The sequence below is a fragment of the Ursus arctos genome, unplaced genomic scaffold, assembly GCF_023065955.2.
Source record: "Ursus arctos isolate Adak ecotype North America unplaced genomic scaffold, UrsArc2.0 scaffold_31, whole genome shotgun sequence".
Taxonomy (NCBI): Eukaryota; Metazoa; Chordata; class Mammalia; order Carnivora; family Ursidae; genus Ursus; species Ursus arctos.
In genome coordinates, this window is record NW_026622997.1 from 35,558,487 (window position 1) to 35,702,665 (window position 144,179).

At 48.1% G+C, this 144,179-nt stretch overlaps 2 long non-coding RNA genes across 4 annotated transcripts; both read left to right on the forward strand.

The window, feature by feature from the left end:
• Positions 1-54,016: 54,016 nt before the first annotated feature.
• LOC130542231 (uncharacterized) lies at positions 54,017-95,474 on the forward strand. Of its 3 annotated transcripts, none has more exons than XR_008956639.1 (5): positions 54,017-54,160; positions 66,231-66,395; positions 67,441-67,642; positions 68,208-68,317; positions 95,265-95,474. It is a non-coding gene; the product is annotated as an uncharacterized LOC130542231 (long non-coding RNA). The 3 variants fall into 3 exon arrangements; XR_008956638.1 differs by lacking the exon at positions 95,265-95,474 and adding an exon at positions 71,431-71,914; XR_008956640.1 differs by lacking the exon at positions 95,265-95,474 and adding an exon at positions 68,864-69,631.
• Positions 95,475-95,593: 119 nt separating this feature from the next.
• Positions 95,594-97,967, forward strand: LOC130542226 (uncharacterized). The gene is made up of 3 exons (XR_008956629.1): positions 95,594-96,635; positions 96,771-96,963; positions 97,155-97,967. It is a non-coding gene; the product is annotated as an uncharacterized LOC130542226 (long non-coding RNA).
• The last annotated feature ends 46,212 nt before the right edge of the window (positions 97,968-144,179 follow it).

Sequence of the window (144,179 nt, forward strand, 5' to 3'; positions counted from 1 at the left end):
TGCTTTATGAGCCTATAAAGAACATTTTGACACCCTTTGATTTATAAGATTTGTTAGTATGGGCATGCATCAGATTTTCTTTAGTGCACAACAAAATAAATTTAGAAGAGTAAGAATAATTAAAATTCCTAAAGACAACATTGAGTAAATATTTTTAAAAATCAAAATACTATCAAAGTTAACACACACACGCACCCACACACATACGCACACAGCACAAATTTCAAGATACACAGCACAAGAATTTAAAGTCTATCTCCCTTCTGTCTCTTGCTGCCAGAAGTATCCCAGCCAAACAATTATATCTCCCAAGCGAAGATATTGAAGCATGATTTCTTTTTGCTTCCCTGCCCTTTATTTTTAACACAATGATTCTGTCCTACAAATTAGTTTCAACTTTTATCACTTAGCTCCATGGACAAGTGTGCTTGCACGCACACACACACACCTGGGGATGCACACACTCTTCGTTCCGTATCAGCACAGGATCTTCCTTATTTTAATGGCTATAGAAATGTGTTATAATGGGGCACCTGGGTAGCGCAGTCGTTAGGCGTCTGCCTTCGGCTCAGGGCGTGGTCCCGGCGTTCCGGGATCAAGTCCCGCATCGGGCTCCTCGGCTGGGAGCCTGCTTCTTCCTCTCCCACTCCCCCTGCTTGTGTTCCCTCTCTCGCTGGCTGTCTCTCTGTCATATAAACAAATAAAATCTTTAAAAAAAAAAAAAAAAAAGAAATGTGTTATAATTTATTTGACCAGTTGGACATTTAAGTTATTTCCAAATAAATCTTGCACAGATGTCATTTAGATAGCATGTATGTCACTGGATAAATTCCTAGAAGGGGAATTATTAAGCAAAATGAATTATACATTTCAATTTTGAGAAATATTGCCAAACTGCCTGTTGTATTGTATTAATCTATATTTCCACCAGCAACGCATGAGAATGCATGCTTTCCTGACACCCCATTGACACATTGTGTAATTTTTTTTTTTTAAACTATAGGAATAGGATAGGATGGGGTGCCTGGGTGGCACAGCAGTTAAGTGTCTGCCTTCGGCTCAGGACGTGATCCCGGCGTTCTGGGATCGAGCCCCACATCAGGCTCCTCGGCTATGAGCCTGCTTCTTCCTCTCCCACTCCCCCTGCTTGTGTTCCCTCTCTCGCTGGCTGTCTCTATCTCTGTCGAATAAATAAATAAAATCTTTAAAAAAAAAAAAGGAATAGGATAGGTATGTTACATAGCTGAGTTTCAATTTGTATAAGTGAGGATGAGATTTTTCCCCACATGCATGTCATCTTCCCAATCCTTCATTGGACATTGGTCTTTTCCCAACTGATTCACATGGATGCTGGACATGTTAAGAATATGAATTACTTAACTGTTAAAACTGGAAAAAATTATAATTCCTTTATCTTTTGTTTGTAGAAGTTTATATGCAGTTTTACTTTAATGTAATTAAACACAGCTATTTATATATTTTTGAGCTTTTTGTCATTTTAAAAAAGCTTTCTCCAATCCAACACCATAGCATTTGAGTTGAGCTTTGCCTTGATAAGTTAACTAGTGGTATGTTTTATATAAAATGTATCATGCAGATGAAGGAATTATCCTATTGGAAAAAAATATCTCTTATTTAAATTTTGGAGTTTGAGATAGTCAACATTTTGCTTTTTGCATGGTTAATATTCAAATGCACAGGTATTGGAAAACAGGCCTAATTGTTTCTAAAGCTATTTCTGGTTCTAAATGATAAAACCACATCTTTGACACAAACAAAGATACTTTGTTCTCATTTCCAGTAGAAACTGACAGCCTCCAAGTCATCTAGTAGTTACCCTAAAGGATCCAACTATAATTAAGATGTAGGAGATGTAGTTTACATCCCTTTGACCAGAATTAGAATTGTATTTGTCAAAATATTTTTCTTATGTTTATTCTAGCTGAAACTAGAAGCTACTTCTCATGAAGTAGATGGTGTAAAAGCATTTGTGGTTTTGTATCTTTACTGAGATTTTACAGTTTTCTGGTGATATTTCTATCTGTGGACTCAAAGCCTCGTAATTAATCATATATGTTGAAAACGCCTTACGTATGTTCTTCATGACATGAAACTATTTTTTGAGTGACTTAAATGGGAGTATCTACACATAAACCTATTGCTTTTTATATTGATATATACATTTAGTCCAAAAAGTATACAAGTATACTGTTGGATAACAGTAATATTTTGAAGGGATATTCTATAGATTCATGGCTTTGTTCTTTTGTGAGAAAAGATTTTCCCTTTTTAAAAAAGAAAACTATACTCACATTTCTCGGTAAGGCAATTCTGTGTAGTTAAATCAGAGAAAGAACGTTTTGTAAGGTTTAGAGAACTCTTTCAGGAGAAACTACAACATAGACTTGCAGTTAGTATACGTGAGTTAGTATAAGTGAAGTAATTATTTAAAGTCCAAGGACTTCATGTGAATCTCCAGAGCAAGTCAAAGCATACCAAGAATTCTCAACATAAAAGAGAGGAGTTGGGTTTGTACATGAATAAGATAATCAGATTTTAAAATTCCAATGTAGTTATCTAAACAGTCCGCCCGTACCAATTGTAAATTGTATTCACTAACTTAAAATGTGTAATTCTACCCAAAAGTTCATTTGTCCCTATAATTTACTTAAATGATGTACTTTTAACCAAGATTTCAATTTCATTGATGTCCCTATAATAACGTGGAAAGTAAAATGGAAAATTCGAACATTTATCCCACATGGAGCAATATGGAAGACTCTAAATAAGAGACTTCAAATAAATACCTTTTTATACAATGAATTGCTTTGAATGAACCAAATTTCCAGTGTTAGTGACATATAAATGGAGATGAAGGAAAATCTTGTCTTTTACTTCTATTTTTATTATTACATACAGAGATAAGATTTTAAACAACAGAAGGAATAAAATCAAATATTTAAGAAAAATAGAAAGTTTTGAGGAGTAATTGTATATGGCATTGTTTATCCATGAGTATGATTTGGTAGCTCTTTCAACCCAGGTGGGAAAAGCAGGAGAGCAGCCCTGTGGGTGGGAGTGTGGGGTAGAGTGGGTGGGTGATTGGCACCTACAACTCCCAGACATATCCTGTGCAGGATTTAATACTGTAAGTGTGATGGAACTTCACTTTAACATTCCATAGCAGAGTGTAGCTTTGACATAAAGTGACTCTACCTTCGATCCACAGCAAGATGGTTAATTGCAAGTACAGAAGAACCCTATTAGGCAGTACTTCCTTAGACGATGACTACGGAGTAGTTTACCTGCCTCTTGGCCACAACTTTTGTAAGCGAAAGGCCGCCTAACTCCCTAAAGTTGGCTAGTATCCATTGCTTGCTTCTAAGCCAGTGCATTTCTTCTGCTCAATTTCCCAATTAAATCTGGTCTTTCTTTGGGATCAAGTAAGTGAGCTGTAAGTAATAAATAAAAATACTAGCTAGAGAACAGGTGGATAGGTAGTGAAGGTAAGAGTTTGCCTGGAAGGAATAGAAAGAAAATACAAACATATTAAGAGTCTCTAAAAAGTTAATACACATTGAATGTGAATGTAACTACTCATTTTTTTAAAACTGTGACTCTGTCTAAAATAAAAGAGATGCTTTTCTGTGTGACTTTGGGATAATTATCTTTTATTAAAAAAAAAAAATCAAAATCTGTCCATGCGTTCCCAAGAACATGTACTTTGGCAATTAAATGCAGCAGTAGGGCTATCAGAATGGGAAGTATTTTAGCAATTATTAGTTCATAAAATAACCTTGATTTCTTTTTGAGTCAAGTTCATATGTTTTAAGTGGGATATGCATGGAGCACTTTACTGTGGTTTACAAAAAAACTATTTCATATGGGAATCTGATCTCCATCAAAGCATTAAATCCTAGTCAATCACTAAAACCACTAGATCTCAATCACGACATCACCTTTTAGGTTTACAGTTCTTCCTCCTATGTTGGAGGTTCTCAGAATAACAAAGTTTTTCAACTAGATCCAGGAGAACTATGGAGGTCCTCATGTCAGACAGGTAGGTAGCAGAATTTCAAAAATCACATTTGGACAGTCAGGTGCCTTTCTCAGTTTGCTACATAAATTTGCCACAGCCTAACAAGTCTACCATTTTATGTTGCAACCATGTAAGTTATATACTATTTTCCAAACTGAACTTTTAAGAGTAAAAGGGACACCGATAATAAGGATACCAGGAAAACAAACATAATCTGGGCCTATTCCAGGCTAACTGGAACTTAATGGCCACCTTACCAGGGAAGTGTTAGGGTCCTTTGTCTGCTTCTATTTCAAGAATGCAAATATTGACTTTGATATTTATATTGATTAAAGCAGGAAAAACATTACATCTCAATTTCTTCTGATGAAATGTGGATACACCATTTAGAATGATGGCTCACCCTTTCACATCCTATGATCTACCAATCTCGTTACCACTTTTTAAAGCTGGTTCGTACAGAGAAAACCCAAACACCACTTGTTTTAATATTGTAAATAAAAGACTTGAAACAGGGTAACAGGATCTCTGAAAAGCCAGGCCTTAAAAGGCATAAAATTGCAAGTCATTGTAATGTTGATCTTTATCCCCAAGATGATTTTGATGATGATAAGGTTTGTTATCATTCCTTGGATGAGTGCTGTATGCCAGGTGTTTTGCTATGTGCTTTTCATATATTAACTTTCCTCGCCTATCCAACATCACTCTCAATCTGTCCAGATTTGCTTTATTCTAAGAAGAAAAACCAGTCATAGATAAGTTTGATTGATTTGTTTAAAGAAGCCCAGCTAGTCACCCAATGGAAGCTTCTGTGTTCAAACTGGGATACAATTCCAATCCCCATGCTCTTCTTGAATAAGCTACAATACCTTTATGTCATCTTTCTTAGGAATTTTAGGATTCCTCCTGACATAGTACTGTGGTCAGCCTTGTTCCCACTGCTGACTTTTACATTAAGGAATTAGTGGAGACATTTGAGGCCATCAGGAAACAGAACATGATGTACATTTGCCAATGTGTAAAGAAGGAAAATGTCCACATTACTAGCAAAATAATAAAAGCCACGTGTACCTAATCCACAGCAAATAATATTGACCGGAGACAATAAACCGTGGGAACGGACATGGGATTGGAAGATAAGAAATTCTTAGTAACTGCTTTGTCAACGCCAAATTCCCCATGAACTCCTCTTTGCAGCCCAGTAATAAGGGGCTCCTCTACCCTGCCACCTACCAGGCAGTCACATGAGGAGAGATGGGAGGTCTACCCAGTACACGTTCCATAGCAGGCACCAGAACACCTACGTGCTGGTAAATATTTGTTAATTGCAAGAAGGACCTAGAATTAACTAAATCAGGGCATTAGTCAAATGGATAGGAGTATTTCCCATCTGCAAGGCCTCTTTTTTCATTAAGTTAGTATTAATATATGACTATTATCATTTCCATCTCTCAAATCAGAAAACCAGGCACAGCAACGTTACTAATTAGATCACACCCTTTCTAAGTGATATAATCAATTAAAAGATCTGGGTATTTTAATTTGAATAAGACTGTAGGCTTAAGTACTATGCCCACTCTGCTTTTACTAAATTCTACAAATAAAAATTTAATTTGCAATACTGAAGAAAAATCATTAAAGTACAGATATGTTCGATTTTTAAAATGAAGTGCTTCTATTATTTCAATCCACATTATTATAAAGCTATATTTAAAAAAAATTATCTTCAAAATGTTAACAAGGTTGCCCAAGGTCTACTCCTTAAATGATCTGAGCTAATCATCCTGCTTGGCCACTCCCTGACATCTCGATTTCAAGAAATAAAAGTTCTAGATGAAAACACATATTGAAAACATGTGCTGAAGTGGTGATTGGAAATCAGGCATATTTCACTTCATCAGCTACACGAAGTATCAGGGATTATGTGATGTTTCTACGTACACCTTGTCCTGATAGAAATAAAGTTGCATTTTTACCTATATTGTGATTTTACGAAAGGATCACTATTTGTCTTCCTCTCTACTCTCAGCTTCATTCTAGCAACTAATACTAATTACAGGAAGGTTGAATCGCCATCACGTGTGATTAACTTCAATGGCGTCCCTTTCTCCTCCACTTCAGACATCCTCTTCTTTCATGGAGTTCTTCTCAAGGCCACTTAGGACATCGGTGACACCTACAGAGAATACTAAAACCAAACTCATTATGAAAAGTAGTAGGGAGAGCCACTTTAGACAGGAGGAGGCATCTGGGGAAACCCAACAATAACAACAAAGGTAGAGCTGGAGCAAATGAAGACTGCAGCTGTGTCCCTACATCCCTTAGCACTATGGGAAAGATGAAGTAGGAAATGCTTTAAAAAAAAATTACACCGAATTTTAAAAAATTGTTTAACACTGTTTAATCCTGTTTAAAGCATACAAGAGAGTATCATTAAAAACTTCTCGAGAAACAGCTGTGTTTTGATGCTTTGCTACTTAGAAATGTAACAATGGAAGATGTAGGGTTGGAAGGGTTTAGATTTCATGTGAGCATTCAGGGTAAAGAGAGCGGAGCACTGGGATAAGGCACAAAGAGAAGCTGGAGAGAGAGACAGCAAGAAGATGGCGGACTTGGTATGACATGCCAACCTTAGTGGGCTCGGCTACCACCCTGAAGGGCAGCTTCTGAGTCAGACGACAGGAGAAGAATGAGACACAGCTCAGTCCCTACAGATTCAGTGAGGACTTGGTCTCAGTTCTGAGATTCAGAGGTAAAACCGGTACTGCTGTGCTCTCTGTGGGTGGGTTCTGGCACTTGGCTAACAGCAGAAGAACTACTGCATAGGGGAGAGAGACAAGACTTGCCCCAGGGCTGTATATAGCCAAGGTGTACTTGAAAGTAAATCTGTCTTCATAAACCAGTAAGAAAAAACAAACTTCACTCATAGTGGTCAAGTTAAAACTAGACTTATATCTTTTTATTTTCACATCTTGCTTTCTTTTATTTTTAAAAGACTATTTGAGAGACAGAGAGAGAGTGAGCAGGAGGGGCAATGGGAGAGGGGGAGAAGCAGACTCCCCACCGAGCATGCAGCCTGATGTGGGGGCTCGATCCCAGGACTCAGAGATTGTGCCCGGAGCCAGTCAGATGCTTAACCAGCTGCGGGGTGAGGCGCCCCTCACATTTTGCTTTAACGTCATTTTGTCTTGTAATGGAAATGTATATATGTTTTATCCATATTTGCCTTTATATTTAATAAACAGCTATTTTTATATAGGTAAAACACTTTGAATTTTAGTAAACTATGACCATATAAAGGACGCTTTCTCAGAGCACTGCTTTTGTCTGTCAAGCAGCTACGTCATTTAGTGGAAACTAAGCCAAACTGTAGCCATAAGCACAAGCATGGTACTCCAATATATATGCTCTTTGAATGCATATTAATCACATATTACACTCTCAAATGGCTACTTGGACCAAGGAAGTAATACATGAATGAAACGAGCCAAGATAAGAAAAATCATAATTGTTGAAATCTATGGTAAACTGATGTGTACTTGCCATGGCTAAAAGGACTCGACTCCAGAAGATTTCTTCCCTGTAGAAAGTGAACTCCATGTTGGCAAATCCCACAATTTTCAAAAGCCAGGTTACATGAAATTTCCCGATTTTTAAAAGTTATTCAATTTAAAAATACTACAGAGGTAAAAACAAAACAATACCACTCACAACAGTCATTGCAATAGAAATACATCTGCTGAATGAATTTGGCTTACAGGCTGCCAGTTTATGACTTCTGATCAAATTTTTGAAATTATCTTTGGGAGGTTGGGGAGGGGAAGACTCAATTTGAAAGGAGCCACATGTAGTTTTGCAAGAGAATTTGTAGATGTCAAGTATGCACTCAGAACATTGCCCAAGGGAAAACGAAAACTAAAATAAGACACATTAAGGTTAATACTCAAAGGAAGGAAAAGTCACTCCTTTGCTATCATGCAGACGTACATTCACACATGATTGCTGGCTGTAAGACCAAATCAGTCTGTGAGACTAAACCAGAAAAAGTAAAAAGAATATAAACAAGCAAAAATAAAAGAAATATAAAAATCTTTCAATTTCTCATAGACAAGGACTAGAAATCCAGTGTCAATAAAAACAAACAAACAACCCCACCAAACAACTTCCCTAGGTATTACCTGGCAAACATGGGCATTAATCACAGTTTCACACTAAACTGCAGATTTTATAGCAGTATTTGCTGCAATAAAACTTGCTTAGTCTTAGCGCTAGTTGTAATTTATGTTTTGTTTAGATGAATTCATGAGTTCTCTGTACCTAAATTTAATTAAGGAATGAAAATAAATAGTTTAGCTTATGTGCTTGCTTTGAAAAATAGATATAAATAAAAGGTAATAGTACATGGGTGATGGACACTGGGGAGGGTATGTGTTGTAATGAGCACTGGGTATTATATAAGACTGATGAATCACAGACTGTATCCCTGAAACAAATAATACATTACATGTTAATTAATTGAATTTAAATTAAAAATGTTTTAATAAAAAAATAAAATGTAATAGTACATTTAAAACCACATTTTGCATGGTAAGTATGTCCTATCTACTGGTGAGTTGATTACCAGAAAACATAGCAGGTGCCAATGGGGAATGTAAATATAGTTATTGACCTACTGTGTCAGTGACAAGACTAGTCTCTTTTTCCAGGAGGTTGTAATTAGCCTTGCAGAAAATATTCATTCCATACCAAATTAGACTACACATTGTATTTCTGTCACTGAATGTTTTCCTTGATGGTTGTCTGAGTAAAACAAATTGGATGTAGGTTGAAGGTATATCATTCAGGCACCTTCTTTCAAAAGTAATTAGGGTCTTACTCACTTGAAACCAGATAACTACATTTAATGTAATCTTAAAAGGGCCCCTAAGGATTGTTTTCCATTGGTAAATGAATGAGAAGTGGAACAAATTGACTTTCATGATCACTAAAGTTTAGAAGAACTAGGAAAAGAAAATAATGCTGAATCGAAAATTTAGTCTCATAAGACTAATAAAGGTAAAATACTTTTTTTCATTTATTCTCATGTAACCCCCAAGGGATTTTTGTCCAGTGAAAGTGGCACATGGAAGGATGCTCCACAAAGACTCATTCAGTGATCAGCTCAGCATGGTTCCACACTAGACCTCCAACCAAATGAGAGCTAGACACTCATCCCCTTGGCTTCAATTCATTTAGGAAAAAAAGTGTATCTTTGGATAGCTCACTGTACTCCATGCTAGCACACCAGGATGATAAGACTTCATTCCTGACTCAGAATATAGGTGGAGACCCATCACTGTCTGACCTAAACCAGGCCACCTGTAATTAGAAAATAAATTCACTACCAGACCAAGAACTAGGTTAGTAGATACACAAAGATTTTAGGAGTAACATCATAAAATTAGAACAGAGGAGATCTTGAAGGGAAAAAAAGGGTTTGGTAATTATTAATGGGCAGAAATGCTAATGATTTTAAAAATTCAGCAATTTTCAGAAGAAATCTTTCCCCAATTTCAAGTATTTCTAGAAAATGAATCTAGATGCAGTTTTGAATAGGTTTGTATACCAGAAAACATAATTATATTTGATTTTTCTTATTTTTCTATGTCCAGTGTAAGAAAAAAATTGTACTAAATCACTGCAGGTACTGTCTAATTAAGTCATATTCAACAATATATTTTAGTCTTCGAATGTACCCTACTAAAAGAAATACAATTTTTGAATCAAATAAAAGCTATTTTAAATTTCACTCTGCCAATTTCTAAAATGTATTCAGAAATTTATATGAAAATTATTTCAATGGCCACCGTGCTTAAATCTCTTATTTTAAAATATACATTTTCTTATTAAATCTATTTATTTGAATTTTAATTAACATTTGAATATGTTAATTTGTAAAGATACTTAAATATGCCAATGTTCCTATTTCCTTCCTCTGGGTGGGTATTTGAAACACATTTCTGTAAATTTAAAGGACCCTTTAAACTTTGAAAACATAGCTATTATTTTGTACTTTCAAAACTTGGTGTTGCCTATGACCCTTTTTAACTGAATGTCTTCTAAGCAGTAAGCCTGCCACACTTCACCCATGTAATGGACACCCTGTGGATAAAATCATGATTCTTCATCTTCCTGACAGCATTCTCTTCTCTCCTGAGGGAACTTCTAATGGGATGACTCCGGTGTCTTGAATGTTTCTTTCAATTTCCTTCATATGATACACAGCCTATTCTTATTATGCTGTTTTTTTTTTTTTTTTTTTGTAAAAATTCTCATCTAGAATTTGGCCTACTGTAGTGTATTGCTTATAGGACTCTTTTTTCAGCAACTTTGAACAGATTATTGAGGTTTAATTGACATACAATTAACCACACATGTTGAAGGATACAATTTGATAAGTTCTGAGTATGTAAATAAACATATATTGGTCAAATTCTAAAAAGATATGTTGAAATATTTGTTTCTTCAGGATGTGAACTTATTTGGAAATAGGGTAACTGCAGATGTAATTAGTTAATATGAGGTCGTATTGGAATTCCAATATGACTAGTGTTTTTTTTGTTTTTTTTTTTTATGTTAGTCACCATACAGTACACCATTAGTTTTTGATGTACTGTTCCATGATTCATTGTGTATAACACCCGGTGCTCCATGCAATACCTGCCCTCCTTAATACCCATGACCGGGCTAACCCATCCCCCACCCCCCTCCCTTCTGAAACCCTCAGATTGTTTCCCGGAATTCATAGTCTCTCATGGTTCGTCTCCCCTCTGATGCCCCCCCCCTTCATTTTCCCCTTCCTTTAAGAAGTGGGAACTTTGGAAAAAGACACAGATGCAGGGAAGATGGCCATATGAAGATGGAGGCAGAGACTGCAGGGATATTGCCCCAAAGCCAGAAACACCCAGGACTATTACAGACTGGAAGAAGCAAGGAAGGATCCTCCCGTAGAGACCTCAGAGGAAGCATGACCCTGGAACACATTGAGTTTGAACTCCTAGTCTCCAGAACTGACGTCATAAAATTCTGTTACTTCAAGCCAACCAGTTTGTGGTAATTTATTATAGTTGCCCTAGGAAACTAATAAAATTTGCAATCAGGAAACTGACAACAAAAATAGCAAACAAATGCATCACCTCAAAGAGTTACATGATCCCCTTGCCATTGACATTTCCCTAACACTCACCCCATCCCCATGAAACCACTGAACATTTTTCTGTCATCCTAGATTGCATTTTCTACAATTTTACATATATTTTACATAAATTTATAAGAATTCTAGAATTATATGAAATATAGACATATGGCATGCACTGGATTCTTTCAGCGTAATTATTCTGAGACTCATTCATGGTGTTGTTCATTAACGTGCACATTCACTTGTTGCTCCTTTGTGTTAACAAACAGTATTCCATTACATGACTTTACCACCATCAGTTCATTCACTCACCTGCTGACATACATTGAGATGGTTTACAAAATCCTGGCTATCCGAAATACACCAGCTATATACATCATCCGAGTGTACAAATATCTGTATGGAGTTACACTTTCACTTCCCTTGGGTAGAGAGACCCCTAACTGTGGAATCACTGGGTCACAAAGCAGGTAAATGTTTACATTGTAAAGCAACTACCAAACTGTCTTCCCAAATGTATGAGAATTCCAGTTCCTCCACACCCTTGTCAACACTCGGTATGTGTATTAATTGTTCTTGGTTATTTTCTGTATATTATGACGTTCTGACCTCTCTTGGGAGCCTTCAGACCCGGGAAGAGACTGCCCTTCCCGGAGCTAGAGGGTATCTGAAGATAATGACAACCTTCCCACAAGCACGTTTTCACGTACACACCAAGCAGTGCACTGTCCGTGCCCCAACTATGTCTTACCCAGCTCTCCCTCCCACGCCCGTACGGTCGTGTCCCCTTGCTGGGGAGCACACGTGCCAGGACCGCAGCGGTGCCGGAAACCGTGGAGAGTACCGAACCCCGTGGACATGACGCCCTTTCCTATGCCTAAGCCCCTCTGACAAAGCTTAATGCCTACAGGAGGCACTGGAAGAGACACAGCAGTACCCAGTAATAAAATAGCATCATTATAGCAATATACGTTCACAAAAGCTCATGAACGAACGTGGTCCCCCTCTCCCCAAATCCCTTATTACAACGCACTCACCCTTGTCTCTGTGACGTGCTACGAAACATCCACAGCAGGACAGGAAGTGGGACGAACGAGACGGGCGCGCCATGTGAAGCAGCTTCGGCAACCGGCTATTTACGCTCCGACCGGAAGGAGGCGGAGCCACAGCTGCTCCCTGATGCAGGTGCAAGTGCGGAGCTGAAGATGCGGAGTCCGGTGCTTTCTCTGCCCGGAATGGGTTTCAGGCAACTAGAGACCACCTCTGTGGCCCCAGACGCACCAGAGTAATTCGAACCAGCTGAGCCTAAAGTGTTGACTCCTTCTTGCCTTGTCTTTCCTGGGGGAATTCCAAGGCGGCTCTGGCACAACTGCCTTCCTGGTTGGATTTACACTCTACTATTAAAGAAAGTCTTTCGTATTGATTTGTTTTTTCAAAAGTCTTCCCTAATTCATCTGTCTGTTCTGCCTCATCATTCCTTTTTGATAGGCATCGAGCATTCTCGCATCTGCAAGGATGAAAATACGGTAGCTATTTATGAGACCGCCATGAAATTGGAAAGGTTGAAAATCAGTTTTTGATACAGATTTCCATAAATAATTTTATTATTATATTCCTAATCTCTAACTGCTGAATGCTAGATGAATCTCTTACTTTGTTTTCTTGAAACAGAACATAATTTAAACTATTTTCGGGTTTTTTTGGTTTTGGGTTTTTTTTTGTTTTTGTTTTTTGTTTTTTTTGTAGCTGGTCTGTGATGTCTTTTAGCTTGAACGAAGTTTTGTTTAGAGAAAACATTTCTTCCTTTATCTGTATAGTCACACAGATTATAGTTTTAAGGGTGGGGGAGGGGCATAGGAAGAAGGAGACCGAGAATCTCAAGCGGACTCCATGCTGAGCACAGACCTGTCACAGAGCTTGATCTCACAAGCTTCAGGTCATGACCTGAGCCCAGATTAAGAGTAGGACGCTTAACTGACCGAGCCACACAGATGTCCCTCTTAGTAGATCTTATTAGGAGTGTATCAAATCTATTAGTCTATAATTTATAGAGAAATCAACTTTTGGCTGTTTAATACTTTTATTGACTATTTAGTGTTCCATAGATTTTAAATTTTAATTTCTGCTCTTTATGTTTTTCTTCCATTTTCTTAGAATTGATATTATCTAACTCCTTTAGAATAATCATTTTTAGCCTTTCTTTTTTTGTATATATACATTTAATGTAATACCTTCTGTCTAAACAATTTTGCCTGCCTCTGCAGGCAATACTAGATTTTTAAAAAATTGTAATTCAGTTCAAAATATTGTCTGTGGATTATTTAGTAATATATAGCTTTACTGTATAACGCTTGATCTGTGGATTATTTAGTAATATATAGCTTTATTTTCAAATATAAGGACATATTCTAGTCATCTTTTATGACTGAATTCCAGTTTAACTACATTGTGATCAAAGGACTTTCTGAATTATCTAGTACTTTAACATTTGTTGAGATTTTCTTTTTACTCCAGTCTATATAAAATTTTTTTACAATACTCTTTGATAAATGTTCATGTGAATGTCAAGAGAATCTGTGCTTTCATCTATTTTGTTCTGCAGCACTTCATATATATCAATTAGGTAAATATCTTAATAACTTCTATAGATCTTCTATGTGCTTATTGAATTTTTTTCCTGCTTGGACTTAGTTATGAGAAATGTGTGTTAAAATCTTCTTCATTGTGGATTTTTGCACTCCACCTTTTACTTTTGCCACTTTGTTCTGTATATATTTGGAACTTAAATTGTTGGATGCACACAATTTTAGAATTATTAAATCTTCTTGGTAGATTGACCTTTTTCATTATGAAATGTTTTTCTTTTATTTATTTTTTTGCTCTCTCTTTATTTCTAGTGATACTTCTTGCCTTAAAATATTCCCTATTTGACATTGGCATAACTACATAAGACTTCTTTTGGATACTGCTGAAATAACATGTTTTTCCATTCTTTAGTTTTTTTAGCACTTTTACTCTTTTCTGTATTTATTTCTAGGAGTATTTTCCTTCTTCTTGAAGACTTCCTTGTAGTATCTATCTACTACTAGTGAATTCTCTTCACTATAATTTTGTGGACATGTCTTTATTTCACCTTTACTTTGAAGGATATTCTCAGTGGGCATAGAATTATATATTTTAAATTATTTTGTTTAAAATGATAATTGCCATTTTTTAAAAAAATTTATATTAAGAATTCCACTGTCAGTCTTATTTTTAGTCTTTTGGGTTGCAGTTAAGAAATACACCCTTCCTATAACACTAACTTGACTACTAAGATAAGGAAAAACTGAAAAGTGGGAAAAGTTCATAGTGAGGAAAAAAAACAACTATAAGGGGAAGAAACACCATAGAAAATAATTTATTAGACAATTAAGTGACACTTACTTTTGACCAAAGTTTGTAGACTGGCTGGAATTTGATTATTAGCGGTCAGATGAAAACAAGTAATGCTCCACTGTTTGTCAGAATACCTTCCAGAATGTCCTTTAGTAGAACCTGGATGTTACATGAAACTAATTGCCACAAATGAGGTTATAGTTTTAGTAAAATCTAGCATGGATGTAAATTTTGACTCGTACTCCAAACCTAAAATGAAAGTAGAACTATGTTAATAACAGTCATATTTGATGAAAATAATTAATTCACTTATTCATTGATCAATATCATATACCAATGAGGTGACAAAAGTTAATTTTCTTTCATTATAATTCACTTGATATATTTTGTTAAAGATATTTATAATATCAGTCAATAAAAATAAATACTGACTTTCAGTGAAGACACGATGCAGACATGGGTATTACATGAGAACATAAACCCTATGAGACTGTGAACTTTGTGTATCTTGTTCTCTGTGGTATCTCTTGCACTGAGATTAAGGTTTATTTCATAGTGCTCAAAAATATGTGTTGAGGGTGCAGGAATGCATTACACATGTGATGGGGATTAAGACATGCACTGGGGTTAAGCACCAGGTGTTGTATGTAAGTGTTGACTCACTAAATTGTACACCTGAAACTAATATTACACCGTATGTTAACTGGAATTTCAATAAAAATTTAAAAAATATATATGTGTTGAACAAATGGATCAGTTTTTCTCTAAAAGTTGACTTAAAAACATCTTAAGGGTGATGATAATAAGCAGTATAATCTAGTTGGAGAGGCATCTAACAGAAGTCTGTAAACATCAATCTCTTATTCACTCTAAACACATAGTCCAGATAGTATTTACAAATGAGGCAAATCTTGAATGTCCCCTGAGATTGGCTCCATCACTATTTTTAGGGGATACTGAAGTTACCACGTAGTGTGATCTGAGATGTCTTCAGGCCTAGTTTGCTCTAAAAATTATTAACACCTTTCAATGGTATAAACCACCTCTTGAAACTTTGAACTCTTCATCGTTTGCAGCACTTCTGGCGAGGCTACCAAGCTCTGTATATATTCAGTATGTTTTGATGGTAACAATAGTTTGAAAAGAAAAATATGGAAAATAACTACATATATTTGGGTGAGAAAGATAACTCCAAGTTTAGACATATGAGACAGGCCTACGTTTCTCACCAATAGCATTTCATGATTGTCTACAGTTCCTGCCTGGCTTGAAGATCTTTAATGTAAAATACTTATTTGGTTAGATAGTGGTGAGGCTCTTGCCTCCAGACTTATTTAGCAACTACCATAACTTTTACTCTCTTAGCATATTATTAGATTCTATGAGTGGAATAAAAAGTGCATAACACAGTCTGTTTTTATGACCATCACAATTTTGTTTTCTGCAAGGAAAAAATAGAGATATCTGCATTTGCTTGAACATGTATTAGAAATTCTGAAACCTCATATTAGAAGTCTGAAACTTCATAGTGGGATTATATATTTGAGGTCTAAATCTTGACTTAACTTTCCTAAAGATATCCATGGTTGGCAAAGCTGGGAAGTTGTGTTATGTAAAACCTTCCTGGTCTACTACTTCTGGGTTAAATTGAGAGTGTTATCACCCATCCTTGGAAAGAGAAAAGTTTCCTCCCCCCCCCCCCCCGGAAAAACCGGATTACTTTAACCTTTACAAATGTAAAATAATGCCACCTAAAGGAGCTCCACTGATACAAAACAGAATTAGCATGCAGAATCTACTTTCATGTGAAAAACAGAGCAAAGAAACTAGTCTGCGTCCTTCACCACTACTTCCCTGGAATAATGGAAAGATCACAGCCTTTTGAATGAGATAAATCTGGATTTGAGTCATGTTTGTGAATTAGCACAGGTTTCTTAGTTTCTCACCTACAAAATGGCCTTAATAATGTCGCCACAGAGCATTCTTGTGAAGATTAAATAAGAGAATGCATGTGAAAGCTCTCAGCAATTAGATTTTCAGTAAAAATGAAGTCTAGTCTTCTGTTGTTCTTATAGTTGTTTCCACAGAGTTTAACAGAAATTGTCTTTCATTTCATACATTAGCTTTGTCTTTCTATTGGGTTAACATATAATTGAGGAAATGGCCAAGAGTTACGTGGAAAAAAATCACTAATCATCAGGGAAATGCAAATCAAAACCACAATGAGATATTACTTCACATCTGTTAGAATGGCTGTCATCAAAAAGAAAAGAGGTAACAAGTGTTGGTGAGGATGTGGAGGAAAGGGAAGCCCCCCATACACTGTTGGCAGGAATGTAAATCGGTTCAAACACTATGGGAAAGAGTTTAGAGTTTCCTCAAAAAACTAGAAATAGAACTACCATATGATCCAGCAATTCCACTTCTGGCATGCAGCCAAAGGAAATGAAATCTCTATCTTAAAGAGATATTTGCACTCCTGTGTTCATAGCATCCTTATTTACAATAACCAAGATATAGAAACAGCCTAGAGCAATGAGAGATGAATGGATAGAAAAATAGCAAATATACATATATATTTATATATTCCATATATATTCCATATAAATAGATGAATGGATAGAAAAATAGCAAATATACATATATATGGAATATATATATATATACACATATATATGGAATATATATATTCCATATAAATTGATCAATGTGGAATATTATGCAAACATAAAAAGGAAAGAAATCTGGCCATGTATGACAACCTATATGGACTTTGAGGACATTATGCTAAGTAAAATAAATCAGACAGGGAAAAACAAATACTCATATGTGCTATCTGAAAAAGCCAAATTCAGAATCAGAGAATAGAATGGTGGTTGCCACAGGATGGGAAATGGGCAGAGTTGGTCAAGGAGTACAGACTTCTAGTTATAAGATTAATAAATTCTGGGCATCTAATGATGATTACAGTTAGCAATACTGTGTTATACACTTCAAAGTTGCTAAGAGAGTAGATCTTAAGTGTTCTCACCACAAAAACAAAATGGTAATTATGTGAGATAATGGAGGTGTTAACTAACTTTATTATAGTAGTCATTTCACAAAATATGTGTTCAAATAATCACCTTGTACATCTTAACCTTATACAATGTTATATGTCAATTATATCTCAATACAGTTGGAAAAAATACAATAATAAGGTCTTAGTATTCTCCTTAGTACCAGTTTTCAGTCAGTTATAACACTGTGGTCTGGAAATACTACTTACCAGTTTGAGAAATAGACTGGTTCTCTCATTGTTTCATTTATGCCTATCTGTCTATCTATCTATCATCTATCTATCTATCCATCCATCCCAGATCTTCTATACCTGATATGGATACAAGTGAACTTCAATATTTCTGTATTTATTGTTAAATTTGGTATTTTATTCCTTAAATACTTGAACAAAATTATAGTAAGTGCTATATAAATAGTAGATGCCATTATTATAGCTCACTCAGTAAATACTTCATTTTACAATAATTCATTCAAAAAATTATAGGAGAAAAGATATAAATTTCTTCTGAAAACATGGTTAAAATCAAAATTCAAGTTCTAAGCTGATAAAATTCTTAGTAGTAACAATAAAGCTGACAATACTTACTCAACCAGAAAAGTAGTTGACTTATCGCAATCTTACTCAAAGATTTCTGTTAGGTGACTTTAAATATCTCTTCTCACATACAAAAATGTGTACCTCATTTAATTGAGATAAAGATGCTTTCAATTTCCATTTATAAAATAATGGCCCTAAAGACTTTAAAACAAATAGTTAACACCAGTATGATTTATGGTGGGGATTTCAACAAAACTCCATCACAGATAAAGGTCAAAGCGATAAACTTATATTCCTAATGACAGAGAGTTCCAGAAACAGAGGTAAATCGAAGGTCTGTATACATAATCATGGAATGATAATGTACTAGAGAACACCTGCATTATAACTCTGGCAGAAACCCTGCATCCTAAATGGCTAAGCAGGGAGCAGAGAATGAAAAGATGTTGATCACAACTTAGTTACCAACACTCCCTTCACTGCCCCCCCCCCCCCCAAAAAAAGGAGTAATCCAGATTTATCAGGCAGTCATGGACATTTTTTTAAAAGGAAGTTTTTTTTGTTTTTTGTTTTTAATTTATTTATATTGCATTTTCTTTTAATTTCTGGAAGGATGAATGCACTTACAATAAGTTTTAGCAAACGTATATGATATTTGTAATTCTGTCTTCTTTGTGTAGACCACTCATTATACACATTGGCATTGCCCAGGTGTGTCTTCTTCCCTTGACTACTTGTTTTTCCCATTCTGTGGATTTAACTATCACTTTAGCCATATGTGTGTGTGTGTGTGTGTGTGTGTGTGTGTGTGTGTGTCTATACATACAGATATAGAATATATCAGAATCCAGTGTCTCTGTAAGGTATCATTCACAATGTTGGATATAATCCCATATTATTAGCTATACAAAGAAACCTTAAAATGTAACTAATACTCAGAATAAAAGGCAATCAATGAACAACTCTATAAATATACTAAAAACCACTAAATTATAGACTTTAAATGATAAATTCTATCATATGAGTAATTTCTCAAACTATTTCAGCAATAACAAGCAATCACTGGGGTTTCTGAGATGATCCGTATGTAATTAGCAGACAAGATTTTAAAAGCATTTATAATAACTAGGCTCAGTATGTAAATTAAAATACACACATAATGATTAAACACATAAATCTTAGCAGATAAACTGAAATGTTCATTGAAGAACCAAATGGAAATTCTAGAAAAAAGTATAGATACATAGATCTTATGTATATGTATACTCCATGTACTTATATCTACATTTATAACTATCTATAGTAAAGTTTTCAACCATAATCATTCTCTACTTGAGACTTCTGTAATAGATACAAGGGTCCAATGGCCATCTTCACTTTGTCTCATATGCACCTTGAAGTCAACACATTTAAAACTGAGCTTAACATCTTGTCTAAAACTCCACCTTCTGTATACCTCCACAGAAACAACAGATTCCACCCATCCCATCCAATATGGAAACTGAGATTTACCTTTGAACTCACATTTTTCTTCTCCATTCACATCTAAACAATCACCCAGTGAACACAGATTTTACTTTCTTAGTTTCCCTTTTCTTTCTTCTGCATCACTACTAGATCTATCATGGGTAATTGGGGGGAAAATCTCCTTTGTTCTCTTCTGCCTCTGGTCTTATTTCTTTAAATCCATTCTCTAAACAAAGCATAGTTACAAACTGAAATATAACTAGGGGCGCCTGGGTGGCGCAGTCGTTAAGCTTCTGCCTTTGGCTCAGGGCGTGATTCTGGCGTTGTGGGATCGAGCCCCACGTCAGGCTCTTCTGCTATGAGCCTGCTTCTTCCTCTCCCACTCCCCCTGCTTGTGTTCCCTCTCTCGCTGGCTGTCACTATCTCTGTCGAATAAATAAATAAAATATTGAAAAAAAAAGAAAAGAAATATAACTATACTACGGTTATGATCAGGTATTTTCAATGACTCTACATATCCTTTGAATTAACTCCAATCTTCCTATATTATGTGCAAAAGAGAAGATACTTCCACATCCCCTTCTTCAACTGGAAGAAAAAGATGGGAAAGGGAAATTTTAACTTTAAATCAACTAGGAATCTTGACTATTTTATGGGACTGGGCATTTTAATAATTGACTGAAGGAACTGACTGGAAAAATCATGAGGGAAACCCCATCTGAGTTTCAGCTGGAGAAAAGAGAAATGATTAGCCTCATCAAATGAATATAAAGAATAATAAGAGGAGGATCAGGGTCATGTATACTTTCATTCCAAGGAGGATGGATTTGATACACTAGTTATATGTGCAATTTTTTATACTCGATACAAGCTCTGTACTTCATGTTCATTTAAAAAAAAGAGAAAGAAAAGCTTTATCCTTAGTTTAGAATGCCCTATCTCCTCCTTCTGTCTTACTTGAATAATTACTCTTCATTCTTTAAAACACAACTGGTGATTTTACTTAGCAATTCCTGATTATTCAAATCTTAGTTTGTATTCTGCATCCTTGTTCCCATCATACCCCTTGATCTACACATGCCATCATCCTTACAGTATTGGATTTTGACCATGTGTTTTGGTTCTGACTATTCCATGAATTCTTTAAAGCCAGAGAATATGGCCCATTCATCTTTGTGTTTTCAAAACTGCAAACTGGACCTGAAATATTAGGTTATTGATAAATAAATGAAATGATGTTGCAGAGAAGGAGAGACAAATGGAACTATCAACAACAATAGAGAAGTAAGTATGATTATTTTTGAGAGGGGATGAAGAACTCCATCTGGGGAAGTTCATACTGGAATGGCAAAAGGTCGTTTTTAAAAATAGAGCTTCCTACAGACCTAATAAGCACTAGTTGAAGTTAAAACAGCACAAAAAGCTAGTTAGCACAATATCATTGGGATGCTTTGAAATTGCACTCTCTTTAGATACAGGAATCTGAACTGGAAATTCTGGGAGTTACAAAAAATAGAAGGTATGGTCCCTTCACTCCTTAACATCTCTGTAACCATGCACCACCTTTGGGGAATAATCATCTTCTGAGAAGATCCATCTGATGACTGAGATACAGAGAATACAAGTGATTCTCTCAATTGCTTAATAACGAAACTAAGACAAAACAAAAAACCTATCTTCTCTAAGGAAAATAACCCAATGCTTTGTGTGAGAGAAAATAGAACTAAGGAATGATTTAGCTATAGAAAACACAAGTATGATGATTATTTCAGTTCCTCTCAGAAGAAAGGAATGTCTTATGATACCACATACAGAAAACCCAAAAGACTACCAAAAATCTATTGGACTAATAAAGGAATTCAGTAAGATCACAGGATATAAAAATAAATATACAAAAATCCATTACATTTCTATACACAATAAAGCAGCAGAAAGAGAGATTGAGAAAATAATCCCATTTACAATTGCACCAAAAATAATAAAATATCTAGAACTAGGGACCCCTGGGTGGCTCAGTCAGTTAAGCGTCTGTCTTTGGCTCAGGTCATGATCCCAGGGTCCTGGGATGGAGGCCCACATCGGGCTTCTTGCTCAGTGAGGAGCCTGCTTCTCCCTCTACTTCTGCTCCTCCCCCTTGTTTGTGCTCTCTCTCTGGCAAATAAATAAGTAAATCTTTAAAAAATATATCTAGGAATAAACTTAACCAAAGTGATGAAAGTCTATACTCTGAAAACTAGAAAACATTGATAAAAGATATCAAAGACAACACAAACGGAAAGATATTCCATGTTCATGAATTGGAAGGACAAATATTGTTTAAATGTCCATACTACCCAAAGAAATCTACACATTAAATGCAAACCCTATAAAAATACCAACAGCATTTTTTACAGAAGTAGAACAAACCAACCTAAAATTTGTATGGAACCACAAAAGACCCTGAATAGCCAAAGCAATCATGAAAAAGAAAAACAAAGAGGAAGTATCACAATCCCAGATTTCAAGTTATACTACAAAATTGTAGTAGTCAAAACAGTATGGTATCAGCATAAAAATAAACACATAGATCAATGGAACAGAATAGAGAGCCCAGAAATAAACCTGTAATTATATGGTCAATTAATCTTTGACAAAGGAGGCAAGAATATGCAAAGGGTAAAAGAGAGTCTCTTCAACAAATGATGTTGGGAAATCTCTATGCAAAAGAATGAAACTGGACCACTTTTTTACTTGGTACACAAAAATAAACTCAAAATGGGTTAAAGACCTAAATGTGAAACCTGAAACATAAAAATTCTAGAAGAAAGCACAAGCAGTGATTTCTCTAACACTGGCCATAGCAACATTTTCTAGATATTTCTCCTAAGGCAAGGGAAATAAAAGCAAAAATAAACTATTGGAACTACATCAAAATGAAATGCAAAGGAAATGACCAACAAAACTAAAAGACAATCTAATGACTGGGAGAAGGTATTTACAAATGACATAATCAACAAAGGGCTAGTATCCAAAATATATAAAGAACTGATACAACTCAACACCAAAAAAACAAATAATCCAATTAAAAATGGGCAGAAGACATGGGAGGTTACTCAAAAAATTAAAAATAGAACTACCATATGATGCAGTAATACAAAACCACCAATTCAGCTAGATATATGTACCCCTATGTTTATTGCAGCATTATTTACAATAGCCAAATATCCTAAAGTGTCCAACACTAGATGAATAGATAAAGAAGTGGGATATATATACAATGGAATATTACTCAGCCATAGAAAAGAATGAAATCTTGCCATTTGCAACATGAATGGATCTAGAGAGTATAATGCTAAGTGCAATAAGTCAGACAGAGAAAGACAAATACCATATGATTTCACCCATATGTGGAATTTAAGAAACAAAACAAAGGAAAAAAGTAACTAACCAAAAACAGACTCTTAACTACAGGGAACAAACTGATGGTTATCAGAAGGGAGTTGGGTGGGGGGATGGGTGAAATAGGTGACAAGGATTAAGAGTACATTTATCACAATGAGCACTGAGTAATGTATGGAATTGTTGAATCACTATATTGTACACCTGAAACTAATATAACACTGTATGTTAACTATATTGAATTAAAATAGAATAAAATAAAAAGTCACTTTCATATTAAAAGAAAGGGGATTCCTTAACATGGGTTTTAACTATTTTTTTTACTTTATTTTTATTTTTTTAAAAGATTTTATTTATTTGAGAGAGAGTGAGAGAGAGAGAAAGAGAGAACATGAGCAGCGGGAGTGGGAGAGGGTGAAGCAGACTCCCTGATGAGCAGAGAGACTGATGCAGGGCTCGATCCTGGGACTCCAGGATCATGACCTGAGCTTAAAGCAGATGCTTAACCAACTGAGCCACCCAGGTGCCCCTTAACTATTTCTTTTGAAAAAACTCTACAAAAAAAAACCTATTACCTTTTCACCTAATATAAAAAAGTGAAAAATTACCATATAAATAAAATTAGGTGCATATGTTTCTATTTTCTTTTGAAAATATATCCCAGGGTAGAAAATGTTGCTTTAATAATGTTATGACTATCTATCATCTATCTATCTATCATCTTTGTGTATTGTATGCACACACATTATATATCAAGGATTATCCCTTTTTTAAAAATTTTCTTATGCTACCCTTTAGTTACTTATTTTGAACATTAAGATACTAAATTTTTAAGAACTTCTTTTAATGAAAAGTTTCAAGTTTATTAATTTAGTTTTTCTAATAAAAATGAAGAAAACAAGGCATTTTACAGAACTGACTATAATCACTGTTATATAGCCAATGGAAGGGAAAGGGGATAAAAAAAATATCTTATGGAGTTAACAATGGTTAATTAGTATTTCATATTAAAGTAAAGGCATTCAATTTAAAATAATATTAAATGGCTCAAGTGGCATAAAAATGCTCCCAAGTTTGAGTAACAAAATCTAACAGATTGATTAGAGTTGGTTTGGGTCTTCAGAGTTCAACTCTAGAGGCCTTGTCTCTGCCACCTTACTTTTACAATGACATTTTCAGTGCACAGTGATTACTCATTGGGTTTTCCTTTCCCTCTGAATGGTTTATGGCAACAGGAGTCATCAGCCATGAAATTGCAGGAGGTCTCCGAATAAATACTATCATTGACTGAAGGGAAACAGCTGCACACATTTGTAAAGATTTCTATAACACTTAATGTAAAACAAGGCATCACACTGGACCTGGCGAGGTGGTTCTCCTCCTTTTTCTTCCCCTCCTCCTCCTTCTTCTAATGGAAATATCCTGATTTAGGCAGGCAAAGGCTGGATATGTTTTCTTAAGTGAAAAGCAATGGAGACATCCTGGAACTGCTGCAAAGATTAAGCCCCATTCATATAAACACCCATTTCCTATTCCTTAAAGTAAAAAAAAAAAAAAGCTATAAATTAACTTACTGAAGAAAACCACAGGCAAGTATATGCATATACATATATGCACATATATCTGCATATTTAATTTACCTATTGGAAATCTTTTCCCCATTTAAATTCAAACAAGTCCCTTAATGAGTCTTCATCTGTCCCTTCATTTGTTCATTTGTCATGAGTCCCCAGAAATGAAAGACTCCATTTTATGAATGAAGATAAAATGTTCCTTGAATAGTGAATCTTTCTTAATAAAAGGAGAATTCAGGTTAAAGCAAGGGGGATAATCAGTACTTGAGGGCCTTGGGTTATTTTTTCTAAAGTTTTAATTCATTTATATCTTCACTAAAAAGAAAAATGTAAATTAATCTCTGGGTTACCATTTAGCACACAAGTGAGTTCTAAGATATTATCTGAGGGAATTAAGACAGCCGAAATTATCCTGATATAAGAGAAAATCAATAGTATTCAGTAATGTGTAATTGCATTTTATTTTAGTGAATGTTAGAATAACGACATATACGCGTTAAACCGCAAGCATCTTATGGGCTTTAAAATATGTGGTTAGGGGATTTTCCAGCTGCCACATATCCTGCCAGATGCTTCGGGTTTTTGGTCTATTCCACAGATTTGGAATGAAGAAACTTACTCTGCAGAAGTGCCAGGGCCTGCATTCAGATGCTTTCCTCCAGCCACGGAGCTGCCTGCAGTTCCCGCCCTCAGGATCTCTGCCCATCAACAACTTTGCCTCGAGTTTCAATGTGCTGATCATAATAACAAAGACGAGGAGAGCTACTTTCAGTCACATGAATTTAGAGCTGAAGAGCTCTAATTTTTTTTTTTTTGGCGTGGTTATTCAGATGAAATTGTATAACACGGTAATGAAACTTACAAGGTTAAAAATTAAAGGCCAAAATAACATTTAAATAGGATGTGAAACACACAGCATAATCATAAAGCGGAGGAGTAGTTTCCAAAAGTCACTACAGAACACTAATCTCATAAACTTATAATGAGTACTATGTATATAAAGATATGTGTGCATAATAAAAGCTTAGATATCTTTGACGCAAACATTTGTAATATAAATAACCTTCTCAGCAAACATGTGCACAGGGATATTTTGAAACTCACAACACTTGTCAAGGGGAAATTAATTTCCACTTGAAATAAGGTAATGTGAATGTCAAAAATGCCCTTTGGAAGTTTAATCACAAAACAAAAGATCATGCCTAAGGAGTAAATTTACATACAAAAAAATGATCTATCACATGGCCTAAATGTTGCTTTATTGCAACCCAGTTTAGTAAGTAATCTAGCTGTGTGATCTTGGGTGAGTCAGTTTCAGTGTGCGCATATAAATAACTGACCTGTGAGGGTACAGTGAGGCATGTATTCAACAATCATAAAAATAACAAAGCAAGTCCATAATACCTTATTTTAAAAATTGTAAGATATCTTTATATCCATACATCTTATGTATAGACAGGAGTTATTTACATAACAAATGATGGCTATACTTTCCTATTTCCATCTTAAAAACAAGTATACATGTACTTATAAAAAATTTAATTTTTAGATTTGATAATAGTTTATAATATTATGAAATATTCTTCATATCAAAGGAAGAAAAGTCCTATAGGATCATCTCTTCCAAGAGTAATAACAAGAGGCAGATTTGTTCAAAATTTTAAAATGACTGTTGAAAAATGTTGAAAAGCTATCAGAGAATTTTTTTTAATGATTTTTTATTATATTATGTTAGTCACCATACACTACATCCCCGGTTTCCGATGTAAGGCTCGATGATTCATTAGTTGCGTATAACATCCAGTGCACCATGCAATACGTGCCCTCCTTATTACCCATCACCGGTCTATCCCATTCCCCCACGCCCCCTCCCCTCTGAGGCCCTCAGTTTCTTTCTCGTAGTCCATAGTCTCTCATGTTTCATTCCCCCTTCTGGTTACCCCCCCTTTCTTTATCCCTTTCTTCTCCTACCGATCTTCCTAGTTTTTATGTTCCATAGATGAGAGAAATCATATGATAGAGTCTTTCTCTGCTTGACTTATTTCACTTAGCATTATCTCCTCCAGTGCCGTCCATGTTGTAGCAAATGTTGAGAACTCGTTCTTTCTGATAGCTGAGTAATATTCCATTATATATATGGACCACAACTTCTTAATCCAGTCATCTGTTGAAGGGCATCTTGGCTCCTTCCACGATTTAGCTATTGTGGACATTGCTGCTATGAACATTGGGGTGCATATGGCCCTTCTCTTCACCACATCTCTATCTTTGGGGTAAACACCCAGTAGTGCAATGGCTGGATCATAGGGTAGCTCAATTTTTAACATTTTAAGGGACCTCCACACTGTTTTCCAGAGTGGCTGTACCAACTTGCATTCCCACCAACAGTGTGGGAGGGATCCCCTTTCTCCACATCCTCTCCAACAATTGTTGTTTCTTGCCTTGTCTATTTTTGCCATTCTAACTGGCGTAAGGTGGTATCTCAGTGTGGTTTTGATTTGAATTTCCTTGATGGCTAATGATTTTGAACACTTTTTCATGTGTCTGTTAGCCATTTGTATGTCTTCATTGAAAAAGTGTCTGTTCATATCTTCTGCCCATTTTTTGATTTATTTGTTTCTCGTGTATTGAGTTTGAGAAGTTCTTTGTAGATCTTGGATACCAGTCCTTTATCTGTAGTGTCATTTGCAAATATCTTCTCCCATTCCGTGGGCTGCCTCTTAGTTTTTCTGACTGTTTCCTTGGCTGTGCAGAAACTTTTAATTTTTTTTTTAAGATTTTATTTATTTATTCGACAGAGATAGAGACAGCCAGCGAGAGAGGGAACACAAGCAGGGGGAGTGGGAGAGGAAGAAGCAGGCTCATAGCAGAGGAGCCTGATGTGGGGCTCGATCCCATAACGCCGGGATCACGCCCTGAGTTGAAAGCAGACGCTTAACCGCTATGCCACCCAGGCGCCCCAGAAACTTTTAATCTTGATGAAGTCCCATGAATTCATTTTATCTTTTGTTTCTCTTGCCTTTGGGGATGTATCATGAAAAAGGTTGCTTTGGCCGATGTCGTAGAGGTTGCTGCCTATGTTCTCCTCTAGAATTTTGATGGATTCCTGTCTCACATCGAGGTCTTTCATCCATTTGGAGTTTATTTTTGTGTATGGTGTGAGAGAGTGGTCAAGTTTCATTCTTTTGCATGTAGCTGTCCAATTTTCCCAGCACCATTTATTGAAGAGACTGTCTTTTTCCCACCGGATGTTTTTTCCTGCTTTATCAAATATTAGTTGCCCAAAGAGCCGAGGGTCCATTTCTGGGCTCTCTATTCTGTTCCATTGGTCTATGTGTCTGTTTTTGTGCCAGTACCATGCTATCTTTGTGATCACAGCTTTGTAGTACAGCTCGAAATCCGGCATTGTGATGCCCCCAGCTTTGTTTTTCCTTTTCAACAGTTTCTTGGAGATTCGGGGCCTTTTCTGGTTCCATACAAATTTAAGGACTATTTGTTCCAGTTCTTTGAAAAATGTCATCGGTATTTTGATCGGGATAGCATTGAAAGAGTAGATTGCTCTGGGTAATGTGCATTTTAACTATGTTAATTCTTCCGATCCATGAGCACGGAATATCTTTCCATCTTTTTATGTCTTCCTCAATGTCTTTCAAGAGGGATTTATAGTTTCTAGAATATAGGTCCTTTACGTCTCTGGTTAAGTTAATTCCAAGGTAACGTATGGTTTTTGGTGCTATTGTAAATGGGATGGATTCCCTAATTTCTCTTTCTTCGGTCTCGCTATTCGTGTACAGAAATGCAACTGATTTCTGAGCATTGATTTTGTATCCCGCCACGTTTCTGAATTACTCTATAACTTCTAATGGTTTGGGAGCGGCTTCTTTGGGGTTTTCCACATAGAGTAACATGTCATCTGTGAAGAGAGACATTTTGACTTCTTCTTTGCCGATTTGAATACCTTTGATCCCTTTTTGTCGTCTGATTGCTGTTGCAAGGACTTCTAGTACTATGTTGAATAATAGTGGCGAGAGTGGGCATTCTTGTCGAGTTCCTGATCTTAAAGGGAAGGCTTTCAGCTTTTCCCCATTGAGAATAATATTTGCAGTAGGCTTTTCATAGATGGCTTTTATGAGATTGAGAAATGTACCCTCTATTCCTACACTCTGAAGGGTTTTAATCAGGAAAGGATGCTGTATTTTGTCAAATGCTTTTTCGGCATCGATTGAGAGGATCATATGGTTCCTGAGTCTTTTCTTGTTGATATGATGTATCACGCTGATGGATTTGCGAATATTGAACAACGCTTGCATCCCAGGTATGAATCCCAGTTGATCGGGATGGATAATCCTTTTAATGAACTGTTGGATTCTATTAGCAAGTATCTTGTTGAGGATTTTGGCGTCCATATTCATTAGGGAAATCGGTCTGTAATTCTCCTTTTTGAGGGGGTCTTTGCCTGGTTTGGGGATCAAGGTAATATTGGCCTCATAGAATGAGTTTGGTAGCTCTCCTTCTGTTTCTATTTTTTGAAATAGCTTTAGGAGAATAGGTATTATTTCTTCTTTGAATGTTTGGTAGAATTCCCCAGGAAAACCGTCCGGGCCTGGAGTTCTGTTATTTGGAAGGTTGTTTATCACTGACTCAATTTCTTCATCATTAATTGACCTGTTTAAAAAATCAATTTCTTCCTGTTTCAATCTTGGTAGTTTATAGGTTTCCAGGAAGGATTCCATCTCTTCCGGATTGCTTAGTTTATTGGCATATAGCTGTTGATAAAAATTTCTAATAATCCTTCCAATTTCAATGGTGTTCGTCGTGACCTCTCCTTTTTCATTCATAATTTTAATAATCTGGGTCCTTTCTCTTTTGTTTTGGATAAGTGTTGCCAGTGGTCTGTCAATTTTATTGATTCTCTCCAAGAACCAGCTTCTAGTCCTGTTGATCTCCTCTACTGTACTTCTGGTTTCTGCTTGATTGATTTCAGCTCTAAGTTTGGTCAACTGCTTCCTCGTGCGTGGATTAGGCCTGTCCCTCTGTTGCTGTTCCAGCTTCTTGAGGTGAGAATATAAAAACTGCATTTTAGATTTTTCTATTCTTTTGAGTGAGGCTTGGATGGCTATGTATTTCCCCCTTAGGACTGCCTTTGCAGTATCCCATAGGTTTTGGACTGTTGTATATTCATTCTCATTGGTCTCCATAAATTGTTTGATTTTTGATTTCCTGGTTTATCGAGTCATTCCTGAGCAGGATGGTTCTTAGTCTCCAAGTGTTTGAGTTTCTCCCAAATTTTTCCTTGTGGTTGAGTTCCAATTTCAGAACCTTGTGATCTGAGAATATGCACGGGATAATTTCAATCTTTTGGTATCGGTTGAGGCCTGTTTTGTGTCCCAGAACATGGTCTATTCTTGAGAATGTTCCATGGGCATTAGAATAGAATGAGTATTCTTTGATTCTGGGGTGTAGTGTTCTCTATATATCTATGGGGTCCAACTCGTCGAGTATGGCATTCAAAGCCTTTGATTCTTTGCTTAGTTTTTGCCAGGGTGTTCTGTCTATTTCTGATAGTGGAGTGTTGAGGTCCCCTACTATTAATGTATTTTTATTTATATGTCTCTTTATTCTGGTTAAGAGTTGCTTCTGTATCTTGCTGCTCCCCTGTTGGGGGCATATATATTTATAATTGTCATATCCACTTGTTGAATACTTCCTTTAAGAATAATATAGTGCCCTTCTGCGTCTCTAACTACAGTCTGTAGTTTAAAATCCAATTTATCTGATATGAGAATTGCTACCCCAGCTTTCTTTTGAGGTCCATTTGCGTGAAAGATGGTACTCCATCCCCTTACTCTCAGTCTGAATGCATCTTTGGGTTCAAAATGAGTCTCTTGTAGACAGCAAATGGATGGGTCATTTCTTTTTATCCAATCTGCAACCCTGTGGTGTTGTAAGGGAGAATTTAAGCCATTAACATTAAGACTGAGTACTGAGAGATATGATTTTAATGATGCCATGTTGCCAGTAAAGTCTTTGTTTGTATTGGCTGTGACTTTCTGTTCTGTATCACTCTTGGGGCCTTTTTACTTTTATAGAACCCCCCGTAATATCTCCTGTAGGGCTGGTTTCATGGTTACAAAATTGGTTAGTGACTGTCGATTCTGAACTGTCTTTATTTCTCCATCAATTCTGAATGACAGCCTTGCTGGATAAAGGATCCTTGGCTGCATGTTTGTCTCTGAAAGAGTTTAAATATGCTCCCCCAACCCTTTCTCTCATTCCAGGTCTGTGTAGACAGGTCTGACGTAATTTTGATGCCTTTGCCTTGGTACGTGAGAAATTTCTTTGCCCTGGCCGCTTTCAATACTGTATCCTTGGATCTAATATTTGCGAAATGCACTATGACGTGATGTGGCGTAGGTTTGTCGTGGTTGAGCTTCGGAGGGGTCCTCTCTGCCTCTTGGACACGAATGCTTGTTTCCCTTGCTAGATTAGGGAAGTTTTCAGCTACAATTTGTTCAAATATCTCTTCTAGACCTCTGTTTTTCTCCACCCCCTCGGGGATGCCGATGATTCTAACATTGGATCGTTTCATTGAGTCAGTGATCTCCCATAACCTACATTTTTGGGCTTAGATTTTTTTAAGAGAAGCTTCTATTTTGTTTTTTTCCTCTATTAACTCATCCACCAATTCACTAACCCGTCCCTCTGCTTCTGTGACCCTGGCCGTCAGAGCGTCTAGTTTTGCCTGCATTTGGCTCATGGAATTTTTAATTTCTGCCAGATTTGCTCTCATTTCTGTCCTTAGGGATTCTATATTCTCAGTAACCTTTTTGTTAATAGTTTTTTCAATTCTACTCATCATTTTGACCATCGTTACTCTGAATTCCATTTCTGATAATTAGGTTATATCCATATCCATTATTTCTGTGGCAGAGGCCACAGACTCACTGTCTTTTCATTGCTGGGGGGGGCTTCTCCTTCTTGTCATTCTGATGAGGAGAGGTTGCGGGGTTGTCCAGAGCCCAAATTATTGACTGGGTCCCAGGCCGTGCCCCTTGTTTTATAGGGATCTTAGGGATGTGGGCTTCTTCTTTAAATATTTTATTTATTTATTTATGTGGCAGCCAACCAGCAAGAGAGGGAACAGAAGCAGGGGAGTGGGAGAGGAAGAAGCAGGCTCCCAGCAGAGGAGCCCGATGAGGGACTCCTTTCCGGAACGCTGGGATCACGCCCTAAGCCAAAGACAGGCGCTGAATGATTGCGCCACCCAGGCACCCGGGTTGTGGGCTTCTTGATTTTTCAGCCTGCCTTCTGTGGTCTGGGGGAGGGGCCTGCCGCGCCGAGACTCAGGCAACCCTGTTTGGGTAGAGTCTCCGTGTCCTCTGCGAGGGGGGATGGGGATGGGCACTCTCTAAGCCAGTATTTCCAGGCTTTTGTTCTCTGGCGGCTTTCCCTGGTGGTTTGCTGTGCCTCTTCTGAGAGTCAGAGCAGCCGGCCGAATTTCAGCCTCTGTCACAGAACAGAGGGATTGCGGCCTGTTCTCTACTAATGTTCTGGCCACTTTAACTCTGTTACTGTTGGTGCTGCTCAACCCTGCAGAGTCCTGGGATGTGCGCCCCACACCCGGCGTCCCAGCCCTCACTTCCAGGGCCGGCGTGTCTCTGTCCTTTCTGTTTCTAACGTCGCAAGCCGCCAGCCGCCCCACGCGCGCTCCGGAAGCTCCTGGTCTCAGTCTGGTTCCAGCGAGCGCACGGGGATTCCGGTGTTCCGTGAGATGCCTGGTGGCGTGCGCACCCGGCTCACGGTCTTAGTCTACTGTTTTGCGGGTGCCGTCCGCCCGGCGCCCGAATACGGCGGCTCCCTCCCCCTTCCGTTTATCTTCCGATATCTGTGCACGGTTTCATGGCTCCCCGCTTCGTACCTCAGTACTCAGCGCCGGAGATGTTCATTTGTAGAGATCCAGATGCATCTTCCTGTGTCTCAGGCTGGTTCCGTGGTTGTTTAGGCTGGTCTAGTACCTATCCAGCTCGACTTGGGGACCGGCTGAAAAAGGTGTCTCCTACTCCTTCGCCATCTTTGACCTCTCAGAACTTCTAAAACCTGAGTTTGGATGAGCTGTTCCCTTTTGTGTGCTCGGTCTTGCTAGGTATAAATTAGAACTGCAACTTTTGTTCTGCAATTCCTCAGAGTGGATGAGAATATAGGTTCAGATTTTTAATAAATCCTAGAAGCCTTCTTGGAGGTTCATTTCCTTCCAACTTAATGGTCCTTTGTTATTCGGTGTCTTTTCTTTTCCAATTTTCAAGCTATGCCCAGACTCGTCTGCTCTGGGATCTGGCACATCCGTATGACCAAAACTAATCATCATCCCATTGATTAGTGGAGGTAGGCATGTGACCCAGCTGTTCCCAATGCCACGGGAGGTTTGCCGAGGAAGCAGGATGCTGACTCCGGGTTCCTGGGATTGAATGCTGGTATTCTTCCATTAAATGGAAATAGTAATGCTGTTATCAGTGAGAGTTTCCAGTGAGGTCATCTGGGTCAGATATGCAGAGCACCAATCAGGAAGGGGTCAAAGAACATTTCCAGTTTCCTTACAGGTCTCAGAAAGAGAAGGCCTCTTTTAAGTTTTTGATGGTTTCTTTTGCCGTGTGGAAGATTTCAGTTTGATGTTGTTCCACTTGTTTATTTTTGCTTTTGTTGCCTTTGCATTTGGTGTCCGATCTGAAGACTCTTTGCCAAAACCAATGTCGAGAGACTTAGTACCTGTGTCTTCTTGGAGGTTTATGGATTCGGGTCTTATGTTCAAATCATTCATCCATTAAAAATTTTGTGTGTGGTGTAAGAAAGTGACCCAGTTACATTCTTCTGCATTTAGTGTCCAGTTTGCCTGTTACCGCTCACTGAAGAGACAGTCCTTCCCTCATGGCATATCTTCTGTTGCTGTGTTGTAAGTTAGGGTCATCTACGTGTGGGTAAGTTTCTGAGCTTTCTGTTCTGTTCCACTGACCTGGTGTCTGTGTTTCTGCCAGTACCATCCTGTTTTGATGACAACAGCTTTGTAATCTAGCTTGAAATCCAGGAGTGTGTTGACTGCACCTTTCTTTCTCCAGGTTGCTTTGGGTATTTGGGGTCTTTTGTGATTCCATGCAAGTTTGAGGACTGTTTTCTATTTCCTCGAATAATGCCACTGGAATTCAGATGGGGATTTCATCACATCTGTCGATTGCTTTGGGTACGATGGACATGTTCACATAATTAACTCTTCCAGTTAAGGAGCATGGCGTATGCTTCCATTTGTTTGTGTTGCCTTCCAAATCTTTGACCCATACATTCTGCCCCCCTCGACACACATGTTTTTCATTTCTTTTCTGCCATGTGTTGAGTGTACTATGTCTTTCTCATTGTTGGTTACTTTTATTCCTAGATTTTTTTTTTGATGCAATTGTAAATGGCATTGCTTTTTTAATTTCTCTTTGCGAAAGTGTGTCATCAGTATACAGAAATGCAAGAAGTTGGGTCATCTGGGTGGCTCCATAGGTGAAGCGTCTGCCTTCAGCTCAGGTCATGATCCCAGAGTTCTGGTATCGAGCCCCGTGTTGGGCTCCCCGCTTAGCAAGGGTCTGCTTCTCCGTCTTTCTGACACTCCCCCGGCTCGTGCTTTTTCTCTTCCTGTCAAATGAATAAATAAAATCTGAAAAAAAATAAAGACAACAGGTCTCTGTATATTGACTTTATATCCTGCAGCTTTCTTGAATTTGTTTATTCTAACAGTTTTTTTTTTTTTTTTTTGTGGAATCTTTTGGGATTTCATGTCATTTGCAAATAGTGACCGTTTTCCTGTATGGATTTCATATCTTTCTCTTTTTTTAAAATTATGTTAGTCACCCTACAGTACTTCATTTGTTTTTGATGTAGTGTTCCAGGATTCATTGTTTGCATATAACACCTAGTGCTCATTATGACACGTGCCCTCCTTAATACCCATCACCAGGATAACCCATTCCCCTACCCCTCCCTTTCTGCAACCTTCAGTTTGTTTCCCAGTGTCAATAGTCTCTCATGGTTCATCTCCCCCTCTCATTCCCCACCTTCACTTTTCCCTTCCTTCTCCTAATGTCCTCCATGCTATTCCTTCCATTCCACATAGGAGTGAAACGATATGATAATTGTCTTTCTCTGCTTGACTTAATTTCACTTAGCATAATCCCCTCCTGGTCCATCCACGTTGGTGCAAATGGCGGGTATTCATCCTTTCTGATGACTGAGTAATATTCCATTGTATAGATGAACCACATCTTCTTTGTCCATTCATCTGCTGAAGGACATCTTGGCTCCTTCCACAGTTTGGCTATTAGGGACATTGCTGCTATGAACATTGGGATACAGGTGCCCCTTCTTTTCATTACTCTGTGTCTATGGGGTAAATACCCAGTAGTGCAATTGGTGGGTCGTAGGATAGCTCTGTGTTCAACGTCTTGAGGAATCTCCATATTGTTTTCAAAAGTGGCTGTACCAGCTTGAATTCTCACGAGTAGTGTTAGAGGGCTCCCCTTTCTCCACATCCTCTCTGACTTTTTTTTATTTCCTGTCTTGTTAATTTCTTCTCAAGATTTTATTTATTTATTCCACAGAGATAGAGACAGCCAGCGAGAGAGGGAACACAAGCAGGGGGAGTGGGAGAGGAAGAAGCAGGCTCATAGCCGAGGAGCCTGATGTGGGGCTCCATCCCATAATGCCGGGATCACGCCCTGAGCCGAAGGCAGACGCTTAACCGCTGTGCCACCCAGGTGCCCCCGGCCTTGTTAATTTTAACCATTCTAACTGGTGTAAGGTGGTATCTCATTGTAGTTTTGATTTGTATTTGCCTGATGGCAAGTGATGTGGAGCATTTTTTCATGTGTCTGTTGGCCATTTGTATGTCTTCTCTGGACAAGTATCTCTTTGTGTCTTCTGCCCATTGTTTGGGTGTCGAGTTTGAGGAGTTCTTTATAGATCTTGGATACCAGCCCTTTATCTGTAATATCATTTGCAGATATCTTCTTCGATTCCATAGGTTGCTTTTTTGTTTTGTTGATCGTTTGCTTTGCCGTGCAGAAACTTTTTATCTTGATGAAGTGCCAATAGTTCATTTTTGCTTTTATTTCCTTTGCCTTTAGAGACGTGGCTTGCAAGAAGTTGTTGTGTCCAAGGTTGAAGAGTTCTTTTGATTTTGATATGAGACAGGAATCCATTATCTTTCTTTCCTGATTGCATTCGAGTCCTCTGTCTTTCTTGGTGAGTCTAGCTAAGTTTGTCAGTTTTGTTTATCTTTCCAAAAAAGGCAGCTCTCATTTTCATTGTGTGTGTGTGTGTTTTTTTTTTTTTTTGTCTTTTTAGTCTCTGTTGGATTTATTTATGCATTCCTTTTTGTTATTTCCTTATTTCTACTAATTTGGGGCTTTGTTTGCTGTTTTTTTTTTTTCTACTTCTTTACCACAGAAATCAGGTTGTTTATTGGAGAGCATTCTCATGGATTGATGAAGACTTGAATTTCTATGAACGTCCCCCCCGTAGAGCTACTTTTGCTGCATCCCATAAGTTTTTGTAGGTTGTCTTTTTCATCAGTGTCAAGGTACTTCTAAATTTTTTTTGATTTCTTCTTTGACTGTTGGTTGTTCAGTAGCATGTTGTTAAATCTCCACATATTTTTTTAAGATTATTTAAGTATCTGGCAGAGAGTGAGACAGCGAGAGAGGGAACGCAAGCAGGGGGGTGGGAGAGGGAGAAGCGGGCTTCCCACTGAGCAAGGAGCCTGATTCGGGGCTAGATCCCAGGCTCCTGGGATCATGACCTGAGCTGAAGGCAGATCCTTAATGACTGAGCCACCCAGGCCCCCCAATCTCCACCTGTTTTTGACTGTCCCATTTTTTTCTTGAGACTGATTTCTAGTTTCATATCATTGTGGTTGGACAAGATTTGTAGCAGAAGGTGAAGAGAGCATTCAGATGAAAGGTTTGTTTCCTGGAGGGTTTTCTGAGGGCAGACCATGAGTTCCGTGGGGACGGAGGAAGGTTTTGTGAGACGGGGGGTGGGGTTAACCCTTGTTAGAATTACTGACTACTACCATGCAGGCTGTGTGCTACCGTTCACACCGTAGTCCTGATGGGCTTGTACTTCATTAGAAATATTTTCTAGGAGGTGTAGGCATAGGCTTCTCTAAAAGAAAGGTGCCATGTGGGTTCATGGCATGACCCCAGGTCAGCAACCAGGATGTATGGTGTTGTGGGGGATCAGAACCAGGCTTTCTGTGGGAAGTGACGGAAATAGGGTATGGTGAGCTCCATGACCTCATAGGTGAGGTCCCGAGTGACCCACTGGGTGTTGGGTTCCGTGGATCTGTTTCATCAGGTGCTGTGGAATTCAGGGACACCCTCCTGTCTGTGGATTTGTGTGGAGACAGGTAGACATCAGTGTCTGGCCAGGCACGAGGGTCGCACTGGACCACCACCAGAGGTGCAGCATGCGGGGGAGCCACTGCTTGGTTTCCACGAAAGCTGACCAGGGTCTGTGACCGTGATTCCTAGCAGCTGCAAGGGGAGAGGAGGCCGGGGGTGGTGCACACTTCCTAGACTTGTGGTCAGGACTAGGCTGGAGCCCACTGAAGTCAGCCACACCTGGCACAGAAGGCCCCCAGTCAGTGTAGCTGTGGGCACTGCTCCCATGGCACTTTTGGGCCGGCTCCATGCTGCCACCTCCTGCTTTTCATCATCATCTTCAAGGTCGTGTGCCTCTGCTCTTGCCCCATGGCCTCCGGGGTATTGTCCGTCCTCCATCTGGCCCTCGTCCCTGGTGCCCTGTGCAGTCCGATGCCAGGGTAGCCTTCTCGAGACAAACATCTGGCCCTGATGGAACACTTCCATGGATCTCGTGTGATGCGAGGATGATGTCCTGCCCTGGAAGGGGGCTGCAGGTCCCCAATCAGGAGAGCCATGTCTCCCTTTTCAGCATGGCCTGCCCTCCCCTCAGTCTTCTTCAGGGAAGCTCTCCCCACTTCCTGAGATGACAGCTCTGAACTTAAAAGTGAATGTTATTTTACATATCTCTATGCCTTAGTTCATCCATGGCATGTCTTTCAACGCCGTTAGTGGGTTTTTTTTTTTTTTTTTTTTTTTTTTTTTAGCAGTTCCGAAGGGCTGTCTGCTCAAGGAGGGGATGACCTGGGTGGGGCAGCTTTCCCTCTCATCTCCCTCAGCCTGTCTCTGAGCCCTGGGGCCAGCTGTCCCACTGAGGATTGAGGGACCCGAGCCAGCCCATCCTGAGCCCAGGCTGTGTGTCAGCTGTGTAGACTGATGCGTGTCGGAGCGGTGGGCAGCTGGCATAGGCCAGGGGCAGGCAGTGTCTCCCCATTCCTTCCCTCCCTTCCTCCCAGAGGTAGCTCAGAGCAGCCTTCAACCCCTGCATCTCCAGATCCCTTGACCTATGCCTCCTGTGTTCAGCTGGTGACCTTGGAGTTTCGCATGGATTCTACCTCCCATACCCTCTCCTGTAGCAGTTCTTGGATCAGGGGAGGGGTCGGACCCTTGTCTGATTTTGGTCTTCTTCCTGTCCCGCACCAAGCCCACTCACCTTTGCATCTTCCATGTATGTGCTTGGAAGCAAGTCCATCCACAGGGAACCTATTAGCCAAATGGATCCAGGTAATGAACATTGAAGTAGAGATCCAGGATCCATAATAAACCTGCTCTGAAACCTGTCCCAAAGTCTGTGACTCTCTCACACTGAAACAGAAACAATAATAGCTTTCTGGACTGTGAAGTGACATGTGTCTCTACTTCCAATCTTGAAGGCATAGGTGCTGAGCCTGGACAGAAAAGGACCATGGCTCCCGTGGGCTGGGATCCACAGTAAGAACTCAGTGAAATCTGAATTTGAGGCATAGAATGAATAATTATTGTAGAGTGAATCCTCCCAAGTAGGGCTTATGCACATTGCAGAGGAAAAGCTTTTTCAAAGAGGTTCCTGAAAGAAAAATCTTTTTAAAAAATTTATTTTAATTCCAGTAGAGCTAACATACAGTGTTACATTCGTTTCAGGTGTACAAGAGAGTGATTCAGTAATTCTATATATTACTCAGTGGTCATCCAGAAAAGTGTCCTCTTAATCCGCTTCATCTATTTCACTCATCCCTCTATCCACCTCCTCCTCTCTGGTAACCATCCGTTTGTTCTCTCTTGTTAAGAGTTTGTATTTTGCCAGGCCCATACTCAGGCAACCCTGTTTGGGTAGAGTTTCCGTGTCCCCTGCGAGGGGGGATGGGGGTGGGCACGCTGTGAGCCGGTATTTCCAGGCTTTTGTTCCCTGGCGGCTTTCTCTGGCGGTCTGCTGTGCCTCTTCTGAGAGTCAGAGCAGCAGAGGCTGAATTGTCACAGAACAGAGGGATTGCGGCCCATTCTCCACCGATGTTCTGGCCACTTTAACTCCGTTACTGTTGGTGCTGCTCAACCCTGTAGCGTCCCGGGATGTGCGCCCCACACCCGGCGTCCCTGCCCTCACTTCCAGGGCAGGCGTGTCTCTGTCCTTTGTGTTTCTAATGCCGCCAGCCACAAGCCGCCAGCCGCCAGCCGCCCCCGCGCGCTCCCGGATCTCCCGGTCTCAGTCTGGATCCCGTGAGCACACCAGGATTCCGGAGTTCCGTGAGAAGCCTGGTGGCGCGCGCACCCGGTTCAGGGTCTCAGTCTGCTGTTTCGTGGGTGCCGACCGCGAGTCCGCCCGCTCCCCCGTGCAGGTGGCCCGCCAACCGCCAGCCACCCTGCGTGCGCTCCAGAAGCTCCTGGTCTCAGTCTGGATCCCGTGAGCACACCGGGATTCAGGAATTCCGTGAGAAGCCTGGTGGCGCGCGCACCCGGTTCAGGGTCTCAGTCTGCTGTTTCGTGGGTGCCGACCGTGAGTCCGCCCGCTCCCCCGTGCAGGTGGCCCGCCAACCGCCAGCCGCCCTGCGCGCGCTCCAGAAGCTCCTGGTCTCAGTCTGGATCCCGTGAGCACACCGGGATTCAGGAATTCCGTGAGAAGCCTGGTGGCGCGCGCACCCGGTTCAGGGTCTCAGTCTGCTGTTTCGCGGGTGCCGACCGTGAGTCCGCCCGCTCCCCCGTGCAGGTGGCCTGCCAGCTGCCAGCTGCCCCGCATGCGCTCCGGGAGCTCCCGGTCTCAGTCTGGATCCCGTGAGCACACGGGATTCCCGGGTTCCGCGAGATGCCTGGTGGCGCGCGCTCCCGGCTCACCGGTCTCAGTCCGCTCTCTCGCGGGTGCCCTCTGTGAGTGCGCCGGCTCCCCCCGTGCAGGTGGCTGCTGCTTCCCGGCGCCCGAACGCGGCGGCTCCCTCCCCCTTCCATTTATCTTCCGATATCTGTGCCCGGTTTCATGGCTCCCCGCTTAGTACCTCAATACTCAGCGCTGGAGATGTTCATGTGTAGAGATCCAGATGTATCTTCCTGCGTCTCAGGCTGATTCCGTGGTTGTTTAGGCTGGTCTGGTACCTATCCAGCTCGACTCAGGGGACCTGTGAAAAAGGGGTCCCCTACTCCTCCGCCATCTTAACTCCTCTCTTGTACCTGAAATAGTATTTAAAAACACTCAGCTCAGCCTCTTCTACAAAGTGAGCCAATGCTTATAAACATGGCTAAAATATTCCCTTACCGACGATGACTTCCCAGCCATCGTAGTGTTTAACTGGTATGACTGTGACTTACATTAGTCAACATTTGCAGAGAAAGAACTTAGTGCATCCAGGGGGCACTTCATGTTGAAATTAGTTTGTGACAATGAGCTACTGTGTTTTATACTGTAGTCCAAGGGAATGGTGCCAGACATCTCTAAGGTGTCTAGCAGTTCTACAATTCTGATTTTAAGTGGTCTGTGTGCTTCAGAGATTTGGGCAGGAGAAGGGCAGGAGTCCAGAGACTGTGAACACTTCTGTTACCTGTGCTGACCATGGAGCAGGTAGCCTTCTGTGGGCATCATTTTGATTTCTTGGTACTCTTGTGAAAGGTGCTTTTGTCTCAAATTCCTCCATTTAGGAGCAATTATAATGATAAAAGTAATGTTTATCTTATATCATCTGTGGGCCCTGATCCTGGGCTCCCAGGGAAGCTATCCTTTAACATTTTACCCGGCTCAAAATGACTGGGCAAAACCTCAAAGCATGGGCCCTATTTCTGCCCCAAGCACATGTTGTACATCTGTTTCGAGAAGAAAACAATAACCAAAAATGCCAACATGAAGATAAGAAAAAATAAAGAACCTCTTTGGCTCCCATAAGATTAAAGTCATACTGACATGTACATACTGAAAATGCATGAAATCATTGCATGTCCTAAAGCCCAAGCCTTGGAGGGTCTGAGAGCCACTGACCTTGCCCAGAACCAGGCACACCCCAGCAGGGAGGGCTGGTGCAGAAAGGGAAGGGGCAGGACGCTGAGGGTGGTCTGCAGCTAGAGGGGTCCCTGGAAGGGGCCAGGTGTGTGGGGGGAGCCCGGCCCACGACCCCACCCATGCCTGTGCTGGGTGTTGAGTAGAGGAGGCGCCTCTTGGACCCCCTGCACTTTCAGGGTTCCAGGGGCTTGAGGGCGGGTTGCCCGGCATCCAAGGGGCTAGGGCACCACCCTCCCCGACCAATCACCGCTTGGGGGTGGAGCTACGTCTCTGTGGGCGGTCCCAGAGTTGCAGCGGGTTGCAGACCTGGGGCAGAAGAAGGGGCACTGGGAGAGAGAGAGTTGCCCTGCGGAGGTCCGGGCTGGTGAGTGAGCAGCATGCCCCGGGGTGGGGGTCGGGGGGTAGGGTGCGCCCCAGGTGGGAGGCAGGGTTCTGGAAGGGCACGTGGAGAGGGTTCATTGTGGGGACTCAGGTGAGTTTTCTTTTTCCCTTTAAAGTCTCTTCCGCCCCATGTCCTCAACTGGCCTTATTCCCCATACCCGTGAACTCCAGGGCGCCCACTCACCTGAGCTTTTGTGGGATGGGTTGCAGAATTTCAGGGTTTCCCCTGTTCCCCGGGAAGAGTGCGGGTAAGGACCTCACAGAATCCCCACCTTCAGTGAGGTGTCCCCCGGTTCTCTGACACAGTGCAGGTGATGCATCTTGAGCAGTACCCCGAGTTCAGCAGGGTGTGCCCTGGTCCCCCAGGCACAGGTGTGGCAGTAGCAAGCCCCAGAGCCATCCCCCAACTTCAGCATTATGCCCCGTGTGCCCCCGAGTTAGTGGTAATTGGCTGTTAGAATCATGCAGGAAAATCCTCCAGGTGGGGGCCTGGAGGCGGGCGTAAACCAGACCCCACTCTAGTTGCATTGGGAATAGACGAATTGAGGGTTTCTTTAGAAGAGTAAGTCTGCTTTCCAGAAAAGGCAAGGTCATTGGTCTATTGAGAATGAAGATAATTAGTGCTAAACAACAAGTATGTGTTGCCCCTTCGTCCAGAAACCGAAGCAGGTGTGCAGGCTTTAGGTCAGAGGTGCCTTCTTCTCCCCAGCTGACAGCACTTCTCTGCTCTGGCTCCATGAGACTCAAGGTTTTGAACGTCAGCATCTGAGTCAGGGAGGCAGCTTGTCACAGGACGCCAGTGTTCAGAGAAAACACAGCTATTTTGGCATAATGTCCTATCTATGTCAGGACTGGAGGTAAAACCTCTCATTATCCCAAAACCTCCTGGGCTTCTCTCTTTTCTCTAGTTGAGCCACAAAGTAAAATTGAAGTAGCTGTCAGCATTCTGGGTTTGGTGCAAGAATTACTTAGTTTCCCTGCAGGTAGAACTTTGCAGGGGATCACAATTTCTCTGTCCATTTATTGCTTACAAATGTATTTTGACTATCTGTTTCCTAGGAACCCTCTTTTATTAGAAAGGGAAGGTGAGACTCACTCTGTGCCTGTTTGTAACATCTAATTTGTTCCTTCATCTAACAATGTTTATTCAATTGGGCCTAAGATATGGTTGAGTGGCCAGCATCTAGAGTTAGATGGCTTTTTTTCATCTGATACAGACTTGGATGATGTCATTTGACAAAGGTGATGTTTCATCATTGATTAGTTTATTCATCAGAAGAGTTAAAATTAGGGTGGAGGGAAAATTCAAAATTATCCAAATGGGCCTGTTCCTGTTTAAAAGTTGAGCTTGACTTTCTAGTTTTACTATTATCTCGATATTTTGAGGTGCCATATTCTGTCTGTAGTTTCTTTGGTGGTGGAGTCAGAAGGAGAGTCTGGGAATTCTTTTGGATAGTGGCATGCTGGTGGCTTCAAGGGGCTTGGCGTCAGGAGCCTTGGGGTGAATTCTGCAACTGCTTGCCTGACCCTGGGTGCATCTCGCAGAGGTTTTGTTTCCTCTTATGAAATTGCCAGCAGATAATGTTCTGCTTAAAGGGGAACCCTCCCATCCTGTTGGTGGGAATGCAGAGTGGTGCAGACAGTCTGGGAAACAGTGTGGGGGTTCCTCAAAAAGTTAAACATTGAACAACCACATGATCCAGCAATTGCTCTCCTAGGTGCTTACCCAAAAGATACAAAAATGCACATTCGAAGGGGGTACATGCACCATGATGTTTATAGCAACAATGTCCACAGTAGCCAAACTATGGAGAGAATCCCAAAGTCCATGCACTGATGAATGGATAAAGCAGATGTGGGATACGTATATATATGCGTATATATATATATATATATATATATATATATATATATATATATATATATATATATATATATATATATATATGGGAATATGACCCAGCTTCAAAAAGAATGAAATCTTACCATTTGCAAGGATGTGGATGGATCTAGAGTGTATTAAGCTAAGCAAAATTAGTGAGGAAAGACAAATATCCTATGCTCTCACGCTTGTGGAATTTCAGAAAGAAAACAGATGAACAGAGTTGAGGGGTGATGAGAAAGGCAAACAAGGAAATAGACTCAACCTTGGAGAACAAACTGAGTGTTGCTGCAGGACAGGGGCGTGGGGGGAAGAGTTAAATGGGTGAGGGGTATTAAGGAGGGCGCTTGTGATGAGCACTGGGTACTGTATGCAGGTGAGGAATCACTAAATCCTACCCCTGAAGCGAATATTCCATGGCATGTGAACTAACTGGAATTTAAGTAAAAGAAGAAAGGAAAAAGTGGTCTGCTTCATGAAGAGTGAGGTAAAATTGTAGTGATTTGGGCTGTACTGTTCTATAGATGATAGTTGTAAAACACCCTGTTGTAAGATACACTAGTTTCTTATCACATAAGGAGTCCTCAGAAAGCTGCAATGAAAGATTCAGATCTCAGAGCATGTTCATGTTCCACTGATATGTTACAGTTTGCACAGGTAGGACAGAAGGAGAGAAAGGCAACAGAAGGGGAAAGTAGGTGTGAACCTTTCATTAGTTAGCATTATAGCTTTCTCATGAAAGCCTTGCGCCAGTGTGATCTTGCAAGAAGAGGGGGAATCCGGGAGCTTTGCAGGAGACGGGGGAGTTCCAGGTCTGGGTAAAGCTGACAGGGGTCCCAGAGGAGAGCTGAATGCATTCTGCAGCAGGGTGTGGGCAGGGTGGGCTCCAGGGGTGGCTGTGGGTCTCCTGTGTGAGAGTTGTGACAGGTGAGGGCTGTGTGCAAGTTCCTGGCTGAGGACAAGTGAGGCACAGGTGGAGAGCTGGCAGAAAACCTTTTTCTGGGCCACCAGCCTCACCCAACACACACAGCCTCACCTTCTGTCCCTGTCACTCCAATTCAGACTTCTCAGAAGGCGAGTGAGAACACATCAAGAGCATTCTAAACAGAAGGGAAAGCATGTGCAAAGGCTCTGGGGCAGGAGAATTCCAGATATGTCCAGGAGCAGCAAGAAGGCCCTGTGGCCACAGGGGACAGCTTAGGACATGACCTCAGGGAGGTGACAGAGGGCGACAGAAAGCCATTCCAGGGCTCTAACCCCATGAGACCCTGTTTCACTAGGCCATCGTGGCTACAGCGTTGAGAACAGATGACAGAGGGTTGAAGATGGCAAGGCAGGTCAATGACGAAGCTTTTCCAGGAACTCAGGCACTGTGGACCAGACAGGTGGCCTTGGATGGAGTGGTTAGACCTATTCTGGGTCCATTTTGAAGATGGAGCTCACAGGATTTGCTGATGAGTTAGCTATTAGGAGCAGGAGAACGGAGGAATTGGGGTAACTCCCAGCTGTTGTGGGTTGTCCTGATCGAGGGGAAGGAGAGGGTTTCTGGGGTAAGGAGGTAGTCCGTGTTCCGCATGCTGAGGAAGGTGCCTTTCCCGGTGGATCTGCTGAGGTTTGTGTCTGGGAGAACCTTTCACATCTCCTCCCTCAGCAATGCTCAAGTACAAGTATCCCCCAGCTTTTAAACGTTCACAGTAAGACGCTTGGCTTTCTTGAAAGAACTACGTTATTACCCAGCTTCAGTGAGAGGAAGAGACCTAAAGAGGATTTCCCTCTTATGAAAAAAGGTGAACAGTGAGAATCGCGTTCAGCATCTGTTTTGGGGAGAAGCACGACAGAGGCGGCGTGCACCCCAACCAGCTCCTTCCGCTGGGAACCGCTCTCCGCATCCAGCCACCAGCACTTTGAATTGTGTCTGTGAGCCTCTGCTGTGCTTTATCTTCATTTATGCTGGGCCTCCGTTAGAAACTTGTGTCCTGAGGCCTAAGAAAAGCCAAAGAGAAGGAATCTTGGAGTCTGAGCACACTGTCCAATTTTTCCGTGTAAATGAATGGTCATTCCTTCTTTACACCATTTCTGCTGTGCAAGGTTTCTCAGAAGCCCTGTACTTTCAAAGAGCAGGGAAACCTATACCCCATGCTGCGGGGTTAGTTTTAGTCTCCATGCTGGACAGAACATTTCATGACTGTCGGATTTTCTCACTCAAACATTGAGACTTGGACCACCGTCACCCGTTTCTACCACCCCATCCCCGAATCTGGCACCTACCAATCTGCTCTCAGTATCTATGCGTTCAGTATTTGTTTATTCCACGTGGAATGTACATGAGAGCATCTGGTATTTGTCTTTCTGTGTCTGAGTTACTTGGCATAAGGCCCCCAAGGTCTGTGTTTCCATGTCTGGTTATTGTGAATAATGCTGCAGTGAACGTGGGAGTGCATCTGTCTTTTTGAGGCAGTATTTTTGTGTTCTCCAAATCAATACTCAGTAGAGCCATTACTGGGTCATGTGGTAGTTGTATTTATTTTTTCAGGAACCTCCATACCGTTTGTCACAGTGGCTGCACCAATTTCCATTCCCACCAACAGCGCACAGTGTCTCCTCGTCTGCACACCCTTGACCCCACCTGGTGTCTGTCTCTGGGACAATTGCTGTTCCAACAGTTGTGAGGGGATAGCCGATTGTGGGTTTGACTGATGTTTCCCTGACGATGATTAGTGATGTCGAACAACTTTTTCTGTCTGTTGGCACCTGTGTGCCATCTTTGGACAGTATCTATTCACATATTCACCCCATTTTTTACACAGTTTTTTTTTGTTTTGATTTGTATGAGTGTTGTGTGCATTTTGGATATTAGCCTCTTCTCACACATATGATTCGCAGATATTTTTTTCTTATTGGGTCAGTGGCCTTTTAAGTTTTTGATGGTTTCTTTTGCCGTGTGGAAGATTTCAGTTTGATGTTGTTCCACTTGTTTATTTTTGCTTTTGTTGCCTTTGCATTTGGTGTCCGATCTGAAGACTCTTTGCCAAAACCAATGTCGAGAGACTTAGTACCTGTGTCTTCTTGGAGGTTTATGGATTCGGGTCTTATGTTCAAATCATTCATCCATTAAAAATTTTGTGTGTGGTGTAAGAAAGTGACCCAGTTATATTCTTCTGCATTTAGTGTCCAGTTTGCCTGTTACCGCTCACCGAAGAGACAGTCCTTCCCTCATGGCATATCTTCTGCTGCTGTGTCGTAAGTTAGGGTCATCTACGTGTGGGTAAGTTTCTGAGCTTTCTGTTCTGTTCCACTGACCTGGTGTCTGTGTTTCTGCCAGTACCATCCTGTTTTGATGACAACAGCTTTGTAATCTAGCTTGAAATCCAGGAGTGTGTTGACTGCACCTTTCTTTCTCCAGGTTGCTTTGGGTATTTGGGGTCTTTTGTGATTCCATGCAAGTTTGAGGACTGTTTTCTATTTCCTCGAATAATGCCACTGGAATTCAGATGGGGATTTCATCACATCTGTCGATTGCTTTGGGTACGATGGACATGTTCACATAATTAACTCTTCCAGTTAAGGAGCATGGCGTATGCTTCCATTTGTTTGTGTTGCCTTCCAAATCTTTGACCCATACATTCTGCCCCCCTCGACACACATGTTTTTCATTTCTTTTCTGCCATGTGTTGAGTATACTATGTCTTTCTCATTGTTGGTTACTTTTATTCCTAGATTTTTTTTTTTGATGCAATTGTAAATGGCATTGCTTTTTTAATTTCTCTTTGCGAAAGTGTGTCATCAGTATACAGAAATGCAAGAAGTTGGGTCATCTGGGTGGCTCCATAGGTGAAGCGTCTGCCTTCTGCTCAGGTCAGAGTTCTGGGATCGAGCCCCGTGTTGGGCTCCCCACTTAGCGAGGGTCTGCTTCTCCGTCTTTCTGACACTCCCCCGGCTCGTGCTTTTTCTCTTCCTGTCAAATAAATAAATAAAATCTGAAAAAAAATAAAGACAACAGGTCTCTGTATATTGACTTTATATCCTGCAGCTTTCTTGAATTTGTTTATTCTAACAGTTTTTTTTTTTTTTTTTTTTGTGGAATCTTTTGGGATTTCATGTCATTTGCAAATAGTGACCGTTTTCCTGTATGGATTTCATATCTTTCTCTTTTTTTAAAATTATGTTAGTCACCCTACAGTACTTCATTTGTTTTTGATGTAGTGTTCCAGGATTCATTGTTTGCATATAACACCTAGTGCTCATTATGACACGTGCCCTCCTTAATACCCATCACCAGGATAACCCATTCCCCTACCCCTCCCTTTCTGCAACCTTCAGTTTGTTTCCCAGTGTCAATAGTCTCTCATGGTTCATCTCCCCCTCTCATTCCCCACCTTCACTTTTCCCTTCCTTCTCCTAATGTCCTCCATGCTATTCCTTCCATTCCACATAGGAGTGAAACGATATGATAATTGTCTTTCTCTGCTTGACTTAATTTCACTTAGCATAATCCCCTCCTGGTCCATCCACGTTGGTGCAAATGGCGGGTATTCATCCTTTCTGATGACTGAGTAATATTCCATTGTATAGATGAACCACATCTTCTTTGTCCATTCATCTGCTGAAGGACATCTTGGCTCCTTCCACAGTTTGGCTATTAGGGACATTGCTGCTATGAACATTGGGATACAGGTGCCCCTTCTTTTCATTACTCTGTGTCTATGGGGTAAATACCCAGTAGTGCAATTGGTGGGTCGTAGGATAGCTCTGTGTTCAACGTCTTGAGGAATCTCCATATTGTTTTCAAAAGTGGCTGTACCAGCTTGAATTCTCACGAGTAGTGTTAGAGGGCTCCCCTTTCTCCACATCCTCTCTGACTTTTTTTTATTTCCTGTCTTGTTAATTTCTTCTCAAGATTTTATTTATTTATTCCACAGAGATAGAGACAGCCAGCGAGAGAGGGAACACAAGCAGGGGGAGTGGGAGAGGAAGAAGCAGGCTCATAGCCGAGGAGCCTGATGTGGGGCTCCATCCCATAATGCCGGGATCACGCCCTGAGCCGAAGGCAGACGCTTAACCGCTGTGCCACCCAGGTGCCCCCGGCCTTGTTAATTTTAACCATTCTAACTGGTGTAAGGTGGTATCTCATTGTAGTTTTGATTTGTATTTGCCTGATGGCAAGTGATGTGGAGCATTTTTTCATGTGTCTGTTGGCCATTTGTATGTCTTCTCTGGACAAGTATCTCTTTGTGTCTTCTGCCCATTGTTTGGGTGTCGAGTTTGAGGAGTTCTTTATAGATCTTGGATACCAGCCCTTTATCTGTAATATCATTTGCAGATATCTTCTTCGATTCCATAGGTTGCCTTTTTGTTTTGTTGATCGTTTGCTTTGCCGTGCAGAAACTTTTTATCTTGATGAAGTGCCAATAGTTCATTTTTGCTTTTATTTCCTTTGCCTTTAGAGACGTGGCTTGCAAGAAGTTGTTGTGTCCAAGGTTGAAGAGTTCTTTTGATTTTGATATGAGACAGGAATCCATTATCTTTCTTTCCTGATTGCATTCGAGTCCTCTGTCTTTCTTGGTGAGTCTAGCTAAGTTTGTCAGTTTTGTTTATCTTTCCAAAAAAGGCAGCTCTCATTTTCATTGTGTGTGTGTGTGTTGTTTTTTTTTTTTTTGTCTTTTTAGTCTCTGTTGGATTTATTTATGCATTCCTTTTTGTTATTTCCTTATTTCTACTAATTTGGGGCTTTGTTTGCTGTTTTTTTTTTTTTCTACTTCTTTACCACAGAAATCAGGTTGTTTATTGGAGAGCATTCTCATGGATTGATGAAGACTTGAATTTCTATGAACGTCCCCCCCGTAGAGCTACTTTTGCTGCATCCCATAAGTTTTTGTAGGTTGTCTTTTTCATCAGTGTCAAGGTACTTCTAAATTTTTTTTGATTTCTTCTTTGACTGTTGGTTGTTCAGTAGCATGTTGTTAAATCTCCACATATTTTTTTAAGATTATTTAAGTATCTGGCAGAGAGTGAGACAGCGAGAGAGGGAACGCAAGCAGGGGGGTGGGAGAGGGAGAAGCGGGCTTCCCACTGAGCAAGGAGCCTGATTCGGGGCTAGATCCCAGGCTCCTGGGATCATGACCTGAGCTGAAGGCAGATCCTTAATGACTGAGCCACCCAGGCCCCCCAATCTCCACCTGTTTTTGACTGTCCCATTTTTTTCTTGAGACTGATTTCTAGTTTCATATCATTGTGGTTGGACAAGATTTGTAGCAGAAGGTGAAGAGAGCATTCAGATGAAAGGTTTGTTTCCTGGAGGGTTTTCTGAGGGCAGACCATGAGTTCCGTGGGGACGGAGGAAGGTTTTGTGAGACGGGGGGTGGGGTTAACCCTTGTTAGAATTACTGACTACTACCATGCAGGCTGTGTGCTACCGTTCACACCGTAGTCCTGATGGGCTTGTACTTCATTAGAAATATTTTCTAGGAGGTGTAGGCATAGGCTTCTCTAAAAGAAAGGTGCCATGTGGGTTCATGGCATGACCCCAGGTCAGCAACCAGGATGTATGGTGTTGTGGGGGATCAGAACCAGGCTTTCTGTGGGAAGTGACGGAAATAGGGTATGGTGAGCTCCATGACCTCATAGGTGAGGTCCCGAGTGACCCACTGGGTGTTGGGTTCCGTGGATCTGTTTCATCAGGTGCTGTGGAATTCAGGGACACCCTCCTGTCTGTGGATTTGTGTGGAGACAGGTAGACATCAGTGTCTGGCCAGGCACGAGGGTCGCACTGGACCACCACCAGAGGTGCAGCATGCGGGGGAGCCACTGCTTGGTTTCCACGAAAGCTGACCAGGGTCTGTGACCGTGATTCCTAGCAGCTGCAAGGGGAGAGGAGGCCGGGGGTGGTGCACACTTCCTAGACTTGTGGTCAGGACTAGTCTGGAGCCCACTGAAGTCAGCCACACCTGGCACAGAAGGCCCCCAGTCAGTGTAGCTGTGGGCACTGCTCCCATGGCACTTTTGGGCCGGCTCCATGCTGCCACCTCCTGCTTTTCATCATCATCTTCAAGGTCGTGTGCCTCTGCTCTTGCCCCATGGCCTCCGGGGTATTGTCCGTCCTCCATCTGGCCCTCGTCCCTGGTGCCCTGTGCAGTCCGATGCCAGGGTAGCCTTCTCGAGACAAACATCTGGCCCTGATGGAACACTTCCATGGATCTCGTGTGATGCGAGGATGATGTCCTGCCCTGGAAGGGGGCTGCAGGTCCCCAATCAGGAGAGCCATGTCTCCCTTTTCAGCATGGCCTGCCCTCCCCTCAGTCTTCTTCAGGGAAGCTCTCCCCACTTCCTGAGATGACAGCTCTGAACTTAAAAGTGAATGTTATTTTACATATCTCTATGCCTTAGTTCATCCATGGCATGTCTTTCAACGCCGTTAGTGGGTTTTTTTTTTTTTTTTTTTTTTTTTTTTTTTTTTTTTTTTTTTAGCAGTTCCGAAGGGCTGTCTGCTCAAGGAGGGGATGACCTGGGTGGGGCAGCTTTCCCTCTCATCTCCCTCAGCCTGTCTCTGAGCCCTGGGGCCAGCTGTCCCACTGAGGATTGAGGGACCCGAGCCAGCCCATCCTGAGCCCAGGCTGTGTGTCAGCTGTGTAGACTGATGCGTGTCGGAGCGGTGGGCAGCTGGCATAGGCCAGGGGCAGGCAGTGTCTCCCCATTCCTTCCCTCCCTTCCTCCCAGAGGTAGCTCAGAGCAGCCTTCAACCCCTGCATCTCCAGATCCCTTGACCTATGCCTCCTGTGTTCAGCTGGTGACCTTGGAGTTTCGCATGGATTCTACCTCCCATACCCTCTCCTGTAGCAGTTCTTGGATCAGGGGAGGGGTCGGACCCTTGTCTGATTTTGGTCTTCTTCCTGTCCCGCACCAAGCCCACTCACCTTTGCATCTTCCATGTATGTGCTTGGAAGCAAGTCCATCCACAGGGAACCTATTAGCCAAATGGATCCAGGTAATGAACATTGAAGTAGAGATCCAGGATCCATAATAAACCTGCTCTGAAACCTGTCCCAAAGTCTGTGACTCTCTCACACTGAAACAGAAACAATAATAGCTTTCTGGACTGTGAAGTGACATGTGTCTCTACTTCCAATCTTGAAGGCATAGGTGCTGAGCCTGGACAGAAAAGGACCATGGCTCCCGTGGGCTGGGATCCACAGTAAGAACTCAGTGAAATCTGAATTTGAGGCATAGAATGAATAATTATTGTAGAGTGAATCCTCCCAAGTAGGGCTTATGCACATTGCAGAGGAAAAGCTTTTTCAAAGAGGTTCCTGAAAGAAAAATCTTTTTAAAAAATTTATTTTAATTCCAGTAGAGCTAACATACAGTGTTACATTCGTTTCAGGTGTACAAGAGAGTGATTCAGTAATTCTATATATTACTCAGTGGTCATCCAGAAAAGTGTCCTCTTAATCCGCTTCATCTATTTCACTCATCCCTCTATCCACCTCCTCCTCTCTGGTAACCATCCGTTTGTTCTCTCTTGTTAAGAGTTTGTATTTTGGTGTGTCTCCTTTTTCTCTTTTATTTATTTAGTTTTGTTTGTTTTTTAAATTCCCTATAAGAGTGACATCATATGGGATTTGTCTTTCTCTGACCGACTGATTTCAGTTAGGATAATACTCTCTAGCTCCATCCATGTGGCTGCAAATGGCAAGGTTTCATTCAAGCCTAGTAATACTCCATTGTGTGTGTGTGTGTGTGTGTGTGTGTGTGTGTGTGAATACACACATCTATCATCTCATTTGTCAATTTTTCTACAGACACTTGGGTTGCTTCCATATTGTGATATTGTAAATAACGGTGCAAGAAACATAGGGGTGCACGTATCCTTTTAAGTTGCTGTTTTCATAGTCTTTGGGCAAATACCAGTAGTCTGATTGTTGGATCGTAGGGTAGTTCTATATTTAATTTTTTGAGGAACCTTCATACTGTTTTCCACGGTGGCCATCACAGTTTGCATTCCCACCCACGGTTCGCGAGGATTCCCCTTTATCCACATCCTCCCAACGCCTGCTCTTTCTTGTGCTTTTGATGTTAGCCATTCTGACAGGTGTGAGGTAATACCTCATTTTCCTTTGGATTTACATTTTTCTGATGATGGGTGATGGTGAACATCTTTTCACGGGACTGTTGGCCATTTGTATTTCTTCTTTGGAGAAATGTCTGTTCATGTCTTCTGCCTATTTTTTAACTGAATTATTTGTTTTTTGGGGGTCGAGTAGTATCAGTTCTATGTTTTGGACACTATCCTTTTATTGCATATGATCTTTGCAAACATCTTCTCCCTTTGAGTAGGTTGTCTTATTATTTTTACGTTTTCATTGTTCTTCTGCCATGTGGAAACTTTTTATTTTGCTCTATTCCCAATAGTTTATTTTTGCTTTCATTTCCTTTGCCTCAGGAGACAGTCTAGAAAAACGTTGGTATGGTCCATGTCAAGAAGTTACTGTCTTCCCTCCTGTAGAATTTTTGTGGATTTAGGTCTCATATTGAGGTCTTGAAACTGTTTTGTGTTTGTCTGTATTGTGTAAGAAAGCAGTCTAATTTCATTCTTTTGTGCGTAGCTGTCTAGTTTTCCCAACACCATTTGTTGTAGAGACTGTCCTTTTCCCTTTTGATATCATTGCTTGCCTTGTGGAAGATTCATGGACCACATAATTGTGGGTTTCTGTCTGAACTTGTATCCTGTTCCTTTGGTCGCTGTGTCTATTTTTGTGCCGTACTCTCTTGTTAGGATGACTGCAGCTTTGTAGTATAACCTGAAATCTGAAATTGTGAGTCCTCCAGCTTTGTTTTTCTTTTCCACATTGCACTGGCTGTTCAGTATCTTTAGTGGTTCCATACAAATGTTTAGGATTGTTTATTCGAGGTCTTTTATTCTTTAATTTAAATTCAATTAGCCAACTTACAGTACATCATTAGTTTCAGATGTAGTCTTCAATAAATTACCAGTCGTGTGGAACACCCAGTGCTCATTGTATCGTGTGACCTCCTTAATGCCACTCACCCAGTTACCCCCCCCCCAACTTCTCCTCCAGCAATCATCAGTTTGTTGCGATAGTTAAGAGTCTATCATGGGTTTTCTCCCTCTGATGACTTCCCTTTCTATTTTCCCTCCCTATGGTCTTCTTCCCTGTTTCTGATATTCCACATAGGAGTGAAAGCATATGATCATTGTCTTTCTTTCATTGGCTTATTCCACTCAGCATAATACCTTCCAGCTCCACCCAGGTCGGTGTGATGGTAAGTATTCATCCTTTCTGATGGCTGAGTAATATTCCATTATATATATGATCCACATCTTTATCCATTCATCTGTCCATGCTCATCTGCACTCTTTCCACAGCTTGTCTATTATGGATATTGCTGCTATGAACACTGGGGTGCATGTGTCCCGTCTTCACTACCTCTGTCTCTTTGGGGTAAATCCCCAGTAGTGCAATTGCTGGGACATAGGGTAGCTTTATTTATAACGTCTTGAGGAAACTCCGTACCATTTTCCAGAGTGGCTGTACCGGACTGCATTCGCACAGGGGTGTAAGAGGGTTCCCGTTTCTCCACATCCTCTCCAACATGTATAGTTTCATGTCTTCTTATTTTTAGATATTCGGCCTCGTGTGATATGGCATCTATAGGGGTTTAGATTTGCATTTCCCTGAAGCCAAGTGATATGAAGCATTTATGCATGTATCTTTTGGTCACCAGTACATCGTCATCAGTGAAATGACTTCCCATTTTAATCCATCTCAAGACCTAAAGCTGGGTAAGGCACTGAAGCTGGATGATGCCATCGGTTGGAATTGTGGAGAATTTCAAAAGATCTCCATGGAGAGCAAGTTTAAAGGTCAGTGTGAAGCTACTAATTGGATCCGGGGAGATCTCTGAAAGTGGGGGTTCCCTGGGATGGGCTGAGGGGGGCCCTCCGATTTTCCTGCTATGAATCCTTTCTGCAGCCCCAAACGGACAGTTTCCTGCAGTGGGGCAGGCTGAGTCCTCTAGTCGTGCAGAGGTGAGCCCAATGCCTGGTACCTTGGAGGCAGGCAAACGGGGAGGGGACCCTCAGCAGAAGACCCAGGGTTAGGTTAGGCCTCAAGAGACAGCAGGTGCGAACTGCCCAGTGCTCAGAGAACTCCCAGGCCGACTGAGATGAGGGCACAAGGGCGGGTGAGTGTGAGCCTTGGGGTTTGATCCGGAAGGGCTCACAAAGGTCGGGGTTCACCAGCAGGGGCTCTGAGGGGGTGTCCCAGTTCTCTTGCCCTGAATGCTCTATTGTGCCCCAAAACGATACAGTTTCCTGTGGGCTGCAGGCTGAGTCCTACGGTGGGGCTTGGGTGTCCCCAATCCCCCGGAGTTGGGCGCCAGGATCCTGGGGAGGGGCCCCTCTGTGGCCAAACTAGGGTAAGGGTTAGGGTCCAGGGGCCCGGCAGGGCCAATCTAGCAAGCTGTGTGGCGAGCTCCGTGGAGGGCTGAGATGAGGCCATGGGGGAGGGTGAGCATGGGCCTCAGGGTTGGGGCATGGGGGTTGCCAAAGGTGGGGACGGGCTCCGAGGGCCTCCCCAAGTTCTCGTGCCCTGTATGCTCTGTAGCGCCCCAAGGGGCACGGTTTCCTGTGGACTGGCAAGCTGAGTCCTGAGGCGGGGCACAGGTATCCCAATTCCCCGGGGCTGTGGTGTAAGGCTCCTGGGGAGGCCGCCAAACCCGCGGCTGACCTAGGGTTAGGGTTAGGCCCCAGGAGCCCCGCAGGCCCGATCTGCTGGCTGTATGGTGAGCTACACAGGCTGAGGTGAGGGTGTGGGGAGGGTGAGCGTGGGCCTCAGGGTTGGGGTGCGGGAGGCCGCCAAAGTTCGCTGGGGGCTCAGGGGGGCCCTCCTGGTTCTCCCGCCCTGAATGCTCTATGGCCTCCCAAGGGGCACGGTTTCCTGCAAGGTGGCAGACTGAGTCCTGCGGTGGGGCTCAGGTGTCCCGAATCCCCGCGGCTGCGGCTCCAGGCTCCTGGGGAGGGGCCCCTCCACAGATGAACTAGGGTTAGGGTTGGGGCCCAGGAACCCCGCAGGCCAGATCTGCCCGCTATGTGGCGAGCTCTGCCACGGGTTGAGGTGAGGGTACGGGGTGGGGTGAGCATGGGCATCAAGGTTGGGGCTTAGGGATCGCTGAAGTTCTCCGGGGGCTCTGGGGGCCCTCCCGGTTCTCCCACCCTGAATGCTCTACAGCCTCCCAAGGGGCACGGTTTCCTGCGGGGTCACAGGCTTTGTCCTGCAGTGGGGCTCAGGTGTCCCCAGTCCCCGGGGCTGCGGCACCGGGCCCTGGGGGAGGGGCCCTCCCTAGCCGACCTAGGGTCAGGACTAGGCCCCAGGAACCGGGCAGGACTGATCTGCCGGCTCTGCGACGAGCTTGGTGGCAGGCTGAAGGGAAGGCGCGGGGCGGGATGAGCGTGGGCCTCAGAGTTGGGGTGTAGGGGGCCGCCGAGGATCGCTGGGGGCTCAGGGGGGCCCTACTAATTCTGCACGGGATGCTCTGCGGCGTCCCAAGGGGCATGGTTTCCTGAGGGGTGGCAGGCTGAGTCCCGTGGTGGGGCTCAGGTGTACCCAATCCCCGGGGTTAGGGTACAGATTAGGGTACGGGTTAGGGTTAGTGTACGGGTTACAGTTAGTGTTCGGGTGAGGGTAGGGGTTAGGGTTAGGGTAAGGTGAGGTTACGGGTTAGGGTTGGCGTTAGGGGTTATGGGTTACGGTACGGATTAGGGTTTAGGGTATGGGTTAGGGTTTAGGGTTTGGGTTTAGTGTACGGGTTAGGGTTAGGGTACGGGTTAGGGTATGGGTTAGGGTTTGGGTACAGGTTAGGGTACGCGTTAGGGTACAGTTTAGGGACGGGTTAGGGTACGGTTTAGGGTGCAGGTTAGGGTTAGGATATGGGTTAAGGTTAGGGTATGGGTTAGGGTTACGGTACGGGTTAGGTTACGGTTTAGGATTAGGGTTAGGGTACAGGTTAGGGTGAGGGTATGGATTAGGGTATGGGTTAGGGTTAGGGTATGGGTTATCGTTAGGGTTACGTTTTGTGTTAGGGATAGGGTACGGGTTTGGGTTTGGGTGTGGTTTAGGGTATGGGTTAGGATACGGGTTAGGTTTAGGTTAGGGTTAGGGTTAGGGTACGGTTTAGGGAACGGGTTAGGTTTAGGGTACGGTTTAGGGTTAGGGTATGGGTTAGGGTACAGGTTAAGTTACTAGTTAGGGTTAGGGTTCGGGTTAGGGTATGGGTTAGGGTCCGGGTTAGGGTTAGGGTACGGGTTAGGGTAAGGGTTAAGGTACGGGATAGGCTGCAGGTTAGTGTTAAGGCAGGGTACTGGTTAGGGTTTAGGGTTAGGGTTAGTATACGGGTAGTGTTAGGCTACAGGTTAGCGTACGGGTTAGGGTTAGGGTACGGGTTAGGTTCAGGGTTTAGGGTTTAGGGTTAGGGTACGAGTTAGGGGACGGTTTAGGGATAGTGTTAGGGTATGGGTTTGGGTTAGGGTTAGGGTACGGATTAGGGTACGTGTTAGGGTTAGGGTACAGGATAGGGTATGTGTTACGGTTAGAATACGGGTTAGGGTACAGGTTAGGGTACGGTTTAGGGTTAGGGTAAGGGTTAGGGTACGGGTTAGGGTTAGGGTACGGGTTATGGGTAGGTTTAGGGGAAGGTGTAGGGTTGAGGGTAGGGTTAGGTTTAGGGGTTAGGGTTAAGGTTAGGGTTTAGGGTTTAGGTTTAGAGTTAGGGTTAGGGTTAGACCCCAGGAGGCCAGCAGGCCTGATCTGCCAGCTCTGCGGTGAGCGGTGGGAAGGGCTGAGGTGAGGGCGCTGGCGATGGGAGCGTGGGTCTCAGCGTTTTGGCGTGGGGGGCCTTCGAAGGTCATCGGTGGCTCAGAGGGCCCTGCCCGCTCTCCCACCCTGAATGAATGGCGGTACCCCTAGCGGCTCGGGTGCCAGCAGGGCAGCAGGGTGAGTTCGGTGCTGAGGCTCGGGGGTCCCCAATCCCCAGCGTTCAGCGCCAGTCCCCTTGAGAGGGGCCCCTCGGGGGCCAAACTAGGGTTAGGGATTGCCCCCAGGAGGATGACAGGCCCGATCCGCCAGCTGTGCAGTGAGCGGAGGGGCGGGCCGAGGTGAGGGCGCTGGCGAGTGGGAGCATGGGCCAAAGCATTTTGACTCAGGGGCATTCAGAGTTTGCCAGCGTCTCGGAGGGCCCTGCCTGTTTCTCCGCCCTGAATGACTGGTGGCACCCCTAGCGGCCCAGGTGGCAGCAGGGCGGCAGGGTGAGTCTGGTGCTGGGGCGCGGGGGTCGCCAATCCCCGGCTTTGTGGTGCAGGCCCTTTGGGAGGGGCCCCTCGGGGGCTGACCTAGGGTTAGGGTTAGCCCCCAGAAGGCCGGCAGGCCCTATCTGCCCACTGTGCGTCGAGCGGAGGGGCGGGCCCTGGTGAGGGCGCTGGTGAGCGGGAGCCTGGGCCCAAGCGTTTTGGCGTGGGGGCCCTTTGAAGGACGCTGGGGGCTCGGATCGCCCTGCACGGTCCTCCACCCTGAATGACCAGTGGCGCCACTGGCGGCCCGGGTGGTTGCGGGGCGGCAGGGTAAGTCCGGCACTGGGGCTTGGGGGTCGCAAATCCCCAGCGTTGTGGCGCCAGGCCCCTTGGAAGGGGCCACTTGGGGGCCGACCTAGGGTTAGGGTTAGCCCCCAGAAGGCCGGCAGGCCCGATCCGCTGCTGTGCGGCGAGTGGATGGGTGGGCCGAGGTGAGGGCGCTGGCGAGCGGGAGCGTGGGCCCCAGCGTTTTGGCACAGGCTGCTATCGAAAGTCGCCGAGGGCTCAGAGGGCCCTGCCCATTCTCCCGCCCTGAACGATCAGCGGCACCCTAGGGGCCCGGGTGTCGGCGGGGCATAAGAGTGAGTCCAGCGTTGCGACTCGGTGGTCCCCAATCCCCGGCGTTGCGGCGCCAGGCCCCTTGGGAGGGGCCCCTCGTGGGCCGATCTAGGGTTAGGGTTAGCCCCCAGGAGGCTGGCAGGCCCGATCCGCTGCTGTGCGGGGAGCGGAGGGGCGGGCCAAGGTGAGGGCGCTGGCGAGCAGGAGCGTGGGCCCCAGCGTTTTAGCGCGGCTGCTATCGAAGTTCACCGAGGGCTCGGAGGGCCCTGCCCATTTTCCCACCCTGAATGAATGACGGCAGCCCTAGCAGCCTGGGTGGCGGCGGGGCGGCAGGGTAATTCCGGTGCTGAGGCTTGGGGGTCCCCAATCCCCGGTGTTGCGGCGGCAGGCCCCTTCAGATGGGCCCCTCTGGGGCCAACGTAGGGTTAGAGTTACCCCCAGGATGCCGGTAGGCCGGATCCACCAACTCTGCAGTGAGCGGAGGGGCGGGCCGAGTTGAGGGCACTGGTGAGCGCGAGCTTGGGACCCAGCGTTTTGGTGCGGATGACCTTCGAAAGTCGCCAGAGTCTCGAGGGCCCTGCCTGTTTACCAACCCTGAATGACCGGCGTCGCCCCAGCGGGCCCGGTGTGGGCTTGGCGGCAGGGTGATTCCCGCGCTGCAGCTCGGGGGTCCCCAATCCCCTGAGTTCGGTGCCAGGCCCCTTGGGAGGGGCCCCTCGGGGGCTGACCAAGGGTTAGAGTTAGCTCCCAGGAGGCCGTCAGGCCCAATACTCCGGCTAGGCCGTGAACGGAGGGGCGGGCCGAGGTTAAGGCGCTGGCGAGCGAAAGCGTGGGCCCTGGCGTTTTGGCACAACGGGCCTTTGAAGATCACCGGGGCCTCGGAGGGCCCTGCCTGTTCTCCTGCCCTGAATGAAAGGCAGCACCCCTAGCGGCCTGAGTGGCGGCGGGGCTGCAGGGTGAGTCCGACGCTGGGGCTCGGTCGTCCCCAATCCCCGGCATTGTGGCGCCAGGTCCCTTGGGAGGGACGCCTCGGGGGCCGACCTAGGGTTAGGGTTAGCCCCCAGGAGGTCGGCAGGCCTGATCTGCCGGCTGTGCAGCAAGCGGAGGGGCGGGCCAAGGTGAGGGCGCTAGCGAGAGGGAGTGTGGGCCCAAGCGTTTTGAAGTGGGAGGCCTTCAAACGTCGCTGGGGGCTCGAAGGGCCCTGCCCCTCCTCCCGCCCTGAATGACTGGAGGCGCCCCTAGCGGCCTGAGTGGCGGCGGGGCAGCAGGGTGAATCTGGCGCTGAGGCTCAGGGGTCCCCAATGCCCGGCGTTGCGTCTCCAGGCCCCTTGGGAGGGGCCCTTCCGGGGCCGACCTAAGGTAAAAGTTAGCCCCTGGAGCCTGGCAGGCACGATCTGCCGTCTGTGGCGAGCGGAGGCGCGGTCGAAGATCAGGGAGCTGACGAGCGGGAGAGTGGGCCCCAGCGTTTTGGCGCTGGGGGCCTTCGAAGGTCACCAGGGCAGGGAGGGCCCTGCCTGTTCTCCCACCCTGAATGATCGGTGGTGCCCTAGCGGCCCGGTGTTGGCGGGGTGGAAGGGTGAGTCCAGCGTTGCGACTCGGGGGTCCCCAATCCCTGGCGTTCCGTGGCAGTCCCTTTGGGAGGGGCCCCTCGGGGGCCAACCTAGGGTTAGGGTTAGCCCCCAGGAGGCCGGCAGGCTCAATCCACCGGCTCTGCGGCGAATGGAGGGGTGAGCCAGGATGAGGTCGCTGGCGAGTGGGAGCGTGGGCCCCAACATTTTGGCTTGGGGGGCCTTCGAAGGTCACAGGGGGCTCGGAGGGCCCTGCCCGTTCTCCCGCCATGAAGGACCGGCGACGCCCCCAGCGCCCCGGGTGGCGGCGGGGTGGCAGGGTCAGTCCGGCGCTGGGGCTCTGGGGTCCCCAATCCCCAGCGTTGCAGCGCCAGGCCCTTTGGGAGGGGCCCCTCGGGGACTGTCCTAAGGTTAGGTTAGCCCCCAGGAGGCCGGCAGACCCGATCCGCCGGCTGTGCAGTGAGCGGAGGGATGGACCGTGGTAGGGCGCAGTCGAACCGTAGCGTGGTATCCAGCATTTTGGCATGGGGGGCCTTCGTATTTCACCAGGGGCTCGGAGGGCCCTACCGGTTATCCCGCCCTGAATGACCGGCGGCGCCCCTAGCGGCCCGCGTGGCGGCGGGGCGGCAGGGTGAGCCCGGCGCTGCGGCTTGCGGGTCCCCAATCCCTGGCGTTGCGGCACCAGGCCTCTTGGGAGAGGCCACTCTGGGGCCCACCTAGGGTTAGGGTTATCCCTGAGGAGCCTGGCAGGCTGGATCCGCTGGCTGTGCAGCTGGGGGGGGGGGGGCGGGCCGAGGTGCGGGCGCTGGAGAGCGGGAGCGTGGGCCTCAGCGTTTTGGTGCGGGGGACCTACGAACGTCGCCGGGGGCTCGGAGGGCCCTGCCCGTTCCCCCACCCTAAATGACCGGCGGCGCCCCAAGTGGCCTGGGTGGTGGCGGAGCGGCAGGTTGAGTACATTGCTGGGGCTCAGGGGTCCCCATCCCGGGCCTTGCGGGGCCACGCCCCTTGGGAGTGGACCCTCAGGGACTGACCTAGGGTATGTGTTAACACCCAGGAAGCCAGCAGGCCCGATCTGCCGCTGTGCAGCGAGCGGAGGAGTGGGCTGAGGTGAGAGCGCTGGCGAGCGGGAGCATAGTACCCAGCGTTTTGGCACGGGGGGCCTTGGAAGGTCTCCAGGGCCTAGTTGGGCCTTACCCGTTCTCCTGCCCTGAATGACTGGTGGCGCCCCTAGGGGCCCAGGTGGCGGTGGGGCGGCATGGTGAGTCCGGCGCTGTGGCTCCGGAATCCCCAATCCCAGGCGTTGCGGCGCCAGGCCCCTAGGATGGGCCCCTCGGGGGGAAAACCTAGGGTTAGGGTTACCCTCCAGGAGGCGGCAGGCTCAATCCGCCGCCTGTGCGGCAAGTGGAGGGGTGGGCCGAGGTCAGGTCGCTGGAGAGCAGGAGCGTGGGCCCCAGCGTTTTGGCTGTGGGGGCCTTCGAAGGTCACTGGGGGCTCGGAGGGCCCTGCCCCTTCTCCTGACCTGAATGACTGACGGCGCCCCTAGCGGCCCGGGTGGCAGCGGGGCAGCAGGGTGAGTCCGGCGTTATGGTTCGGGGATCCCCAATCCCCAGCGTTGCAGCGCCAGGCCCCTTGGAGGGAACCCTCTGGGGCCGACCTAGGGTTAGAGTTAGCCCCCAGGAGGCCGGAAGTCCCGATCCGCCGGCTGTGCGGTGAGCGGAGCGGCGGGCCGAGTTGAGGGCGCTGTCGAGCGTGAGCATCGGCCCCGGCGTTTTGGCGCGGATGGCATTCGAAAGACGCCGGAGTCTTGAGGGCCCTGCCGGATCTCCCACCGTGAATGACCGGCGACGCCCCAGCAGGCCCGGTGTCGGCTTGGTGGCAGAGTGAGTCCGGCGCTGCAGCTCAGGGGTCCCCAATCCCCTGCGTTTGGCGCCAAGCCAGTTGGGAAGGGCCCCTTGGGGGCCGACCTAGGGTCAGGCTTAGCCCCCAGGAGGCCGGCAGGCCCGATCCCTCTGCTGTTCCACGAGCGGAGGGGCAAGCCGATGTGAGGGCGCTGGCGAGGGAAGCGTAGGCCCAAGCATTTGGCAGGGGGGGCCTTAGAAGGTCGCCGGGCCTCGGAGGGCCCTGCCAGTTCTCCCGCCATGAATGATCAGCAGCGCCCCTAGCTGCCCGGGTGACGGCGGGGCGGCAGGATGAGTCCGGCGCTGGGGCTCGGGGGTCCCCAATCCCCAGCGTTGCAGCGCCAGGCCCCTTGGGAGGGGCCCCTCAGGGGCCGACCTAGGGTAAAGGTTAGCCCCTGGAGGCCGGCAGGCACGATCCGCCGTCTGGGGCGAGCGGAAGCGCGGTCGAAGATCAGGGCTCTGGCGAGCGGGAGAGTGGGCCCCAGCTTTTTGGCGCTGGGGGCCTTCGAAGGTTACTGGGGCAGGGAGGACCCTGCCTGTTCTCCCGCCCTGAATGATCGGCAGTGCCCTAGTGGCCCAGGTGTCGGCGGGGCGCAAGGGTGAATCCAGCATTGCGACTCGGGGGTCCCCAATCCCCGGCATTCGGCGGCAGTCTCTTTGGGAGGGGCCCCTTGGGGGCCGACCTAGGGTTAGGGTTAGCCCCCAGGAGGCCGGCAGCCCCGATTCGCCAGCTGTGCAGCGAGCGGAGGGCGGGCCGAAGTGAGGGCGCAGGTTAGCGGGAGCATGGGCCCCATCGTTTTGGCGTGGGGGTCCTCTGAAGGTCGCTGTGGTGAAATCCGGCATTATGATGCCCTCAGCTTTGTTTTTCCTTATCAACAGTTCCTTGGAGATTTGGGGCCTTTTCTGGTTCCATACAAATTTAAGGACTATTTGTTCCAGTTCTTTGAAAAATGTCATCGGTATTTTGATCAGGATAGCATTGAATGTGTAGATTGCTCTGGATAGCATGGACATTTTAACTATGTTAGTTCTTCTGATCCATGAGCATGGAATATTATTCCATCTTTTCTTGTCTTCCTCAATGTCTTTCAAGAGTGATTTGTAGTTTTAGAATACAGATCCTTTAAGTCTCGGTTAACTTAATGCAAAGGTAACATATGGTTTTTGGTGCTCTTGCAAATGGGATGGATTCCCTAATTTCTCTTTCTTCAGTCGCATTATTTGTTTATAGAAATGCAACTGATTTCTGAGCATTGATTTTGTATCCTGCCACATTGTTCTTTCTTAAAGACTGGTTAATGGCCCTTTCCTTATGCTTTCATTCCCACTCGGAAACATGCATCCATCATCGTGACAGACGTTAGGATTCGGAGGACCCTTTCCATACCCTCTTCTTACTGAGAGTTACGTCTATGGAAGTTTAATTAATGTTCAACACACATACTGGGAAACACTGGTGCCTTCACTAATCGATGTTGCTGTCTCTCTGCACAAACTTGGTTCGCTGAATTAAATAATGGCACTTTCTTTTCCTTTTCACAAAACCTTTTCAAACGGCTTTCCTCCTCATGACAGATGTGAGTTGAGAGATGCTTTCTGTGTAGTGTTCTTAAGTAGTTAAACAAAGGGCATTATCTTGATGCTTGCAGACCCCATTTTGCACAATGCTCCCAATCCATGACACCAGATGTGAGGTGCAAGATGCTTTTATATAGAGTGTTCTCTCCTAGCGTAAAGCAGGTGACACCTTACTTATGCATTCATGGACACTTTTGAAAAACTTGCCACCTTCCTAAGAGAAGATTTGACTTGGACAATGGTGTCTATTCGGTGTTCTGACTGAGATTTGTGAAAATTGCCCTTAAGGTTCATCACACTTTTTGGAAAACTTGGGTGTGTTCATTGGTCCTGATGTTGGTTTGATGTTGCCTTCTATCAACACTGAGTTGGTTCTCACAACTACTTAGATAGGACCTCTCCTTCTGCTTTCACTTGCACTTCTGCAAGTACTTCTTCTTCATTACAGAAGATGTGAATTGGAAGATCTTTTCCCAAGGGTGTCCTTACCTGAGCATACAGCATGTTCCTTACGTTTTCATACACACTTTTGGAACATACACCCATCCTCATGAACGTAGATATGATTTGGAATGTTGTCTCTAGATGGTGCTCTTTCAAATCTATGGCAGTTCCCTTAAGGTTCAACACATGTAATGGGAAACCCTGCTCTCTTCACTGATCAATGTTGCCGTCTCTCTACCCAAACTTGGTTCTCTGAACTGACTGATGGCACTTTCTTTTCATTTTCACACAACCTTTTCTAATGGCTTTCCTCCTTTTCTTTGGAAATTTTGTTTGGAAATTTTAATATGCCTTTCTTAATATTTGATAGAGCAGACAAAACTCGGTCACAAATGTGACCTAATTGACGTCTATGGAACATTCGATAATAAGTGCAGAATACATTATTTTCCAGCGGTCATAGACTATTTACCCAAACAGATGATATGTTGGACCATGAATCATGTCTACATTTTAAAATACTGAAAATAACTAGATTCTATTCTTAGGCCTCCAAGGAATAGAGCCCTAGTCCTCATCAAAAGAAGACCAGGCAGTCCCTCTATGTTTAAAAATTCAATGTAACTTTGCTGCATATCTTAAGGGTCAGAGAGGGGATCGCAGTGGATATTTGCCACCTTTTCTACATCAGGGCTCACACACAATGGCCCTTTGTCTCTGAAGAACACTGACTATCCTAACGTAGACAGGAGTTAAGCCTCCTATCAGAGTTCTGCATGTGCCAGCCACACCTGGCAGCCTTGGCCTGGGCCCACCACCACCTCCCTCCAGCTTTCCTTCTTGGTGGCATTGAGTTAAGGGAGTCAACATAGCCATATGGAGATGGGAGCTCCCCTCTCCTAGTGATGATGGTGCTATTGTCCCCACCAGTCTATCAACATGATTTCTGAGAGAATTACGACACAATAGCAGCTTCTTGACCTTCCTTAAGGTTTAAAAATCATCTTGTGAGTCATCTTTTCAAAAAACGGTTTCACCATGTGTTCTTTTCTCTGGAAAAGAAATAGACCCAATGGTAATTATGGCTCCTGAGCACCTGCTCTTGGGAGATTGCATAGTGGCTCTGTTTAGCATTCTCCCTCTTAAACTTCTCAACTAGGGTGTATATAGAATGAGTCCCATTTCCTAGATGGATAGACAAGGGCTCAGAGATTATATGAATTACAGAGGATTTTAGTGTCAGAAACCTAAGTGGGATCTCCAAACTGACTCCAAAACCCTTGTTCTTCCATACAGGGTACCATTTCGCTCTTACCTCTGGTCTTGTTGATCTGGAAACCTAGGAAGTATTAGGATTTTCTTGTTGTGTGGCCAAATGGAATGAATTCGGCTGCCTTTTCACCTCTGCCCATCATGACCATGAAGATAATTATCTCAGTGGAGGACCTTTGAGTAAGAGACTTAAAGATCCCTTAGAATAGAGATACTATACTATTTTTCTGATATTAAAGTGCCTGAAAGAACTATCCTTTTTTAATTGATGGAAGCTCTTGGTGGAAAGGTCGGAAAGACTATTTGAAAACACTCAGCCTCTTCTACAGAGTGAGACAATGCCTCTAAAGATTGCTAAAATATTCCCTTACCTCTGATTATTTACTTCCCAACTATCGCAGTGTTTCTATGTTAGGATTACGATTTCCATGAGGCAAAAGTTGTGGAGAAAGAACTTAGTGTATCCAGGGGCACTTTCGTATTGTGACAGTGAGCTATTCTGTTGTATTCTGTAGTCCAAGGGAATGGTGCCAGACATCTCTAAGATGTCTAAAATTCTGACTGTAAATGATCTCTATGCTTCAGAGATTTGGGCAGGACAAGGGAGGAGTCCAGAGACCGTAAACGCCTCTGTTACCTGTGTTGACCATGGAGCAGGTAACCTTCTGTAGGGGTCCTTTTGATATCTCTTGAGCTATGGGAAAGGTGCTTTCATCTCAAGCTCCTCCATTTGGTAGTGGTGATAAGGATAAGAGTAATTTTTATCTCATACCATCTGTGGGCCCTGATCTTGACCTCCTAGGGAAACCCTCCTTTATCATTTCACCCAGCTCAAAATGACCGGGCAAACCCTCAAAGCATGGGCCCTATTTCTGCCCCCAGCACATATTGTCCATCTGTTTCAAAAAGAAAAAAGAGAACAAAAAAATGCCCTTGCCAACATCAAGGTGAGAACACAAAAGAACCTCTCTGTCCCCCGTAAGATTAAAGTCATACCGACTTGTACATACTGAAAAGATAAGAAAAGTCTGTCACTTTCTGGAATCTTCTGCCTCATCGTGATGGGTAACTTTACCTAACACAAAACAGAACAAATATATAACCCTGCCCTAAATGTTCCTTCCCTGGAGCACTCCCTTCTTTGTGAAGACTGTGTCTCCCAGGCATCTGACCTGACTTGGGTTTGAATAAAACTCTCTTCATTTCTCTCTAAAATGTTTTAAAATGTTCCTTCCTTTAGTGTTGACAATAACACTATGTTTTCTTTTCAAGTGAAAAATAAATGTTCCTGGTTCACAACCGTGACAGCACAGAAGGCCGGCTGTTCCTCCTGGCCCCTACCCTGCAGAACCAAGCATGTGTATATAGATTCCAGCACAAATGGGCTCATCCTAGAAGGATGCTTTGAAGGTCTGAGAAGCACTATCCACTCCATGGGTGAGACAAGAAGGCAAAGCTATTCCCGCTTGGAGCATTCCTTTTGGGGCTTAAAATTGCCTTGGACATGCATGAAAGCATTGCCATTTCCTAAAGCCCAAAGCTGGAACAGTCTGAGAGCAGCTGACCTAGCCAGAATCCAGGCACACACCTGTAGGAAGGGTTGGTGCAGAAGGGAAGGGGCAGGGCTCTGAGGGTGTTCTGCAGCTAGAGGGGTCCGCGGAAGGGGCAGTGTGTGTGTGTGTGTGTGCGCGCGTGCTTGGGGCCCTGCCCGTGATCACAGTCATGCCTGCGCTGGGCATTGAGCCAAGGAGGCAGGTCTTGGACCCCTTGCACTCCCAGAGTTGTGAGTCATGGGGCCGGTTGCCCCGCATTCAAGGGGATGGAAACCGCACACTCCCAAACCAATCACCCCATGGGGGTGGAGCTACGTCTCTGTGGGCAAACCCAGAGCAGACCTAAGATGCAGACTGGGAACCAGGGAAGGGGAGCTCTGAGAGATTCAAAGTGTGGAGTTCCAGGCTGAGTGAATGCATGCTGTGTGCCTGTGTGGGGCATGGTCTGGGAGTAGGGGCACCCCAGGTGAGAGGTGGGGTTCTGGAAGGGCATGTGGAGGGAGTTCATTTGGAGATTCAGTTGAGTTTTCTTTTTCCCTTGATAGTCTCTTCTGCCTACTCTCTGTCAACTGGCCTTACATAGCAAACCCATGGACTCCAGGGCACCTGCTCAGCAGAGCTTTTGTGGTATTGGTCACAGACATTCCAGGGTTTCACTTGTTCCCCAGCAAGAGCGAGAGTAAGGACCGCACGGTCCCCAACTTCAGTGCGGTGCCCCTGTCCCCTGACACAGTGCAGGTAATGGACCTTGAGCAGTTCCCCAAGTTCAGCAGGGTGTTCCCTGTTCCTTCAGGCACATGTGTGGCACTAGGAAACCCCAGAGCCGTTACCCAACTTCAGCATTGTGCTGCCTGTTCCCTGGGAATGGTGGCAATGGGCTGGAAGATAATTACTACTAAAAGACAAGTCTGTGTTTCCCCTTCTCCCAGAAACTGCAGCAGGCATGCTGGCTTTAGGTCCGAGGAGCCGCCTTCTCCCCACCTGACAACACTTCTCTTCTCTGGCTCCGTGAGACCCGAGGTTTTGAACATCTGCATCTGAGTCAGTGAGGCAGCTTGACACAGGACACCAGCATTCAGAGAAAGCGGCAGGTCCATTTGGAGAAATGTCATATCCACGTCAGGACTGGAGGTAACACCTCTCATTAACCCACCATCTCCTGGGCTTTTCTCTTTTCTCTAGTTGAGCCATGAAGTAAAACTTTAGTAATAGTGTCAGTGTTCTGAATTTGGTGAAGGAGGTACTTAGTTTCTGAACTTAGAGCACTTTGCAGGGGATCCCATTTTCTCTGTTCATTGACTGCTTATGAATGTATTTTGAACAGCTGTTTCCTAGAAACACTCTTTCATTAGAAAGGGAAGGTTAGATTTACTCTTTGTGTATTTTTAAGATATACATCTATCAGTGTTTATTCAGTTGGGCCTACGATATGGGTGAGTGGCCACCATTTAGGGTTAGATGGCTTTTTGTCGTCAGATACAGATATGGATGATGTCTTGTCATTTGTCAAAGGTGATGTTTCATCACTGATTAGTCTTTTCATCCCAAGAATTACAATGAGGGTCGAGGGAAAATTCAAAATTATTTAAAGCAGCCTTTTCCTGTTTAAAAGTTAAGCTTGACTATCTAGCTTTACTAGATGTATCAACTCAATATTTTGAGGTTCCATATTCTCTCTGTCATTTCTGTGGTGCAGTCAGAAGGAGAGTCTTTGGGAATTCTTTTGGATAGAGTCATGCTGGTGGCTTCAAGGGGCCTGGTGACGGGAGCCCTGGGCTGAGTTCTGGAACTACTTGCTTGACGCCGGTGAGTCAGGTTATCCCACAGAGTTTCTGTTTCCTCCTTATGAGATTGCTGGAAGGTGAAATAAGTCAAGCAGAGAAAGGCAATTTTGATACGGATTCACTCATTCATGGAACAGGAGAAATAGCAGGGAGCTCAGTAGGAGAAGGAAGGGAAGAATGAAGGGTGGGGTAAACAGAAGGGGGAATGAACCACGACAGACTATGGACTCTGGGAAACAAACTGAGGGCTTCAGAGGGGTTTGGTGGGGGATTGGGATAGGCCGGTGATGGGTATTAAGGAGGGCACGTATTGCATGGAGCCCTGGGTGTTGTACGCAAACAATGAATCATGGAACACTACATCAAAAACTAAGGATGTAGTGTATGGTGACTAACATAACATAATAAAAAAAAATTTAAAAAAGAAAATAAAGAAATTGATGGGAGGTCATATCTGTGGAAAGTCTTTTTACACAGAAACTGTTCTGCCTATTGAAGAGCAACTAAAAACGAGGTGATTTGGGCTCTATTATTCTGTAAATAATAATTTTAAAACTCCCTGTCCTAGGGATATGGTATTTTATTGCATAAGGAGGCCTGAGAAGGCTGCAATGAAAGATTGAGATCTCAGAACACGTTCATGTTCCATGCATACATCACTTAACAGTTTGCACAGGTAGGAAGGTAAGTGGAGATAAATATGAAAGAAAGGGAAAGAAGGTGTGAACCATTCATTAGGTAGCCTTCTCCCTTTCTCAGGAAAGCCTTGGGCCAGTGTAATTGTGGAAGAAGAGGGGGAATCCTGGAGCTTTGCAGCAGATGGGGGTTCCAGGTCTGGGTAGAGGTGACGGGTCCCAGAGGAGAGCTGAGTGCATTCTGCAGCAGGGTATGGGCAGGGCGCGCTCCTGGGGTGGCTGTGGTCTCCCATGTGAACGTTGTGACAGGTGAGGGCTGTGAGCTGGTTCCTGGCTGAGGACAGTTGAGGCACAGGTGGAGAGCTGGCCGAGTCCCTTCTTCAGGGCCACCAGCCTCAGCCAGCACACACAGAATCATCGTTTGTCCCTGTCACTCCAATTCAGGCAGTCAGAGTTGCCAGGCCGAGATGTTTGCTGGAGCTTCTTTCCTTGCATGTGTGTGAAGTTTCAAACCTGAAGTGGTGGACATGATGGGTCCTCAGAAAATCCGTAACTCTTTTATTTCCTGCTCTTATATCGACCAGTGAAGTGAATCGGACCGGCTAGTAGAAGGGGCTATCTGTGCGTTTTTATTTCCCAGTTTAATTAAAGAATGGGAAAACAGTCTTGTGAAATATTAAAAGAATCCTTTGTTGGTGTTCATGTCCCCCCCCCCCCCTGGGGTGGGGGTGCTTACCTGGAGACCCATCCAGGGCTCTGGAAGCTTGACCCGGTGAGTCACTTGCGACTTGAGCTGGGGAATTAATGAAGAAAACAGAATGAATGCTGGAGTTTGCCTGTATCATTTGGACTCAGACACGTCCATGTAGCATCGGAACTCTTCACCCATGAGGCGTGTCGGGATCCCTGAGGTTGTGGGCTTTGCTTTATGGGCTGAGGTTTTGTCTTCATCCTTATCTGGACAAGAGCCATGCCATCGGGCAATGGAGATCCAAATCCTTAGGTGACCATATCATCATCATCATTATCATGATTATTAATTATTATTATTTTAAGAAGCAAGAGAGACATTGACTTTGAAATAAAATTATCAAAAGAAAGAACACAAGGTCAAATATATACGTGATGATTGAACTTGTGGTATCTCTCATTGGTGTGGGTCTTGTAGGGCTGCCCGAATGAGAAAGACCAAGGAATTCTATGTGGATAAAAGTGTGCTGTACACAGGGAGTGTTTTATTCCATCATTTGACCTCTCTCTCTGAAGGGAAAATAGAGTGGTGACTGGAGCTTGGTTCTGATTGGAAGGCCTGGGAGGTCAGTGAATCGAAAGAGCAGTGTTCATGCTTACATGGTTCTCAGTGCCCAGTGAGCGAAGTTTGGACGCTTGGACTCGGAAGCATTGGTGTTCAGGGAGGATGTTGTCCGAGTTTGCAGCACATCGAGACACTTGGCTGGTCTGCCTAATTGGGCCAGTTTCTGCCTTTCTAAGGGCAGCTTGAAAGTGGCTTGTAAACCTAGGACATTTGTGGAGTGTTCTGCATGGGACCACTGTGTGGGCCAGTGTAGACACAACCCAGGGAATTCCAGAGCTAATGATGAGCACGTTTGTGAGGCTGGAGTTTGCTTCTCTGTGAGAAGGATTGAGCTGGAGTGGAAAGAAGTCTCTGGGTCTTAGGACTCACTGAGCGGATCCAAGCCTGGCAGGGTGCTGAGATCAGATGTCTGTTTCCCAGGATTTTGGCCAGAGGGATATTTGGGCTCTGGGCAGCATCTCCGCTCAGGTTTCTTGGATGAGCACCTCAGGGAAGAGGAGTGAATGTGTGTGCTCACCTGTCATCGAGGAAGGTTTCTGGTTTCAGGTTTCGTGTACAGGTGAATTCCTCATATGGCTCCCTTACCTGATGGTGTTCAGGGTGCAGGAGGTGGATGGACCCCCTCGTCCCGGGCATCCTGGCTGTGTAAGAGTCCTGGGGCACCTTTTCCCCTGGACTTTGGACCAGGAAATTGGGAGCAGTAGGTGATGAAGCCATCAGTTGATGCCTCAGTTTCTTCCCTGCCAAGATGAACTGGAGATTAAAATAAGTGCTATGGAAATATAAAGGAGGAGACAGGACTGGGGGTGCTGAAGGGAAGGTGGGGATGGTGTTTGGTATTCACATAGGGGTCAGGTGGTACTTCACTAGGAGGGTGATGCTTGAGTCAAGATCTAGGGAAGGTCAGTGATATCACATGAAGAGCATTCTAAACAGAATGGAAAGCATGTGCAAAGGCCCCAGGGAAGGAGCATACCAGGTGCATCCATGAGCTACAAGATGGCCCTGTGACCACAGGCAACAGCTTAGGACTTGCATCATCAAGGTGACAGAGTGACAGAAAGCCATAGCAGGGCTGTGACCCCATGGGACCCTGTTTCACTGGGTCATCCTGGCTGCAGGGTTGAGAGCAGATGACAGAGGGTTGAGGTTGGGCAAGGGAGGTCAATGATGACTCTTTTCCAGGAACTCAGGCAAGAGATGGGCTCCAGTGTGGTCCAGACAGGCGGCCTTGAAAGGAGTGGTGAGTCCTACGGTGGGTACGTCTTGAAGATGGAGCTCACAGGATTTGCCGACAGCTTAGATATTGAGGATGGGAGAAAGGAGGAACTGGGGTAGCTCCCAGCTGTTGTGGGTTGTCCTGAGCGAGGGGAAGGAGAAGGTATCTGGGGGTAGGAGGTAGTCCGCGTTCGGCATGCTGAGGAAGGTGCCTTTCTGGGTGGATCTGCTGAGGTTTGTTTCCAGGAGAAGCTTTCACATCTCCTCCCTCAGCAACGGTGAAGTATAAGTATTCCCCATTTTTTAAAAGTTCATGGGAAGACACTTGGCTTTTTGGAAAGATCTCCGTTATCACCTGGTTTCACTAATGGGAAGAAACCTGAAGAGGATGTTCCTTATGAAAATAGTTGAACGGTGAGCTTTGCATTCAGCATCTGTTTGGGGAGAAGCACGACAGACGCAGCGTGCACCGTAACCAGCTCCTTCCTGTAAACTGCTCTCCGTGTCCAGCCACCAGCGCTTTGAATTCTGTTTGTGAGCATCTGCTGTGCTTTCTCTCCATTTATTTTCGGCATCCATTAGGAATTGTGTCCTGGGTCCTGAGAAATGCCAACAATAAGTAAATTTAGGAGTCTGAGCATGGTCACTAATTTTTCCATATTAATTAATGGTCATTCCTTCTTTACACCCTTTCTGCTCTGAAAGGTTTCCTAGGAGTACTGTACTTTCAAAGAGCTGGGGAACCTGTACCCCATCCTGCGGGGTTCACTTTAGTCTCCATGCTGCACAGAACATTCCATGGCTGTCGGATTTTAACACACAAACCTGTATCTTTGACCACCTTCACCCTTCCCATCCTCCTCTGAATCAGGCACCCACAAATCTATTCTCCATATCTATGTGTTCAGTAATTTCTTTCCCCATGTTGTATGTACATGTGAGCATCTGTAATTGCCTTTCTGTGTCTGAGTTCTTCAGGAGGGAGCCCCATCAGTCATCTGATAGAGCACTTTCATGGATCCCCTGTGAGGCAAGGATGATGCCCGGCCTTGGAGGGGGGCCACAGGTCCGCCCTCAGGATCCATGTCTCCCACTCCAGCCTTTTCAGAATGGACCTCTCACACCAAATCTAGGGTTAGGGGTAAGGCATAGGAGAATGAGAGTTCCAATAGGGTGGATGTGTCCAGAATTTCCACGGTGGGGGCGGGGATTGATGGCATGGATTGGGGTGAGTGTGAAGCAGTGGGTTTGTGCCCATGAGCCAGTGAATGTGGGGGATCGAGGTAATCAAGTACAGAAGTAATTAGGATTTCTCCCCCTCGACCTCCTTTCTGGAGTCCCAAATAAAACGGTTTCGCTTTGGGTGGCATACTGAGGCCTTAGGTATGACTCAGGCTTCTTCATCTCCGTATCTTTGGAGGCAGACCTCTGGGAGTGGACTACTCAGAATCCAACCTATGATTACTGTCATGGAGGGGAGGATGGAAAGCCCGATTGACCGGCTCTAAACAAACTGACCTGGGGGCTGAGGAGAGTGCCAGTGTCACGGATGAGGGCCTAGAGTTCCGCTGAAAGTGGAGATTCGCTGGGCTTAGGTCAGGTGTTCACTTAGGTTTCTTCTCGCAAAACTTTCTGGAGTCCCAAATGGCATATTTTAGTTCTGTGTGGCAGGCTACTGCCTAACATTGCTCAGTGGTACCTGATCCCTGTGCTTTGGAGTCAGGCGTATGGGAATAAACCTAACAGACCCCAAACTAGAATTAAGGCGTGGGTCTAGGGGCATGGCCCTAAAGATCAGCCAGCAGATGCGACCTTCCAGGGGCCAAGAGTAGGGCATGATTTGGGTTGCATCTGAAACACAGCAGTTGCAGGCAGGGGGGCTTTGAATGTGGGGTTCGTTGGGTTTGGAACAGCTGGGAATTCATAACTTCTGCTCTGCATTCCTTCTGTGGGTCCAAATGGCACAGTTTCCATCTGCATGGCATGCTGATTTGCAGGTATGACTCAGGTTTCCCCAGTCGCTGTGTGTTTGCCTCCTGGAAAGACCTCTTGGAAGCCAACGGAACATTTGGCTTAGGGCTCAGGAGCCTGGGAGGGACCATCTCCTGGTTTTGAGCTCACCATTGCTGTGTCCTGATTTGAGTAGGTGGGTTGTGGAGAAGGGAAGGCTCAGGGTTTTCGTCCAAGGGGACCCTGAATGCGGGAGCCAGCTAGAATTGATTCAGTGGGATATGCAGATTTTTCAGCCCCCGAATACCTCTGCATCCCAGATGGTACGTTTTCTTTCTGTGTGGCATGCTGAGGCCTCAGATAGGGCTCAGGTTTCCCAAATCCCTATCTTTGTGCCATCTCTCTAGGAGTGGACCCCTGAGTACCCAAGCTATGGTGAGTGTCACGCCCTAGGAGGCTGCAAAGCCCAATCGACTGGCTCTGCCACCCTGTTGAGGCTCAGGAGAGTGGGCTGGAGAGACTGTCGGCACAGTGTTTAGGGGTCAGGAATCCACTGGAAGTGATTTTCTCTTTGCTTTGGTCAGGTGTTCCCTGAGGTTTCTCCTTCTCAGAGTGCTTTCTGGAGTCCCAGATGACAACCTTTCCTTCTGTGTGGCAGGCTTTGTGTCCTGACATTGCTCAGCAGTCCCCATTCCCTGGTCCTTGGAGCTAGATGTCTCGGAATGGACCTCACACTACTCAACGTGTAGTAAGGGCACGGGTCTAGGTGTATGGCTGTTCAGATGAGCCATCCGATGTGAGATTCCAGGGGCCTAAGAGGAGGGTGTGCTTTGGGTTGAATGTCAGACACAGGAGTTGCCCACAGGGGGTCTGTGGAAGTGGTGTCTCGCTGGGATTGGATCAGGTAGGCATTCTTATTTCTCTTCCTCTGCAGGTCCAAATGGTACGGTTTCCCTCTCTGTGGCATGCTGATTCACCAATGTGGCTCAGGTTTCCCCAGTCCCTGTGTGTTTGGTGCTTGGCTCCTGGAATGGTCTCTGGGAACCCAACGGAGCATTTGGCTTAGGGCTCAGGAGCATGGGAAAGACCATATCTTGGTTTTGAACTCAGCATTGCCGTGTCCTGATTTGAGTAGGTGGGTTGTGGAGAAAGGAAGGCTCAGGGTTTTCATCCAAGGGTCTCCTGAATGCGGGAGCTGGACGGGATTGACTGTGTGGGATATGCAGATTTCTCCTGCTCCTAATAGCCTCTAGAGTCCCAGATGGCACTCTTTCTTTCTGTGTGGCATGCTTTGGCCCCAATCGGGCTCAGGCTTCCCCAATACCATATCTTTGTGCTGTGTCTCTAGGAGTGAAACCCTGAGAACCCAACCTAATGTTAATGTCAGGCCCTAGGAGGATGGAAATCTCAATCGGCTGGCTCTGCGACCCTATTGGGTCTGAGGAGAGTGGGTTGGGGAGACTGTTGGCACAGTGTTTAGGGGCCAGGAATCTGCTGGAATTGGTTTCGTCTGGGCTTGGGTCAGGTGTTCCCTGAGGTTTCCCCATCTCAGAGTGCTTTCTGGAGTCCCAAATGGCAGCCATGTATAGTGTTGTGTCTTTCCTTGTATAGTGTTGTGTCTCAGAGATAAGTGTTTTTCATTTTCATCAGGCGTCCGTGACCAATTTGATGAATGCTTCCATATTCATGAATGATGATATTATGGGTAAGTGGGTTCCTGTACAATGTTCTTTCTTACCTATAAGTTTATGGCACTTTGGTTAGGTTGCTGCAATCACTTATGATAGGGAGTCCACATTAACCAAATATATTGTATGTTGTAAGATGGTTCCTGTACACTGTTGTTTCTCAGTTATATGTTCGGAGGACTTACCCAATGGAACCATAACCACCTTGATTCATGCTTCCATCTTCAGAAGGCTGATGTGATTTGAAGGGCATTATCCTCACACCATTGTTTCTTAGCTATAAGTATGGGAAAATTTCCCTAGGCCTACACACACAATGTTGAATAGGCATCAGTATTGATTAGGCTGATGTTAGTTGAAGGTGTTTTCCTGTACACGGTGGTTCATTACCAATAAGGATGGGGAATAGTCCTCAAGATTCAAGAAACTGTTCATTAATGCTTCCATATTCATGAAAGATGCTGTTAATTGTTAATGCTATTCTGTAAAGTGGTGTTGTCAAGGGATAGGTATGTGGTCCTTTTCTTCTGATTCTACCTCCTCCTTGGTTCATGTTTCCATATTCGTGAATGGTGATGTTCATTGTAAGGGGTTCTATCCTCTACACGGTTTTTTCTTAGATATATGTATGCGGTTTGGTGATTCATACACACCCTATTTTCTGAAGGATTGTATAATCATGAGGGTGATTTTAGCTGAGGGCAGTCCCTATACACTGTTGTTTCTTACAGATATGTACTTAGACCTTTCCTAAAGCTTCGACAACCACTTTGAGTCATGCTTCCCTATTTCTAATCAGTGATATTATTGGTAGACATTATCCTGACACTGTTGTTTCCTAGAGAGAAGGGTGTGGTCATTTTCCTAGGACTGCAACACAATTTTGCGAAGGGATCCCTATGCAGGAGGTTGCTTTAATTGGAGGACGGTTCAAAGACACTGCTATCTATTACGTACAAGAATGGGGCACAAATTTCATGTTTCAAGACCACTATGGTAAAATCTTCCTTACTCTTGAAAGATGATGTTCATTGGTCTTTCCTTGTATAGTGTTGCGTCTCAGAGATAAGTTTTTGGCACTCTTGTCAGGCTTCCACAACCATTTTGGTTAATGCTTCCATATTCATGAATTTTGATATTAGGGCTAAGTGGGTTCCCGTACACTGTTGTTTCTTACAGATAAGTTTATGGCCTTTTCATTACATTGCCACAACCATTTACGATAAGGATGCCACATTAACCAAAGATATTGTACGTTGTAAGATGGCTCCTGTACACTGTTGTTTCTCAGCTTTATGTTCGTAGGCCTTACCAGAGGGTACCCTAGTGACCTTGACCGATGCTTTCGTCTTTAGGAAGGCTGATGTGACTTGAAAGGCATTATCCTGACACTGTTGTTTCTTAGCTATAATTATGTGGACCTTTCCCTAGGCGTACACACCCAATCTTGAATAGGGATCAGTGTTGAGGAGGCTGATATTAGTTGAAGGTGTTTTCCTGTATACGGTGGTATATTACCAAAAGGTTGGGGCACGGTCCTCAAGATTTACAAACTTTTCATTAGGGGCGCCTGGGTAGCACAGCGGTTAAGCGTCTGCCTTCGGCTCTGGGCGTGATCCTGGCGTTATGGGATCGAGCCCCACATCAGGCTCCTCTGCTATGAGCCTGCTTCTTCCTCTCCCACTCCCCCTACTTGTGTTCCCTCTCTCGCTGGTTGTCTCTATCTCTGTCAAATAAATAAATAAAATCTTTAAAAAATAAAAATAAAAAATAAAAACTTTTCATTAATGTTTCCATATTCATGAAAGATGATGTTAATTGTTAATGCTATTCTCTAAAGTGGTATTGTCTTGGGATATGTATGTGGTCCTTTCCCTCTAATTCCACCTCCACCTTGGATCATATTTCCATATGCGTGAATGCTGATATCCATTGTAAGGGGTTCTTTCCTGTACACTGTTGTTTCTTAGATATATGTATGCGTGCCTTTGGTGATTCATAACCCCCTATTTTCTTTTTTTTAGTGTTTTTTAAATTATTTTATGTTAGTCACCATACAGTATATCCCTTGTTTTTGATGTAAATTTCAATGATTCATTAGTTGCGTATAACACCCAGTGCACCATACAATACGTACCCTCCTTAATGCCCATCACCAGCCTCTCCCATTCCCTCACCCCTCACCCCTCTGAAACAATCAGTTTCTATCTCAGAGTCCATTATCTGCCATGCTTTATTCCCCCTTCTCATTACCCCCCTTTTTATCCCTTTCTTCTCTTACCGATCTTCCTAGTTCTTATGTTCCATAATTGAGAGAAAAAATATGATAATTGTCTTTCTCTGCTTGACTTATTTCACTTAGCATTACCTCCTCCAGTACCGTCCATGTTGCAGCAAATGTTGAGAAATCATTGGTCTTTCCTTGTATACTGTTGTGTCTCAGAGATAAGTTTTTGGCACTTTCGTAAGGCTCCACGACCACGTTGGTGAATGCTTCCATACTCATTATTAATGATGTCAGGGCTAAGTGGGTTCCCGTACACTGTTGTTTCTTACAGATAAATTTTTGGCATTGTAGTTATGTTGCCAGAACCACTTACAAAAAATTGTACGTTGTAATATATTTCCTGTACACTGTGGTTTCTCAGGTATATTTCAGTAGGCTTTTCCTAATGGTACTATAACCACCTAGATTCCTGCTTCCATCTTCAGGAAGGCTGATGTAACTTGAAGGGCATTATCCTGACACCGTTGTTTCTTAGCTATAAGTATGTGGACCTTTACCTAGGCCTACAGGGCCAAAATTGAATCGGGATCAGTGTTGAGGAGGCTGATGTGAGTTGAAGGTGTCTTCCTGTACACAGTGGTTCATTAGCAATAAGGATTGGGCAGAGTCCCCGAGATTCCAGAACCTTTTCATTAATTCTTCCTTACTTGTGAAGGATTATGTTCATTGGTCTTTCCTTGTATAGTGTTGTGTCTCAGAGATAAGTGTTTGGCACTTTAGTCAGGCTTTCACGTCCAATTTGGTTACTGCTTCCATATTCACGAAGGATGATGTTAGGGCTGAGCGGGTTCCTGTACACTGTTGTTTCATATAAAAAAGCTTAAGGATTTTCTTTACGATGCCACAACCACTTACGATAGATTCCACATTAACCAAAGATACTGTATGTTGTAAGAGGGTTCCTGTACACTGTTTTTTCTCAGCTTTATGTTCGAAGGCCTTTCCTAACGGTACCATAACCACTTTGATTCCTCCTTCCATCTTCAGGAAGTCTGATGTGACTTGAAGGGAATTATGCTGACACCGTTGTTTCTTATCTCTAAGTATGTGGACATTTCCCTAGGCCAACACACCCAGTGTTGAGTTGGGATCACTATTGAGGAGGTTGATATGAGTTGAAGGTGTTTTCCTGTACACGGTGGTTTATTACCTAAAGGATGGGGCAAAGTCTTTGTAATTCCAGGACCTTTTCATTCATGCTTCCATAATCATGAAAGATGGTGTTCATTGGTGTTTCCTTGTATAGTGTTGTCTCTCAGAGATACGTGTTTTGCACTTTCGTAGGCTTCCACGACCATTTTCGTTAATGCTTCCATGTTCATGAATGATGGTGTTAGGGCTAATTTGTTCTTGTACACTGTTGTTTCTTACAGATTAGTTTATGGCATGTTCTTTACGTTGCCACAACCACTTACGATAGGAATTCTACACTGAGCAAAGATACTGTACGTTATTTGTTATTTTTTTACTTTAATTTCTGCCAGATTTGGTCTCATTTCTGCCCTTAGAGATTCTATATTATCATCAATATTTTCGTTAATACTTTTTCAAGTCTACACACCATCTTCACCTTTGTTACTCTGAATTCCATTTCTGATAATTTGGTTATGTCCATATCCATTAGTTCTGTGGCAGAAGCCACAGACTCATTTTCTTTTCTTTGCTGGGGTGGATTTCTCCTTCTAGACATTCTAATGAGAAGTTGTGGGTTTGTCCAGAGCCCAAATTATTGACTGGGACCCAGGCCATGAGCCCTTGTTTTATGGGGATCTTAGGGATGTGGGCTTCTTGATTTTTCAGCCTGCCTTCTGGGGGAGGGGCCTGCCAAACCGATATTAAGGTTAACCCTGTTTGGGTATAGTCTCCGTGTCCCCTGCAAGGGGGGATGGGGATGGGCACAGAGTAATTCGGTATTTCCAGGCTTTTGTTCTCCGGCGGCTTTCCCTGGTGTTTTGCTGTGCCTCTTCTGAGAGCCAGAGCAGCAGTGGCCAAATTTCATCCTCTGTCTCAGAGGGATTGCGGACAGTTCTCCACTGATGTTCTGGCCACTTTAACTCTGTTTCTGTTGGTGCTGCTCAACCCTGCACTGTCCGGGATGTGAGCCCCACACCTGGCATCCCAGCTCTCACCTACAGGGCCAGTGTGTCTCTGTCCTTTGTGTTTCTAACACCGCCAGCCACCAGCGGCCCCTGAATGCTCCAGGAGCATTATGTGTCTCTTTCTTACACACTTTTGCACATGCTTCCGTTTTCATGACAGAGGACTGTGAGATGCCAGATGGTTTCTCTACGGTGTTCCTTCATTGATTCAGTATATGGCACTTTCCTTATGTTTTCTTAGGCACCTGTACAAATGGTTTCATCTTCACCACCGAAGACGTGACTTCAAAGATGGCTTTGGTACAATGTTCTTTCCTAAGATTGGTTCACGTCCCTTTCCTTATGCTTTTATTCCCAATCAGACACATGCTTCCATCATCATGACAGTTTATGGGACTTGGAAAACCCTTTCCATACCCTCTTCTTCCTGAGATTACGTCTATGGCTGTTTCCTTAAGTTTCAACACACGTATTGGTAAACCCTGGTGTTTTCACTGATCAACGTTGCCTTGTCTCTACAAAAACATGGTTCACTGAATTGACTGATGGCACTTTCCTTTCGTTTTCACACAACCTTTTTGAAGGGCTTTCCTCCTCATGACTGATGTGAGTTGAGAGATGCTTTCTGTGTAGTGTTCTCACGTCGTTAAATGAAGGGCATTATCTTGATGCTTGCAGACACCGTTTGGCACAATGCTCCCACTTCATGACACCAGATGTGAGGTGCAAGATGCTTTCACATAGAGTGTTCTCTCCTTGAGTAAAGTAGGTGACCCTTTCCCTATGCATTCGTAGACACTTTTTTTTTATAATGATTTTTTATTATATTATGTTAGTCACCATACAGTACATCCCCGCTTTTCGATGTAAGGCTCGATGATTCATTAGTTGTGTATAACACCCAGTGCACCATGCAATATGTGCCCTCCTTACTACCCATCACCGGCCTATCCCATTCCCCCACACCCTCCCCTCTGAAGTCCTCAGTTTGTTTCTCATAGTCCATAGTCTCTCATGTTTCATTCCCCCTTCTGATTACCCCCCCTTTCTTTATCCCTTTCTTCCCCTACTGATCATTCTAGTTCTTATGTTCCATAGATGAGAGAAATCATATAGTTGTCTTTCTCTGCTTGACTTATTTCACTTAGCATTATCTCCTCTAGTGCCGTCCATGTTGAAGCAAATGTTGAGAACTCATTCTTTCTGATAGCTGAGTAATATTCCATTGTATATATGGACCACAACTTCTTAATCCAGTCATCTGTTGCAGGGCATCTCGGCTCCTTCCACGATTTAGCTATTGTGGACATTGCTGCTATGAACATTGGGGTGCATATGGCCCTTCTCTTCACCACGTCTGTATCTTTGGGGTAAACACCCAGTAGTGCAATGGCTGGATCATAAGGTAGCTCGATTTTTAACTTTTTAAGGGACCTCCACACTGTTTTCCAGAGTGGCTGTACCAACTTGCATTCCCACCAACAATGTAGGAGGGATCCCCTTTCTCCACATCCTCTCCAACAATTGTTGTTTCTTGCCTTGTCTATTTTTGCCATTCTAACTGGCGTAAGGTGGTATCTCAGTGTGGTTTTGATTTGAATTTCCTTGATGACTAATGATTTTGAACATTTTTTCATGTGTCTGTTAGCCATTTGTATGTCTTCATTGGAAAAGTGTCTGTTCATATCTTCTGCCCATTTTTTGATTTATTTGTTTCTCGTGTATTGAGTTTGAGAAGTTCTTTGTAGATCTTGGATACCAGTCCTTTATCTGTAGTGTCATTTGCAAATATATTCTCCCATTCCGTGGGCTGCCTCTTAGTTTTTCTGTTTCCTTGGCTGTGCAGAAACTTTTAATCTTGATGAAGTCCCATAAATTCATTGTATCTTTTGTTTCTCTTGCCTTTGGGGATGTATCATGAAAAAGGTTGCTTTGGCCGATGTCGTAGAGGTTGCTGCCTATGTTCTCCTCTAGGATTTTGATGGATTCCTGTCTCACATCGAGGTCTTTCATCCATTTGGAGTTTATTTTTGTGTATGGTGTGAGAGAGTGGTCAAGTTTCATTCTTTTGCATGTAGCTGTCCAATTTTCCCAGCACCATTTATTGAAGAGACTGTCTTTTTCCCACCGGATGTTTTTTCCTGCTTTATCAAATATTAGTTGCCCAAAGAGCCGAGGGTCCATTTCTGGGCTCTCTATTCTGTTTCATTGGTCTATGTGTCTGTTTTTGTGCCAGTACCATGCTGTCTTTGTGATCACAGCTTTGTAGTACAGCTCGAAATCCGGCATTGTGATGCCCCCAGCTTTGTTTTTCCTTTTCATCAGTTCCTTGGAGATTCGGGGTCTTTTCTGGTTCCATACAAATTTAAGGACTATTTGTTCCAGTTCTTTGAAAAATGTCCTCAGTATTTTGATCGGGATAGCATTGAAAGTGTAGATGGTTCTGGGTAGCATGGACATTTTAACTATGTTAATTCTTCCGATCCATGAGCATGGAGTATTTTTCCATCTCTTTGTGTCTTCCTCTATGTCTTTCAAAAGTGATTTATAGTTTCTAGAATATAGGTCCTTTACGTCTCTGGTTAATTCCTAGGTAACATATGGTTTTTGGTGCTATTGTAAATGGGCTGGATTCCCTAATTTCTCTTTCTTCAGTCTCATTATTCGTGTATAGAAATGCAACTGATTTCTGAGCATTGATTTTCTATCCCACCCCATTACTGAATTGCTCTATAACTTCTCATATTTTGCGCGTGTATTCTATTGGGTTTTCCATATAGAGTATCATGTCATCTGTGAAGAGAGACATTTTGACTTCTCTGCTGATTTGGATACCTTTTATCCCTTTTTGTTGTCTGCTGTTGCAAGGACTTCTAGTACTATGTTGAATAATAGTGGTGAGAGTGGGCATCCTTGCTGAGTTCCTGATCTTAAGGGAAAGGCTTCCAGCTTTTCCCCATTGAGAATATTTTCTGTAGCCTTTCCATAGATGGCTTTTATGAGATTGAGAAATGTACCCTCTATTCCTACACTCTGAAGGGTTTTAATCAGGAAAGGATGCTGTATTTTGTCAAATGTTTTTTCTGGATCAGTTGAGGGGATCATATGGTTCCTGAGTCTTTTCTTGTTGATATGATGTATCACGCTGATCGATTTGCGAATATTGAACCACGCTTTCATCCCAGGGATGAATCCCACTTGTTCATGATGGATAATCGTTTTAATGTACTGTTGGATTCTATTAGCCAGAATCTGGTTGAGGATTTTGGCATCTATATTCATTAGGGAAATTGGTCTGTAATTCTTCTTTTTGAGGGGGTCTTTGCCTGTTTTGCAGATCAAGGTAATATTGGCCTCATAGAATGAGTTTGGTAGCTTTCCTTCTGTTTCTATTTTTTGAAATAGCTTTAGGAGAATAGGTATTATTTCTTCTTTGAATGATTGGTAGAATTCCCCAGGAAAACCGTCCAGGCCTGGAGTTTTGTTATTTGGAAGGTTGTTTATCACTGGCTCAATCTATTCACTGGCTTGGATGGCTATGTATTTCCCCATTAGGACTGCCTTTGCAGTATCCCATAGGTTTTGGACCATTGTGTTTTCATTCCCGTTGGTCTCCATAAATTGTTTAAATATATTTTTGATTTCCTGGTTCATTGGGTCATTCCTGAGCAGGATGGTTCTTAGTTTCCAAGTGTTTGAGTTTTTTTCCAAAATCTTCCTTGTTTTTGAGTTCCAATTTCAGAGTGTTGTGCTCTGAGAATATGCACGGGATAATTTCAATCTTTTGGTATCAGTTGAGACCTGATTTGTGTCCCAGAACATGGTCTAATCTTGAGAATGTTCCATGGGCATTAGAATAGAATGAGTATTCTTTGGTTCTGGGGTACAGTGTTCTATATATATCTATGAGGTCTATCTCATCTAGCATGGCATTCAAAGCTCTTGTTTCTATGTTGGTTTTCTGCTCCGGTGCTCTGTCTGTTGCTGATAGTGGAGTGTTGAGGTTCCTACTATTAATGTATTTTTATCTATATATCTCTTTATTCCGGTTAAGAGTTGGCTTGTGTATCTTGCTGCTCCCCTGTTGGGGGCATATATATTTATAATTGTCATATCCACTTGTTGGCTACATCCTTTAAGAATAATATAGTGCCCTTATGTGTCTCTAACCATAGTCTTTAGTTTCAAATCCAATGTGTCTGACATGAGAATTGCTACCCCAGCTTTCTTTTCAGGTCCATTGGCGTGAAAGATGGTATTCCATCCTTTTAGTCTGAATGTATCTTTAGGTTCAAAATGAGTGTTTGTAGACAGCAAATGGATGGGTCATGTCTTTTTATCCAATCAGCAACCCTGTGGTGTTTTATGGGAGCATTTAGGCCATTTACATTGAGACGGATTATTGAGAGATGTGATTTTAATGATGCCATATTGCCAGTAAAGTCTTTGTTTCCATAGATTGTGACTTTATGTTCTGTATCACTCTTGGGGCCTTTTTACTTTTATAGAACCCCCCCCCCCTTAATATCTCCTGTAGGGCTGGTTTTGTGGTTAAAAAAATTGGTCAATGACCACAATTCTGGAAGGTCTTTATTTCTCCATGAATTCTGAATGACAGCCTTGCTGGATAGAGGATCCTTGGCTGCATGTTTTTCTCTGAAAGAGATTTAAAAATGCCCCCCAACCCTTTATCTCATTCCAGGTCTGTGGAGAGAGGTCAGACGTAATTCTGATATCTTTGCCTTGGTACGTGAGAAATTTCTTTGCCCTGGCCGCTTTCAATACTGTATCCTTGCATCTAATATTTGCGAAATGCACTATGACGTGACGTGGCGTGGGTTTGTCGTGGTTGAGCTTGGAAGGGGTCCTCTCTGCCTCTTGGACACGAATGTTTGTTTCCCTTGCTAGATTAGGGAAGTTTTCAGCTACAATTTGTTCAAATATCTCTTCTAGACCTCTGTTTTTTTCTACGTCCTCAGGAATGCCGATGATTCTGACACTGGAACGTTTTATTGAGTCAGTCATTTCCCGTAACCTACATTCCTGTGTGTGGATTTTTTTTGAGTCCAGATTCTTTTAGCTTTTTCCTCTACTAACCCATTTTCCAATTCGCTGATACGTCCTTCTGCCTCATTCACCCTGGCCAACAGAGCCTCTAGTTTTGACTGCATTTGGCTCCTAGAATTTTTAATTTCTGCCAGATTCGCTCACATTTCTGCCCTTAGAGATTCTATGTTCTCATTAACAATTTTGTCAATATTTTTTTCAAGTCTACAAATCATCTTGACCATTGTTACTCTGAATTCCATTTCTGATAATTTGGTTATATCCATATCCATAAGTTCTGTGGCAGAGGCCACAAACTCATTGTCTTTTCTTTGCTGGGGGGGGGGGGACTTCTCCTCATCATTCAGATGAGGAGAGGTTGTGGTGTTGTCCAGAGCCCAAATTATTGACCACGACCCAGGCCGTGCGCCCTTGTTTTATAGGCATCTTAGGTATGGGGGCTTCTTGATTTTTCAGCCTGCCTTCTGAGGTAGGGGCCTGCCGTGCCGATACTTGGGCAACCCTGTTTGGGTAGAGTCTCTGTGTACCCTGCGAAGGGGGATGGGGGTGGGCACACTGTGAGCCGGTCTTTCCAGGCTTCTTTTCTCTGGCGGCTTTCCCTGGTGGTTTGCTGTGCTTCTTCTGAGAGTCAGAGCAGCAGTGGCCGAATCTCAGCCTCTGTCTCAGAACAGATGGATTGCGGACCATTCTCCACTGATGTTCTGGCCACTTTAACTCTGTTTCTGTTGGTGCTGCTCAACCCTGCACTGTCCAGGATGTGAGCCCCACACCTGGCTTCCCAGCTCTCACCTACAGGGCCAGTGTCTCTCTGTCTGTGTTTCTAACACCGCCAGCCGCCCCTGCATGCTCCAGGAGCTTTATGTGTCTCTTTCTTACACACATTTGCACAAGCTTCCGTTTTCATGACAGAGGACTGTGAGATGCCAGATGGTTTCTCTACGGTGTTCCTTCGTAGATTCAGTACATGGCACTTTCCTTATGTTTTCTTAGGCACTTGTACAAACGGTTTCATCTTCAAGACTGAAGACGTGACTTCAAAGATGGCTTCGGTACAATGTTCTTTCCTAAAGTTGGTTCACCTCCCTTTCCTTATGCTTTTATTCCCAGTCAGACACATGCTTCCATCATCATGACAGATTATGGGACTTGGAAAACCCTTTCCATACCCTCTTCTTCCTGAGATTACGTCTATGGCTGTTTCCTTAAGGTTCAACACACGTATTGGTAAACCCTACTGTTTTCACTGATCAATGTTGCCTTGTCTCTACAAAAACATGGTTCGCTGAATTGACTGATGGCACTTTCCTTTCGTTTTCACACAACTTTTGAAGGGCTTTCCTCCTCATGACTGATGTGAGTTGAGAGATGCTTTCCTTGTAGTGTTCTTACATGGTTCAACAAAAGGCATTATCTTGATGCTTGCAGGCACAGTTTTGTACAATGCTCCCAATTCATGACACCAGATGTGAGGTGCAAGACGCTTTTATATAGAGTGTTCTCTCCTTGAGTAAAGTAGGTGTCCCTTTCCCTATGCATTTGTAGACACTTTTGAAAATCTTGACATCTTCCTAACAGAAGATGTGACTTGGATGAGGGTGTCCATTCGGTGTTCTGACTGAGATTTGGGTATATTGTTCTTTCCTTAAGGTTCAACGCACGTATTGGACAACGCATATATATTCCTGGGTCACCACGTTACTTCGATGTTGCCTATCAACACTGACCTGGTACTCACAACTACTTAGGACCTCTCCTTATGCTTTCACTCACACTTCTGCATGTACTTCCATCTTCATTACAGAAGATGTGAGTTGGGAGATTTTTTCCAAGGGTGTTCTTACCTGAGCATACAGCATGTTCCTTAGGTTTTCATACAGTTTTGGAACACACATCCATCTTCATGAAGGTAGTTGTGATTTGGAAGGTTGTCTCTAGATGGTGCTCTTTCTTAGTGTTAAGCATATGGCACTTCTCTTACGGTTCAACAGAGATATTTGAAAATCTCTCTTCATACATCAGGATGTTTGAAATCTCTTCCTCTATACAGAACATTGGTGCTCAGAGTCGAGTAAATGGCATTTCTTTACACATTCCCTCACCCTTTAGCCAATGCTTCCAGGGTCATGTGAAAAGATGTTTCAGAGGGTATTCTATGGAGTTCTCTTGTAAAGTTAAGCATACGATAATTCCCTTAAGCTGAGAAACACTCTCTTGTATATGCTTCCAGCTTCATGAAAGAACATGTGCCTTTAAAGATGGATTAGGTACTGTCCTTTTTTGGAGCCATGTCTCTGCCACTTTCCTTATGTTTTCACCACAACGTTGCAAACATTTTCGTCTTCATGACAGAAGCCGTGGTTTGTAAGATGCTATCTACCCAGTGCTCTCACCTACTAAGTTTATGGCACTTTCCTTAAGTTTCAACACATAGGGAAGAAAACCCTGGTTGATCCATTTGTCAGGAGGTGGGTTCGATATCGTTTTCTATCTAGACAGATTTGGTTCTCAGAATTAAGTAGACAGCCCTTTCTCTACGTGCTTGCACACACTCTTGCCAAGGCTTCCATCTTCACAACAGAAGTTGTGAGTTGAGACATGATGTCTATACAGTGTTCTTCTATAGAGTGAGGCAACGCGCTTTATGCATCTCTTTTTGTACACACTTTTTCACATGCTTCCTTTTTCATGCCAGAAGACAGTGAGATGCAGGGCGCCTGGGTGGAACAGCACTTAAGCGTCTGCCTTCAGCCAGGGCGTGATCCCGGCATTGTGGGATCGAGCCCCACATCAGGCTCCTCCGCTGTGAGCCTGCTTCTTCCTCTCCTACTCCCCCTGCTTGTGTTCCCTCTCTCACTGGCTGTTTTGCTGTCAAATTAATAAATGAAATCTTAAAACAAAAGAAAAAGAAGGGTTGCAGATTGGATAAAAAGAAATGACCCATCCATTTGCTGTCTACAAGAGACTTATTTCGAACCCAAAGATGCATTCAGACTGAGAGTAAGGGGATGGCGTACCATCTTTCACGCAAATGGACTTCAAAAGCAAGCTGGGGTAGCAATTCTCATATCAGATAAATTGGATTTTAAACTACAGACTATTGTTAGAGATGCAGAAGGGCACTATATTATTCTTAAAGGAAGTATTCAACAAGTGGATATGACAATTATAAATATATATGCCCCCAACAGGGGAGCAGCAAGATACACAAGCTAACTCTTAACCAGAATAAAGAGACATATAAATAAAAATACATTAATAGTAGGGGACCTCAACACTCCACTCTCAGAAATAGACAGAACACCCTGGCAAAAACTAAGCAAAGAATCAAAGGCTTTGAATGCCATACTTGACAAGTTGGACCTCATAGATATATAAAGAACACTATACCCCAGAACCAAAGAATACTCATTCTATTCTAATGCCCATGGAACATTCTCAAGAATAGACCATGTTCTGGGACACAAAACAGGCCTCAACCGATACCAAAAGATTGAAATTATCCCGTGCATATTCTCAGACCACAACGCTCTGAAATCGAAACTCAACCACAAGGAAAAATTTGGAAGAAACTCAGACACCTGGTGACTAAGAACCATCCTGCTCAGGAATGACTCAATAAACCAGGAAATCAAAAATCAAATTAAACAATTTATGGAGACCAATGGGAATGAAAATACAACAGTCCAAAAACCTATGGGATACTGCAAAGGCAGTCCTAAGGGGGAAATACATAGCCATCCAAGCCTCACTCAAAAGAATAGAAAAATCTAAAATGCAGTTTTTATATTCTCACCTCAAGAAGCTGGAACAGCAACAGAGGGACAGGCCTAATCCATGCACGAGGAAGCAGTTGACCAAAATTAGAGCTGAAATCAATCAAGCAGAAACCAGAAGTACAGTAGAGCAGATCCACAGGACTAGAAGCTGGTTCTTTGAGAGAATCAATAAAATTGACAGACCACTGGCAACGCTCATCCAAAAGAAAAGAGAAAGGACCCGAATATTAATATTATGAATGAAAAAGGAGAGGTCACGATGAACACCATTGAAATTGGAAGGATTATTAGAAATTTTTATCAACAGCTATATGCCAATAAACTAAGCAATCTGGAAGAGATGGAATCCTTCCTGGAAACCTATAAACTACCAAGATTGAAAGAGGAAGAAATTGATTTCTTAAACAGGCCAATTAATGAAGAAATTGAGTCAGTGATAAACAACCTTCCAAATAACAAAACTCCAGGCCCGGACGGTTTTCCTGGGGAATTCTACCAAACATTCAAAGAAGAAATAATACCTACTCTCCTAAAGCTATTTCAAAAAATAGAAACAGAAGGAAAGCTACCAAACTCATTCTATGAGACCAATATTACCTTGATCCCCAAACCAGGCAAAGACCCCCTCAAAAAGGAGAATTACAGACCGATTTCCCTAATGAATATGGACACCAAAATCCTCAACAAGATACTTGCTAATAAAATCCAACAGTACATTAAAAGAATTACCCATCACGATCAAGTGGGATTCATACCTGGGATGCAAGCGTGGTTCAATATTCGCAAATCCATCAGCGTGATATATCATATCAACAAGAAAAGACTCAGGAACCATATGATCCTCTCAATCGATGCCGAAAAAGCATTTGACAAAATACAGCATCCTTTCCTGATTAAAACCCTTCAGAGTGTAGGAATAGAGGGTACATTTCTCAATCTCATAAAAGCCATCTGTGAAAAGCCTACTGCAAATATTATTCTCAATGGGGAAAAGCTGGAAGCCTTGCCCTTAAGATCAGGAACTCGACAAGGATGCCCACTCTCGCCACTATTATTCAACATCGTACTGGAAGTCTTTGCAACAGCAATCAGACGACAAAAAGGGATCAAAGGTATTCAAATCGGCAAAGAAGAAGTCAAAATGTCTCTCTTCGCAGATGACATGATACTCTATGTGGAAAACCCAAAAGAAGCCACTCCCAAACTATTAGAAGTTATAGAGCAATTCAGTAATGTGGTGGGATACAAAATTAATGCTCAGAAATCAGTTGCATTTCTGTACACGAATAGCGAGACCGAAGAAAGAGAAATTAGGGAATCCATCCCATTTACAATAGCACCAAAAACCGTACGTTACCTTAGAATTAACCAGAGACGTAAAGGACCTATATTCTAGAAACTATAAATCACTCTTGAAAGACATTAAGGAAGACATAAAAAGATGGAAAGGTATTCCATGCTCAAGGATCAGAAGAATTAACATAGTTAAAATGTCCATGCTACCCAGAGCCATCTACACTTTCAATGCTATCCCGATCAAAATACTGAGGACATTTTTCAAAGAACTGGAACAAATAGTCCTTAAATTTGCATGGAAACAGAAAAAGCCATGAATCTCCAAGGAACTGTTGAAAAGGAAAAATAAAGCTGGGGGCATCACAATGCCAGATTTCGAGCTGTACTACAAAGCTGTGATCACAAAGACAGCATGGTACTGGCACAAAAGCAGACACATAGACCAATGGAACAGAATAGAGAACAGAGAAATGGACCCTCGGCTCTTTGTGCAGCTAATATTTGAGCAAGGAGGAAAAAACATCCGGTGGGGAAAAAAGTCTCTTCAATAAATGGTGCTGGGAAAATTGGACAGCTACATGCAAAAGAATGAAACTTGACCACTCTCTCACACCATACACAAAAATAAACTCCAAATGGATGAAAGACCTCGATGGGAATCCATCAAAATTCTAGAGGAGAACATAGGCAGCAACCTCCACGACATCGGCCAAAACAACCTTTTTCATGATACATCCCCAAAGGCAAGAGAAACAAAAGATACAATGAATTTATGGGACTTCATCAAGATTAAAAGTTTCAGCACAGTCAAGGAAACAGAAAATCAAAGAGGCATCCCACTGAATGGGAGAATATATTTGCAAATGACACTACAGATAAAGGACTGGTATCCAAGATCTACAAAGATCTTCTCAAACTCAATACACGAGAAACAAATAAACAAATCAAAAAATGGGCAGAAGATATGAACAGACACTTTTCCAATGAAGACATACAAATGGCTAACAGACACATGAAAAAATGTTCAAAATCATTAGCCATCAAAGAAATTCAAATCAAAACCACACTGAGATACCACCTTACACCAGTTAGAATGGCAAAAATAGACAAGGCAAGAAACAACAATTGTTGGAGAGGATGTGGAGAAAGGGGATCCCTCCTACATTGTTGGTGGGAATGCAAGTTGGTACAGCCACTCTGGAAAACAGTGTGGAGGTCCCTTAAAAAGTTAAAAATTGAGCTACCTTATGATCCAGCCATTGCACTACTGGGTGTTTACCCCAAAGATACAGACGTAGTGAAGAGAAGGGCCATATGCACCCCAATGTTCACAGCAGCAATGTCCACAATAGCTAAATCATGGAAGGAGCCGAGATGCCCTTCAACAGATGACTGGATTAAGAAGTTGTGGTCCATACATACAATGGAATATTACTCAGCTATCAGAAAGAACGAGTTCTCAACATTTGCTATAACATGGATGGCACTGGAGGAGCTAATGCTAAGTGAAATAAGTCAAGCAGAGAAAGACAACTATCATATGATTTCTCTCATCTATGGAACAAAAGAACTAGGAAGATCGGTAGGAGAAGAAAGGGATAAAGAAAGGGGGGGTAATTAGAAGGGGGAATGAAACATGAGAGACTATGGACTATGAGAAACAAACTGAGGGCCTCAGAAGGGAGGGGGGTGGGGGAATGGGATAGACCGGTGATGGGTGGTAAGGAGGGCACGTATTGCATGGTGCACTAGGTGTTATACGCAGCTAATGAATCATCGAGCCTTACATCGGAAACCGGGGATGCACTGTATGTTGACAAACATAATAAAACATTAAAAAAAGAAAAAAAAAGAAAAACTGTGAGATGCAAGATGCTTTCTCTATGGTGTTCTTTCAGAGACTTCAGTATATGGCACTTTCCTTATGTTTTCTTAGACGCCTGTTGAAATGCTTTCATCTTCATGATAGAATACGTGAGGTGAAAGATGGCTTCGATACAATATTCTGTCTTAAATATTCGTTATTGGCCCTTTCCCTATGCTTTTATTCCCACTCTGAAACATTCTTCCATCATCATGACAGACGACGGGAGTTGGAAGACTGTTTCCATGCACTCCTATTACTGAGAGTTACATCTGGGGCTGTTTCCTTAAGTGAACCTTAAGGAAACACATATAGGGAAGCCCTAGTGTCTTCACTGATCAAAGTTGCCGTCTCTCTACACAAACTCTTTAGCTAATTGACTGATTGCACTTTCTTTTTGTTTTCACACAACCTTTTCGAACGGCTTTCATCCTCATGAAAGAAGTGAGTTGAGTGATGCTTTCTGTGTAGTATTATTACAGTTTTAAACGAAGTGCATTATCTTGATGCTCGCAGGCACTGTTTTGCACAATGCTCCCACTTCATGAGAAAAGATGTGAGGTGCAAGATGCTTTTAGATAGAGTATTCTCTCCTAGTGTAAAGTAGGTGACACCTTCCTTATGCATTCGTAGACACTTGAAAAACTTGCGATCATCCTCACAGAAGCTGTGACTTGGAAGATGGTGTCCATTCGGTGTTCTGACTGAGATTTGTATATAGTGCCCTTTTCCTTAAGGTTCAAGGCACGTGCTGGACAACGGGTGTATATTCATGGGTCACCATGTTACTTCGATGTTGCCTTCTATCAACACGGAGTTGTTTCTCACAACTACTTAGATAGGACCTCTCCTTATGCTTTCACTTGCACTTCTGCAAGTACTCCCATCTTCATTACAGAAGATGTGAGTTGAAAGATTTTTTTCCAAGGGTGTTCTTACCTGAGTATACAGAATGTTCCTTAGGTTTCATGCAGATTTTGTAACATACATCCACCCTCATGAACTTGATTTGGAAAGTTGTCTCCAGATGGTGCTCTTTAATAGTGCTAAGCGTATGGCACTTCTTTTACCGTTCAACACAGATATTTGAAAAAGCTTCTCTCTTCATGCATCAGGATGTTTGAAGTTTCATTCTCTATACAGAACCTTGGTGCTCAGAGTGGAGTAAACGTCATTTCTTTACAAGTTCCTTTACCCTTGAGCCAATGCTTTCAGCCTCATGAGAAAAGATCTGAGTTTCAGACAGTGTCCTACGGATTTCCCTCATAAAGTTAAGCGTACGATAATTCCCTTATGCTGAGAAACACTTCTGAGAATGCTTCCAACTTCGTAAAAGAAGACGTGCCTTGAAGGATGGATTCGGTACGGTCCTTTCTTGAAGCTAAGTCTCTGCCACTTTCCTTATGCTTTCAGGGCAATGATGCAAACGTTTCCATCTTCATGACAGAATTTGTTGGTTGAAAGATGCTATCTACCCAGTGCTCTCACCTACTATTAAGTTTATGGCACTTTCGTTAAGGTTCAACACACAGGAAAGAAACCCCGGTTGATCCATTTGTCAGGAGGTTGGTTTGATATTGTTTTCTATCTACACAGATTTGGTTCTTAGAATTAAGTAGACGGCACTTCTTTATGAGCTCGCACACATTCTTACCAAGGCTTCCGTCTTCACTACAGAAGTTGTGAGTTGAGACATGGTGTCAATACAGTGTTCCTGTATAGAGTGAAACAACGCGCTTTATGCGTCTGTTTTCACAGACAGGTTTGCACATACTTCCGTTTTTATGACAGAAGACTGTGAGATGCAAGATGCTTTCTCTATGGTGTTCTTTCGTGGACTTCAGTATATGGCACTTTCCCTATGTTTTCTTAGACACCTGTGCCAATAGTTTCATCTTCACGACCGAAGATGTCAGGTGAATGATGGCTTTGATACAATGTTCTTCTTGAAGATTGGTTAGTGGCCCTTATGCTTTCATTCCCACTCTGCAACATGCTTCCATCATCATGACAGAGGATGGGAGTTGGAAGACCCTTACCATGCTCTTCTTACTGAGAGTTACGTCTATGGCAGTTTCCTTAAGGTTCAACACACATATTGGAAAACCCTGGTGTCTTCAGTGATCAACGTTACCGTCTCTCTGCACAAACCTGATTCACTGAATGGAGTGATGGCACTTTCTTTTCGTTTTCACACAACATTTTTGATCGGCATCCTCTTTTTTTGGAAATTTTGTTTGGAAATTTTAATATGCCTTTCTCAATATCTGATGGAAAAAGCAGACAAAACATTGGTAACAAATGTGACCTAATTGACGTCTATGTAATATTGCATAATACGTGCAGAATACATTATTTCCAGTGGTCATAGACTATTTACCCAAACAGATGATATGTTGTTCCATGAATCATGTCTACATTTTAACATCCTGAAACTAACTAGATTCTATTCTTAGGCCACCAAGGAATAGAGCCCGAGTCCTCATGAAAAGAAGACCAGGAAATCCCTCCATGTTTAAAAATTCAATGTAACTTTGCTGCATATCCTAAGGGTCAGAGAGGGAATCGCAATGGACATTTTCCACCTTTTCTACATCAGGGCTCACACACAATGGCCCTTTGTCTCTGAAGAGCACTGACTATCCTAACATAGACAGGACTTAAGCCTCCTATCAGGGTTCTGCATGTCCCAGGCACACCTGGCAGCCTTGGCCTGTGCCCACACACACCTCCCTCCAGCTTTCCTTTCTGGTGGCATTGTGTTAAGGTAGTCAACATAGCTATATGGAGATGAGAAGCTCCCCACTCCTAGTGATGATGTTGCTATTGTCCCCACCAAGCTAATAACATGATTTCTGAGAGAATTACAACAAAATAGCAGTTTCTTGACCTTCATGAAAGTGTGAAAATCATCTTGTGAGTCATCTTTTCGAAACACGGTTTCACCATGTGTTCTTTTCTCTGGAAAAGATATAGACCCAATGGTAATTATGGCTCCTGAGCACCTGCTCTTGGGAGAATCCATACTGGCTCTGAGTAGCATTCTCCCTCGTAAACTTCTCAACTGGGGTGTAGATAGAATGAGTCCCATTTTTAAATGGATAGACAAAGGCTCAGAAATGATATGAATTACAGAGGATTTTAGTGTCAGAAACCTAAGTGGGATCTCCAAACTGACTCCAAATCCCTTGTTCTTCCATACAAGGTACCATTTCACTCTACCCCAGGTCTTCTCAATCTGGAAACCTAGGAAGTATTAGGATTTTCTTGTTGTGTGGCCAAATGGAATGAATTCGGCTGCCTTTTCAGCTCTGCCCATCATGATCATGAAGATAATTCTCTCAGTGGAGGACCTTTGAGTCGGAGACTTAAAGATCCCTAGGAATAGAGATACTATACTATTTTTCTGATATTAAAGTGACTGAAAGAACTATGCTTTTTTAATTGATGGAGGCTCTGGTCTGTAGAGTGTCCTGTAAGGTCGCAAATAGTATTTAAAGCAGTTAGCCTCTTCTATAGAGTGAGACAATGCTTCTAAAGATTTCCTAAATATTCCCTTACCTGTGATTATTTATTCCCAACCATCGTAGTGTTTCTATGTTACGATTATGATTTCATTAAGGCCAACGTTGCGGAGAAAGAACTTAGTGTATCCAGGGGCACTTTCGTGTTGTGACAGTGAGCTATTCTGTTGTATTCTGTAGTCCAAGGGAATGGTGCCAGACATCTCTAAGATGTGTAAAATTCTGACTGTAAATGATCTCTATGTTTCAGAGATTTGGGCAGGACAAGGGGAGGAGTCCAGAGACCATGAACGCCTCTGTTACCTGTGTTGACCATGGAGCAGGTAACCTTCTGTAGGGGTCCTTTGATGTCTCTTTACTATTGGAAAGGTGCTTTCATCTCACGTTCCACCATTTGGTAGTGATGATAAGGATAAGAGTAATTTTTATGTCATACCATCTGTGAGGCCTGATCTTGGCCTCCCAGGAAAGCTCTCCTTTAACATTTTACCCAGCTCAAAATGACTGGGCAAACCCTCAAAGCATGGGCCCTATTTCTGCCCCCAGCACTTATTGTCCATATGCATCAAAAAGAAAAAGAGAACCAAAAAATGCCTTTGCCAACATCAAGGTGAGAACACAAAAGAACCTTTCTTGCTCCCATAAGATTAAAGTCATACTGATTTGTACATACTGAAAACATAAGAAAAAGTCTGTCACTTTCTGGAACCTTCTTCCTCATCGTGATGTATAACTGTACGTAGCACAACTCAGAACAAATATATGACCCTGCCCTAAATGTTCCTTCCCTGGAGCACTCCCTTCTTTGTGAAGATTGTGTCTCCCAGGCAGCTGTCTTTGACTTGGGTTTGAATAAAACTCTCTTCCTTCCTCTCTAAAATGTTTTAAAAGGTTCCTTCATTTAGTGTCGACAATAACACTCTGTTTTCAAGTGAAAAATAAATGTTCCTGGTTCACAACCGCGACAGAACAGAAGGCCGGCTTTTCCTTCCTTCCCTGTAGAACTAAGCATGTGTATATAGATTGCAGCACAAATGGGCTCACCCTAGAAGGATGTTTTGAAGGTCTGAGAAGCACTATCCACTCCATGGGTGAGACAAGAAGGCAAAGCTATTCCCGCTTGGAGCATTCCTTTTGGCGCTTAAAATTGCCTTGGATATGCATAAAAGCATTGCATTTCCTAAAGCCCAAGGCTGGAACAGTCTGAGAGCAGCTGACCTTGCCAGGAACCAGGCACACCCTTGCAGGAAGGGTTGGTGCAGAAGGGAAGGGGCAGGGCTCTGAGGGTGGTCTGCAGCTAGAGGGGTCCGCGAAAGGGGCCGTGTGTGTGTGTGTGTGTGTGTGTGTGTGTGTGATTGCAGCCCTGCCCATGATCCCCGTCATGCCTGCTCAGGGCGTTTAGCCAAGGAGGTGCCTCCTGGACCTCTGCACTCCCAGAGTTGTGAGTCATGGGGCCGGTTGCCTGGCATTCAAGGAGTTGGAAGCATCATACTCCCCAAGCAATCACCCCATGGGGGTGGAGCTACGTGTCTGTGTGCAGATCCGGAGCAGCCCAAGGACGCAGACCAGGAGCCAAGGAAGTGGAGTTTTGAGAGAGTGGACCTGTGGAGTTCCTGGCTGGGTGAGTGCATGCTGTGTGGCCATAGGTGGGCTTTCTGGGAGTAGGGGTACCCCGGGTAAGAGGCGGGGTTCTGGAAGGGCATGTTGAGAGAGTTCATCATGGAGACTCAGTTTTCTTTCCTTTTTCCCTTGAAAGTCTCTTCTGCCTAGTCTCCGTCAACTGGCCATACACCCCAGACCCAGGAACTCCAGGGCACCCGCTCAGCAAAGCTTTTGTGGGATGGTTCGCAGACATTCCAGGGTTTCCCGTGTTCCCCAGGAAGAGCGAGAGAAAGGACCGCACAGTCCCCAACTTCAGTGCGGTGCCCCTGTCCCCCGACACAGTGCAGGTAATGGACCTTGAGCAGTTCCCCGAGTTCAGCAGGGTATTCCCTGTTCCCTCAGGCACAGGTGTGGCGCTAGGAAGGCCCAGAGCCGTTACCCAACTTCAGCATTGTGCTAGCTGTTTCCTGGGAATGGTGGCAATGGGCTGGGAGATAATTACTACTAAAAGACAAGTCTATGTTTCCCCTTCTCCCAGAAACCACAGCAGGTGTGCAGGCTTTAGGTCCGAGGAGCTGCTTCTCCCCATCTGACAACACTTCTCTGCTCTGGCTCCGCGAGACCCGACGTTCTGAACGTCTGCATCTGAGTCAGTGAGGCAGCTTGACACGGGATCCAGCATTCAGAGAAAGCGGCAGGTCCATTTGGAGAAATGTCATATCCACATCAGGACTGGAAGTAAAACCTCTCATTAACCCACCATCTCCTGGGTTTTTCTCTTTTCTCTAGTTGAGCCATGAAGTAAAACTTAAGTAATAGTTGTCAGCGTTCTGAATTTGGTGAAGGAGGTACTTAGTTTCTGAGCTTGGAGCACTTTGCAGGGGATCCCATTTTCTCTGTTCATTGACTGCTTATGAATGTATTTTGAACAGCTGTTTCCTAGAAACACTCTTTCATTAGAAAGGGAAGGTGAGGTTTACTCTTTGTCTATTTTTAAGATATACGTTTGACAGTGTTTATACAGTTGGGCCTAAGATATGGGTGAGTGGCCACCATTTAGTGTTAGATGGCTTTTTGTCGTCACATACAAATATGGATGATGTCTTTCCAATTGTCAAAGGTGATGTTTCATCACTGATTAGTCTTTTCATCCCAAGAGTTACAATGGGGGTCGAGGGAAAATTCAAAATTATTCAGAGCAGCATTTTCCTGTTTAAAATATATGCTGGTGATGGGTAGTAAGGAGGGCACATATTGCATGGTGCACTGGGTGTAATATGCAACTAATGTATCATCGAAATTTACTGTACTGTATGGAGACTATAACATTATGTAATAAAAAACAATAAAAAAATAAAGGTAAACCTTGTGTATCTAACTATACCAGATGTATCATCTCGATATTTTGAAGTGCCATATTCAATCTGCTGTTTCTTTGGTGGTGGAGTCAGAGGAGAGTCTTTGGGAATTCCTTTCGATAGAGGCATGGTGGCGGCTTCAATTGGGTAGGCGACAGGGGCCCTGGGCTGAGTTCTGGAACTGCTTAACTGATGCTGGGTGAGTCAGGTTATGCCAAAGACTTTCTGTTTCTTCCCTATGAGATTGACAAAAACCGGCTTCCAACGGAAAAATCGTTCGTAAGTGCAAACATGCTCACAAGTGCCTGTGCCAAGGTGAAGTAAATGCCATACACTGATCTGTAAGAGACCACAGTTTGCTAGCAGGAGATAAACCCGAACGAACACAACACGGGACACTTGAGGCAGAAACGGCTTCCGCCGAAAAATAAGTTCTTGATGTGGAAAACCTATCCAAAGTGGTTGTAGCAAAGTAAACAGAATGCCACACACTTATGTGTAAAAAACAACATTCCCCAGGCATGGTCTAAGCCCAGACATCGTCACTGTGCTTTTGGTAGCATGAGGGAAACCCGAGCCCCACATCCCTGACCCATTTGGCAAAAAACTGACTTCCAACGGAAACAGTTTTCCTAAGGTGCAGACCCTATCACAAGTGGTTGTGGCAAGGTAAAGCAAATGCCCTCCACTTCTCTGGAAGAAACCACAGTGCCCAGCCATGTTCTAAGCCCTAACATCATCACTGGGCTTCTGGCAGCATGAGTGAAAACAGAGGAGCACAGCACGGAGACCCATTTGAGAAAAACCGGCTTCGAACGGAAAAATCTTTCATAACGAGCAAACATGCTCACAAGTGCCTGTGGCAAGGTGAAGTAAATGCCGTACACTGATCTGTAAGAGACCACAGTGCCTAGGAACAGTCTAAGCCCTTACCTCATCCCGGTGGTTTTGCTAGCAGGAGTTCATCCCGAACGAACACATCCCGGGGGCCCCTGGGACAAAAACGGCTTCCGACGAACAATAGGGGCTTGCTTTGGAAAACCTATCCAAAGTGAGGGTAGCCAGGTAAACAAAATGCCACACACCCAGGTGTAAGAAACAACGATGCCCAGAGGTGGTCTAATCCCCTCACCTCGTCACTGTGCTTTTGGTAGCTAGAAGGACCCCCGAGGCCCACGGCAGTGAGACCCGTTTGGCAAAAAACCGGCCTCCAACGGAAACACTTTTGCTGAGGTGCAGACCCTATAACAAGTGGTTGTGGCAAAGTAAAGCAAATGCCATCCACTTCTCTGGAAGAAACCACAGTGCCCAGCCATGTTCTAAACCCTCCCATCCTCACTGGGCTTCTGGTAGCAGGAGTGAAAAGAGAGGAGCAGAGCACTGGGACCCGTTTGACAAAAACCGGCTTCCCACGGGAAAGTCTTTCTCCAGGTGCAGACATGCTCCCAAGTGCCTGTGGCAAGGGGAAGGAAATGCCGTAAACTGACGTGTAAGAGACCACAGGGCCCAGGCACAGTCTGAGCCCTTCCCTCATCCCGGCGGTTTTGCTACCAGGAGTTCAACCCCAACGAACACAGCCCGGAGACCCCTGGGGCAAAAACGGCTTCCCACGAGCAATATGCTCTTGCTGTGGAAAACCTATCCCAAGTGGGGGTAGCAGGTAAACAAAATGCCACACACCCAGGTGTAAGAAACAACAATGCCCAGGCATGGTCTAAGCCCCTCACCTCGTCCCTGTGCTTTGGGGAGCCGGAGGGACACCCGAGGCCCCCGGGCCTGAGACCCGTTTGGCCAAAAGCCGGCTTCCCAAGGAAACAGTTTTCCTGAGGTGCAGACCCTCTCACAAGTGGTTGTGGCAAGGCAAAGCAAATGCCATCCACTTCTCTTGAAGAAACCACAGTGCCCAGCCATGTTCTAAGCCCTCCCATCCTCACTGGCCTACAGGCAGCCGGAGTGAAAAGAGAGGAGAAGAGCACTGGGACCCGTTTGACAAGAACCGGCTTCCCACGGGAAAGTCTTTCTCCACGTGCAGACATGCTCCCAAGTGCCTGTGGCAAGGTGAAGAAGATGCCATACACTGACCTGTAAGAGACCACAGGGCCCAGGCACAGTCTGGGCCCTTCCCTCATCCCGGCGGTTTTGCTAGCAGGAGTTCAACCCCAACGAACACAGCCCGGAGACCCCTGGGGCAAAAACGGCTTCCGACGAACAATAGGTGCTTGCTGTGGAAAACCTATGCAAATGGGGTTGCCAGGTAAACAAAATGTCACACACCCAGGTGTAAGAAACAACATTGCCCAGGCATGGTCTAAGCCCCTCACCTCGTTCCTGTGCTTTGGGGAGCCGGAGGGACAGCCGAGGCCCACGGCCCTGAGACCCCTTTGCAAAAAGCCGGCTTCCCACGGAGACAGTTTTCCTGAGGTGCAGACCCTATCCCAAGTGGTTGTGGCAAGGTAAAGCAAATGCCCTCCACTTCTCTGGAAGAAACCACAGTGCCCAGCCATGTTCTAAGCCCTCCCATCCTCCCTGGGCTTCTGGCAGCAGGAGTGAAAAGAGAGGAGCAGAGCACAGGGACCCGTTTGACAAAAACCGGCTTCCCACGGGAAAGTCTTTCTCCACGTGCAGACATGCTCCCAGGTGCCTGTGGCAAGGGGAAGGAAATGCCATACACTGACCTGGAAGAGACCACAGGGCCCAGGCACAGTCTGAACCCTTCCCTCAACCCGGCGGTTTTGCTAGCAGGAGTTCAACCCCAACGAACACAGCCCGGAGACCCCTGGGGCAAAAACGGCTTCCGACGAACAATATGTGCTTGCTGTGGAACTCCTATCCCAAGTGCGGGTAGCCAGCTCAACAAAATGCCACACACCCAGGTGTAAGAAACAACATTGCCCAGGCATGGTCTAAGCCCCTCACCTCGTCCCTGTGCTTTGGGGAGCCGGAGGGACAGCCGAGGCACACGGCCCTGAGACCCCTTTGCAAAAAGCCAGCTTCCCACGGAGACAGTTTTCCTGAGGTGCAGACCCTATCCCAAGTGGTTGTGGCAAGGTAAAGCAAATGCCCTCCACTTCTCTGGAAGAAACCACAGTGCCCAGCCATGTTCTAAGCCCTCCCATCCTCCCTGGGCTTCTGACAGCAGGAGTGAAAAGAGAGGAGCAGAGCACTGGGACCCGTTTGACAAAACCCGGCTTCCCACGGGAAAGTCTTTCTCCACGTGCAGACATGCTCCCAGGTGCCTGTGGCAAGGGGAAGGAAATGCCATACACTGACCTGGAAGAGACCACAGGGCCCAGGCACAGTCTGAACCCTTCCCTCAACCCGACGGTTTTGCTAGCAGGAGTTCAACCCCAAGGAACACAGCCCGGAGACCCCTGGGGCAAAAACGGCTTCCGACGAACAATAGGTGCTTGCTGTGGAACACCTATCCCAAGTGGGGGTAGCCAGCTCAACAAAATGCCACACACCCAGGTGTAAGTAACAACATTGCCCAGGCATGGTCTAAGCCCCTCACCTCGTCCCTGTGCTTTGGGGAGCCGGAGGGACAGCCGAGGCACACGGCCCTGAGACCCCTTTGCAAAAAGTCGGCTTCCCACCGACACAGTTTTCCTGAGGTGCAGACCCTATCCCAAGTGGTTGTGGCAAGGTAAAGCAAATGCCCTCCACTTCTCTGGAAGAAACCACAGTGCCCAGCCATGTTCTAAGCCCTCCCATCCTCCCTGGGCTTCTGGCAGCAGGAGTGAAAAGAGAGGAGCAGAGCACTGGGACCCGTTTGACAAAACCCGGCTTCCCACGGGAAAGTCTTTCTCCACGTGCAGACATGCTCCCAGGTGCCTGGGGCAAGGGGAAGGAAATGCCATACACTGACCTGGAAGAGACCACAGGGCCCAGGCACAGTCTGAACCCTTCCCTCAACCCGGCGGTTTTGCTAGCAGGAGTTCAACCCCAACGAACACAGCCCGGATAGCCCTGAGGCAAAAACGGCTTCCGACGAACAATAGGCGCTTGCTGTGGAAAACCAATCCCAAGAGGGGGTAGCCAGCTCAACAAAATGCCACACACCCAGGTGTAATAAACAACATTGCCCAGGCATGGTCTAAGCCCCTCACCTCGTCCCTGTGCTTTGGGGAGCCGGAGGGACAGCCGAGGCCCACGGCCCTGAGACCCCTTTGCAAAAAGCCGGCTTCCCACGGAGACAGTTTTCCTGAGGTGCAGACCCTATCCCAAGTGGTTGTGGCAAGGTAAAGCAAATGCCCTCCACTTCTCTGGAAGAAACCACAGTGCCCAGCCATGTTCTAAGCCCTCCCATCCTCCCTGGGCTTCTGACAGCAGGAGTGAAAAGAGAGGAGCAGAGCACTGGGACCCGTTTGACAAAACCGGGCTTCCCACGGGAAAGTCTTTCTCCACGTGCAGACATGCTCCCAGGTGCCTGTGGCAAGGGGAAGGAAATGCCATACACTGACCTGGAAGAGACCACAGGGCCCAGGCACAGTCTGAACCCTTCCCTCAACCCGGCGGTTTTGCTAGCAGGAGTTCAACCCCAAGGAACACAGCCCGGAGACCCCTGGGGCAAAAACGGCTTCCGACGAACAATAGGTGCTTGCTGTGGAACTCCTATCCCAAGTGGGGGTAGCCAGCTCAACAAAATGCCACACACCCAGGTGTAAGAAACAACATTGCCCAGGCATGGTCTAAGCCCCTCACCTCGTCCCTGTGCTTTGGGGAGCCGGAGGGACACCCGAGGCCCACGGCCCTGAGACCCCTTTGCAAAAAGCCGGCTTCCCACGGACACAGTTTTCCTGAGGTGCAGACCCTATCCCAAGTGGTTGTGGCAAGGTAAAGCAAATGCCCTCCACTTCTCTGGAAGAAACCACAGTGCCCAGCCATGTTCTAAGCCCTCCCATCCTCCCTGGGCTTCTGGCAGCAGGAGTGAAAAGAGAGGAGCAGAGCACTGGGACCCGTTTGACAAAACCCGGCTTCCCACGGGAAAGTCTTTCTCCACGTGCAGACATGCTCCCAGGTGCCTGTGGCAAGGGGAAGGAAATGCCATACACTGACCTGGAAGAGACCACAGGGCCCAGGCACAGTCTGAACCCTTCCCTCAACCCGGCGGTTTTGCTAGCAGGAGTTCAACCCCAACGAACACAGCCCGGAGACCCCTGAGGCAAAAACGGCTTCCGACGAACAATAGGCGCTTGCTGTGGAACACCCATCCCAAGAGGGGGTAGCCAGCTCAACAAAATGCCACACACCCAGGTGTAAGAAACAACATTGCCCAGGCATGGTCTAAGCCCCTCACCTCGTCCCTGTGCTTTGGGGAGCCGGAGGGACAGCCGAGGTCCACGACCCTGAGACCCCTTTGCAAAAAGCCGGCTTCCCAAAGGAAACAGTTTTCCTGAGGTGCAGACCCTATCCCAAGTGGTTGTGGCAAGGTAAAGCAAATGCCCTCCACTTCTCTGCAAGAAACCACAGTGCCCAGCCATGTTCTAAGCCCTCCCATCCTCCCTGGGCTTCTGGCAGCAAGAGTGAAAAGAGAGGAGGAGAGCACTGGGACCCGTTTGACAAAACCCGGCTTCCCACGGGAAAGTCTTTCTCCACGTGCAGACATGCTCCCAGGTGCCTGGGGCAAGGGGAAGGAAATGCCATACACTGACCTGGAAGAGACCACAGGGCCCAGGCACAGTCTGAACCCTTCCCTCAACCCGGCGGTTTTGCTAGCAGGAGTTCAACCCCAACGAACACAGCCCGGAGACCCCTGGGGCAAAAACGGCTTCCGAAGAACAATATGTGCTTGCTTGGAACTCCTATCCCAAGTGCGGGTAGCCAGCTCAACAAAATGCCACACACCCAGGTGTAAGAAACAACATTGCCCAGGCATGGTCTAAGCCCCTCACCTCGTCCCTGTGCTTTGGGGAGCCGGAGGGACAGCCGAGGCACACGGCCCTGAGACCCCTTTGCAAAAAGCCGGCTTCCCACGGAGACAGTTTTCCTGAGGTGCAGACCCTATCCCAAGTGGTTGTGGCAAGGTAAAGCAAATGCCCTCCACTTCTCTGGAAGAAACCACAGTGCCCAGCCATGTTCTAAGCCCTCCCATCCTCCCTGGGCTTCTGACAGCAGGAGTGAAAAGAGAGGAGCAGAGCACTGGGACCCGTTTGACAAAACCCGGCTTCCCACGGGAAAGTCTTTCTCCACCAGCAGGCATGCTCCCAGGTGCCTGTGGCAAGGGGAAGGAAATGCCATACACTGACCTGGAAGAGACCACAGGGCCCAGGCACAGTCTGAACCCTTCCCTCAACCCGACGGTTTTGCTAGCAGGAGTTCAACCCCAAGGAACACAGCCCGGAGACCCCTGGGGCAAAAACGGCTTCCGACGAACAATAGGTGCTTGCTGTGGAACACCTATCCCAAGTGGGGGTAGCCAGCTCAACAAAATGCCACACACCCAGGTGTAAATAACAACATTGCCCAGGCATGGTCTAAGCCCCTCACCTCGTCCCTGTGCTTTGGGGAGCCGGAGGGACAGCCGAGGCACACGGCCCTGAGACCCCTTTGCAAAAAGTCGGCTTCCCACGGACACAGTTTTCCTGAGGTGCAGACCCTATCCCAAGTGGTTGTGGCAAGGTAAAGCAAATGCCCTCCACTTCTCTGGAAGAAACCACAGTGCCCAGCCATGTTCTAAGCCCTCCCATCCTCCCTGGGCTTCTGGCAGCAGGAGTGAAAAGAGAGGAGCAGAGCACTGGGACCCGTTTGACAAAACCCGGCTTCCCACGGGAAAGTCTTTCTCCACGTGCAGACATGCTCCCAGGTGCCTGGGGCAAGGGGAAGGAAATGCCATACACTGACCTGGAAGAGACCACAGGGCCCAGGCACAGTCTGAACCCTTCCCTCAACCCGGCGGTTTTGCTAGCAGGAGTTCAACCCCAACGAACACAGCCCGGAGACCCCTGGGGCAAAAACGGCTTCCGAAGATCAATAGGTGCTTGCTGTGGAACACCTATCCCAAGTGGGGGTAGCCAGCTCAACAAAATGCCACACACCCAGGTGTAAGAAACAACATTCCCCAGGCATGGTCTAAGCGCCTCACCTCGTCCCTGTGCTTTGGGGAGCCGGAGGGACAGCCGAGGCCCACGGCCCTGAGACCCCTTTGCAAAAAGCCGGCTTAACACGGAGACAGTTTTCCTGAGGTGCAGACCCTATCCCAAGTGGTTGTGGCAAGGTAAAGCAAATGCCCTCCACTTCTCTGGAAGAAACCACAGTGCCCAGCCATGTTCTAAGCCCTCCCATCCTCCCTGGGCTTCTGACAGCAGGAGTGAAAAGAGAGGAGCAGAGCACTGGGACCCGTTTGACAAAACCCGGCTTCCCACGGGAAAGTCTTTCTCCACGTGCAGACATGCTCCCAGGTGCCTGTGGCAAGGGGAAGGAAATGCCATACACTGACCTGGAAGAGACCACAGGGCCCAGGCACAGTCTGAACCCTTCCCTCAACCCGGCGGTTTTGCTAGCAGGAGTTCAACCCCAACGAACACAGCCCGGAGACCCCTGGGGCAAAAACGGCTTCCGACGATCAATAGGTGCTTGCTGTGGAACACCTATCTCAAGTGGGGGAAGCCAGCTCAACAAAATGCCACACACCCAGGTGTAAGAAACAACATTGCCCAGGCATGGTCTAACCCCTCACCTCGTCCCTGTGCTTTGGGGAGCCGGAGGGACACCCGAGGCCCACGGCCCTGAGACCCCTTTGCAAAAAGCCGGCTTCCCACGGAAACAGTTTTCCTGAGGTGCAGACCCTATCCCAAGTGGTTGTGGCAAGGTAAAGCAAATGCCCTCCACTTCTCTGGAAGAAACCACAGTGCCCAGCCATGTTCTAAGCCCTCCCATCCTCCCTGGGCTTCTGGCAGCAGGAGTGAAAAGAGAGGAGCAGAGCACTGGGACCCGTTTGACAAAAACCGGCTTCCCACGGGAAAGTCTTTCTCCACGTGCAGACATACTCCCAGGTGCCTGGGGCAAGGGGAAGGAAATGCCATACACTGACCTGGAAGAGACCACAGGGCCCAGGCACAGTCTGAACCCTTCCCTCAACCCGGCGGTTTTGCTAGCAGGAGTTCAACCCCAACGAACACAGCCCGGAGACCCCTGGGGCAAAAACGGCTTCCGACGAACAATAGGTGCTTGCTGTGGAACTCCTATCCCAAGTGGGGGTAGCCAGCTCAACAAAATGCCACACACCCAGGTGTAAGAAACAACATTGCCCAGGAATGGTCTAAGCCCCTCACGTCGTCCCTGTGCTTTGGGGAGCCGGAGGGACAGCCGAGGCCCACGGCCCTGAGACCCCTTTGCAAAAAGCCGGCTTCCCACGGAGACAGTTTTCCTGAGGTGCAGACCCTATCCCAAGTGGTTGTGGCAAGGTAAAGCAAATGCCCTCCACTTCTCTGGAAGAAACCACAGTGCCCAGCCATGTTCTAAGCCCTCCCATCCTCCCTGGGCTTCTGGCAGCAGGAGTGAAAAGAGAGGAGCAGAGCACTGGGTCCCGTTTGACAAAACCCGGCTTCCCACGGGAAAGTCTTTCTCCACGTGCAGACATGCTCCCAGGTGCCTGGGGCAAGGGGAAGGAAATGCCATACACTGACCTGGAAGAGACCACAGGGCCCAGGCACAGTCTGAACCCTTCCCTCAACCCGGCGGTTTTGCTAGCAGGAGTTCAACCCCAAGGAACACAGCCCGGAGACCCCTGGGGCAAAAACAGCTTCCGACGAACAATAGGTGCTTGCTGTGGAACACCTATCCCAAGTGGGGGTAGCCAGCTCAACAAAATGCCACACACCCAGGTGTAAGAAACAACATTGCCCAGGCATGGTCTAAGCCCCTCACCTCGTCCCTGTGCTTTGGGGAGCCGGAGGGACAGCCGAGGCACACGGCCCTGAGACCCCTTTGCAAAAAGTCGGCTTCCCACGGACACAGTTTTCCTGAGGTGCACACCCTATCCCAAGTGGTTGTGGCAAGGTAAAGCAAATGCCCTCCACTTCTCTGGAAGAAACCACAGTGCCCAGCCATGTTCTAAGCCCTCCCATCCTCCCTGGGCTTCTGGCAGCAGGAGTGAAAAGAGAGGAGCAGAGCACTGGGACCCGTTTGACAAAACCCGGCTTCCCACGGGAAAGTCTTTCTCCACGTGCAGACATGCTCCCAGGTGCCTGGGGCAAGGGGAAGGAAATGCCATACACTGACCTGGAAGAGACCACAGGGCCCAGGCACAGTCTGAACCCTTCCCTCAACCCGGCGGTTTTGCTAGCAGGAGTTCTACCCCAACGAACACAGCCCGGAGACCCCTGGGGCAAAAACGGCTTCCGACGAACAATAGGTGCTTGCTGTGGAACACCTATCCCAAGTGGGGGTAGCCAGCTCAACAAAATGCCACACACCCAGGTGTAAGAAACAACATTGCCCAGGCATGGTCTAAGCCCCTCACCTCGTCCCTGTGCTTTGGGGAGCTGGAGGGACAGCCGAGGCCCACGGCCCTGAGACCCCTTTGCAAAAAGCCGGCTTCCCACGGAGACAGTTTTCCTGAGGTGCAGACCCTATCCCAAGTGGTTGTGGCAAGGTAAAGCAAATGCCCTCCACTTCTCTGGAAGAAACCACAGTGCCCAGCCATGTTCTAAGCCCTCCCATCCTCCCTGGGCTTCTGACAGCAGGAGTGAAAAGAGAGGAGCAGAGCACTGGGACCCGTTTGACAAAACCCGGCTTCCCACGGGAAAGTCTTTCTCCACGTGCAGACATGCTCCCAGGTGCCTGTGGCAAGGGGAAGGAAATGCCATACACTGACCTGGAAGAGACCACAGGGCCCAGGCACAGTCTGAACCCTTCCCTCAACCCGGCGGTTTTGCTAGCAGGAGTTCCACCCCAACGAACACAGCCCGGAGACCCCTGAGCGAAAACGGCTTCCGACGAACAATAGGTGCTTGCTGTGGAAAACCAATCCCAAGAGGGGGTAGCCAGCTCAACAAAATGCCACACACCCAGGTGTAAGAAACAACATTGCCCAGGCATGGTCTAAGCCCCTCACCTCGTCCCTGTGCTTTGGGGAGCCGGAGGGACAGCCGAGGCCCACGGCCCTGAGACCCCTTTGCAAAAAGCCGGCTTCCCACGGAGACAGTTTTCCTGAGGTGCAGACCCTATCCCAAGTGGTTGTGGCAAGGTAATGCAAATGCCCTCCACTTCTCTGGAAGAAACCACAGTGCCCAGCCATGTTCTAAGCCCTCCCATCCTCCCTGGGCTTCTGGCAGCAGGAGTGAAAAGAGAGGAGCAGAGCACTGGGACCCGTTTGACAAAACCCGGCTTCCCACGGGAAAGTCTTTCTCCACGAGCAGACATGCTCCCAGGTGCCTGTGGCAAGGGGAAGGAAATGCCATACACTGACCTGGAAGAGACCACAGGGCCCAGGCACAGTCTGAACCCTTCCCTCAATCCGGCGGTTTTGCTAGCAGGAGTTCATCCCCAACGAACACAGCCCGGAGACCCCTGGGGCAAAAACGGCTTCCGACGAACAATAGGTGCTTGCTGTGGAACACCTATCCCAAGTGGGGGTAGCCAGCTCAACAAAATGCCACACACCCAGGTGTAAGTAACAACATTGCCCAGGCTTGGTCTAAGCCCCTCACCTCGTCCCTGTGCTTTGGGGAGCCGGAGGGACAGCCGAGGCACACGGCCCTAGACCCCTTTGCAAAAAGCCGGCTTCCCACGGAGACAGTTTTCCTGAGGTGCACACCCTATCCCAAGTGGTTGTGGCAAGGTAAAGCCAATGCCCTCCACTTCTCTGGAAGAAACCACAGTGCCCAGCCATGTTCTAAGCCCTCCCATCCTCCCTGGGCTTCTGGCAGCAGGAATGAAAAGAGAGGAGCAGAGCACTGGGACCCGTTTGAGAAAACCCGGCTTCCCACGGGAAAGTCTTTCTCCACGTGCAGATATGCTCCCAGGTGCCTGGGGCAAGGGGAAGGAAATGCCATACACTGACCTGGAAGAGACCACAGGGCCCAGGCACAGTCTGAACCCTTCCCTCAACCCGGCGGTTTTGCTAGCAGGAGTTCAACCCCAACGAACACAGCCCGGAGACCCCTGGGTCAAAAACGGCTTCCGACGAACAATAGGTGCTTGCTGTGGAACACCTATCCCAAGTGGGGGTAGCCAGCTCAACAAAATGCCACACACCCAGGTGTAAGAAACAACATTGCCCAGGCATGGTCTAAGCCCCTCACCTCGTCCCTGTGCTTTGGGGAGCCGGAGGGACAGCCGAGGCCCACGGCCCTGAGACCCCTTTGCAAAAAGCCGGCTTCCCACGGAGATAGTTTTCCTGAGGTGCAGACCCTATCCCAAGTGGTTGTGGCAAGGTAAAGCAAATGCCCTCCACTTCTCTGGAAGAAACCACAGTGCCCAGCCATGTTCTAAGCCCTCCCATCCTCCCTGGCTTCTGGCAGCAGGAGTGAAAAGAGAGGAGCAGAGCACTGGGACCCGTTTGACAAAACCCGGCTTCCCACGGGAAAGTCTTTCTCCACGTGCAGACATGCTCCCAGGTGCCTGGGGCAAGGGGAAGGAAATGCCATACACTGACCTGGAAGAGACCACAGGGCCCAGGCACAGTCTGAACCCTTCCCTCAACCCGGCGGTTTTGCTAGCAGGAGTTCAACCCCAACGAACACAGCCCGGAGACCCCTGGGGCAAAAACGGCTTCCGACGAACAATAGGTGCTTGCTGTGGAACACCTATCCCAAGTGGGGGTAGCCAGCTCAACAAAATGCCACACACCCAGGTGTAAGTAACAACATTGCCCAGGCTTGGTCTAAGCCCCTCACCTCGTCCCTCTGCTTTGGGGAGCCGGAGGGACAGCCGAGGCACACGGCCCTAGACCCCTTTGCAAAAAGCCGGCTTCCCACGGAGACAGGTTTCCTGAGGTGCACACCCTATCTCAAGTGGTTGTGGCAAGGTAAAGCCAATGCCCTCCACTTCTCTGGAAGAAACCACAGTGCCCAGCCATGTTCTAAGCCCTCCCATCCTCCCTGGGCTTCTGGCAGCAGGAATGAAAAGAGAGGAGCAGAGCACTGGGACCCGTTTGAGAAAACCCGGCTTCCCACGGGAAAGTCTTTCTCCACGTGCAGACATGCTCCCAGGTGCCTGGGGCAAGGGGAAGGAAATGCCATACACTGACCTGGAAGAGACCACAGGGCCCAGGCACAGTCTGAACCCTTCCCTAAACCCGGCGGTTTTGCTAGCAGGAGTTCAACCCCAACGAACACAGCCCGGAGACCCCTGAGGCAAAAACGGCTTCCGACGAACAATAGGCGCTTGCTGTGGAAAACCAATCCCAAGTGGGGGTAGCCAGCTCAACAAAATGCCACACACCCAGGTGTAAGTAACAACATTGCCCAGGCATGGTCTAAGCCCCTCACCTCGTCCCTGTGCTTTGGGGAGCCGGAGGGACAGCCGAGGCCCACGGCCCTGAGACCCCTTTGCAAAAAGCCGGCTTCCCACGGAAACAGTTTTCCTGAGGTGCACACCCTATCCCAAGTGGTTGTGGCAAGGTAAAGCAAATGCCCTCCACTTCTCTGCAAGAAACCACAGTGCCCAGCCATGTTCTAAGCCCTCCCATCCTCCCTGGGCTTCTGGCAGCAGGAGTGAAAAGAGAGGAGCAGAGCACTGGGACCCGTTTGACAAAACCCGGCTTCCCACGGGAAAGTCTTTCTCCACGTGCAGACATGCTCCCAGGTGCCTGGGGCAAGGGGAAGGAAATGCCATACACTGACCTGGAAGAGACCACAGGGCCCAGGCACAGTCTGAACCCTTCCCTCAACCCGGCGGTTTTGCTAGCAGGAGTTCCACCCCAACGAACACAGCCCGGAGACCCCTGAGCGAAAACGGCTTCCGACGAACAATAGGTGCTTGCTGTGGAAAACCAATCCCAAGAGGGGGTAGCCAGCTCAACAAAATGCCACACACCCAGGTGTAAGAAACAACATTGCCCAGGCATGGTCTAAGCCCCTCACCTCGTCCCTGTGCTTTGGGGAGCCGGAGGGACAGCCGAGGCCCACGGCCCTGAGACCCCTTTGCAAAAAGCCGGCTTCCCACGGAGACAGTTTTCCTGAGGTGCAGACCCTATCCCAAGTGGTTGTGGCAAGGTAATGCAAATGCCCTCCACTTCTCTGGAAGAAACCACAGTGCCCAGCCATGTTCTAAGCCCTCCCATCCTCCCTGGGCTTCTGGCAGCAGGAGTGAAAAGAGAGGAGCAGAGCACTGGGACCCGTTTGACAAAACCCGGCTTCCCACGGGAAAGTCTTTCTCCACGAGCAGACATGCTCCCAGGTGCCTGTGGCAAGGGGAAGGAAATGCCATACACTGACCTGGAAGAGACCACAGGGCCCAGGCACAGTCTGAACCCTTCCCTCAATCCGGCGGTTTTGCTAGCAGGAGTTCATCCCCAACGAACACAGCCCGGAGACCCCTGGGGCAAAAACGGCTTCCGACGAACAATAGGTGCTTGCTGTGGAACACCTATCCCAAGTGGGGGTAGCCAGCTCAACAAAATGCCACACACCCAGGTGTAAGTAACAACATTGCCCAGGCTTGGTCTAAGCCCCTCACCTCGTCCCTGTGCTTTGGGGAGCCGGAGGGACAGCCGAGGCACACGGCCCTAGACCCCTTTGCAAAAAGCCGGCTTCCCACGGAGACAGTTTTCCTGAGGTGCACACCCTATCCCAAGTGGTTGTGGCAAGGTAAAGCCAATGCCCTCCACTTCTCTGGAAGAAACCACAGTGCCCAGCCATGTTCTAAGCCCTCCCATCCTCCCTGGGCTTCTGGCAGCAGGAATGAAAAGAGAGGAGCAGAGCACTGGGACCCGTTTGAGAAAACCCGGCTTCCCACGGGAAAGTCTTTCTCCACGTGCAGATATGCTCCCAGGTGCCTGGGGCAAGGGGAAGGAAATGCCATACACTGACCTGGAAGAGACCACAGGGCCCAGGCACAGTCTGAACCCTTCCCTCAACCCGGCGGTTTTGCTAGCAGGAGTTCAACCCCAACGAACACAGCCCGGAGACCCCTGGGTCAAAAACGGCTTCCGACGAACAATAGGTGCTTGCTGTGGAACACCTATCCCAAGTGGGGGTAGCCAGCTCAACAAAATGCCACACACCCAGGTGTAAGAAACAACATTGCCCAGGCATGGTCTAAGCCCCTCACCTCGTCCCTGTGCTTTGGGGAGCCGGAGGGACAGCCGAGGCCCACGGCCCTGAGACCCCTTTGCAAAAAGCCGGCTTCCCACGGAGATAGTTTTCCTGAGGTGCAGACCCTATCCCAAGTGGTTGTGGCAAGGTAAAGCAAATGCCCTCCACTTCTCTGGAAGAAACCACAGTGCCCAGCCATGTTCTAAGCCCTCCCATCCTCCCTGGCTTCTGGCAGCAGGAGTGAAAAGAGAGGAGCAGAGCACTGGGACCCGTTTGACAAAACCCGGCTTCCCACGGGAAAGTCTTTCTCCACGTGCAGACATGCTCCCAGGTGCCTGGGGCAAGGGGAAGGAAATGCCATACACTGACCTGGAAGAGACCACAGGGCCCAGGCACAGTCTGAACCCTTCCCTCAACCCGGCGGTTTTGCTAGCAGGAGTTCAACCCCAACGAACACAGCCCGGAGACCCCTGGGGCAAAAACGGCTTCCGACGAACAATAGGTGCTTGCTGTGGAACACCTATCCCAAGTGGGGGTAGCCAGCTCAACAAAATGCCACACACCCAGGTGTAAGTAACAACATTGCCCAGGCTTGGTCTAAGCCCCTCACCTCGTCCCTCTGCTTTGGGGAGCCGGAGGGACAGCCGAGGCACACGGCCCTAGACCCCTTTGCAAAAAGCCGGCTTCCCACGGAGACAGGTTTCCTGAGGTGCACACCCTATCTCAAGTGGTTGTGGCAAGGTAAAGCCAATGCCCTCCACTTCTCTGGAAGAAACCACAGTGCCCAGCCATGTTCTAAGCCCTCCCATCCTCCCTGGGCTTCTGGCAGCAGGAATGAAAAGAGAGGAGCAGAGCACTGGGACCCGTTTGAGAAAACCCGGCTTCCCACGGGAAAGTCTTTCTCCACGTGCAGACATGCTCCCAGGTGCCTGGGGCAAGGGGAAGGAAATGCCATACACTGACCTGGAAGAGACCACAGGGCCCAGGCACAGTCTGAACCCTTCCCTAAACCCGGCGGTTTTGCTAGCAGGAGTTCAACCCCAACGAACACAGCCCGGAGACCCCTGAGGCAAAAACGGCTTCCGACGAACAATAGGCGCTTGCTGTGGAAAACCAATCCCAAGTGGGGGTAGCCAGCTCAACAAAATGCCACACACCCAGGTGTAAGTAACAACATTGCCCAGGCATGGTCTAAGCCCCTCACCTCGTCCCTGTGCTTTGGGGAGCCGGAGGGACAGCCGAGGCCCACGGCCCTGAGACCCCTTTGCAAAAAGCCGGCTTCCCACGGAAACAGTTTTCCTGAGGTGCACACCCTATCCCAAGTGGTTGTGGCAAGGTAAAGCAAATGCCCTCCACTTCTCTGCAAGAAACCACAGTGCCCAGCCATGTTCTAAGCCCTCCCATCCTCCCTGGGCTTCTGGCAGCAGGAGTGAAAAGAGAGGAGCAGAGCACTGGGACCCGTTTGACAAAACCCGGCTTCCCACGGGAAAGTCTTTCTCCACGTGCAGACATGCTCCCAGGTGCCTGGGGCAAGGGGAAGGAAATGCCATACACTGACCTGGAAGAGACCACAGGGCCCAGGCACAGTCTGAACCCTTCCCTCAACCCGGCGGTTTTGCTAGCAGGAGTTCAACCCCAACGAACACAGCCCGCAGACCCCTGGGGCAAAAACGGCTTCCGATGAACAACAGGTGCTTGCTGTGGAACACCTATCCCAAGTGGGGGTAGCCAGCTCAACAAAATGCCACACACCCAGGTGTAAGTAACAACATTGCCCAGGCTTGGTCTAAGCCCCTCACCTCGTCCCTGTGCTTTGGGGAGCCGGAGGGACAGCCGAGGCACACGGCCCTAGACCCCTTTGCAAAAAGCCGGCTTCCCACGGAGACAGTTTTCCTGAGGTGCACACCCTATCCCAAGTGGTTGTGGCAAGGTAAAGCCAATGCCCTCCACTTCTCTGGAAGAAACCACAGTGCCCAGCCATGTTCTAAGCCCTCCCATCCTCCCTGGGCTTCTGGCAGCAGGAATGAAAAGAGAGGAGCAGAGCACTGGGACCCGTTTGAGAAAACCCGGCTTCCCACGGGAAAGTCTTTCTCCACGTGCAGACATGCTCCCAGGTGCCTGGGGCAAGGGGAAGGAAATGCCATACACTGACCTGGAAGAGACCACAGGGCCCAGGCACAGTCTGAACCCTTCCCTCAACCCGGCGGTTTTGCTAGCAGGAGTTCAACCCCAACGAACACAGCCCGGAGACCCCTGGGTCAAAAACGGCTTCCGACGAACAATAGGTGCTTGCTGTGGAACACCTATCCCAAGTGGGGGTAGCCAGCTCAACAAAATGCCACACACCCAGGTGTAAGAAACAACATTGCCCAGGCATGGTCTAAGCCCCTCACCTCGTCCCTGTGCTTTGGGGAGCCGGAGGGACAGCCGAGGCCCACGGCCCTGAGACCCCTTTGCAAAAAGCCGGCTTCCCACGGAGATAGTTTTCCTGAGGTGCAGACCCTATCCCAAGTGGTTGTGGCAAGGTAAAGCAAATGCCCTCCACTTCTCTGGAAGAAACCACAGTGCCCAGCCATGTTCTAAGCCCTCCCATCCTCCCTGGGCTTCTGGCAGCAGGAGTGAAAAGAGAGGAGCAGAGCACTGGGACCCGTTTGACAAAACCCGGCTTCCCACGGGAAAGTCTTTCTCCACGTGCAGACATGCTCCCAGGTGCCTGGGGCAAGGGGAAGGAAATGCCATACACTGACCTGGAAGAGACCACAGGGCCCAGGCACAGTCTGAACCCTTCCCTCAACCCGGCGGTTTTGCTAGCAGGAGTTCAACCCCAACGAACACAGCCCGGAGACCCCTGGGGCAAAAACGGCTTCCGACGAACAATAGGTGCTTGCTGTGGAACACCTATCCCAAGTGGGGGTAGCCAGCTAAACAAAATGCCACACACCCAGGTGTAAGTAACAACATTGCCCAGGCTTGGTCTAAGCCCCTCACCTCGTCCCTGTGCTTTGGGGAGCCGGAGGGACAGCCGAGGCACACGGCCCTAGACCCCTTTGCAAAAAGCCGGCTTCCCACGGAGACAGTTTTCCTGAGGTGCACACCCTATCCCAAGTGGTTGTGGCAAGGTAAAGCCAATGCCCTCCACTTCTCTGGAAGAAACCACAGTGCCCAGCCATGTTCTAAGCCCTCCCATCCTCCCTGGGCTTCTGGCAGCAGGAGTGAAAAGAGAGGAGCAGAGCACTGGGACCCGTTTGACAAAACCCGGCTTCCCACGGGAAAGTCTTTCTCCACGTGCAGACATGCTCCCAGGTGCCTGGGGCAAGGGGAAGGAAATGCCATACACTGACCTGGAAGAGACAACAGGGCCCAGGCACAGTCTGAACCCTTCCCTCAACCCGGCGGTTTTGCTAGCAGGAGTTCAACCCCAACGAACACAGCCCGGAGACCCCTGGGGCAAAAACGGCTTCCGACGATCAATAGTTGCTTGCTGTGGAACACCTATCCCAAGTGGGGGAAGCCAGCTCAACAAAATGCCACACACCCAGGTGTAAGAAACAACATTGCCCAGGCATGGTCTAAGCCCCTCACCTCGTCCCTGTGCTTTGGGGAGCCGGAGGGACAGCCGAGGCCCACGGCCCTGAGACCCCTTTGCAAAAAGCCGGCTTCCCACGGAGACAGTTTTCCTGAGGTGCACACCCTATCCCAAGTGGTTGTGGCAAGGTAAAGCAAATGCCCTCCACTTCTCTGGAAGAAACCACAGTGCCCAGCCATGTTCTAAGCCCTCCCATCCTCCCTGGGCTTCTGACAGCAGGAGTGAAAAGAGAGGAGCAGAGCAATGGGACCCGTTTGACAAAACCCGGCTTCCCACGGGAAAGTCTTTCTCCACGTGCAGACTTGCTCCCAGGTGCCTGGGGCAAGGGGAAGGAAATGCCATACACTGACCTGGAAGAGACCACAGGGCCCAGGCACAGTCTGAACCCTTCCCTCAACCCGGCGGTTTTGCTAGCAGGAGTTCAACCCCAACGAACACAGCCCGGAGACCCCTGAGGCAAAAACGGCTTCCGACGAACAATAGGCGCTTGCTGTGGAAAACCAATCCCAAGAGGGGGTAGCCAGCTCAACAAAATGCCACACACCCAGGTGTAAGAAACAACATTGCCCAGGCATGGTCTAAGCCCCTCACCTCGTCCCTGTGCTTTGGGGAGCCGGAGGGACAGCCGAGGCCCATGGCCCTGAGACCCCTTTGCAAAAAGCCGGCTTCCCACGGAGACAGTTTTCCTGAGGTGCACACCCTATCCCAAGTGGTGGTGGCAAGGTAAAGCAAATGCCCTCCACTTCTCTGGAAGAAACCACAGTGCCCAGCCATGTTCTAAGCCCTCCCATCCTCCCTGGGCTTCTGGCAGCAGGAGTGAAAAGAGAGGAGCAGAGCACTGGGACCCGTTTGACAAAACCCGGCTTCCCACGGGAAAGTCTTTCTCCACGTGCAGACATGCTCCCAGGTGCCTGGGGCAAGGGGAAGGAAATGCCATACACTGACCTGGAAGAGACCACAGGGCCCAGGCACAGTCTGAACCCTTCCCTCAACCCGGCGGTTTTGCTAGCAGGAGTTCAACCCCAACGAACACAGCCCGGAGACCCCTGGGGCAAAAACGGCTTCCGACGAACAATAGGTGCTTGCTGTGGAACTCCTATCCCAAGTGGGGGTAGCCAGCTCAACAAAATGCCACACACCCAGGTGTAAGTAACAACATTGCCCAGGCTTGGTCTAAGCCCCTCACCTCGTCCCTGTGCTTTGGGGAGCCGGAGGGACAGCCGAGGCACACGGCCCTAGACCCCTTTGCAAAAAGCCGGCTTCCCACGGAGACAGTTTTCCTGAGGTGCACACCCTATCCCAAGTGGTTGTGGCAAGGTAAAGCCAATGCCCTCCACTTCTCTGGAAGAAACCACAGTGCCCAGCCATGTTCTAAGCCCTCCCATCCTCCCTGGGCTTCTGGCAGCAGGAGTGAAAAGAGAGGAGCAGAGCACTGGGACCCGTTTGAGAAAACCCGGCTTCCCACGGGAAAGTCTTTCTCCACGTGCAGACATGCTCCCAGGTGCCTGGGGCAAGGGGAAGGAAATGCCATACACTGACCTGGAAGAGACCACAGGGCCCAGGCACAGTCTGAACCCTTCCCTCAACCCGGCGGTTTTGCTAGCAGGAGTTCAACCCCAACGAACACAGCCCGGAGACCCCTGGGGCAAAAACGGCTTCCGACGAACAATAGGTGCTTGCTGTGGAACACCTATCCCAAGTGGGGGTAGCCAGCTCAACAAAATGCCACACACCCAGGTGTAAGTAACAACATTGCCCAGGCTTGGTCTAAGCCCCTCACCTCGTCCCTGTGCTTTGGGGAGCCGGAGGGACAGCCGAGGCACACGGCCCTAGACCCCTTTGCAAAAAGCCGGCTTCCCACGGAGACAGTTTTCCTGAGGTGCACACCCTATCCCAAGTGGTTGTGGCAAGGTAAAGCCAATGCCCTCCACTTCTCTGGAAGAAACCACAGTGCCCAGCCATGTTCTAAGCCCTCCCATCCTCCCTGGGCTTCTGGCAGCAGGAGTGAAAAGAGAGGAGCAGAGCACTGGGACCCGTTTGACAAAACCCGGCTTCCCACGGGAAAGTCTTTCTCCACGTGCAGACATGCTCCCAGGTGCCTGGGGCAAGGGGAAGGAAATGCCATACACTGACCTGGAAGAGACCACAGGGCCCAGGCACAGTCTGAACCCTTCCCTCAACCCGGCGGTTTTGCTAGCAGGAGTTCAACCCCAACGAACACAGCCCGGAGACCCCTGGGGCAAAAACGGCTTCCGACGATCAATAGTTGCTTGCTGTGGAACACCTATCCCAAGTGGGGGAAGCCAGCTCAACAAAATGCCACACACCCAGGTGTAAGAAACAACATTGCCCAGGCGTGGTCTAAGCCCCTCACCTCGTCCCTGTGCTTTGGGGAGCCGGAGGGACAGCCGAGGCCCACGGCCCTGAGACCCCTTTGCAAAAAGCCGGCTTCCCACGGAGACAGTTTTCCTGAGGTGCACACCCTATCCCAAGTGGTTGTGGCAAGGTAAAGCAAATGCCCTCCACTTCTCTGGAAGAAACCACAGTGCCCAGCCATGTTCTAAGCCCTCCCATCCTCCCTGGGCTTCTGACAGCAGGAGTGAAAAGAGAGGAGCAGAGCAATGGGACCCGTTTGACAAAACCCGGCTTCCCACGGGAAAGTCTTTCTCCACGTGCAGACTTGCTCCCAGGTGCCTGGGGCAAGGGGAAGGAAATGCCATACACTGACCTGGAAGAGACCACAGGGCCCAGGCACAGTCTGAACCCTTCCCTCAACCCGGCGGTTTTGCTAGCAGGAGTTCAACCCCAACGAACACAGCCCGGAGACCCCTGAGGCAAAAACGGCTTCCGACGAACAATAGGCGCTTGCTGTGGAAAACCAATCCCAAGAGGGGGTAGCCAGCTCAACAAAATGCCACACACCCAGGTGTAAGAAACAACATTGCCCAGGCATGGTCTAAGCCCCTCACCTCGTCCCTGTGCTTTGGGGAGCCGGAGGGACAGCCGAGGCACACGGCCCTGAGACCCCTTTGCAAAAAGCCAGCTTCCCACGGAGACAGTTTTCCTGAGGTGCAGACCCTATCCCAAGTGGTTGTGGCAAGGTAAAGCAAATGCCCTCCACTTCTCTGGAAGAAACCACAGTGCCCAGCCATGTTCTAAGCCCTCCCATCCTCCCTGGGCTTCTGACAGCAGGAGTGAAAAGAGAGGAGCAGAGCACTGGGACCCGTTTGACAAAACCCGGCTTCCCACGGGAAAGTCTTTCTCCACGTGCAGACATGCTCCCAGGTGCCTGTGGCAAGGGGAAGGAAATGCCATACACTGACCTGGAAGAGACCACAGGGCCCAGGCACAGTCTGAACCCTTCCCTCAACCCGACGGTTTTGCTAGCAGGAGTTCAACCCCAAGGAACACAGCCCGGAGACCCCTGGGGCAAAAACGGCTTCCGACGAACAATAGGTGCTTGCTGTGGAACACCTATCCCAAGTGGGGGTAGCCAGCTCAACAAAATGCCACACACCCAGGTGTAAGTAACAACATTGCCCAGGCATGGTCTAAGCCCCTCACCTCGTCCCTGTGCTTTGGGGAGCCGGAGGGACAGCCGAGGCACACGGCCCTGAGACCCCTTTGCAAAAAGTCGGCTTCCCACCGACACAGTTTTCCTGAGGTGCAGACCCTATCCCAAGTGGTTGTGGCAAGGTAAAGCAAATGCCCTCCACTTCTCTGGAAGAAACCACAGTGCCCAGCCATGTTCTAAGCCCTCCCATCCTCCCTGGGCTTCTGGCAGCAGGAGTGAAAAGAGAGGAGCAGAGCACTGGGACCCGTTTGACAAAACCCGGCTTCCCACGGGAAAGTCTTTCTCCACGTGCAGACATGCTCCCAGGTGCCTGGGGCAAGGGGAAGGAAATGCCATACACTGACCTGGAAGAGACCACAGGGCCCAGGCACAGTCTGAACCCTTCCCTCAACCCGGCGGTTTTGCTAGCAGGAGTTCAACCCCAACGAACACAGCCCGGATAGCCCTGAGGCAAAAACGGCTTCCGACGAACAATAGGCGCTTGCTGTGGAAAACCAATCCCAAGAGGGGGTAGCCAGCTCAACAAAATGCCACACACCCAGGTGTAATAAACAACATTGCCCAGGCATGGTCTAAGCCCCTCACCTCGTCCCTGTGCTTTGGGGAGCCGGAGGGACAGCCGAGGCCCACGGCCCTGAGACCCCTTTGCAAAAAGCCGGCTTCCCACGGAGACAGTTTTCCTGAGGTGCAGACCCTATCCCAAGTGGTTGTGGCAAGGTAAAGCAAATGCCCTCCACTTCTCTGGAAGAAACCACAGTGCCCAGCCATGTTCTAAGCCCTCCCATCCTCCCTGGGCTTCTGACAGCAGGAGTGAAAAGAGAGGAGCAGAGCACTGGGACCCGTTTGACAAAACCGGACTTCCCACGGGAAAGTCTTTCTCCACGTGCAGACATGCTCCCAGGTGCCTGTGGCAAGGGGAAGGAAATGCCATACACTGACCTGGAAGAGACCACAGGGCCCAGGCACAGTCTGAACCCTTCCCTCAACCCGGCGGTTTTGCTAGCAGGAGTTCAACCCCAAGGAACACAGCCCGGAGACCCCTGGGGCAAAAACGGCTTCCGACGAACAATAGGTGCTTGCTGTGGAACTCCTATCCCAAGTGGGGGTAGCCAGCTCAACAAAATGCCACACACCCAGGTGTAAGAAACAACATTGCCCAGGCATGGTCTAAGCCCCTCACCTCGTCCCTGTGCTTTGGGGAGCCGGAGGGACACCCGAGGCCCACGGCCCTGAGACCCCTTTGCAAAAAGCCGGCTTCCCACGGACACAGTTTTCCTGAGGTGCAGACCCTATCCCAAGTGGTTGTGGCAAGGTAAAGCAAATGCCCTCCACTTCTCTGGAAGAAACCACAGTGCCCAGCCATGTTCTAAGCCCTCCCATCCTCCCTGGGCTTCTGGCAGCAGGAGTGAAAAGAGAGGAGCAGAGCACTGGGACCCGTTTGACAAAACCCGGCTTCCCACGGGAAAGTCTTTCTCCACGTGCAGACATGCTCCCAGGTGCCTGTGGCAAGGGGAAGGAAATGCCATACACTGACCTGGAAGAGACCACAGGGCCCAGGCACAGTCTGAACCCTTCCCTCAACCCGGCGGTTTTGCTAGCAGGAGTTCAACCCCAACGAACACAGCCCGGAGACCCCTGAGGCAAAAACGGCTTCCGACGAACAATAGGCGCTTGCTGTGGAACACCTATCCCAAGAGGGGGTAGCCAGCTCAACAAAATGCCACACACCCATGTGTAAGAAACAACATTGCCCAGGCATGGTCTAAGCCCCTCACCTCGTCCCTGTGCTTTGGGGAGCCGGAGGGACACCCGAGGCCCACGGCCCTGAGACCCCTTTGCAAAAACCCGGCTTCCCACGGAAACAGTTTTCCTGAGGTGCAGACCCTATCCCAAGTGGTTGTGGCAAGGTAAAGCAAATGCCCTCCACTTCTCTGCAAGAAACCACAGTGCCCAGCCATGTTCTAAGCCCTCCCATCCTCCCTGGGCTTCTGGCAGCAAGAGTGAAAAGAGAGGAGGAGAGCACTGGGACCCGTTTGACAAAACCCGGCTTCCCACGGGAAAGTCTTTCTCCACGTGCAGACATGCTCCCAGGTGCCTGGGGCAAGGGGAAGGAAATGCCATACACTGACCTGGAAGAGACCACAGGGCCCAGGCACAGTCTGAACCCTTCCCTCAACCCGGCGGTTTTGCTAGCAGGAGTTCAACCCCAACGAACACAGCCCGGAGACCCCTGGGGCAAAAACGGCTTCCGAAGAACAATATGTGCTTGCTTGGAACTCCTATCCCAAGTGCGGGTAGCCAGCTCAACAAAATGCCACACACCCAGGTGTAAGAAACAACATTGCCCAGGCATGGTCTAAGCCCCTCACCTCGTCCCTGTGCTTTGGGGAGCCGGAGGGACAGCCGAGGCACACGGCCCTGAGACCCCTTTGCAAAAAGCCGGCTTCCCACGGAGACAGTTTTCCTGAGGTGCAGACCCTATCCCAAGTGGTTGTGGCAAGGTAAAGCAAATGCCCTCCACTTCTCTGGAAGAAACCACAGTGCCCAGCCATGTTCTAAGCCCTCCCATCCTCCCTGGGCTTCTGACAGCAGGAGTGAAAAGAGAGGAGCAGAGCACTGGGACCCGTTTGACAAAACCCGGCTTCCCACGGGAAAGTCTTTCTCCACCAGCAGGCATGCTCCCAGGTGCCTGTGGCAAGGGGAAGGAAATGCCATACACTGACCTGGAAGAGACCACAGGGCCCAGGCACAGTCTGAACCCTTCCCTCAACCCGGCGGTTTTGCTAGCAGGAGTTCAACCCCAACGAACACAGCCCGGAGACCCCTGGGGCAAAAACGGCTTCCGACGATCAATAGGTGCTTGCTGTGGAACACCTATCTCAAGTGGGGGAAGCCAGCTCAACAAAATGCCACACACCCAGGTGTAAGAAACAACATTGCCCAGGCATGGTCTAACCCCTCACCTCGTCCCTGTGCTTTGGGGAGCCGGAGGGACACCCGAGGCCCACGGCCCTGAGACCCCTTTGCAAAAAGCCGGCTTCCCACGGAAACAGTTTTCCTGAGGTGCAGACCCTATCCCAAGTGGTTGTGGCAAGGTAAAGCAAATGCCCTCCACTTCTCTGGAAGAAACCACAGTGCCCAGCCATGTTCTAAGCCCTCCCATCCTCCCTGGGCTTCTGGCAGCAGGAGTGAAAAGAGAGGAGCAGAGCACTGGGACCCGTTTGACAAAAACCGGCTTCCCACGGGAAAGTCTTTCTCCACGTGCAGACATACTCCCAGGTGCCTGGGGCAAGGGGAAGGAAATGCCATACACTGACCTGGAAGAGACCACAGGGCCCAGGCACAGTCTGAACCCTTCCCTCAACCCGGCGGTTTTGCTAGCAGGAGTTCAACCCCAACGAACACAGCCCGGAGACCCCTGGGGCAAAAACGGCTTCCGACGAACAATAGGTGCTTGCTGTGGAACTCCTATCCCAAGTGGGGGTAGCCAGCTCAACAAAATGCCACACACCCAGGTGTAAGAAACAACATTGCCCAGGAATGGTCTAAGCCCCTCACGTCGTCCCTGTGCTTTGGGGAGCCGGAGGGACAGCCGAGGCCCACGGCCCTGAGACCCCTTTGCAAAAAGCCGGCTTCCCACGGAGACAGTTTTCCTGAGGTGCAGACCCTATCCCAAGTGGTTGTGGCAAGGTAAAGCAAATGCCCTCCACTTCTCTGGAAGAAACCACAGTGCCCAGCCATGTTCTAAGCCCTCCCATCCTCCCTGGGCTTCTGGCAGCAGGAGTGAAAAGAGAGGAGCAGAGCACTGGGTCCCGTTTGACAAAACCCGGCTTCCCACGGGAAAGTCTTTCTCCACGTGCAGACATGCTCCCAGGTGCCTGGGGCAAGGGGAAGGAAATGCCATACACTGACCTGGAAGAGACCACAGGGCCCAGGCACAGTCTGAACCCTTCCCTCAACCCGGCGGTTTTGCTAGCAGGAGTTCAACCCCAAGGAACACAGCCCGGAGACCCCTGGGGCAAAAACAGCTTCCGACGAACAATAGGTGCTTGCTGTGGAACACCTATCCCAAGTGGGGGTAGCCAGCTCAACAAAATGCCACACACCCAGGTGTAAGAAACAACATTGCCCAGGCATGGTCTAAGCCCCTCACCTCGTCCCTGTGCTTTGGGGAGCCGGAGGGACAGCCGAGGCACACGGCCCTGAGACCCCTTTGCAAAAAGTCGGCTTCCCACGGACACAGTTTTCCTGAGGTGCACACCCTATCCCAAGTGGTTGTGGCAAGGTAAAGCAAATGCCCTCCACTTCTCTGGAAGAAACCACAGTGCCCAGCCATGTTCTAAGCCCTCCCATCCTCCCTGGGCTTCTGGCAGCAGGAGTGAAAAGAGAGGAGCAGAGCACTGGGACCCGTTTGACAAAACCCGGCTTCCCACGGGAAAGTCTTTCTCCACGTGCAGACATGCTCCCAGGTGCCTGGGGCAAGGGGAAGGAAATGCCATACACTGACCTGGAAGAGACCACAGGGCCCAGGCACAGTCTGAACCCTTCCCTCAACCCGGCGGTTTTGCTAGCAGGAGTTCAACCCCAACGAACACAGCCCGGAGACCCCTGAGGCAAAAACGGCTTCCGACGAACAATAGGCGCTTGCTGTGGAAAACCAATCCCAAGTGGGGGTAGCCAGCTCAACAAAATGCCACACACCCAGGTGTAAGTAACAACATTGCCCAGGCATGGTCTAAGCCCCTCACCTCGTCCCTGTGCTTTGGGGAGCCGGAGGGACAGCCGAGGCCCACGGCCCTGAGACCCCTTTGCAAAAAGCCGGCTTCCCACGGAAACAGTTTTCCTGAGGTGCAGACCCTATCCCAAGTGGTTGTGGCAAGGTAAAGCAAATGCCCTCCACTTCTCTGGAAGAAACCACAGTGCCCAGCCATGTTCTAAGCCCTCCCATCCTCCCTGGGCTTCTGGCAGCAGGAGTGAAAAGAGAGGAGCAGAGCACTGGGACCCGTTTGACAAAACCCGGCTTCCCACGGGAAAGTCTTTCTCCACGTGCAGACATGCTCCCAGGTGCCTGGGGCAAGGGGAAGGAAATGCCATACACTGACCTGGAAGAGACCACAGGGCCCAGGCACAGTCTGAACCCTTCCCTCAACCCGGCGGTTTTGCTAGCAGGAGTTCTACCCCAACGAACACAGCCCGGAGACCCCTGGGGCAAAAACGGCTTCCGACGAACAATAGGTGCTTGCTGTGGAACACCTATCCCAAGTGGGGGTAGCCAGCTCAACAAAATGCCACACACCCAGGTGTAAGAAACAACATTGCCCAGGCATGGTCTAAGCCCCTCACCTCGTCCCTGTGCTTTGGGGAGCTGGAGGGACAGCCGAGGCCCACGGCCCTGAGACCCCTTTGCAAAAAGCCGGCTTCCCACGGAGACAGTTTTCCTGAGGTGCAGACCCTATCCCAAGTGGTTGTGGCAAGGTAAAGCAAATGCCCTCCACTTCTCTGGAAGAAACCACAGTGCCCAGCCATGTTCTAAGCCCTCCCATCCTCCCTGGGCTTCTGACAGCAGGAGTGAAAAGAGAGGAGCAGAGCACTGGGACCCGTTTGACAAAACCCGGCTTCCCACGGGAAAGTCTTTCTCCACGTGCAGACATGCTCCCAGGTGCCTGTGGCAAGGGGAAGGAAATGCCATACACTGACCTGGAAGAGACCACAGGGCCCAGGCACAGTCTGAACCCTTCCCTCAACCCGGCGGTTTTGCTAGCAGGAGTTCCACCCCAACGAACACAGCCCGGAGACCCCTGAGCGAAAACGGCTTCCGACGAACAATAGGTGCTTGCTGTGGAAAACCAATCCCAAGAGGGGGTAGCCAGCTCAACAAAATGCCACACACCCAGGTGTAAGAAACAACATTGCCCAGGCATGGTCTAAGCCCCTCACCTCGTCCCTGTGCTTTGGGGAGCCGGAGGGACAGCCGAGGCCCACGGCCCTGAGACCCCTTTGCAAAAAGCCGGCTTCCCACGGAGACAGTTTTCCTGAGGTGCAGACCCTATCCCAAGTGGTTGTGGCAAGGTAATGCAAATGCCCTCCACTTCTCTGGAAGAAACCACAGTGCCCAGCCATGTTCTAAGCCCTCCCATCCTCCCTGGGCTTCTGGCAGCAGGAGTGAAAAGAGAGGAGCAGAGCACTGGGACCCGTTTGACAAAACCCGGCTTCCCACGGGAAAGTCTTTCTCCACGAGCAGACATGCTCCCAGGTGCCTGTGGCAAGGGGAAGGAAATGCCATACACTGACCTGGAAGAGACCACAGGGCCCAGGCACAGTCTGAACCCTTCCCTCAATCCGGCGGTTTTGCTAGCAGGAGTTCATCCCCAACGAACACAGCCCGGAGACCCCTGGGGCAAAAACGGCTTCCGACGAACAATAGGTGCTTGCTGTGGAACACCTATCCCAAGTGGGGGTAGCCAGCTCAACAAAATGCCACACACCCAGGTGTAAGTAACAACATTGCCCAGGCTTGGTCTAAGCCCCTCACCTCGTCCCTGTGCTTTGGGGAGCCGGAGGGACAGCCGAGGCACACGGCCCTAGACCCCTTTGCAAAAAGCCGGCTTCCCACGGAGACAGTTTTCCTGAGGTGCACACCCTATCCCAAGTGGTTGTGGCAAGGTAAAGCCAATGCCCTCCACTTCTCTGGAAGAAACCACAGTGCCCAGCCATGTTCTAAGCCCTCCCATCCTCCCTGGGCTTCTGGCAGCAGGAATGAAAAGAGAGGAGCAGAGCACTGGGACCCGTTTGAGAAAACCCGGCTTCCCACGGGAAAGTCTTTCTCCACGTGCAGATATGCTCCCAGGTGCCTGGGGCAAGGGGAAGGAAATGCCATACACTGACCTGGAAGAGACCACAGGGCCCAGGCACAGTCTGAACCCTTCCCTCAACCCGGCGGTTTTGCTAGCAGGAGTTCAACCCCAACGAACACAGCCCGGAGACCCCTGGGTCAAAAACGGCTTCCGACGAACAATAGGTGCTTGCTGTGGAACACCTATCCCAAGTGGGGGTAGCCAGCTCAACAAAATGCCACACACCCAGGTGTAAGAAACAACATTGCCCAGGCATGGTCTAAGCCCCTCACCTCGTCCCTGTGCTTTGGGGAGCCGGAGGGACAGCCGAGGCCCACGGCCCTGAGACCCCTTTGCAAAAAGCCGGCTTCCCACGGAGATAGTTTTCCTGAGGTGCAGACCCTATCCCAAGTGGTTGTGGCAAGGTAAAGCAAATGCCCTCCACTTCTCTGGAAGAAACCACAGTGCCCAGCCATGTTCTAAGCCCTCCCATCCTCCCTGGCTTCTGGCAGCAGGAGTGAAAAGAGAGGAGCAGAGCACTGGGACCCGTTTGACAAAACCCGGCTTCCCACGGGAAAGTCTTTCTCCACGTGCAGACATGCTCCCAGGTGCCTGGGGCAAGGGGAAGGAAATGCCATACACTGACCTGGAAGAGACCACAGGGCCCAGGCACAGTCTGAACCCTTCCCTCAACCCGCCGGTTTTGCTAGCAGGAGTTCAACCCCAACGAACACAGCCCGGAGACCCCTGGGGCAAAAACGGCTTCCGACGAACAATAGGTGCTTGCTGTGGAACTCCTATCCCAAGTGGGGGTAGCCAGCTCAACAAAATGCCACACACCCAGGTGTAAGTAACAACATTGCCCAGGCTTGGTCTAAGCCCCTCACCTCGTCCCTCTGCTTTGGGGAGCCGGAGGGACAGCCGAGGCACACGGCCCTAGACCCCTTTGCAAAAAGCCGGCTTCCCACGGAGACAGGTTTCCTGAGGTGCACACCCTATCTCAAGTGGTTGTGGCAAGGTAAAGCCAATGCCCTCCACTTCTCTGGAAGAAACCACAGTGCCCAGCCATGTTCTAAGCCCTCCCATCCTCCCTGGGCTTCTGGCAGCAGGAATGAAAAGAGAGGAGCAGAGCACTGGGACCCGTTTGAGAAAACCCGGCTTCCCACGGGAAAGTCTTTCTCCACGTGCAGACATGCTCCCAGGTGCCTGGGGCAAGGGGAAGGAAATGCCATACACTGACCTGGAAGAGACCACAGGGCCCAGGCACAGTCTGAACCCTTCCCTAAACCCGGCGGTTTTGCTAGCAGGAGTTCAACCCCAACGAACACAGCCCGGAGACCCCTGAGGCAAAAACGGCTTCCGACGAACAATAGGCGCTTGCTGTGGAAAACCAATCCCAAGTGGGGGTAGCCAGCTCAACAAAATGCCACACACCCAGGTGTAAGTAACAACATTGCCCAGGCATGGTCTAAGCCCCTCACCTCGTCCCTGTGCTTTGGGGAGCCGGAGGGACAGCCGAGGCCCACGGCCCTGAGACCCCTTTGCAAAAAGCCGGCTTCCCACGGAAACAGTTTTCCTGAGGTGCACACCCTATCCCAAGTGGTTGTGGCAAGGTAAAGCAAATGCCCTCCACTTCTCTGCAAGAAACCACAGTGCCCAGCCATGTTCTAAGCCCTCCCATCCTCCCTGGGCTTCTGGCAGCAGGAGTGAAAAGAGAGGAGCAGAGCACTGGGACCCGTTTGACAAAACCCGGCTTCCCACGGGAAAGTCTTTCTCCACGTGCAGACATGCTCCCAGGTGCCTGGGGCAAGGGGAAGGAAATGCCATACACTGACCTGGAAGAGACCACAGGGCCCAGGCACAGTCTGAACCCTTCCCTCAACCCGGCGGTTTTGCTAGCAGGAGTTCAACCCCAACGAACACAGCCCGCAGACCCCTGGGGCAAAAACGGCTTCCGATGAACAACAGGTGCTTGCTGTGGAACACCTATCCCAAGTGGGGGTAGCCAGCTCAACAAAATGCCACACACCCAGGTGTAAGTAACAACATTGCCCAGGCTTGGTCTAAGCCCCTCACCTCGTCCCTGTGCTTTGGGGAGCCGGAGGGACAGCCGAGGCACACGGCCCTAGACCCCTTTGCAAAAAGCCGGCTTCCCACGGAGACAGTTTTCCTGAGGTGCACACCCTATCCCAAGTGGTTGTGGCAAGGTAAAGCCAATGCCCTCCACTTCTCTGGAAGAAACCACAGTGCCCAGCCATGTTCTAAGCCCTCCCATCCTCCCTGGGCTTCTGGCAGCAGGAATGAAAAGAGAGGAGCAGAGCACTGGGACCCGTTTGAGAAAACCCGGCTTCCCACGGGAAAGTCTTTCTCCACGTGCAGACATGCTCCCAGGTGCCTGGGGCAAGGGGAAGGAAATGCCATACACTGACCTGGAAGAGACCACAGGGCCCAGGCACAGTCTGAACCCTTCCCTCAACCCGGCGGTTTTGCTAGCAGGAGTTCAACCCCAACGAACACAGCCCGGAGACCCCTGGGTCAAAAACGGCTTCCGACGAACAATAGGTGCTTGCTGTGGAACACCTATCCCAAGTGGGGGTAGCCAGCTCAACAAAATGCCACACACCCAGGTGTAAGAAACAACATTGCCCAGGCATGGTCTAAGCCCCTCACCTCGTCCCTGTGCTTTGGGGAGCCGGAGGGACAGCCGAGGCCCACGGCCCTGAGACCCCTTTGCAAAAAGCCGGCTTCCCACGGAGACAGTTTTCCTGAGGTGCAGACCCTATCCCAAGTGGTTGTGGCAAGGTAATGCAAATGCCCTCCACTTCTCTGCAAGAAACCACAGTGCCCAGCCATGTTCTAAGCCCTCCCATCCTCCCTGGGCTTCTGGCAGCAGGAGTGAAAAGAGAGGAGCAGAGCACTGGGACCCGTTTGACAAAACCCGGCTTCCCACGGGAAAGTCTTTCTCCACGTGCAGACATGCTCCCAGGTGCCTGTGGCAAGGGGAAGGAAATGCCATACACTGACCTGGAAGAGACCACAGGGCCCAGGCACAGTCTGAACCCTTCCCTCAACCCGGCGGTTTTGCTAGCAGGAGTTCAACCCCAACGAACACAGCCCGGAGACCCCTGGGTCAAAAACGGCTTCTGACGAACAATAGGTGCTTGCTGTGGAACACCTATCCCAAGTGGGGGTAGCCAGCTCAACAAAATGCCACACACCCAGGTGTAAGAAACAACATTGCCCAGGCATGGTCTAAGCCCCTCACCTCGTCCCTGTGCTTTGGGGAGCCGGAGGAACAGCCGAGGCCCACGGCCCTGAGACCCCTTTGCAAAAAGCCGGCTTCCCACGGAGACAGTTTTCCTGAGGTGCAGACCCTATCCCAAGTGGTTGTGGCAAGGTAAAGCAAATGCCCTCCACATCTCTGGAAGAAACCACAGTGCCCAGCCATGTTCTAAGCCCTCCCATCCTCCCTGGGCTTCTGGCAGCAGGAGTGAAAAGAGAGGAGCAGAGCACTGGGACCCGTTTGACAAAACCCGGCTTCCCACGGCAAAGTCTTTCTCCACGTGCAGACATGCTCCCAGGTGCCTGGGGCAAGGGGAAGGAAATGCCATACACTGACCTGGAAGAGACCACAGGGCCCAGGCACAGTCTGAACCCTTCCCTAAACCCGGCGGTTTTGCTAGCAGGAGTTCACCCCAACGAACACAGCCCGGAGACCCCTGAGGCAAAAACGGCTTCCGACGAACAATAGGCGCTTGCTGTGGAAAACCAATCCCAAGTGGGGGTAGCCAGCTCAACAAAATGCCCACACCCAGGTGTAAGTAACAACATTGCCCAGGCATGGTCTAAGCCCCTCACCTCGTCCCTGTGCTTTGGGGAGCCGGAGGGACAGCCGAGGCCCACGGCCCTGAGACCCCTTTGCAAAAAGCCGGCTTCCCACGGAGAGAGTTTTCCTGAGGTGCAGACCCTATCCCAAGTGGTTGTGGCAAGGTAAAGCAAATGCCCTCCACTTCTCTGGAAGAAACCACAGTGCCCAGCCATGTTCTAAGCCCTCCCATCCTCCCTGGGCTTCTGGCAGCAGGAGTGAAAAGATAGGAGCAGAGCACTGGGACCCGTTTGACAAAACCCGGCTTCCCACGGGAACGTCTTTCTCCACGTGCAGACATGCTCCCAGGTGCCTGGGGCAAGGGGAAGGAAATGCCATACACTGACCTGGAAGAGACCACAGGGCCCAGGCACAGTCTGAACCCTTCCCTCAACCCGGCGGTTTTGCTAGCAGGAGTTCAATCCCAACGAACACAGCCCGGAGACCCCTGGGGCAAAAACGGCTTCCGACGAACAATAGGTGCTTGCTGTGGAACTCCTATCCCAAGTGGGGGTAGCCAGCTCAACAAAATGCCACACACCCAGGTGTAACAAACAATATTGCCCAGGCATGGTCTAAGCCCCTCACCTCGTCCCTGTGCTTTGGGGAGCCGGAGGGACAGCCGAGGCACACGGCCCTGAGACCCCTTTGCAAAAAGCCGGCTTCCAACGGAGACAGTTTTCCTGAGGTGCACACCCTATCCCAAGTGGTTGTGGCAAGGTAAAGCAAATGCCCGCCACTTCTCTGGAAGAAACCACAGTGCCCAGCCATGTTCTAAGCCCTCCCATCCTCCCTGGGCTTCTGGCAGCAGGAGTGAAAAGAGAGGAGCAGAGCACTGGGACCCGTTTGACAAAACACGGCTTCCCACGGGAAAGTCTTTCTCCACGTGCAGACATGCTCCCAGGTGCCTGTGGCAAGGGGAAGGAAATGCCATACACTGACCTGGAAGAGACCACAGGGCCCAGGCACAGTCTGAGCCCTTCCCTCAACCCGGCGGTTTTGCTAGCAGGAGTTCAACCCCAACGAACACAGCCCGGAGACCCCTGGGTCAAAAACGGCTTCCGACGAACAATAGGTGCTTGCTGTGGAACTCCTATCCCAAGTGGGGGTAGCCAGCTCAACAAAATGCCACACAGCCAGGTGTAAGAAACAACATTGCCCAGGCATGGTCTAAGCCCCTCACCTCGTCCCTGTGCTTTGGGGAGCCGGAGGGACAGCCGAGGCCCACGGCCCTGAGACCCCTTTGCAAAAAGCCGGCTTCCCACGGAGACAGTTTTCCTGAGGTGCAGACCCTATCCCAAGTGGTTGTGGCAAGGTAATGCAAATGCCCTCCACTTCTCTGCAAGAAACCACAGTGCCCAGCCATGTTCTAAGCCCTCCCATCCTCCCTGGGCTTCTGGCAGCAGGAGTGAAAAGAGAGGAGCAGAGCACTGGGACCCGTTTGACAAAACCCGGCTTCCCACGGGAAAGTCTTTCTCCACGTGCAGACATGCTCCCAGGTGCCTGTGGCAAGGGGAAGGAAATGCCATACACTGACCTGGAAGAGACCACAGGGCCCAGGCACAGTCTGAACCCTTCCCTCAACCCGGCGGTTTTGCTAGCAGGAGTTCAACCCCAACGAACACAGCCCGGAGACCCCTGGGTCAAAAACGGCTTCTGACGAACAATAGGTGCTTGCTGTGGAACACCTATCCCAAGTGGGGGTAGCCAGCTCAACAAAATGCCACACACCCAGGTGTAAGAAACAACATTGCCCAGGCATGGTCTAAGCCCCTCACCTCGTCCCTGTGCTTTGGGGAGCCGGAGGAACAGCCGAGGCCCACGGCCCTGAGACCCCTTTGCAAAAAGCCGGCTTCCCACGGAGACAGTTTTCCTGAGGTGCAGACCCTATCCCAAGTGGTTGTGGCAAGGTAAAGCAAATGCCCTCCACATCTCTGGAAGAAACCACAGTGCCCAGCCATGTTCTAAGCCCTCCCATCCTCCCTGGGCTTCTGGCAGCAGGAGTGAAAAGAGAGGAGCAGAGCACTGGGACCCGTTTGACAAAACCCGGCTTCCCACGGCAAAGTCTTTCTCCACGTGCAGACATGCTCCCAGGTGCCTGGGGCAAGGGGAAGGAAATGCCATACACTGACCTGGAAGAGACCACAGGGCCCAGGCACAGTCTGAACCCTTCCCTAAACCCGGCGGTTTTGCTAGCAGGAGTTCAACCCCAACGAACACAGCCCGGAGACCCCTGAGGCAAAAACGGCTTCCGACGAACAATAGGCGCTTGCTGTGGAAAACCAATCCCAAGTGGGGGTAGCCAGCTCAACAAAATGCCCACACCCAGGTGTAAGTAACAACATTGCCCAGGCATGGTCTAAGCCCCTCACCTCGTCCCTGTGCTTTGGGGAGCCGGAGGGACAGCCGAGGCCCACGGCCCTGAGACCCCTTTGCAAAAAGCCGGCTTCCCACGGAGAGAGTTTTCCTGAGGTGCAGACCCTATCCCAAGTGGTTGTGGCAAGGTAAAGCAAATGCCCTCCACTTCTCTGGAAGAAACCACAGTGCCCAGCCATGTTCTAAGCCCTCCCATCCTCCCTGGGCTTCTGGCAGCAGGAGTGAAAAGATAGGAGCAGAGCACTGGGACCCGTTTGACAAAACCCGGCTTCCCACGGGAACGTCTTTCTCCACGTGCAGACATGCTCCCAGGTGCCTGGGGCAAGGGGAAGGAAATGCCATACACTGACCTGGAAGAGACCACAGGGCCCAGGCACAGTCTGAACCCTTCCCTCAACCCGGCGGTTTTGCTAGCAGGAGTTCAATCCCAACGAACACAGCCCGGAGACCCCTGGGGCAAAAACGGCTTCCGACGAACAATAGGTGCTTGCTGTGGAACTCCTATCCCAAGTGGGGGTAGCCAGCTCAACAAAATGCCACACACCCAGGTGTAACAAACAATATTGCCCAGGCATGGTCTAAGCCCCTCACCTCGTCCCTGTGCTTTGGGGAGCCGGAGGGACAGCCGAGGCACACGGCCCTGAGACCCCTTTGCAAAAAGCCGGCTTCCAACGGAGACAGTTTTCCTGAGGTGCACACCCTATCCCAAGTGGTTGTGGCAAGGTAAAGCAAATGCCCGCCACTTCTCTGGAAGAAACCACAGTGCCCAGCCATGTTCTAAGCCCTCCCATCCTCCCTGGGCTTCTGGCAGCAGGAGTGAAAAGAGAGGAGCAGAGCACTGGGACCCGTTTGACAAAACCCGGCTTCCCACGGGAAAGTCTTTCTCCACGTGCAGACATGCTCCCAGGTGCCTGTGGCAAGGGGAAGGAAATGCCATACACTGACCTGGAAGAGACCACAGGGCCCAGGCACAGTCTGAACCCTTCCCTCAACCCGGCGGTTTTGCTAGCAGGAGTTCAACCCCAACGAACACAGCCCGGAGACCCCTGGGTCAAAAACGGCTTCTGACGAACAATAGGTGCTTGCTGTGGAACACCTATCCCAAGTGGGGGTAGCCAGCTCAACAAAATGCCACACACCCAGGTGTAAGAAACAACATTGCCCAGGCATGGTCTAAGCCCCTCACCTCGTCCCTGTGCTTTGGGGAGCCGGAGGAACAGCCGAGGCCCACGGCCCTGAGACCCCTTTGCAAAAAGCCGGCTTCCCACGGAGACAGTTTTCCTGAGGTGCAGACCCTATCCCAAGTGGTTGTGGCAAGGTAAAGCAAATGCCCTCCACATCTCTGGAAGAAACCACAGTGCCCAGCCATGTTCTAAGCCCTCCCATCCTCCCTGGGCTTCTGGCAGCAGGAGTGAAAAGAGAGGAGCAGAGCACTGGGACCCGTTTGACAAAACCCGGCTTCCCACGGCAAAGTCTTTCTCCACGTGCAGACATGCTCCCAGGTGCCTGGGGCAAGGGGAAGGAAATGCCATACACTGACCTGGAAGAGACCACAGGGCCCAGGCACAGTCTGAACCCTTCCCTAAACCCGGCGGTTTTGCTAGCAGGAGTTCAACCCCAACGAACACAGCCCGGAGACCCCTGAGGCAAAAACGGCTTCCGACGAACAATAGGCGCTTGCTGTGGAAAACCAATCCCAAGTGGGGGTAGCCAGCTCAACAAAATGCCCACACCCAGGTGTAAGTAACAACATTGCCCAGGCATGGTCTAAGCCCCTCACCTCGTCCCTGTGCTTTGGGGAGCCGGAGGGACAGCCGAGGCCCACGGCCCTGAGACCCCTTTGCAAAAAGCCGGCTTCCCACGGAGAGAGTTTTCCTGAGGTGCAGACCCTATCCCAAGTGGTTGTGGCAAGGTAAAGCAAATGCCCTCCACTTCTCTGGAAGAAACCACAGTGCCCAGCCATGTTCTAAGCCCTCCCATCCTCCCTGGGCTTCTGGCAGCAGGAGTGAAAAGATAGGAGCAGAGCACTGGGACCCGTTTGACAAAACCCGGCTTCCCACGGGAACGTCTTTCTCCACGTGCAGACATGCTCCCAGGTGCCTGGGGCAAGGGGAAGGAAATGCCATACACTGACCTGGAAGAGACCACAGGGCCCAGGCACAGTCTGAACCCTTCCCTCAACCCGGCGGTTTTGCTAGCAGGAGTTCAACCCCAACGAACACAGCCCGGAGACCCCTGGGGCAAAAACGGCTTCCGACGAACAATAGGTGCTTGCTGTGGAACTCCTATCCCAAGTGGGGGTAGCCAGCTCAACAAAATGCCACACACCCAGGTGTAAGAAACAACATTGCCCAGGCATGGTCTAAGCCCCTCACCTCGTCCCTGTGCTTTGGGGAGCCGGAGGGACAGCCGAGGCCCACGGCCCTGAGACCCCTTTGCAAAAAGCCGGCTTCCCACGGAGACAGTTTTCCTGAGGTGCAGACCCTATCCCAAGTGGTTTTGGCAAGGTAAAGCAAATGCCCTCCACATCTCTGGAAGAAACCACAGTGCCCAGCCATGTTCTAAGCCCTCCCATCCTCCCTGGGCTTCTGGCAGCAGGAGTGAAAAGAGAGGAGCAGAGCACTGGGACCCGTTTGAGAAAACCCGGCTTCCCACGGCAAAGTCTTTCTCCACGTGCAGACATGCTCCCAGGTGCCTGGGGCAAGGGGAAGGAAATGCCATACACTGACCTGGAAGAGACCACAGGGCCCAGGCACAGTCTGAACCCTTCCCTCAACCCGGCGGTTTTGCTAGCAGGAGTTCAACCCCAACGAACACAGCCCGGAGACCCCTGGGGCAAAAACGGCTTCCGACGAACAATAGGCGTTTGCTGTGGAAAACCAATCCCAAGTGGGGGTAGCCAGCTCAACAAAATGCCACACACCCAGGTGTAAGTAACAACATTGCCCAGGCATGGTCTAAGCCCCTCACCTCGTCCCTGTGCTTTGGGGAGCCGGAGGGACAGCCGAGGCCCACGGCCCTGAGACCCCTTTGCAAAAAGCCGGCTTCCCACGGAGAGAGTTTTCCTGAGGTGCAGACCCTATCCCAAGTGGTTGTGGCAAGGTAAAGCAAATGCCCTCCACTTCTCTGGAAGAAACCACAGTGCCCAGCCATGTTCTAAGCCCTCCCATCCTCCCTGGGCTTCTGGCAGCAGGAGTGAAAAGAGAGGAGCAGAGCACTGGGACCCGTTTGACAAAACCCGGCTTCCCACGGGAAAGTCTTTCTCCACGTGCAGACATGCTCCCAGGTGCCTGTGGCAAGGGGAAGGAAATGCCATACACTGACCTGGAAGAGACCACAGGGCCCAGGCACAGTCTGAACCCTTCCCTCAACCCGGCGGTTTTGCTAGCAGGAGTTCAACCCCAACGAACACAGCCCGGAGACCCCTGGGTCAAAAACGGCTTCTGACGAACAATAGGTGCTTGCTGTGGAACACCTATCCCAAGTGGGGGTAGCCAGCTCAACAAAATGCCACACACCCAGGTGTAAGAAACAACATTGCCCAGGCATGGTCTAAGCCCCTCACCTCGTCCCTGTGCTTTGGGGAGCCGGAGGAACAGCCGAGGCCCACGGCCCTGAGACCCCTTTGCAAAAAGCCGGCTTCCCACGGAGACAGTTTTCCTGAGGTGCAGACCCTATCCCAAGTGGTTGTGGCAAGGTAAAGCAAATGCCCTCCACATCTCTGGAAGAAACCACAGTGCCCAGCCATGTTCTAAGCCCTCCCATCCTCCCTGGGCTTCTGGCAGCAGGAGTGAAAAGAGAGGAGCAGAGCACTGGGACCCGTTTGACAAAACCCGGCTTCCCACGGCAAAGTCTTTCTCCACGTGCAGACATGCTCCCAGGTGCCTGGGGCAAGGGGAAGGAAATGCCATACACTGACCTGGAAGAGACCACAGGGCCCAGGCACAGTCTGAACCCTTCCCTAAACCCGGCGGTTTTGCTAGCAGGAGTTCAACCCCAACGAACACAGCCCGGAGACCCCTGAGGCAAAAACGGCTTCCGACGAACAATAGGCGCTTGCTGTGGAAAACCAATCCCAAGTGGGGGTAGCCAGCTCAACAAAATGCCCACACCCAGGTGTAAGTAACAACATTGCCCAGGCATGGTCTAAGCCCCTCACCTCGTCCCTGTGCTTTGGGGAGCCGGAGGGACAGCCGAGGCCCACGGCCCTGAGACCCCTTTGCAAAAAGCCGGCTTCCCACGGAGAGAGTTTTCCTGAGGTGCAGACCCTATCCCAAGTGGTTGTGGCAAGGTAAAGCAAATGCCCTCCACTTCTCTGGAAGAAACCACAGTGCCCAGCCATGTTCTAAGCCCTCCCATCCTCCCTGGGCTTCTGGCAGCAGGAGTGAAAAGATAGGAGCAGAGCACTGGGACCCGTTTGACAAAACCCGGCTTCCCACGGGAACGTCTTTCTCCACGTGCAGACATGCTCCCAGGTGCCTGGGGCAAGGGGAAGGAAATGCCATACACTGACCTGGAAGAGACCACAGGGCCCAGGCACAGTCTGAACCCTTCCCTCAACCCGGCGGTTTTGCTAGCAGGAGTTCAACCCCAACGAACACAGCCCGGAGACCCCTGGGGCAAAAACGGCTTCCGACGAACAATAGGTGCTTGCTGTGGAACTCCTATCCCAAGTGGGGGTAGCCAGCTCAACAAAATGCCACACACCCAGGTGTAAGAAACAACATTGCCCAGGCATGGTCTAAGCCCCTCACCTCGTCCCTGTGCTTTGGGGAGCCGGAGGGACAGCCGAGGCCCACGGCCCTGAGACCCCTTTGCAAAAAGCCGGCTTCCCACGGAGACAGTTTTCCTGAGGTGCAGACCCTATCCCAAGTGGTTTTGGCAAGGTAAAGCAAATGCCCTCCACATCTCTGGAAGAAACCACAGTGCCCAGCCATGTTCTAAGCCCTCCCATCCTCCCTGGGCTTCTGGCAGCAGGAGTGAAAAGAGAGGAGCAGAGCACTGGGACCCGTTTGAGAAAACCCGGCTTCCCACGGCAAAGTCTTTCTCCACGTGCAGACATGCTCCCAGGTGCCTGGGGCAAGGGGAAGGAAATGCCATACACTGACCTGGAAGAGACCACAGGGCCCAGGCACAGTCTGAACCCTTCCCTCAACCCGGCGGTTTTGCTAGCAGGAGTTCAACCCCAACGAACACAGCCCGGAGACCCCTGGGGCAAAAACGGCTTCCGACGAACAATAGGCGTTTGCTGTGGAAAACCAATCCCAAGTGGGGGTAGCCAGCTCAACAAAATGCCACACACCCAGGTGTAAGTAACAACATTGCCCAGGCATGGTCTAAGCCCCTCACCTCGTCCCTGTGCTTTGGGGAGCCGGAGGGACAGCCGAGGCCCACGGCCCTGAGACCCCTTTGCAAAAAGCCGGCTTCCCACGGAGAGAGTTTTCCTGAGGTGCAGACCCTATCCCAAGTGGTTGTGGCAAGGTAAAGCAAATGCCCTCCACTTCTCTGGAAGAAACCACAGTGCCCAGCCATGTTCTAAGCCCTCCCATCCTCCCTGGGCTTCTGGCAGCAGGAGTGAAAAGAGAGGAGCAGAGCACTGGGACCCGTTTGACAAAACCCGGCTTCCCACGGGAAAGTCTTTCTCCACGTGCAGACATGCTCCCAGGTGCCTGTGGCAAGGGGAAGGAAATGCCATACACTGACCTGGAAGAGACCACAGGGCCCAGGCACAGTCTGAACCCTTCCCTCAACCCGGCGGTTTTGCTAGCAGGAGTTCCACCCCAACGAACACAGCCCGGAGACCCCTGAGGCAAAAACGGCTTCCGACGAACAATAGGTGCTTGCTGTGGAAAACCAATCCCAAGAGGGGGTAGCCAGCTCAACAAAATGCCACACACCCAGGTGTAAGAAACAACATTGCCCAGGCATGGTCTAAGCCCCTCACCTCGTCCCTGTGCTTTGGGGAGCCGGAGGGACACCCGAGGCCCACGGCCCTGAGACCCCTTTGCAAAAAGCCGGCTTCCCACGGAAACAGTTTTCCTGAGGGGCAGACCCTATCCCAAGTGGTTGTGGCAAGGTAAAGCAAATGCCCTCCACTTCTCTGGAAGAAACCACAGTGCCCAGCCATGTTCTAAGCCCTCCTATCCTCCCTGGGCTTCTGACAGCAGGAGTGAAAAGAGAGGAGCAGAGCACTGGGACCCGTTTGACAAAACCCGGCTTCCCACGGGAAAGTCTTTCTCCACGTGCAGACATGCTCCCAGGTGCCTGGGGCAAGGGGAAGGAAATGCCATACACTGACCTGGAAGAGACCACAGGGCCCAGGCACAGTCTGAACCCTTCCCTCAACCCGGCGGTTTTGCTAGCAGGAGTTCCACCCCAACGAACACAGCCCGGAGACCCCTGAGCAAAAACGGCTTCCGACGAACAATAGGTGCTTGCTGTGGAAAACCAATCCCAAGAGGGGGTAGCCAGCTCAACAAAATGCCACACACCCAGGTGTAAGAAACAACATTGCCCAGGCATGGTCTAAGCCCCTCACCTCGTCCCTGTGCTTTGGGGAGCCGGAGGGACAGCCGAGGCCCACGGCCCTGAGACCCCTTTGCAAAAAGCCGGCTTCCCACGGAAACAGTTTTCCTGAGGTGCAGACCCTATCCCAAGTGGTTGTGGCAAGGTAAAGCAAATGCCCTCCAGTTCTCTGGAAGAAACCACAGTGCCCAGCCATGTTCTAAGCCCTCCCATCCTCCCTGGGCTTCTGGCAGCAGGAGTGAAAAGAGAGGAGCAGAGCACTGGGACCCGTTTGACAAAACCCGGCTTCCCACGGGAAAGTCTTTCTCCACGTGCAGACATGCTCCCAGGTGCCTGGGGCAAGGGGAAGGAAATGCCATACACTGACCTGGAAGAGACCACAGGGCCCAGGCACAGTCTGAACCCTTCCCTCAACCCGGCGGTTTTGCTACCAGGAGTTCAACCCCAACGAACACAGCCCGGAGACCCCTGAGGCAAAAACGGCTTCCGACGAACAATAGGCGCTTGCTGTGGAACACCAATCCCAAGACGGGGTAGCCAGCTCAACAAAATGCCACACACCCAGGTGTAAGAAACAACATTGCCCAGGCATGGTCTAAGCCCCTCACCTCGTCCCTGTGCTTTGGGGAGCCGGAGGGACAGCCGAGGCCCACGGCCCTGAGACCCCTTTGCAAAAAGCCGGCTTCCCACGGAGAGAGTTTTCCTGAGGTGCAGACCCTATCCCAAGTGGTTGTGGCAAGGTAAAGCAAATGCCCTCCACTTCTCTGGAAGAAACCACAGTGCCCAGCCATGTTCTAAGCCCTCCCATCCTCCCTGGGCTTCTGGCAGCAGGAGTGAAAAGAGAGGAGCAGAGCACTGGGACCCGTTTGACAAAACCCGGCTTCCCACGGGAAAGTCTTTCTCCACGTGCAGACATGCTCCCAGGTGCCTGTGGCAAGGGGAAGGAAATGCCATACACTGACCTGGAAGAGACCACAGGGCCCAGGCACAGTCTGAACCCTTCCCTCAACCCGGAGGTTTTGGTAGCAGGAGTTCAACCCCAACGAACACAGCCCGGAGACCCCTGGGGCAAAAACGGCTTCCGACGAACAATAGGTGCTTGCTGTGGAACACCTATCCCAAGTGGGGGTAGCCAGCTCAACAAAATGCCACACACCCAGGTGTAAGAAACAACATTGCCCAGGCATGGTCTAAGCCCCTCACCTCGTCCCTGTGCTTTGGGGAGCCGGAGGGACAGCCGAGGCACACGGCCCTGAGACCCCTTTGCAAAAAGCCGGCTTCCCACGGAGACCGTTTTCCTGAGGTGCACACCCTATCCCAAGTGGTTGTGGCAAGGTAAAGCAAATGCCCTCCACTTCTCTGGAAGAAACCACAGTGCCCAGCCATGTTCTAAGCCCTCCCATCCTCCCTGGGCTTCTGGCAGCAGCAGTGAAAAGAGAGGAGCAGAGCACTGGGACCCGTTTGACAAAACCCGGCTTCCCACGGGAAAGTCTTTCTCCACGTGCAGACATGCTCCCAGGTGCCTGGGGCAAGGGGAAGGAAATGCCATACACTGACCTGGAAGAGACCACAGGGCCCAGGCACAGTCTGAACCCTTCCCTCAACCCGGCGGTTTTGCTAGCAGGAGTTCAACCCCAACGAACACAGCCCGGAGACCCCTGGGGCAAAAACGGCTTCTGACGAACAATAGGTGCTTGCTGTGGAACTCCTATCCCAAGTGGGGGTAGCCAGCTCAACAAAATGCCACACACCCAGGTGTAAGAAACAACATTGCCCAGGCATGGTCTAAGCCCCTCACCTCGTCCCTGTGCTTTGGGGAGCCGGAGGGACAGCCGAGGCCCACGGCCCTGAGACCCCTTTGCAAAAAGCCGGCTTCCCACGGAGAGAGTTTTCCTGAGGTGCAGACCCTATCCCAAGTGGTTGTGGCAAGGTAAAGCAAATGCCCTCCACTTCTCTGGAAGAAACCACAGTGCCCAGCCATGTTCTAAGCCCTCCCATCCTCCCTGGGCTTCTGGCAGCAGGAGTGAAAAGAGAGGAGCAGAGCACTGGGACCCGTTTGACAAAACCCGGCTTCCCACGGGAAAGTCTTTCTCCACGTGCAGACATGCTCCCAGGTGCCTGTGGCAAGGGGAAGGAAATGCCATACACTGACCTGGAAGAGACCACAGGGCCCAGGCACAGTCTGAACCCTTCCCTCAACCCGGCGGTTTTGCTAGCAGGAGTTCCACCCCAACGAACACAGCCCGGAGACCCCTGGGTCAAAAACGGCTTCTGACGAACAATAGGTGCTTGCTGTGGAACACCTATCCCAAGTGGGGGTAGCCAGCTCAACAAAATGCCACACACCCAGGTGTAAGAAACAACATTGCCCAGGCATGGTCTAAGCCCCTCACCTCGTCCCTGTGCTTTGGGGAGCCGGAGGGACAGCCGAGGCCCACGGCCCTGAGACCCCTTTGCAAAAAGCCGGCTTCCCACGGAGACAGTTTTCCTGAGGTGCAGACCCTATCCCAAGTGGTTTTGGCAAGGTAAAGCAAATGCCCTCCACATCTCTGGAAGAAACCACAGTGCCCAGCCATGTTCTAAGCCCTCCCATCCTCCCTGGGCTTCTGGCAGCAGGAGTGAAAAGAGAGGAGCAGAGCACTGGGACCCGTTTGACAAAACCCGGCTTCCCACGGCAAAGTCTTTCTCCACGTGCAGACATGCTCCCAGGTGCCTGGGGCAAGGGGAAGGAAATGCCATACACTGACCTGGAAGAGACCACAGGGCCCAGGCACAGTCTGAACCCTTCCCTAAACCCGGCGGTTTTGCTAGCAGGAGTTCAACCCCAACGAACACAGCCCGGAGACCCCTGAGGCAAAAACGGCTTCCGACGAACAATAGGCGTTTGCTGTGGAAAACCAATCCCAAGTGGGGGTAGCCAGCTCAACAAAATGCCCACACCCAGGTGTAAGTAACAACATTGCCCAGGCATGGTCTAAGCCCCTCACCTCGTCCCTGTGCTTTGGGGAGCCGGAGGGACAGCCGAGGCCCACGGCCCTGAGACCCCTTTGCAAAAAGCCGGCTTCCCACGGAGACAGTTTTCCTGAGGTGCAGACCCTATCCCAAGTGGTTGTGGCAAGGTAAAGCAAATGCCCTCCACTTCTCTGGAAGAAACCACAGTGCCCAGCCATGTTCTAAGCCCTCCCATCCTCCCTGGGCTTCTGGCAGCAGGAGTGAAAAGATAGGAGCAGAGCACTGGGACCCGTTTGACAAAACCCGGCTTCCCACGGGAACGTCTTTCTCCACGTGCAGACATGCTCCCAGGTGCCTGGGGCAAGGGGAAGGAAATGCCATACACTGACCTGGAAGAGACCACAGGGCCCAGGCACAGTCTGAACCCTTCCCTCAACCCGGCGGTTTTGCTAGCAGGAGTTCAACCCCAACGAACACAGCCCGGAGACCCTGAGGCAAAAACGGCTTCCGACGAACAATGGGCGCTTGCTGTGGAAAACCAATCCCAAGTGGGGGTAGCCAGCTCAACAAAATGCCCACACCCAAGTGTAAGTAACAACATTGCCCAGGCATGGTCTAAGCCCCTCACCTCGTCCCTGTGCTTTGGGGAGCCGGAGGGACAGCCGAGGCCCACGGCCCTAAGACCCCCTTTGCAAAAAGCCGGCTTCCCACGGAGACAGTTTTCCTGAGGTGCAGACCCTATCCCAAGTGGTTGTGGCAAGGTAAAGCAAATGCCCTCCACTTCTCTGCAAGAAACCACAGTGCCCAGCCATGATCTAAGCCCTCCCATCCTCCCTGGGCTTCTGGCAGCAGGAGTGAAAAGAGAGGAGCAGAGCACTGGGACCCGTTTGACAAAACCCGGCTTCCCACGGGAAAGTCTTTCTCCACGTGCAGACATGCTCCCAGGTGCCTGTGGCAAGGGGAAGGAAATGCCATACACTGACCTGGAAGAGACCACAGGGCCCAGGCACAGTCTGAACCCTTCCCTCAACCCGGCGGTTTTGCTAGCAGGAGTTCAACCCCAACGAACACAGCCCGGAGACCCCTGGGGCAAAAACGGCTTCCGACGAACAATAGGCGCTTGCTGTGGAACACCTATCCCAAGTGGGGGTAGCCAGCTCAACAAAATGCCACACACCCAGGTGTAAGTAACAACATTGCCCAGGCTTGGTCTAAGGCACTCACCTCGTCCCTGTGCTTTCGGGAGCCGGAGGGACAGCCGAGGCACACGGCCCTAGACCCCTTTGCAAAAAGCCGGCTTCCCACGGAGACAGTTTTCCTGAGGTGCACACCCTATCCCAAGTGGTTGTGGCAAGGTAAAGCCAATGCCCTCCACTTCTCTGGAAGAAACCACAGTGCCCAGCCATGTTCTAAGCCCTCCCATCCTCCCTGGGATTCTGGCAGCAGGAATGAAAAGAGAGGAGCAGAGCACTGGGACCCGTTTGAGAAAACCCGGCTTCCCACGGGAAAGTCTTTCTCCACGTGCAGACATGCTCCCAGGTGCCTGGGGCAAGGGGAAGGAAATGCCATACACTGACCTGGAAGAGACCACAGGGCCCAGGCACAGTCTGAACCCTTCCCTAAACCCGGCGGTTTTGCTAGCAGGAGTTCAACCCCAACGAACACAGCCCGGAGACCCCTGGGTCAAAAACGGCTTCCGACGAACAATAGGTGCTTGCTGTGGAACACCTATCCCAAGTGGGGGTAGCCAGCTCAACAAAATGCCACACACCCAGGTGTAAGAAACAACATTGCCCAGGCATGGTCTAAGCCCCTCACCTCGTCCCTGTGCTTTGGGGAGCCGGAGGGACAGCCGAGGCCCACGGCCCTGAGACCCCTTTGCAAAAAGCCGGCTTCCCACGGAGACAGTTTTCCTGAGGTGCAGACCCTATCCCAAGTGGTTGTGGCAAGGTAAAGCAAATGCCCTCCACTTCTCTGGAAGAAACCACAGTGCCCAGCCATGTTCTAAGCCCTCCCATCCTCCCTGGGCTTCTGGCAGCAGGAGTGAAAAGAGAGGAGCAGAGCACTGGGACCCGTTTGACAAAACCCGGCTTCCCACAGGAAAGTCTTTCTCCACGTGCAGACATGCTCCCAGGTGCCTGGGGCAAGGGGAAGGAAATGCCATACACTGACCTGGAAGAGACCACAGGGCCCAGGCACAGTCTGAACCCTTCCCTCAACCCGGCGGTTTTGCTAGCAGGAGTTCAACCCCAACGAACACAGCCCGGAGACCCCTGGGGCAAAAACGGCTTCCGAC